Source organism: Symphalangus syndactylus, chromosome 7 (genome assembly GCF_028878055.3).
Source record: "Symphalangus syndactylus isolate Jambi chromosome 7, NHGRI_mSymSyn1-v2.1_pri, whole genome shotgun sequence".
In the NCBI taxonomy this organism is placed as follows: Eukaryota; Metazoa; Chordata; class Mammalia; order Primates; family Hylobatidae; genus Symphalangus; species Symphalangus syndactylus.
In genome coordinates, this window is record NC_072429.2 from 99,726,775 (window position 1) to 99,860,453 (window position 133,679).

Below are 133,679 nucleotides of genomic sequence, written 5' to 3' on the forward strand. Positions count from 1 at the left end.
TTAACCTCACAGAAACCTTGTCTAAAAAACCAGGTGCCCATTTGCCAGCTATCCCTCAGACAATGACCTTGAGAAGTACAACTTTATTTTTACTTTATTTTTATCTATTTAGTTTTTTATTTTTTGAGACAAGAACTCATTCTGTCACCCAGGTTGGAGTGTGATGGCACAATCTTGGCTCAATGCAGCCTCGACTTCCTGGGCTCCAGCAATCCTCCCATCTCGGCCTCCTGAGTAGCTGGGACTACAGGCGTGTGCCACCACGACTGGCTTTTTTTTTTTTTTTTTTTTTTTTTAAGACAGGGCCTAGCTATTTTGCCCAGGCTGGTCTGGAACCCCTGAGCTCAAGCAATCCTCCTGCCTCAGCCTCCCAAAGCACTGGTATTACAGGCATGAATCACTGCACCCCGTCTAACTTTTTTTTTTTTTTTTTAAAGACTTCAGGTTCATTTCCACTTGAAAGCAATAGAAAGAAGCAAATGAAAATGCTTATTAAGAAGCAGGAAGTAGTCAGAGTGCTGCAAAACTCTTGGATTCAAGGCATGAGCATAAATTCGGATGCTTCTGAATTTGTTGGAATTCCAAAGCACACTTGGCCATTGCTATACAGGAGGTAGTTAAATTTTTGTAGAACACAAAAGACTTTGAGGCATTTTGTTCACTCGTGTCATCTGGGATCCTGCGAAGCACAGCCCTTTCTCCCCAAGATGGATGGCAGGTCCATCGGAGGGCTCGCTCTCTGACCCCTTCACTTTCACCCTGTAAAATGTGTGCAGGAATCTGCTTCTGTCTGTTCATACTTACGAGGAAGCCTGAAACAGTTTGGCCTTTAGAAAGGTAAAGACATGTGGCCAGGCGCGGTGGCTCACGCCTGTAATCCGAACACTTGGGAGGCCGAGGCGGGCAGATCATGAGGTCAGGAGATCGAGACCATCCTGGCTAACACGGTGAAACCTTGTCTCTACTAAAAATACAAAAAATTAGCTGGGCGTGGTAGTGGGCGCCTGTAGTCCCAGCTACTGGGAAGGCTGAGGCAGGAGAATGGCATGAATCCGGGAGGCGGAGCTTGCAGTGAGCCGAGATCGCGCCACTGCACTCCGGCTTAGGGGACAGAGCGAGACTCTGTCTCAAAAAGAAAAGAAAAGAAAAGAAAGGTAAAGACATGTCCCAAGAGAAGGGTTCAGTATGTCAAGGTCCTCTGACATGATTAATGTCAAGGTCCTCTGACATGATTAAAATAAAGCAATAGTATAGGGACTCTTCTGGGATAGTTTAGAAAAATAAGGGATATGAGAAAGTTACTTGTGTATGGCAAAACTTGTATTTGGTGAGGAGTTTTCCTCTCTTTTTTTCAGTCTGTTTCTGAAAATGGGTGGGTACTTTATTTTTCCTTTCTTCTTACTTTTTACATGGTTTTTAGTGTGCATGGGTGGGTACTTCTTGTATCTTTAGAAACGTAAGGAATATACAATTTTTTAAATAGTGTTGATGGTTTATTCTTCTCCTTTTTTTTTTTTTAAACAGGGTCTTGCTCTGATGCTCAGGCTGGAGTGCGGTGGCATGATCATGGATCACTGCAACCTTGACCTCCCGGGCTCAAGCTGTCTTCCTGCCTTAGTCTCCTGAGTAGCTGGGACCACAGGTATGCACCACCATATCCAGCTAATTTTTTTTGGTATTTTTGTAGAGATGAGGTTTCATCATGTTGCTCAGGCTGGCCTCAAAATCTTGGGCTTAAGCAATCCTCTTGCCTCGGCTTCCCAAAGTGCTGGGATTACAGGCCTGGGCCACTGTGCCCAGTCAATGGTTTATTCTTGACTTGGCTCCATTCCTCATAAACTGGTAAAGCCTAAAAGACACTACCTATCAGAAACTTAGAACTCCATTTGTGTTAAAAGTGCAAACAATTTAGAACAAAAATTAATCAGCAGTTTGTAATTAATAATGATGACTGTTTTTTCAGAGACAGGGCCTCACTATTTTGCCCAGGCTAGTCTTGAACTACTGGGCTCAAATGATTCTCCTACCTCGGCCTCCCAAAGTGCTGCAATTACAGGCATGAGCCACGGGGCCTGGCCAATAACAGTAAGTTTTAAAAGGAAAATATATCAAGCACAATAATAAAATTCAACAATGATGAATTTTAAGGGAAAAATATACCAAGCACAATAATTTTGTGGTGAAATGAAGTTACACACAATATCATTCATATTTTAAATAGGTTGATTTTGACTTGGAAAGTATTCAAATGAAACATTGACTTAATTTTTTTTTTTTTAATTCTCTATCCCCCTTACTCTAAAGGCCTATACCATTTTATTTCTGTAAAAGCAGGTGAACTTCCTTTCTCATGATTGCCACTTTCGCTCCCCTGTGCCTTTGGTTCTTATTTTCTTTTCTTTTTTTTTTTTCCACCCAGGCTGGAGTGCAATGGCATGATCTCGGCTCACTGCAACCTCCGCCTCCCAGGTTCAAGTGATTCTCCTGCCTCAGCCTCCTAAGTAACAGGGATTACAGGTACCTGCCACCACGCCCAGCTGATTTTTGTATTTTTAGTAGAGATGGGGTTCCACTATATTGGCCAGGCTGGTCTCAAACTCCTGACCTCAGATGATCCACCTGCCTCAGCCTCCCAAAGTGCTAAGATTACAGGCGTGAGCCACTGCACCCAGCCTTGCCTTTGGTTCTTCATGCTGGCAGAGTTTCAGCTTCTAGTGATCATATAAAGACTTGAACCCTCAGGCAGTGGGGACAATCAAGTGCGGAAGCCTCCTCTTTAGGTCTGGGGCCCTCTGCAGGACCCGAAACAGCAGTCTCTTATTTGTCCCTTAACCACAGCCACATTCCAGGTGAAATGTCAAGTAAATATTTGTTGACAAAGGTGTCCAAGAGCAAGTCATTATTTTTTTTTTTTTGAGACGGAGTCTCCCTCTGTTGCCCAGGCTGGAGTGCAGTGGCGTGATCTGAGCTCACTGCAACCTCCACCTCCTGGGTACAAGCGATTCTTCTGCCTCAGCCTCCCAAGTAGCTGGGACTATAGGCATGCGCCACCCCGCCCTGCTAATTTTTGTATTTTTAGTAGAGGTGGGGTTTCACCATATTGGCCAGGCTGGTCTTGAACTCCTGACATCGTGATCCGCCTGCCTCAGCCTCCCAAAGTGTTGGGATTACAGGCGTGAGCCACCGCGCCCGGCCTATGCAAGTCATTCTTGAGGTTCTCTGTAAGTGTGCTTGTTATTTATTAAATGCCCACAGTAGGTCAGAGAGTCAATGAATTTCAGAGCTGGAAGGGATTTTAGAGGTGACTTGGTCCAAACCCTTCACTTTATCAACAAGGAAACCGAGATCCAGAGAGAAGGGCCCTGCCCAAGGTCAAACACGTAGTCCTCAATAGAACTGGAAATAAAACTTCCAGCCCAGGGCTGTTTCTGCCTACCACAACTGCATTATGCCTTATCAGACCTGATCTCTGCTCTCCAGAAATTTATAATTTAATTATATCAAATAGTTGTAGTTTAAGGTATTTGCATAATCAGAATGATAGAGCTAAGATTTGCTTTTGGATTTAGGGAGAAACTGTGATAAGATGACCAAAATAAGCAGAAAAATGAACACTCCTAACATGTATTTTAAAAAGTGATTTGACATTATTTATATTCTACCTTGTTCCAAGGAGGCTTTAAGAAGCTTTAAAACGGAATACAATGTAACAAGATAGAAGAAAAGTACTATAAAAACAAGTTAAAAAAAAATGGTGAAAAGAAAAACAAAGGTAAAGTCAGTTGGGAACCACAGGGAGATTTGCATAGCAAATGCATACCATAAAGCCCTAAATATTTGCTAGAGGGAGACCACAAATTCGCTAAGCCTTGTGGCAAGAAGGAAAGTGTCAACTGTTGCATGATTCCCAGCTCACAGAAGAAAACCACACCAGCCCTGGAAAAGCACAACTCTTTTTACTAATGAGGCCTGGGAGAAAGTTCTCCACTACATCCTCATATACCCTGAAGTATATCAGGGTAAACTGGAATTGTAATCACAGCTTCTCTGAGGGCTTGAGGATCATCCAGTTCAACTCGCTCTCCAAGAACTGGATCAGTCGCTTCTCAAGGTCACACCACCAAACTGGGTGTCTGCATTTGAAGAAGGAAGCCAGGGAAGCTCTCGCACACACAACAGACCTCAGAAGGTCAGGATGTATCTGGGTGTAGACACAGATGCCCTTTTACCTGACCATGGAGTGCTTTTCCTTCTCTTCCGGCGTCCAGGTCCTCCAAGTTGGTGCCCCACCCCCAGCAGTCAAGAAGACTTCCCAAGGGAGTCCCCCAAGACCCCAGAAGGGAGGCTGTCAAAGGAGGAGGATAGAACCTGGGGCCAACTTCTAACATGGCTATTTATCCTGACCTGCTGGCAGGATTGGTTAAAAAAATGTAGAAATTATTTCCAAGGGCAAAAGGCAAGGGCCCATTTAGGGATCTAAATACCCAGTATATCATAGAGGGAGGCCAAATTACTGCTTGAGGAGGGAAAGGAAGAGACAGGGGAGGATACTGGGGGGGACAGAGGAGCCCATTCTACCATTTCCCCCTTAGGGAAAACACAAAAGAAAATACCTGTGTGTCTTTAACATAAAAAGATTGAAAAAAAGGTGTGTTTAAGTTGCTTTGCAGCAGTGGTGGGGGGGAACCTATCAGTTTCAAAAAGGTGATTTATATTTTAGTTTCTATTTCTCATTTTGTGTTCTGGTCTACCTAGGATTTCTATTGAGAACAATAAAGTGGAACTTGGATCAGCTCAAAAATATTTAGGATGATATCCTACCGTACTGGGAAAAAGAAATACATAGCCACATAGAAAAATTATGTTTTCAGTTTTAAACTTTTTTCTTTGCTCTTGGTTACCAAAGTACTACATAATTGCTGTGGGAAATGCAGGAAATAAACGTTAGAGGAGTACAGGATAAAAATCCCCTGTAATCTGATCCATACAAATGTTCTAGTACATTTTTTTTTTATTTCTATGCATTTTTAAAAAATAAAATTAAGATTCAGTTACAGAATTAATTAATTTGAAAATCAATTTCAAGTTGCAGGACAGTTATTGGATTTGCTTCTTGTTATCATTCTCTAAGCCTGGAAGATTGGATTTCCTCTGGAAATTAGTTTGTAAGGTTTGACTATACAGTAATGATGCTGATTTATAGCAAGTCTCCTAGCCCTTAACTGTCTAAATGAGCACGTCCTCTTCGAAGTAACTTGGGAGACAGTGATAGGATACCACCATGCATTTATTTTAAAGTAGCTGACTTTGCTTTTAATGTTTTGGAATTCTTCTTTTGGTACATTACTTTCTGAGTCTATGGCACTTTCTTTCTGTGTGTGTGTGTGTGTGTGTGTGTGTGTGTGTGTGATGGGAGTCTTGCTGTGTTAACCAGGCTGGAGTGCAGTGGCGTGATCTTGGCTCACTGCAACCTCCACCTCTGGAGTTGAAGTGATTCTCCTGCCTCAGCCTCTCGAGTAGCCAGAATTACAAGTGCACGCCACCACACCTGACTAATTTTTGTATTTTTAGTAGAGATGGGGTTGGCCAGGCTGGTCTCAAACTCCTGACCTCAAATGATCCGCCTGCCTTGGCCTCCCAAAGTGCTGGGATTACAGGCATGAGCCACCACACCAGGCCTGTCTATGACACTTTCTTTTGCACATTGTCAGATTGACAAGTTCTCTTCTTTTGAGGGTGGGTTTGATATTTAGAAACTGCCAAAAGTTATCAGGGATCAGGTTGGATGAATAAGGCAACTGATCCCTCAAACTGGGCAATATTGTTTTTGGTTGGGTACGTGTTGGATCCAAAATGCCATGAAACTGACTTTCTCATGCAGTAAAGCATTTTGAAGAGGAAATGTTTTAGTGGAAAGATTTACCCTCTATGAATCCCAAAGAATTCTATAGTGTAGAGTGGAAGATTGTTTCTGCAGGACTAATTCACATTGGGTTGTCTCACTTGTAATTATACTTTTGGTGGCCCAAAGCTATTTGTTTTACATGCTTCATGATAATTCCATTCTCAGCTTCTAGCAAAGCAAAAGTATTTCATATTTAAATGTAAGACAGTCATTGATGCAAATTTGTTATTAACCAATTAATTAGCTAAAACTACACTTACCATTACCATTATCTTGAGATGTAGAAGGCTGCTTCATGCTTTAATTATCCTGTTACTCATTTATAATGTTCTTTCTATTCATTTCAGCTTGAACATTCTTTCCGATTTTCCACATCAATCTAGTAGCATAAAAGAGAAAATTAGATGGCCCTGTTGTCAGTAGATTAATATTTCTGAAGGTTGCAGAGTCACATGTAGTTTTTTGACTCCTCAAGCTTGCATAATATTTTAAGCACACAGCATAACTCTTCACAATGTTCTTTTATCATGTTTCTTATATCTGACAGCAAAAGATTATAAGCTTTTTATAAAAACAATTCGAGGATCTTAGTAAACACCTAGAAGAGCCAACAATATTTCCCTTTATATATATATATGTTCCCTACAAACTCTTCTTTCTTCCTGAGAAGTTGAGTTATTATATATAAACAGTGTGGCTGGGGAAAAAACCAAATATATACATGTATTAAAAATTTTTTTTTTTTTTTTGCTGTCTCATTGCTGTTCATTAGTTTTCTTATTCCTTAAGACTAGCTTCGTTTTCTTCACTTAAATTTTTTTTTTCCTTTTTTGATTTAGTCAATTCTAAGAATTCGGTAGCAGGAAAAAACAAGTACTATATTATCTGTGTGCATACTGTGCTGTGATTTGGTTCCTGAAACAGCAGGGATTGTCTCGGCCCTCCTGCTTGCCGCACAGAAAGCCAATCACTGAGATGACAAGTATTGCCAAGGAAGAAGGCTTTAATCGGGTGCCACAGGAGATGTGAGCTCAGTCCCAAATCCATCTCCCTGACTGATTAAAACCCAGGGTTTTATAGCACAGAAGAAATGCAACAATGTGTAAGAAAACAAGAACTAGGAGAGGGGCAAGGAGGCATCTGGTGCCTTGATCTGGTGAGTTTTAGTTCTTTGATATTTTCTTTGAGAGGCCTGAAGTTCCTTTCCTGAGGAAGGAACTCAGATAAAACAAATACAAGTTTCTGTGCTTCCCGCTGCACAGAAAGCCATTCACTGAGACAACCATTGCCAAGGAAGAATGTTTTAATCGGGCGCTGCAGTCAAGGAGATAGGAGATCGGAGATCTGTCTCAAATCCATCTCCCTGGCCGGGCGCGGTGGCTCACGCTTGTAATCCCAGCACTTTGGGAGGTCAAGGCGGGCGGATCACGAGGTCAGGAGATCGAGACCACGGTGAAACCCCGTCTCTACTAAAAAAAAAATACAAAAATTATTACAAATACAAAAAATACAAAAAAAATTAGCCGGGCGTGGTGGCGGGCGCCTGTAGTCCCAGCTACTCGGAGAGGCTGAGGCAGGAGAATGGCGTGAACCCGGGAGGTGGAGCTTGCAGTGAGCCGAGATTGCGCCACTGCACTCCAGCCTGGGCGACAGAGCGAGACTCCGTCTCAAAAAAAAAAAAAAAAAATCCATCTCCCTAAGCTACTAAAATGAGGGATTTATATAGCCAGGAAGAAATGTAGCTATGTGTGAGAAAACTGGAATTTGGGAGGGGTAAGGAAGCAATCATGATGAATGAGGGGTCCAGCATCTCATTGTCTGGATAAAATGATCTGGTGAGTTTCAGTTCTTTGATACTTTTTTAAGAAGCCTGGGGTTCTTTCCTGAGGCAGGAACTCAGATAAAAGAAATGTAAGTTTTAAGCTTTAAGACCAGAAGCGTCAATTTCTATGTTTATCCAAAACAACAACAACTACTATTACTATTATTACTACTACTACTACTACTACTACTACTACTACTACTACTACTACTGTGTGTGGAACTACTCGATTGGTTTCACATAGATCTCTGGAAATATAAACAAGACCTGCTTACATTGCTTGTCTTAGAGATAAATTGTACAGCAGGTGGTGGGGAAGGAAGGAAACTTGACCACATATCTTTTTTGAACCTTTTGAGTTTTGGACCATGAAGAATGCAATGCCAATTACTAATTTAAAAACTAAAGTAACTACCAGTTTACAAATAGAGAAAAATCAAGGAAAAAGAAAAAAAAATACTCTCTCTGTTGGTCTGAATCTGGAATTTGGAGTGAAGATCAAAAGAAAACCATTCCCTTTCTTGCTAACTCCATCTCTTCTTCTCTACTTCTCTTTCACTTTGGCCAACAACTTTTAGCGTTGACTGATGCAATGGGAACTGAGAATCCACAGGTAGCGAAGGCATTAAGAGTCCTCAAGCTGCCGCTAACCTCTGCAGGCTCCTCGATAGACAGATGTGAGTCCTTCACAGAACACAGACACAGGCCAGCTCCTTTGGCTTGCTCATCTTGGCCTTATCCTGTACATGTGGCAAGTAAATAGCTTCTGTTCAATGTGTTCAAAGCCGTGCCCTTCTTGAAGTTCTCTAGGAGTGTTCTTGTTCTTTGCTATTCACATTACCTGTGTTTTTCTCACCTCTGAGCCTTCCAGCATGTGGTTCTCACTTTGTCCAGCTATTACCAACTCTTAAGGTTGCCTTTCTTTCTTTCTTTGTCTTTCTTTCTTTCTTTTCTTTCTTTCTTTTTTTTCTTTTCTTTCTTCTCACTTTCTTCTTTCTTTCTTTCTCTCTTTCTCTCTCTCTCTTTCTCTATTTCTTTCTTTCTGTTTTTTTTTTTGAGACGGAGTCTCACTCTGTCTCCCAGGCTGGAGTGCAGTGGCATGATCTTGGCTCACTGCAACCTCTGCCTCCCGGGTTCAAGCGATTCTTCTGCCTCAGCCTCCTGAGTAGCTGGGACTACAGGCATGCACGACCACTCCCAGCTAATTTTTGTATTTTTAGTAGAGATGGGGTTTCTCCGTATTGGCCAGGCTGCTCTCAAACTCCTGACCTGGTGATCCACACGCCTCGGCTTCCCAAAGTGCTGGGACTACAGGCGTGAGCCACCGCACCCGGCCTCTTTCTTTCTTGATGGTCTCTGTTGCACAGGCTGGAGTGCAGTGGTGCGATCACAGCTCGCTGCAGTTTTTACTTCCTGGGCTGAAGCCATCCTTCTGCCTCAGCTTCTCGAGTAGCTGGGACTACAGGCACATGCCACCACGCCCTGCTAATTTTGTTTACTTTTTGTAGAGACGTGGCCTCACTATGTTGCCCAGGCTGGTCTCAAACTCCTAGGCTCAAACAATCCTCCTGCCTTGGCCCCCCAAAGTGCTGGGATTACAGGTATGTGCCACCGTGCCTGGCCCAGAGAAAGTATTATAGTTATAAGTGACTCAAATGCTCAGTCAACAGTGTGATAGTGTGACTTTAAAATTTAATGCACATAGATTACCTTAAAAAAAAGACACCAAGTTTTGGAATCAGGAAGTAGAAGCCCCTTTTGCTCACTCAGAGCAGCCTGCAGTATCAGAACAGTACCTTCTAAGCACATTTACAGGTCAGAGTGCATCTGGAGCTGTGATTTTCAAACTATGAGTTGTTACCCATGAAGAGTATGAATCCCATTAAAAAAGGATAGCAACCAGCATTAAAAAAATAGTACAGGCCACGGTGGCTCATGCCTGTAATCCCAGCACTTTGGGAGGCTGAGGCAGCCGGATCACGAGGTCAGGAGATCGAGACCATCCTGGCTAACACGGTGAAACCCCGTCTCTACTAAAAATACAAAAAAATTAGCTGGGCATGGTGGTGGGTGCCTGTAGTCCCAGCTACTCGGGAGGCTGAGGCAGGAGAATGACGTGAACCCAGGAGGTGGAGCTTGCAGTGAGCCGAGATTGTGCTACTGCACTCCAGCCTGGGCACAGAGCGAGACTCCGTCTCAAAAAAAAAAAAAAAAAAAAAAAAAAATTGCACACAATAGAGTAGGATAGAGTTGAATTAGAAAATATATGCGCTTATGGCAGCTAATGAGGCTAAATATTGTTTTATGAAACTTCTGTTTCAGTTATATGTATGTTTATGTATACCAATCATATATAAAATGAAATCATTTCTGTAGGTCATAGTCAACAAAGTTCAAGAAACACTAATGTGGAGAAAAATATCCTGATGGTGAGAGAGATAGGTACCTATGAGAGGTGACAACATGCTGGCAGTCCTCACAGCCCTCACTTGCTCTCGGCGCCTCCTCTGCCTGGGCTCCCACTTTGGTGGCACTTGAGGAGCCCTTCAGCCCACCGCCGCACTGTGGGAGCCCCTTTCTGGGCTGGCCAAGGCGGGAGCCGGCTCCCTCAGCTTGCAGGGAGTGTGGAGGGAGAGGCGCGAGCGGGAACCGGGGCTGCGCGCGGCGCTTGAAGGCCAGCTGGAGTTCCGGGTGGGCGTGGGCTTGGCGGGCCCCTCACTCAGAGCAGCCGGCCGGCCCTGCCGGCCCCGGGCAATGAGGGGCTTAGCACGCGGGCCAGCGGCTGCGGAGGGTGTACTGGGTCCCCCAGCAGTGCCAGCCCACCTTCACTGCGCTGGATTTCTCACCGGGGCTTAGCGGCCTTCCCACCGGGCAGGGCTCGGGACCTGCAGCCCCCCATGCCTGAGCCTCCCACCCCCTCCATGGGCTCCTGTGCGGCCCGAGCCTCCCCGACGAGTGCCACCCCCTGCTCCACGGTGCCCAGTCCCATCGACCACCCAAGGGCTGAGGAGTGTGAGTGCACGGCGCGGGACTGGCAGGCAGCTCCACCTGCAACCCTGGTACAGGATCCACTGGGTGAAACCAGCTGGGCTCCTGAGTCTGGTGGAGATGTGGAGAACCTTTATGTCTAGCTCAGGGATTGTAAACACACCAATCAGCACCCTGTGTCTAGCTCAGGGTTTGTGAGTGCACCAATCGACACTCTGTATCTAGCTGCCCTGGTGGGGCCTTGGAGAACCTTTGTGTCTATACTCTGTATCTAACTGATCTAACGGGGACGTGGAGAACCTATATGTCTAGCTCAGGGATTGTAAACGCACCAATCAGCGCCCTGTCAAAACAGACTACTCGGCTCTACCAATCAGCAGGATGTGGGTGGGGCCAGATAAGAATAAAAGCAGGCTGCCAGAGCCAGCAGTGGCAACCGGCTCGGATCCCCTTCCTCACTGTGGAAGATTTGTTCTTTCGCTCTTTGCAATAAATCTTGCTACTGCTCACTCTTTGGGTCCACACTGCTTTTATGAGCAGTAACACTCACCGCGAAGGTCTGCAGCTTCACTCCTGAGCCAGCGAGACCACGAACCCACCGGGAGGAACGAACAACTCCAGACGCGCGGCCTTAAGAGCTGTAACACTCACCGCGAAGGTCTGCAGCTTCACTCCTGAGCCAGCAAGACCACGAACCCACCAGAAGGAAGAAACTCCGAACACATCCGAACATCAGAAGGAACAAACTCCAGACGCGCCACCTTAAGAGCTGTAACAGTCACCGCGAGGGTCCGTGGCTTCATTCTTGAAGTCAGTGAGACCAAGAACCCACCAATTCTGGACACACCTGGTTACTTAAGAAACAGTTGCAACCATCAGGAATGTTTAGCTTGAGGAGAAGACTAAGAGACAAAAAAACTGTCTTCCATTAGTAGAAGGACTATCATGAAAAGAAAGACTTTGTTCTCTGTTATTTCAGGAGATGGGGGTTCAGGGGAAGGAGTTTTTGTTCACTATCCAGACGAACTATCTGACAATTGGAGCTGTCCATCAATGGAACTGCAAAATAACACACTGTAGGAGTGCTTAAGCACAAGACAGGAGACCATCTGTCAGGGTTACTTGGCAGAGATTTCTATATGGGGAGAGAGGGTTGAATTAGACATCCTTGAATGTCCCTTTCAACTCAAAGTTTCAACTATTCTATTTTCTCCTGTGGGGGTGTTTGAATTTCATAAGTTTGTGCTTCAGATCAGGTGATTAATTCAGCAGATGCTTTAAACAAGTAGTTATGCCCTGTGAATGGAAACACACAAAAATGCAGTTAACTAATTTGCTGATTATTCTTATAACATCATGCATCACATTCAATTTTTAGCAATGACATATCTGTGTTACTGGTGAGATTACTGAGGTCACTTGGATACTTGGGTAGAAATAAGAATATAGTCCAAGCTTCCTGAATTCTAAGTTTTACACTTAACTATGGCAGCCTCTCAACCTTGAACATTAGCACTGACATTAGTCAGGTTGTGGCAGAGACCCCTGGATTCTGACCTTAATATCTGTTCTCCTTGCTTGTAGCAGAACTGCCAGTTTTTACCTCGGCCGATGACTATGCACTGTAAATACCATATTTCCCAAGCTCCCTTGCAGCTACATGTGGTTGACTGGACTCAGTGATGTCCAACATAGTATAAGTGGAAGGCAGTGCCTGGGAAACTTGACAGAAAGATGGCTGGTATGTGCTCTTAATCTCTTTACTTCTTCCCCTTTCCCTTTGTTCTTCCTCTTAGGTGGGTTTTGAGCAGCCATCTTGAACTGTGAGGTGGGAACCATGTGCTGAGGAGGGTGGAGCGTGGGTGGCCAAACCCCTGCAATAGCCATAACAGCCCTACAGTGGATCTTCCACAGGACAGAGAAAGAAATGAAGAAACTTCTGTCTTGTGTAAGCCAATGCTATTTGTTATGCGCAAGGTTAATTGATAAGCCTGGTCTCTTTCTCACCTGTGGATATTGGGTGCCCAACCCTTATTTGCTGCAATAGTGACAGGAAGTCAGATTTTAGGTGACTATGATTCTGGACAGAACCCAGATTTCAGAGAACTCAGAAAACTTGTATAACCCTTCTCATTGTCTCAAGACAAGGGGAGTCTGAGATGCTCCCCCCGTGTTCACACAGTCTGGCTGAAAGGATATTACAGAGTCCTTGTGCAAAGAGCATGAAGATGGAACTTTCCCATTCTGCTGCTACTGTCTTCTTTTAAATTTGCAGTAACAAGTACAATCTGCTAGATCTTCTGGTCAGACTGATTCTATAGCCAGACTTGTAACTTCATCTGGTGACTCAAAATCACTGTAATATTTGAGGATAACAGACAGTAGCCTTTCTGAGTCCTGATTCTGGGCTCTACCCATAGTGGTATTCAGTGGTCCTCGTTGGTGATCCTTAGGAAAGAATGTGATATATTGGAAGTTGGTATGACACATGTATGTCCTCTATTAATGTATAATGTTAGAACAGAGAAAAAGTATTAGAAAGGTAAGTCATGGTTTTAAGGATGTGATTTATATAGGAACCAAATTTGAAGGGTTTGTGATATTATGGAGCTTTGATCTAAAGTATGAGGTTCTGCTAAGAGTTTCTTTAAGAAGTTCATTTTGTGGCCAGGTACAGTGGCTCATGCCTGTAATCCCAGCACTTTGGGAGGCCGACGTGAGTGGATCACTTGAGGTCAGGAGTTTGAGACCAGCCTGGCCAATGTGGCAAAACCCCGTCTCAACTAAAAATACAAAAATTAGGCGGGCGTGGTGGCAGGAGCCTGTAATCCAAGCTACTTGAGAGGCTGAGGCAGGAGAATCACTTGAACCCAGGAGGCAGAGGTTGCAGTGAGTTGAGATCGCGGCATTGTACTCCAGCCTGAGTGACCTGGAGCGAGACCTTGTCTCAAGACAAAAAAGAAAGCAAATGATTTCTTAAATAGTCACTTATAGTGAGAGGCATCAAAGAAAATTAGCATAGACCTCTAAAATTTGACTGTAGCACACACATCTTCTTCTCTCTCTCCTTTAAAGTGAACTACCAGGCTATCACTCTCATAAAAACAAAGAGTAATCTACTACACTATTGAAGCAGAATTGCTTTAATTACTTTTCAGAGCAAATTCAGAAGGATTTTTTTTTTTTTGGTGAATATCTTTAACATGAGAGATACATGATGAAACCACAATCACTAAATATCCGTAAAAGATGAAATGTGTCAAGTGATGAGAACAGGAATCTCTTGCTTCATATTTGGGCTCACCCTGTGTCACTTTGGGCCAATCAGGTCTCGCAATGCTTCAGTTTCACCAACACTCAGGGGAAAGTAGTACCTGCTTCTCAAAGCTAGAAATGCTTTATTGTCTTGACTTGAAGTCCATTCTCATTACCACAAATATTTTATGAGAAAAGGAATTATTTTGAGCCTTGGTAGCTAGTTGTTTTGATAAAATTCTGGAAGAACAAGGCCGGGCGTGGTGGTTCATGCCTGTAATCCCAGCACTTTGGGAGGCCGAGGCGGGCGGATCACGAGGTTAAGAGATCAAGACCATCCTGGCCAACATGGTGAAACACCGTCTCTACTAAAAATACAAAAATTAGCTGGGCATGGTGGTGCACGCCTGTAGTCCCAGCTATGTGGGAGGCTGAGGCAAGAGAATCGCTTGAACCCGGGAGGCGGAGGTTCCAGCGAGCCGAGATAGCGCCGTTGCACTCCAGCCTGGCAACACAGCAAGACTCCATCTCAAAAAAAAAGAAATCTGGAGGAACAAGATAATTTGGGTAAACCCACAGATGTTTATTGAGATGAAACTTACTTATGTTTGGTCTGCAGTAAATCATCACAAAGGCCAGATCTAATTGAAATGTCTCTAAAATTCTGCCAGCCTGAAGAACTTCACTTACGGGAGTTTGCTGACAAAGAGGTATTTCTCTCCTGCCCCTGCTGAACACTGCATTACTCATTCTCAGTCTTTCCTCCCAGGTAACCCCACCCAAACCTCACCAAATAAGGCAATCCTTTGAGTGAGCTTTCCTCCTGTTGACTGGAATTGTTTAGCGAACAGGAGAATTTTTAAAGGGGTAGCTGATTGTATTTAGAGGTCATTTCCTTTTTGATATTTTGGATTCATTATCCAGAGAGAAGATTAGCAGCATGTAGGATGCTGGTTCTCAGAAGCTTGGGGCACAACAGAATCACTTGGAGAAATTTAAAAATATATTGGCCTGGGCATTGGGGTTTGTAAATGTTCCCCAAGTGACTATAATGTGTGTGTCTGTTGGGGAGAGAGGAGTTGTTAAGAATTGATGTTACTTGCACTCTCTGAATTCCAGAAGCCACAGCCAATGGTAAAATTAGCTGTTACTAATTAAACACCTGCAGGGCCAAGCCCTCTGGAAAGTGCTTTACATACATGATGTCATTGTATCCTCACCACAACTGAGTCAAGCCCTGGTGATAATCTTCATCATCTGTCTAATACAGCAAATATTTATTGAACACCATTATTGTTCTAGGCATCACTGTGAATACATAGATGAGTAAGATGGGTCATGCACTTGAAAAGTTAATAATCTAAGATGGGATGATAATCAGGGTTCATTATAACCATAATATAATGCAGAATACTTTTCGCAAGAGAATGTAAGTTACTAAGAAAGTTCAAAGCAGGGAAAGTGTACTATAGATTGGAGATGTCAAGACCAATGATGTTTGAGGCTCAGTGATGTGCTAGAGCCAGTTCATACTAGTCTTTGAGAAATGATAGCTAATTTTTCAGAAAGTTTGTCATCCAGTTGATATCAGACTGGTAGCTCGAAATTGGCTGTGGCAAACCAAAAGAAAAATGGACGAACACTACAAATCAGAGTTTTACCTTCCCAGAGAGCTGGTTATTAAATATGTACCAGAATACCAGCAATGGACCTTAAAAGATGTGTAGCACTTCACCTACCCTGGTGGTGGGGTTGGGAGATGATGGAGAGAGAGAAGAGTATAATTGAAGATATGGAGTGGGTAGAGAATGCAGGCTTGTTCAAGTAAGAAAATGTGGCCTATTGACTAGGATGAAAGGCAGCTAAAAAAGAAATCTATGGCCAGACCAGTTTACCTGGAGTAAGATAAAAGTAGAATAACAGGAGTTGTAATTACAAAGCTTGGTGGGAAGGCTATGTTAGATCTAACCTTCAGTGCAAATGCCTAATAGAGCCAACACACAGTAAGTGCCTTAAGAAGTTAATAATCTTTCCCCCTCTTCATTTCTCAAATAAAGTTCAAACTCTGGAGTGTAGTGGTGAGATCACAGCTCCCTGCAGCCTCAACCTCCCAGGCTCAAGTGATCCTCCCACCTCAGCTTCCCGAGTAGATGGGACTACAGGTATGCCACGCCTGGCTAATTTAAAAAAATGTTTTTTTGTAGAGATGGGGTCTCACTCTGTTGCCCAGGCGGGTCTCAAATTCCTGGGTTCAAGCAATCCTCCCACGTTGGCCACCCCCTTCCCAAAATCTTGGGATTACAGGCATGAGACACCACACCTGGCCAAAGGTAGGTATTTTATTTATTTATTTATTTTTGAGACGGAGTCTCACTCTGTTACCCAGGCTGGAGTGCAGTGGTGCAATCTTGGCTCACTGCAAACTCCGCCTCCCGGGTTCACACCATTCTCCTGCCTCAGCCTCCTGAGTAGCTGGGACTACAGGCGCCTGCCACCACGCCCAGCTAATTTTTTGTATTTTTAGTAGAGATGGGGTTTCATCATGTTAGCCAGGATGGTCTTGATCTCCTGACTTCGTGATCCGCCCGCCTCGGCCTCCCAAAGTGCTGGGATTACAGGCGTGAGCCACCGCGTCTCACCAGAGGTAGGTATTTTTTTAAAATAGATGATGAAGCCAGCCACAGTGGCATTCATATGTAGTCCCAGCTACTCAGGAGGTTGAGGCAAGAGGATTGCTTAGACTAGGAGTTTAAATCTAGCCTAGGCAACATAGTGAGACCCTGTCTCTAAAAGAATTTTTTTAAATTAGACAATGAGACAGGATTGAGGAGATTTAGAAACTGGACCAATTAGTTGCATACAACTAATTATTGAGCCTTATGGCAGTAAAATGAGGTGAATAGTGACACTAAGATGTGTCTGGGAGAATAGAGAATGGTAGTGCCATCTGTAGAAATATGCAAGAATTCAGAGTTGGCTCGCTGAGTCTGAATACACACATGTGGCAATTCCTGGAAGCAAAGGTGGAATTTGGGAGAGAAGCTGGGGCTCGCAGTGTGGTTTGCAGGTCACTACCCGGGTCTGGTAAGCACAAGCATCTCTTGCATTTATTTTGATTTATTGGGCTTTAGTGGCCTGGTTGACACTCTTTGCTTCTATCTGCAGTGATCTCAGGGATCACAGATCACTAAAAGTACTAAGAATTCTGTGGACTGTGCAGAATGTCCATAGAGATTCAAGCCAATCTCTAGAAGCTGGGGCCTTCTCGGGAGTCTCAAACCTCCCTAGGCTCTTGAACTTTCAGTTATGATTTCAGTTCTCAGTGTGCAGGGACTCTGAAGTTCACTTTGGTTTCTTTCTGGCTCTCAGAACCAGGAAAACCTGGCCTTTGGTCAAGGGGATGAGGCAAATTTCCTGAATGCATCCCAGTTTAGGCCTGACTATCTGATAAGAGCTGGTGGGATGGTGTGCAATCTGCCCTTCATCTCCCTGTAGCTGGCCTGTGGCAGACAGTCAACCCCAGCAGAGCTTAAGGAATAGATGTGAGGGTTAGAATAGTTTATTTTAGAAATAGCTACTCTGTCCACTCTCATTGCTGACAGATGTCCTGACCTGAGGATTCTCCCACCACATCTTGCCTCTCTGTTTTTTGTTTTGTTTTTGTTTTGTTGTTGTTTTTTTGTTGTTTTTAAACCAAAGCCTTGCATGCTCTGAGGAACATCTTTTAATTCTAGACTGCATTTAAAAATTTCTGAGTACAGATTGTTCCAATTAAATTCTTAAATGTCAAAAGTTTCTTAAAATAAAACTCCTTAAAATAAGCCAAATCAGCTGTTCTGGATCACAGCCAACATAAACCAAAGTACCTAACCAGATGGGGATTCTGTAAACTAAAGGTAAGAGCAGTTGTTCACAGCATAGGGCCCAATGAGAAAAGCTAAAGGCATCAGAGGCCATTTTGCCTTTTCAAATTGTTTTTCAAAACACAGGGTAACATCCTAATAAACAAATGAATCGTGCTTCCTGCAGCACCTATTCACAAACAGAAACCCCAAAATATGCCTGCAATGTTCTGACAAAAAAAGGGGCCATTTTCCAGTTAGCAAAACACCTGAATTTATTCAGAGTGAGGGAGGAATCCAGCAACTGCTTGGATATAACCTGGAGAGAAGGCTGTGGGAAACATTACTTGTTGCAGGCTCCATTGAGCCTGTCTGAGGCCTTCAGCAAGATGCAACCTGCCCTGACCCACCAAGCGTGGTTCTGCTCAGCATGCCACTGAGATCCAGCAGGATCCTTGGCAATGAGAAGATGCAACTGTGTTAGTTGTGGTCTCCTGCAGAAGGACTGGCTCCCACCACAAACATAAACCCTGCATTGAGCCTGAGTTATTGTCCTGGTGCTGAGAGCAAAATTAATTCTGTTTGAAAAAAAAAAGTGCTTTCTAATAAACTAAAAGGAAAGTGATGCCATCCCATATCTTGCTACCCAGCTGGGTGGGGACTCTGTAAGCTGTCAGCACCAATATGGGAGAAGTGGGATGGAAAATAGCCCAGGCCAAGGTCAGATACAGATAACAACAGAGGCAAATCTCCAAGCCTGGGATGTGGAGCTGTCAGCACTACAGGGCATCAGGCAAGCTCAGGATGGAGTCAACAGCTGGAGATGCCAAGTTGGAGCAGGGGCACTCCATGGGCATCCAAGAGTTGAGCTGGCAGGATGGGGGAAGGGGCCAGCAGAGAATAAGGGCATGCTTCCCTCTTCCTTTGCCTGATTCACCACTACTTATCTTTTATACCTTGGCTCAGACATCATTTTATCTCAAAGAAGGCCATCATCCTGCAATTCTCCTTGATAGCACCTACCATTGAAGTGAGTTAATGGGTGACTGATTTTGGAGTCCTGCCTGCTAGAACATAAACTCCACGAGCTAGGCCCCCATCTGTCTTCTTTATGGCCACATCTCTGGTACCCAGCACCGTGTATGACCCATTGTCAGCCCTCAATACATCTTACTGGGAGGAAGGAAAGATGAATAAAGGGCACAGAAGAGGAAGGAGTTAGGGAGGAAGGATGGGAAGGACAAGTCGGAGGAAGGTGCACACTAAGCTGTGTCTGGTTCCAGATCTTGTTTCTAAGGAGCTGCTGGTGGGCTCGTAAATGCAGGTGGGCGTGGCCAACCCTGAAGGCATAGCACCCCCAGCCCAGCAACTGACCTGTGTGGTAGACATTGGAGGACACATGGTTTAAGAACCTGGCACATAAATCCTTCCAGGAAAAATAATCACATTGTATTTCTTGGTGTTTCATCTCTTGACGGGGGTTTTTCTTTCTCTAGTGTCTGAGATGAAAACAAGCTGTGACCTGAAACTATAGATACTTCTCAAGGATGATGGTATGTTGGAAGAATGTAGTTAAAATGCTCATTAGGGGATCATCTACTATTGTAAAGAACAGGGGAGAGGAAGAGTAGGGTAGGCAGAGTCTCTTAATCCTTGGATTTATTCAACAAGATTTTACCAAAACAGGATGAACCTCTGAAAAAAAGACAAGCATTTACAATACCATTGTAAATAAAACCTAATGAAAGACATCTGAAGTCTACAGGCAAATGAACAGGCTTAAGAAGCCTGCATCTTACAGGCAACGACCTTTTCCAATAGCTTTGATACCAATAGAGTTGCTGATGTTGATTATCCAATCTGTGGCAAGGTAGGAGTCCAGTAGTGCAAAGGCACTTGGGACATTAGCTAGGTGAGAGGAAGCAGTGGTCTTGAAACTTAATGTTCCTATGATTTAACTGGGGCTGAGTAGGCCTGAGATGGGGCCTTAGATTTTGCTTTTTTAACAAGCAATGTCTATGCAGGTGAGTGTTAAGAAAAAAATAGTTTTTCCTCTGCTCTCACACTAACACAACAACAGTTATCAACACAGACAGAAGAATTCTGTTACCCCCAAATATGAGGGAGTTTCTCCCCATCAGCAAGCAGCCCATCAGTTCTGCAGTGGACGCCAGCTGGGTGCCCTCCAATTCAATTCTGACATCATCTACTGGAAGATAGTGTCAGATCCCACAGGTCTGATACAGAGACCACAGGTGCGTGCCACCATGCTCACCTAATTTTTAAAAATGTTTTGTAGAGATGGGGTCTCGCTATGTTGCCCAGGCTGGGACTCAAGTGATCCACCCGCCTCAGCCTCCCAAAGTGCTGGGATTACAAGCGTGAGCCACCTGGCCCAACCTCAACACTCATATGTTTCTATTTGACTAGATTCTTTGAGTTGCAAGGAATAAAGAGGTCACTCAACCTAGTTCAAGTGATGAGGTTTATGGTGAAGAAATTGCAAAGCAGTAAGAGTGATGGAAACTTCTGGAAAACAGGATTTGTGGACTAGCCAGGCCTGGAAGAGACTGGAACCACGTATCATCCTGAGTCCAGGGCAGCTCAAGGCACCTCAGGGGCAGAGGTTTGTGTAATTCTTTATTTCTTGCTGTTCTTCGAAGGGCTTTCTTCTATCTCAGAACTTTCACTACCCCATGCTTCTCCTAACTTGTGCCAGCTCGCCGCCTCTCAGAGCCCCTCCTCTGACTCAAAGTGTCTGTTTCTGCTTCCTTTCAGCATTTTCCCCACTGAAGACAGGACCCTTGCTAGTTTCTAATTCAGGCTCTCAAGAGCAAGAAGCTGACACGCCCCTCCTGGCAGGCAAAGCACATCACCCAGACGCCCCAGGGCCCTGCCAGCCTGCGACCAAGCTTCTCAGTCAGTCTAGGTGTGCCCCAGCTTTCTAAACACCTGGGGCCAGGAAGGGGCAGGATGGGCCTCATGGTACAACCTCGCTGCCAGGACAGCAGGTGCTGCCTCCTGGGAAGGGCCTTTTAAAGATATGGTGGGTGTGGTATTTGCCTCCTCTGTGAAATCCACAGCTGGCTGAGCTCCAAGCTTTGTAGTCCTTGGATAGTTAGTTTATCTTGGTGGTTCTCTCTTAGGCAAAAAAAAATCTTCAGAAAAGTATTGGGAGACTTCCTATTTGGAAATTTCTAGTCTGTACTACTAAAGGGAGTAGGGGTAGGGGAGTCATTTTTCAGTTTTTTTTTTCTTTTTTTCTTTTTGAGGCAAGGTCCTGCCTTGTTGCCCAGGCTGGAGTGCAGTGATGCAATCATGGCTCACTGCAGCCTCGACCTCCCAGGCTCAAGTGATCCTCCTAAATAGCTGGGACCACAGGTGTGCATCACCACACCTGGCTAATTATTTTGTAGTTTTTGTAGAGATGGGGTCTCACCTTATTGCCCAGGCTGATCTCAAACTCCTGGGCTCAAGTGATGCTCCCTCCTTTGCCTCCCAAAGTGCTGGGATTACCCATGAGCCACAGCACCTGGCCCATTTTTCAGTTTTTAAAGGTTTGGTGGTTTTCCAAAACCTTCACTTGGGGTTTGGCATGTTAATTACGACTAAACCCCTGATCCTTCCCCATACCTCCTGGGGGATGATTAGGTCAGGGCCAGGCCATCCCCGCTCCTCCTGGAGGCTGCAGGAGGCACTCCACACATCTTCCCACCGGCAGCATCTGCTCACTCCCTCTGCTCATGTTTATTGAGCATTCGATGTGCTAGGTACAGTTCTCAGACCTGGGGGTACAATACTGAACCCAAAAGACAACCATGTCTGTCTTCATAGAGCTTATGTTCTAATGGGGAGAGGCAATTCATAAATATAACAAATGTGTGAATTATACCCTCTGTTAGAAGGTGATAAGTGCTTCAGGAAAAGAAAATATGTCAGAGTAAGTGGGGTAGGAAGTGCGGGTGAGGAGAGGAGGTAGACGGATGAAATGTTTGATAGCACAGGGAGGGTAATTCATTAAGAAGGTGTTATTTGAGCCAAGCCTCGATGGAGGTACGGGAAGCTTTGAGAATTTTGTAATATCCCTCAGGACAAGACACTAGAGGCACCTTGGAGTCTTGTGAAAGCAACACTGAAAACTCTGGGAATAAACAGAGGAGAAGTAAGGGCGTGACAAGTCAGGAATATTCCATGGCTATGCACCAAGAATGGCCCTGCACAAATATTTAGGAGGAGTGGCAGTAAGAGGATTTGAGGGTCAAAAGCAGGGTCAAAAGGGTCAAAGCAGAAATATGAGAAATTACAACAAAGTCCAGGTTCACTTCAGTGTATTATTATTTTCATTTTTTTTGTAAAATATTTTGAAAAATTTAAAAATAAAGTTGCTAAAATACTTTGTTGTGATAATGACATTGTAGTTATGTAGGAGAATGACCTTATTCTTTTTTGTTTTGTTTTGTTTTTGAGACAGAGTCTTGCTATATCACCCAGGCTGGAGTGCGGTGGAACAATCATGGCTCGCTGAAGTCTTGGCCTCTCAGACTCAAGTGATCCTCCCGCCTTAGCTTCCTGAGTAGCTGGGTGTACAGGCAAGTGCCATCATGCCCAGCTAATTTTAAGATTTTTTGTAGAGATGAGGTCTCGCCTTGTTGTCCAGGCTCCTTGAACTCCTGGACACAAGTGAACCTCCCGCCTCAGCCTCCTAAAGTGTTGAGATTATAGGTGTGAGCCACCATGCCCGGCCACTTTATTCTTCAGGGATGAAATATTTAGGGATAATATGTCATGATGTCTGCAACTCTTTTTTGTTTGTTTTGTTTTGAGACGGAGTCTCACTCTGTTGCCCAGGCCGGAGTGCAGTGGCACGATCTCGGCTCACTGCAAGTTCCGCCTCCCAGGTTCATGCCATTCTCCTGCCTCAGCCTCCTGAGTAGCTGGGACTACAGGTGTCTGCCACCACGCCTGGCTAATTTTTTTGTATTTTTAGTAGAGACGGGGTTTCACCGTGTTAGCCAGGATGGTCTTGATCTCCTGACCTCGTGATCCACCTGCCTCAGCCTCCCAAAGTGCTGGTATTACAGGCATGAGCCACCACGCCTGGCTGATGTCTACAACTCTTTCAAATAGTTCACAAAATGTATTTTATAGAGACAGAGAGATAAAGCAAATATGGCAAGATGTTACCAATTGAGGAATTCAGGTGAAGTATATATGCTGTACCATTCTTTCAACTTTTCTATGGTTTTGAAAATTTTCAAGATAAAAGTTGGATTCTACTCAGGTATTTACTCCAGAGAAATGAAAATGTATGACTACACATAGACTTGTATGTGAATGCTTACCTAACATTATTCACAATAGCCACCAATTAGAATCAATCCAAATGTCCATCCACTGTTAATGGGTAAACAAAATGTGGCATATCTATTCAATGGAACATAACTCAGCAAGAAGGAATGATCTACTGATCCTAGCTACAACATGGATCAACCTCAAAAACATGCTACATGTAATAAGCTACAAGCAAAAGACTACATATATATAATTTCATTTATGAAATATCTACAAAGGGAAAATCTATAGAGACAGCAGATCAATGGTTGCCTGAGGCTGGAGGTGAAAGTGGGGTTGACTGCAAATAGGCATGAGGGAACTTTGTGGGGTGATGAAAATGTTCTAAAACTGGATTGTGGTGATGATTGCAAACTCTATAAATGTCATATACCGAATTAAGGACGTTTTAGTCAACAACAGACTGCATATACGATGGTGGCCTCATAAGATTATAATGCCATATTTTTATTGTACACTTTCTATGTTTAGGTGCACAAATATTTACCATTGTGTTACCATTGCCTACAGTATTCAGTACAGTAACATGCTGTACAGGTTTGTAGCCTAGGAGCCACAGGCTATAGCATGTAGCCTGGGTGTGGGTCAGACCACATCATCTAGGTCTGTGTAAGTGCACTCACACAACGATGAAATCACCTGATGACACATCCTCAGAAAGTAGCCCTGCCCGGATCACCTGAGGTCAGGAGTTCGAAACCAGCCTGACCAACATGGTGAAACCTCATCTCTACTAAAAATACAAAAAATTAGCCAGGCGTAGTGGCTCATGCCTGTAATCCCAGCTACTCAGGAGGCTGAGGCAGGAGAATCGCTTGAACCCAGGAGGCAGAGATTGCAGTGAGCCGAGATCGTGTCATTGCACTCCAGCTTGGGCAACAAGAGCAAAACTCTGTCTCAAAAAAAGAAAAAGAAAAAAAGAAAGTAGTCCTGCCATTAAGTGATGTGTAGCTATACTAAAAATCATTGCATTGGACATTTACAATGGTTCACTTTTATGGTATGCAAATTATGCTTCAATAAAGCACTAAAAAAAACTTGAGAGAAAAATATCAAGGTTTATTTCTCTACCTGGGAATCTAATGATGAGACTTCATTCAACAAATATTTTTTGGAACCCTTACTATGTGCCTGTAAGGGTTCCAAAAAATATTTTTCGCTGTCTGCTGAACCCTGAGAATACAATGCTGAATAAAACAGGAGCTGAAGTTTGATAAGCCTTATGAACTATTTGTTTGGTATTTTTTCTTCTTTTTAGTTTTTTTTTTTTTTTTTTTTGAGACAGAGTCTCGCTGTGTCACCCAGGCTGGAGTGCGGTGGCGCAATCTCGACTCACTGCAACCTCTGCCTCCCAGGTTCAAGCGATTCTCTTGCCTCAGCCTCCGGAGTAGCTGGGACTACAGGCGCCCACCACCACGCCCTGCTAATTTTTTGTATTTTTAGTAGAGATGGGGTTGCACTGTGTTAGCCAGGATGGTCTCAATCTCCTGACCTCGTGATCCGCCCGCCTCAGCCTCCCAAAGTGCTGGGATTACAGACGTGAGCCACGACGCCCGGCCTTTTTTCTCTTTTTTTGAGACGGAGTTTCCTTCTTGTTGCCCAAGCTGGAGTGCAATGGCACGACCTCGGCTCACTGCAACTTCCGCCTCCAGGGTTCAAGTGATTCTCCTACCTCAGCCTCCAGAGTAGCTGGGATTATAGGCGCCCACCACCATGCCCAGCTCATTTTTTATATTTTTAGTAGCGATGGGGTTTCACCATGTTGGCCAAGCTGGTCTCGAACTCCTGACCTCAAGTGATCCACCCGCCTGGGCCTCCCAAAGTGCTGGGATTACAGGCATGAGCCCCTGCGCTTGGCCTGTTTTGTGTTTTTTCTGTGAGACCTGCCTGGTGGTAGAGAGATTTGGACTGGCTAACCTGTTTTTCTTTTGCTGCCACTTTGTTTGGGTTCTATCCAAAGCAAACCTTGGGATCAGAGTTTGAGTGTAAGCTGTTTATTTGGCAGATGTAGTGGGTTGAATGGTGGCCCCTCAAAAGATGTGTTCATGTCCTAACCCCCACAACCTGTGAATGTTACATTATTTAGAAAAATAGTTTTTTGTCGATGTAATTAAGTCAAGGATCTTGAGATGAGATTATTCTAGATTACCCAGGTGGGCCCTAAATCCCATGACAAATGTCCTTAGAAGAGACAGAAGAGGAGAAGCCATGGACACAGAGGAGGAGAAGGCCGTGTGAAGACGGAGGCAGAGATTACAGTGATGTAGCCACGAGCCAAGGAAGACTGGAGCCCCCAGAAGCCAGAAGAGGCCAAGAAGGATTCTCCCTAGAGCCGTCAGAGTGAGTGCAGCCCTGCTGCCAACTGGATTGTGAGCTTCTGGCCTCTAGAACTGCAAGGAAATTAATTTCTGTTGTCTTAAGCCACCAAGTTTGGGGTCATTTGTTAAGGCTGTCTTAGGAGAGGAATATAGCAAGTGATTCCAGGAAGCAGAGGCACGGAGTGGGGAAGTGAGACGCAGTGGGATGCAACCCAATAAAGGGAATGCTCAGGGGTGCATCGCTGCCCTGGGGAGCTTCTGAGAGGAGTGAGAAGGCCGGGCTATCCATCAGCTCCATTCTTGCTGGTTGAAGGTCACTCCTGTGGGCTCAATGCTCAATATACTCTTGGTCTGTAGAGCATGCTCCTAAGGTATTGTGTGTAGGATTTTGGAGTGGACCAAAGGCTCTGGACAGAGCGGAGTGGACAGCAGCTCCTCTGTCCCTACACTTTGGCTGCTCATTGATTAGCTGAAAGCCGTACAGGCATAGGTATGGGAAGAAAAAATGAGGTTCCGTAGATAGTAACATACTTTGACACCCAAAACAAATTAGACTGGTGGACTCCGGTTAGAATGTCCAACTCCAAGACCTGATCAGTTCATGTATCCACCCCTGGCAAATATGTGACAGGTGACTCCTTCTTTCTGCACAGCATGGGAATATTAATCTACTTTCTTTGGGATATTATAGTTGGAATATAATTTTTTTCAGGGTTATTTTAGAATATATTTGACAACTTCTTGTTTATTAATATTGAATGGAATGTTCACATGTAAAAGCTCTATAATTGTGCATTAAATCAACCTGCCTTGTAGTATAAGCTAGAAATGCTGCTAGATGCTCTGTGTGGAGACTGGATCTCCAATGACTCTGGCACCTCACAGCACCCAGCACAGTGTAAGAAAACAGCAGGTGCACAATAAGGACATGCTGTTAGGTTTATCCCTCTCCTTCCTGGTCTCTACTTCCAGCCCTTGGTCTCCATCACAACCATTTCCAAGCAGTGCTCCTGCAGCTTTCGTTTCTTGCTCGTCTGTTATTTGTTGCTCCCAGCCAGCAATGTTCTTTTCTTGTCTCTTTTCTTCTAGTCTCTCCGGGTAGATTCCTGCAGTGCTTTTTGGCACGGCTGGGTGGGGAACTCTCCGAGACTGTCTACATCATTTTTCAAAGCTCCCAACACCAGACTTGGCGTTTCATATACAGCTTTGAACACTGTCAACTGGTGCCTTCACCCTTTCCCTTAATGAGGGCTCAAGGGTACCCTTTAGCACAGAATAAATGTACACATCTGAAATTGAACATTAAAATGTATCTGCTTGTTTTAAAACTCAATTTTTCCTTTTCGGGTTGGAGAAAGTCTTGGAAATGGCATGTCTTCACTTGTGGGTTTCCATTAGGGCCTCCTGGGTATGATCCTGGCTGTAGCCTCCTTTTTTCTTAGCTATTTATTTCTCTTATGAGCTGGAACTGAGAGGGAAGAGGATCCAGAGGACTAAGGTAGTTTAGTTTCTAGCCATCTTTGGCTTGAATCCTTTTGGCATCCTCTGATAAGCAGAAATAGCATCATCTATCTCTACTAATGGCATTATCTTAGCTGGAGGAAGTGATTTATTCAAATGCTCTAATAATTATAGCTCACATCTATCGAGTGCTTACCACACTCCAGGCTCCTGTGCTAAGTGCTTGGCATTCTTTATCTCCATTTTAATCTTCACAACAACCTTCTGAAGTTGCTCCTTTATCATCTGCATTTTACAGATGAGGAGACTGAGACTTGGGAAGTCTAAGTGCATGCTGGAACCACACAGGTGGTGGAGCTAGGATTCAAGCCCAGGTCTGTTTGACTTAGAACATGTGTGGGCATTCTGAACACAACCTTCAGGGCACATGGCCTTGGACTGCAAGACTCCCTCATCTTCTGCTTTTTAAAGCAGTTACATGGAGAAGTGACTCCATGTTGAAAAGGCAACCACAGCTTCTGAAAGTGTCCTTAGGGAACCTCACTATTAGGAGCCAGGTCTATCCAAGTCGGTACAAATGAAGCAAGGGATACTGGCCAAGGCACACGGTGGGCTTTTTCTGTTCAGGAAAGCAAGGTTGTTTTTAAAAGGAGATTTGTTGAAAGGGACATTAGAAGGAGAGTGTGAACATTTTGGACTGTGGAGATGGACAGGGAGTAAGGCCCAAGCATCTCACACCATTTGGGGCAGCATCAAAGCTTTTATGAGTGTCCTCTCCCATAGCAACTCAGCACCTCTGCTGGTTCCTGCCTCACCTACCCTTCAGCTTGTACCAAGTCATCCACTCAGGAGGCGGAATTGTGCTTTGCTGTCATGAAATCTCTATTGGGGAATATCAATGGAAAAAAGACTACTCAGATGACAGGGATCAGCTCAAACCATTCATTCCTGGTTTTCATGGGGGTATGAGGAGAGCAGAGCAAAGTGTGTGTGTGTGTGTGTGTGTGTGTGTCTGTTACTGTATGTGTGTGTGTGTGTGTGTCTGTTACTCTGTGTGTGTGTGTGTGTGTCTGTTACTCTGTGTGTGTGTGTGTGTGTGTGTTTGTAGATGGGGGTCTCTGGCTCTATTGCCCAGGCTGGTCTTGAACTCCTGTACTCAAGCGATCCTCCTGCCTCGGCCTCCCAAAATGCTAAGATTATAGGCATGCCATCACGCCTGGCCCTGAGCAAAGTGTTTTGACCGCTGAGCATCCAAGGATTAACAGGGGACTGAAAGCAGGGAAGAAATGGGTCTCTGGTGCATGGGGTGCTGGGGAACAAGGAAAGTGGTGGCCTGACCCTGGTCTAGTCAGATGGGCAGGTGTTGCCCTGGCCCCGGGGAATTCTAGCCCAGCATGGTCCTGCCTGAAGTGTGGCCTGGCTTCCTGTCTCTCCTGGCCGTCTGGCTTTTATCACACAGGAACAGAAGACATAAATAAATTGGGAATATGGATACCATTTAAGTGACTCTGAAGAGTTTGTGGCAACATGGACCTGTTTCAAGAATTATTTTTAACTGCAGACATTTGATCCTAGTGGGAAATAAAACTTAAAAGGACAGTTATAATTAGGTCACATTCAGAGAAACTTATTACATTTTGCTGTATGTCCCAGGAGTCATGTATCTTAAATGATTTTAATATTTAGATTCAATCATGGTGCAGAATTTCATTTTTCTATGTAATAATGGGAAGCAACCAAGAGAAATTGTGGTAGCAGTATTAGATAAAAGTAAAGGCAGGAATGCATTTAATTTGGGATAGAAGAAAGAGAACCAGCATACAGTTTGTCTCCTCACCTCCCCCACTCTCTTTTCACCTTGGCTGCATCCTAAAATATTGTTTGTGAAGGGAGCCTGGGTCCTTCCACCTATATTCCCCATTAAGTGCTCCTTTATTTCTGCTCTGGGGGAAAGTTTGACCAAAAACAACCCTATCATTTCCCAGGTACAATTTAGTGAAGCAATTTAGTGGAGGAAAGGCTGGTATCTCATTGAGAACAAAATAAACATTAACAGTGGTTGTAATATTGTTGCTATGATCTCTGTGCAGGTTTCAGAGCTGACGGCCAACTGGGGACTAGTTATAGAACCCTTGGGAGTGAGGCAGGCAGGAAAGGGGGAGAAAGGTTGGAGGTGGGTTAAGGAGAAGACAGTAGCCAGAACAGGGGTCATGCTGTTCTGTGGAATGTGTTCCATGAGAGCTTTATTAGACTGCAGACTGGCAGTAGTCAAGGCTTTTTGCTCTGTATTATTCGGATGCTTAAACAACTGGTGAGGTCTGGCCAATCTCTTTTTCCCCAGACTATCCTATCCACTAAAAGGAAGATTTAAAATAAGGAACACTGAAATTTATCTGTATAGCAGTGAATTAAAATAGCCCAGAGCTGTTCTCTTGCTCTGATAACTACATAATATATTGTTACAACTAAGTACCTGTCCACATAAATGATTTTACCAGATGTTCCCTGGCCCTTTTCAATATTGAAGCTCATAGCAGTGGCTTGGACTCGGCTTGCTGCAACCTCTGCCTGCCAGGTTCAAGCAATTCTCCTGCCTCAGCCTCCCAAGATGCTGGGATTGCAGGCGCCCACCACACCCGGCTAATTTTTGTATTTTTATTAGAGATAGGGTTTCACCATGTTAGCCAGGCTGGTCTCGAACTCCTGACCTCAGGTGATCTGCATGCCTCGGCCTCCCAAAGTGCTGGGATTACAGGCATGAGCCACTGTGCCCGGCCAATCTGTACTCTTTATCATTCATCTTGGATTAAATTATGATGTATCTTGGATGAGTGGGCGTGTACCTATTTACCAGGTTAAATAAGATTGAAGAACTGTATAAAGAGAACAGAGCTTGCATTTGATGCACAAGGGACGTTTCTCAGGAACAAATGACCACAATGCATCCCCTCCTTGACTGTGGTGAAAGTGATGAGGAGTCAGCCTTGGCTATCAGCTGTGTGAGGGTGAGTGGCAGCCATTGAGGATGCCATGGCCGTGGTGACAGGCAGCTCACACTGCATGTCCTCTCCGCATAGCAACTCAGCATCTCTGCTGCTTCCTGACTCATCTGCCCTTCAGCTTGCACCAAGTCATCCACTCAGACGTGAGAACTGTGCTTTGCTGCCATGAAATCTCAACTGGGGAAGATCAATGGAAAAAAGACTACTCAGACATCAGGGATCACTCTTCAATCTGCAGTCAATGCAGACATCTTATCTTCTAGATCCAACAGTCTCACTGACCCAGAGTCCAGCCCACTCCAGTTCACCCTTTTTCATGTCCTTCTGAAAGGAATCCTTCCCCCTTTATGTGCTCCTGCCCGATAGACCTTCCTATGATCTGGTGGACTAATCTGTTATTAGTTAGTGATGAATGTGTTAACAGCTTCCAGAACACCTACCAACAGTTTAACCTAGGTGTCACCAACTGCAACGCTTATGGGAGCCAGGCAAGTAATATAAGTGAGCACAGGCCAGGTGGGAACCAGGAGAACTGTAGAAAAGATGCTCCCTTCATAATTCAGGTATATGGGGCCAGTGTTGCCAGACTTCCCATTTTTTTTTTTATTATTATACTGTAAGTTCTGGGATACATGTGCAGAATGTGCAGGTTTGTTACATAGGTATACATGTGCCATGGTGGTTTGCTGCACCTATCAACCTGTCATTTAGGTTTTAAACCCTGCATGCATTAGATATTTACCCTAATGCTCTCTCTCCCCTTGCCCCCAACCCCCTGACAGGTCCTGGTGTGTGATGGTCCCCACCCTGTGTCCATGTGTTCTCACTGTTCAAGTCCCATTTATGAATGAGAACGTGCGGTGTTTGGTTTTCTGTTCCTGTGTTAGTTTGTTCAGAATGATGGCTTCCAGCTTCATCCGTGTCCCTGCAAAGGACGTGAACTCATTCCTTTTTATGGCTGCATAGTATTCCATGGTGTATATGTGCCACATTTTCTTTATCCAGTCTATCATTGATGGGCATTTGGGTGGGTTCCAAGTCTTTGCTATCGTAAATAGTGCTGCAATAAGTATACATGTGCATGTGTCTTTATAGTAGAATGATTTATATTCCTTTGGGTATATACCCAGTAATGGGATTGCTGGGTCAAATGGTATTTCTGGTTCTAGATCCTTGAGGAATCGCCACACTGTGGTTGAACTAACTTACACTTCCACCAACAGTGTAAAAGCATTCCTATTTCTCGACTTCCCAATTTTTTAATGATAACTTGGGAATCTGGGTTTGAATGTGATCTCCCAATCCTAATATTGGGTAATTCATTCAAATATTAAATAACTCTCGTAAGTTAAATGAACAAATTACACACACACACACACACACGAAAGCCAACTTACTACCTCTGCATTAACTCAGACGGCATTAGTCTGTGTGGTAGAAAGTTGTCATGGCACACCAAACTGTTGGTGGTGGTTACTTTTGGGAACAGGAGTGGGAGTGAGTGGGAACTTTTACATTTTTCTCAGTATACTTTTCTATTGTTTGAATCTTTGGCGATGAGAATACACATATATTATTTAGGGAGTTATTTTTAAAAATTGACAATCTGAAAAATGTAAGAGAGACTGGACTTAGAAGACTCCAACATTTAAGAATGGTTGGAGAATTACATTTAACATGGTAGATTGATTGCATGAAAGAAAGAAACAAAAAGAAAAACGAAAAAGAAACTTGGAGGAAGCAGCAAAAAGTCAAGGAGCAAAAAAAAATATATGTATCAAAAGGACTATCATTTATGAAAGAACAAGATCCTACAAAAATCAGAGAACAAGAAGGAGCTCCTAGAAACTAAAAGTATAATAACATTCAAAAGAAAGTTTAGGCCAGGCACAGTGGCTCACACCTCTAATCCTAGCACTTTGGGAAGCCAAGGCAGGCAGATCCACTGAGTTCAGGAGTTCGAGACCAGCCTGGCCAACATGGTGAAACCCTGTCTCTACTAAAAATGCAAAAATTAGTGGGGTGTGTTGACGTGTGCCTGTAATCCCAGCTACATGGGAGGCTAAGGCAGGTGAATTGCTTGAACCCGGGAGGTGGAGGTTGCAGTGAGCAGAGATCGTGCCACTGAACTCCAGCCTGGGTGACATATTGAGAAAAAAAAAAAAAAAAAAAGGAAAGTTTAGAAGATAAAAATCTGATAAATTGATAAAATATCGGCTGGGCGCAGTGGCTCACGCCTGTAATCCCAGCACTTTGGGAGGCTGAGGCGGGCAGATCACGAGGTCAAGAGATTAAGACCATCCTGGCCAACATGGTGAAACCCCGTCTCTACTAAAAATACAAAAATTAGCTGTGCATGGTAGTCCCAGCTACTCGGGAGGCTGAGGCAGGAGAATCACTTGAACCCGTGAGGCAGAGGTTGCAGTGGGCCGAGATCGAGCCACTGCACTCCAGCCTGGTGACAGAGCAAGACTCCATCTCAAAAAAAAAAAAAAAGTTGATAAAATCTCATAGTGTAAATAAAAGACACAGATTTGGAAAGTAGGAGAGACACAATATGGAATTGAGAAGGTTGAATCAGGAGTTCCACATTCAACTGATAGCATATTCAGAAAGAACAAAGAAAACTGGAGGGGAGAAAATTATCAAAGAAGTACTATGAGAAACATTTTCAGAATTGAAGGACATGAAAGTCATAATGAAAAGATCCCATGAAGTTCCCAAACAACATAATTAATAAGAGTAAAATAAAATCAAGGCACATTATCATGAAATTTGACAGCATCAGGAATCAAGAGAAGATTCCTAGAGATTTCCTGAGAGGTGAAACAAGCCACAACAAATGGACAGAAATAGAATGGCATCAGACTCCTCCACAGCCACGTGGATGCTGGGAGGAAATGGAGCATTTGGAAAAAAATATTGCCTAGCTGGTATACAGAGCCAAAGTAACAACCAAGTGTGAGGGTATAACGAAGTCATTTTCAGACATGCAGGGCCTCAATTTTTTTTCTGGACTGGGTGCAGTGGCTCACTCCTGTCATCCCAGCACTTTGGGAGGCCGAGGCAGATGAGCCCAGGAGTCTGAGAGCAGCCTGGGCACTGTGGTGAAACCCTGTCTCTACAAAAAATATTTTAAAAATAACTGGGTGTGGTGGTGCATGCCTGTGGTTCCAGCTACTTGGGAGGCTGAGGTGGGAGGATCACTTGAGCCTGGGAGGCAGAGGTTGCAGTGAGCTGAGATTTTGCCACTGCACTCCAGCCTAGGTGACAGAGTAAGACCCTGTCTCAAAACAACAACAACAACAACAACAAAAATTAGCTGAGCATGGTGGCATGTGCCTGTAGTCCCAGGTATTTGGAAGGCTGACCCTGTCTCAAAAACAAAACAAAGAAAAACAACAACCCGCCCCCCCAAACACACACACACACACACACAAAACTTTTTTGAGTGCCCTTTCTTAAGAAGCTACTAGAGGATCTATTTTACCAAAATGAATGAATGAATCAAGGAGACCTGGGATCGAGACCCCACGGTGGATTTAGCATGTGAGATGGAGTGAGCAAAGGAAGTTCTCAGGATGAAAGTAAAGATAGATTTTAAGGTGGCAGCTATGCAGCATGCTTAGAAGGAAACCAGTTGCTATGGTTTGAATGTGACTCTCAAATTTCATGTGTTGGAAACTTAACCCCAAAATGCATATGTTGATGGCATTTGGAGGTGGGACTTTTGGGAGGTAATTAGGATTAGATAAGGTCATCAGAGGCCCCCGTGATGGGACTGGTGGCTTTCAAAGAAGAGGAAGGAAGTCCTGAGCTGGCACACTCTTGACGTCTTACCATGTGATACCCTTTGCCATGTTATGACACAGCAAGAAGGCCCTCACCAAATGCCAGTGCCATGCTCTTGGACTTCCCAGCCTCTGGAGTCATGAGTTAAATAAAATTCCTTTCTTTATAAATTGCCCAGTCTGTGGTATTCTGTTACAACAACAGAAAATGGACTAAGGCATCAGTGCATAGTAGATCAATAACATGAAGGGTAATCATAGTAGTATCTCTAGGGGAAAATGGAACTGATAGGTGATTCAAAATGCATGATATATAAGGTATTTGAAGGAATCATTATTAATAAATATATTTAAAATGGTAAATGGAAAACAAGGCAACTATTAACTCTGGACCAAAAAAATGTTTTAAGAAAGGAATGTTAAGGCCAGGCATGGTGGCTCACAGTTGTAATCCCAGCACTTTGGGAGGCCGAGGTGGGCAGATCACAAGGTCAGGAGATTGAGACCATCCTGGCTACAGTGAAACCCCGTCTCTACTAAAAAAAACACAAAAAATTGGCTGGGTGTGGTGGCGGGCACCTGTAGTCCCAGCTACTCAGGAGGCTGAGGCAGGAGAATGGCGTGAACGCAGGAGGTGGAGCTTGCAATTGAGGTGAGCCTAGATCATGCCACTGCACTCCAGCCTGGGTGACAGAGGGAGACTCCATCTCAAAAACAAACAAACAAACAAACAAAAAGAAACGGAATGTTAATCATGCCATACTGTGTTTCAATTGTAAACAATATTGGAATACTTGTAATATTCAAGTACTGAATACTAACTTAACAAAAAAATACAATGTAATCATTTTGGAAAAATGAAGATAGTGAGTATAGCTCTGTGTGTGTACAGTAGGAGTCAGGGGGATATATAATATCCCTAAACACCTCTGTTCCATATTAAAAAAAAAAAGTCAGCAGACAATGCTTAAATTGAAAACCAAGAAATGGAGACAAGGATGAGATGCAGCAGAGGACGGATTTTTAAAAAATTTAAACAAGTCTTTGGCTTTTTTTGTTTTAATTAGTGTTTTGGTGTGTTTTCAGTCTTAGTACTAACAGTGCTGAAATGAATAACCTTATACATACGTTATTTTGTTTGTGTGCAAATATAGATGTAAGATTAATTTCCAAAGGCGAAAGGGCAAACACGTGTACTTCTGATAGCTACTGCCTAATTTTTTTTTTTTTTTTTTTTTTTTTGAGACGGAGTCTCGCTCTGTCGCCCAGGCTGGAGTGCAGTGGCGCGATCTCGGCTCACTGCAAGCTCCGCCTCCCGGGTTCACGCCATTCTCCTGCCTCAGCCTCTCCGAGTACCTGGGACAACAGGCGCCCGCCACCACGCCCGGCGAATTTTTTGTATTTTTAGTAGAGACGTGGTTTCACCGTGGTCTCGATCTCCTGACCTCGTGATCCGCCCGCCTCGGCCTCCCAAAGTGCTGGAATTACAAGCGTGAGCCACCGCGCCCGGCCGCTACTGCCTAATTGCTCTCTATAGGGTCATACCATCTTATTCTCACACCAGAATTGTATGAGAGTGTTTTCCCATAGCCTCATCAGAAGAATGTGTGGTCAAACTTTTGGGTTTTTGCCAATCTGGCGGATGAGGAAAGATCTCTCTCTGTATTGTGAGTGAGGTTAAGAGTCATTTTTTTTTTTTTTTTTTTTGGAGATGGAGTTTCACTCTGTCGCCCAGGCTGGAGTGCAGTGGCACAATCTCGGTTCACTGCAACCTCCACCTCCCGGGTTCAAGCAGTTCTCCTGCCTCAGCCTCCCAAGTAGCTGGGGCTACAGGCACACGCCACCACGCCTGGCTAATTTTTTGTATTTTATTTTATTATTTATTTATTTATTTTTTGAGACAGAGTCTCGCTCTGTCGCCCAGGCTGGAGTGCAGTGGCGCAATCTTGGCTCACTGCAAGCTCTGCCTCTCGGGTTCACGCCATTCTCCTGCCTCAGCCTCTCCGAGTAGCTGGGACTACAGGCACCTGCCACCACGCCCAGCTAATTTTTTGTATTTTTAGTAGAGACGGAGTTTCACTGTGTTAGCCAGGATGGTCTCGATCTCCTGACCTCGTGATTCGCCCACCTCTGCCTCCCAAAGTGCTGGGATTACAGGCGTGAGCCACCACGCCTGGCCTTTGTATTTTAATAGAGACGAGGTTTCACCGTGTTGCCCAGGCTGGTCTCGAACTCCTGAGTTCAGGCAATCCACCCTCGTTGGCCTCCCAAAGTGCTGGGATTACAGGCATGAGCCACTGTGCCAGGCCGAGGTAAAGAATCTTTTAAATGTTTAAGAGCCATTTACATTTCCTTTTCTCTGAACTATTTTATTATGTCCTTTGCCCACATTCCTACTGGGTTTTTGGCTTTTTTCTTGTTGATTTTTATGAGCTCTTTATATTTTAGAAAAATTAACCTTTTGTGTTGCAATTTTTTTTTTTTAGTTTTTCATTTGTCTTTGCTACTGTTTTCTGCTAAGTTTTTAATTCATATGTAGTCATATTTACAAGTAATTTCTTTTATAGATTCTGGATTTTGAGTCATAATTAGACCCTCTCCACTCAAAAGTTATAAAGTCGGGCGGGCGCGGTGGCTCATACCTGTAATCCCAGCACTTTGGGAGGCCGAGGCAGGAGGATCATGAGATCGGGAGATCGAGACCATCCTGGCTAACACAGTGAAACCCCATCTCTACTAAAAATACAAAAAATTAGCCAGGCGTGGTAGCAGGTGCCTGTAGTCTCAGCTACTCGGGAGGCTGAGGCAGGGGAATGGTGTGAACCCAGGAGGCGGAGCTGCAGTGTGCCAAGATAGGGCCACTGCACTCCAGCCTGGGTGACAGAGCAAGACTCCGTCTCAAAGAAGAAAAAGAATAAAAAGTTATAAAGTCATTCATCTGTGTTTTCTTACAGTGACTTTAAGTTTTCATTTTCTACATTTAAATATTTGATCAATTTGGAATTTATCTTCATATATTGGTCCAGTGTCATCTTTTCCAGATGTCTACCCAGTTATTCCAACTTTCTTCCTTTCTTCTTCTTTTTTTTTTTTTTTTGAGACAGGGTCTCACTTTGTTGCCCAGGCTGGAGTACAGTGTCGTGACCATGGCTCACTGTAGCCTCCACCTCCTGTGCTCAGGTGATCCTCCCACCTCGTCCTCCCAAGTAGCTGGGACTACACCAGGCTAATTAAAAAAATTTGTTTGTGGAGATGAGGCCTGCCTACATTGCCCAGGCTGGTCTTGAACTCCTGGACTCAAGCGATCCTCTCACCTTGGCCTTCCAAAGTGCTGGGATTACAGGAATGAGCCACTGTGCCCAGCCTCCAACTTTCTTTATTACTATTTGAATCTCACAATTAAGTAAATAATTACCATGACAAAAAAAAATAAATACATTTAAAAAAGAGTGCCAGAGGCCAGGCATGGTGGCTCATGCCTGTAATCCTAGCACTTTGGGAGGCTGAGGCAGGTGGATTACCTGAGGTTGGAGTTTGAGACCAGCCTGGCCAACATGGTGAAACCCCCTCTCTACTAAAAATACAAAAATTAGCTGGGTGTGGTGGCACATGCCTATAATCCCAGCTACTCAGGAGGCTGAGGTGGGAGAATTGCTTGAGTCTGGGAGATGGAGGTTGCAGTGAGCCAAGATCGTGCCACTGCACTCCAGCCTGGGTGACAGAGCGAGACTCTGCCTCAAAAAAAAAAAAGTGCCAGAGAAGCCCTCATGATGGCCTGTGAAGAGGGCGGAGAGGAAGTGGGAAGGTCGCGGCCTCCCCCAGCCTCTGAGTCCCTGGCTCCCAATCGGATGGCCGTCTTTGTAGAGGCAGCTCCCCCATGGCTGTTTTGTTAGGCAGGGACACTTGGCTGTAAACAGTAAAAACTGACTCTGACTGATTGATGCTAATGAGGAGCTCACTGTGGGGATACTGTCCAAGCTCAAACTCTGGGAAAGCGAGCTGGACACCAGACCCTGTGAGGGATGAAGAGGAGCAGCTCCAGGAACAGTGTGGAATTCCCTGTCCCGGGATGACTCAGCGCCAGCTAACTTCCTGTGTGTCTGCGTTTAGGGTTCCAGTCCCTGGGAGAGAGATTTTCACTGGCCAACTTGGTCACTTTCCTGTCCCCTGTCACGAGGGGTCCAAGTCCTGGGATTAGCCAGACACCGGAACCATGTATCTGTGGGAGGAGGCATTGAGGAACTCTTTCTGCAAAGGAAGAGATGCTGGGCAACAAAACCAAACAAAGCCCCACAGCAGCTGTCCCTCCACAACATTTGTAAAAATAGCAACAATAAAAATAGCAACTATTTGCTGACTACTTCACAGGGGCCAGGATCTATGTGAAGTATTTTACCTCATATACTTTGTTAGCAGCTCTGTAGGGTGGGAATTGTTCTACCCCGGACAGGTGAGGAAGCTGCGACTGAAGAGAGGATAAGAAACTTCTCTGAGACACAGCTAGTCAATGGCATAACCAGGATACAAATCTGGTTGTGTCCAACCCAGCCTCTGCGCTGTAACCATTAGGCAGCGTCGCCTTCTGAGTGGGGCTGAGTGTACTCCATGGTGAAACTCAGCTTCTGCACGCTGTGCTGCTGACCTTCGGGATCCACAGGCTTAAAACACAGCTCTGTATGTAGCTCTGCTATCCGGGGCTTCTTCATGTCACCATCAGTCATCCTTGCGATTGGCACCTGCTCTCATGCTAGGCACCTGCTGCCTACAACAGTTCCAAGGATAAAGCATTCTCATTCATTCTCTCACCACAGCCATCTTTGGGCAAAGGTTCCCTGGGCTGGGCTGGACAACCACACCAGAGTATCAACGCTTGCGACATGCACAGATCTCCTTGACCCTGCAGCCAATGCCTCGGTCAGCCAGTGCACCTGTACTCTCTCTCCTCTTGGGATAGGGTCCCTCTCCATCAGGTACAATACATGGGAAATCGAGGGGTGGCCTTTGTCCCAGCTGTCTTAGTCACCACATTCTTCAGGTCACTAACCGCCCCATTGGAGAGGGTGCATGCAGCTCATGTGTAAACGGACCCCTCTTTCCAACTGCCCTGAGACCACTCCGGCTGTGCCTGGATGGCTGAATCAGAACTGGGTGCTGCCCCTACTCCTCACGCTGGAACCCACCCCACACTGCTTCATCCCTAGCTCCCCCAGCTTGCCCGGCACCCCTGCCTGTCAGCAAGTGTTTCCTGAAAGACCTTCCAAGTCCAGCAGTGTGCTGACTCCCCTGGCCACACCCAAGTCTGGAATGTCTTCTTCCAATTCCCTCCCTTCCACAACTCAGGGATCTTTGAAATTCTGTTGTTCCCTGGGCTGGGCAGCTCCTGTTGGGGTGTGGCCGGCAGCTGGCCTCCAGTCATGGAAACACCATGATTGATTTAAATACTAAATTACACACTCAGCCTGATAAAAGTGCTGCTCCTCCTTATGTGACCTCTTTAAAGCTGAGAGAGTTGTGTGTCTTTCTCCCTTGGAAGCATGGTGTTGGGGGCCCAGGCCCCCTGCAGCAGCCTTGGTGTGCACAGCAGCTGCCTCTAAGCAGTCATGTGGGCCATGCAGCTGAGGACGGCCACAGGAGTGCTTTCTCCTCCAGGTGATCTGCGGTGGGGAATGCTGGCAGCTCTCCAGTGGACAGCAGAGAAACCTCTCTCCCCATCTGCACCCAGCAGGGAGCATGGGAATGATGACCAGCGTTCAGAGGGAGCAGCTGGGCCTGGTGGTCATTCCTTGCCTGGGCAGAGGCCGTATACAACATGGCCCATGACTGCTCCAGATGGCTCTCTGCTACTCTCTCTTCTCAGAGGACAAGTCTGATGGCCCGATTTAAATTATAACCTGACTCCAGGATTCTCCCCCTGGTCTTTCCATCCTCCAGCACACTTGAACCTGCAACACAGTATAAAATGTACTTTTCATGCTTATTGTTTATTCTCTATCTCTCCACTAGAATATAAGTCCACAAGGGCAGGCCGAGACTTTTGCCAGTTTTGTCCAGGATGTATTCCAAGCGTCTAGAGCAGTGTGGTTGTGTAGTAGGTGCTCAGTAAATATTTGTTAAATGAATGAAGGATTCACCCATATCCTTTAAAAACACCAGGCACTGGTGGATCCCAAATGAAGGATCCACCAGTATTTGGTGGTTTAAAAACATGTTCAAAATCCTGTGACATTGCTCCTTTTAAAAGTGGAGCTTATTCCCTCTCCCTGAATATGAGCTGACCCGAGTGACTGACTCTCTTCCAGTGAATAGAATGTGGCAGAAGCCATCCTGTGTGACTTCTGAGGCTGGGTCATAAAAAGGACACTGTTGGCCTGGCTTGCTGTCCATGGGCTGCTCACGTGGAGGATGTCAGCAGCCTTGTGAGGACACTCAAGAGCCTTCAGAGGCCTTCGTGGGGAGACAGTGAGGCCACGTGCGTGAGCCATTTTGGAAGCAGTGCCTCCAGATGCCTGCAGCCTTAGCCAACATCTTGACTGTAACCTCATCGGAGTCCCCAAACCAGGACCACCCAGCGAAGGCACTCCTGAATTCCTGACCCACAGACATCATGATGATAATAAATATTTAGGATTGTGGTAATCTACTACGTTTTGGCGTTAATTTATTACACAGCAATAGAGAACGAATAGAATTTCAAAGTCACCTAGTGCATTTGAAATATGACTTGCTTTATAAAAATTACGTGCCCAACTTTATAGCAAAGCACTATGCAAAGTGAACTACAGCTGCTGATATGGAAATAGAGGTTGTGTAGGTTTGGTGGAAAGAGAACTGGTTTGGGGCTATAAAAAATAAAAGGATTATGATGGTCCCAAATCTGGAGTTTATCTTGGGAATGTTACATGGGGGGCAGTGAGTCCCTGGGAGAAGCCTGTGTTTGGGGAGAAGATGCTACAGGACTTGCTCCCTAACCCAGTGGTACATGCTCGTGAAGACACTTGTCCACCAGTTCAAGTGCCCATTGTTGGTTTATTAATAGTGCTTGCACATGATGCAGTGTGGGGCTGGGGTCTGCGCAGCAGCTCCCAAACTCGACATAACAAAGGCTGCAGCTGTTGTTGCTGTCTTCACTTCACTTCAGAGTGACCTTAAATTATATCCCCTAGTGATAAAACAGCCAGAATAGTATACTTGAGGAGGTTAATTAACCCCCTACAGGATACACAAGCTAGAAAATCACCACTTGGAGAGCTGCACAGCCTCCTGAATCCTCATCAGCTCCACACAGCCGCCATGGCTCTGTAGCACATTTTTATTTAGTGCCACAAATGGTGCCAGACGAGAGGCTCTGGGGATTCCTGCCCTTCTGCTACCAAGGATCACCAGCCAAGGCCTGCCTACTTGATCTGGCAGAGATGTTTGGTCCCTACAACCCACTCCTACACTGACGTCTCTGCCTGCACGCCTCATACAGGTGCAGCTATGGCCAGTCTGAGTGGCCATTAAGGCAATGTAAAGAAATTTGACCCTTATGAGAGAATAATTGGCTTGGCTTTTTTTTTTTTTTTTTTTTTTTTTTTTTTTTTAAGACGGGGTCTTGCTCTGTCACCCAGCCTGAAGTACAGTGGTACCATCATGACTCACTGCAGCCTTGACCTTCCAGGCTCAAGCAATCTGCCTGTCTCAGCCTTCCTAGTAGCTGAGACTATATACGTGTACCCTGACGTCCCACACTTGGCTAGTTCTTTTTATTTTTTGTTTTTTTGAGATAGGGTCTTGCTCTGTCACCCAGGCTGGAGTGCAGTGGTGCAATGTCAACTCACTGCAACCTCAGCCTCCTGGATTCAAGCTGTCCTCCCCACCTCAGCCTCCCAAGTGGCTGGAACTACAAGCACATACCACCGTGCCCAGCTATTTTTTTTATTTTTAAAATTTCTTTGTGGAGATGGGGTTTTTCCAGGTTGCCCAGGTTGGTTTCGAACTCCTGAGCTCAAGCAATCCACCCACCTCAGCCTCCCAAATTGCTGGGATTACAGGCCTGAGCCACCACACCTGCTCTGCTTGGCTAATTTGTTTTGTTTTGTTTTGTTTTGTTTTGTTGTAGAGATGGGATGTCACTATGTTGCCCTGTCTGGTCTCAAACTCCTGTGTTCAAGCGGTCCTTCCACCTTGGCCTCCCAAAGTGTTGGCTTAGCTTTTGACAGGATAATTGAGTTCTCCTTTGGCTCAAATTCTCATCTCTGGAACCCACCAGATTATGGGGGAAAATGCAGGGGGCTTTAGTCACTTTCTGCTCAGGCAATTCCTTCTATCAGCTTTATTTAACAGATGGAAGAAGAGAGACCTAGAAAGGGTGGGTGTTTAGGAGGGCTGTGGTAGGGAAGTCTGAATTTCCTAGAGGCCTTGCCTACTAGTAATAATAATAGTAGTAGTAGTAAATATTTATTGAGCATTTGGTTTCTGCCAGTGGCTTCTAAGCATTTAACATCTATTTTCTTGAGACTTGTGACTCCCCTATGAGGTAGGCACTGTTTTATCCCCATCTAATAGATGAGGAAGCTGAGGTTCAGTATAGTCATTTGCTCAAGGGTAAATGGCTGAAGTAGGGTCTCATTCTAGGTCCACCTACCAAATAACTCATATCTTTAATTAGAATGTGGTCACTGTCATGAACATTGGTGGTTTCTGAGTGGCTGCCTGTGTCCAAGGTTGGTGAACATGTGACATCTCAAGACTGTGATATCCAGACAATGCCTGCCATCAAAGAAGGAAAAGCCAGAAAAACCAAAAAGTAGGCCCAGCCCTGAGCCACCCCTCCTTGCTGCAACAAATGTTCATAATGATGATCCTGGGTTATAACAAAAAAGTTAAATCATGTTCTCTGCTTTAAAATATAGAGAGGTAAATGCTATGTTTTAGAGTGATTACCTCCCATCCCCAGAAATAATTACAATTTTGGGAAAAGTATTGGTTCTTAAGGGAAAACTTTGGTTATGTATGCCGAACCATAATCCTCAGTGCTGGTGGGTAACCAAGACATTCTAACATTCTAACATACTGGCATACTTTGAGATGATGCAACTTTTCCCATTTTGCATAGGTGGACTAAGAGAAGAGGAACTTCCAGTGTGCTATTAATATGGTTTGGCTGTGTCCCCTCACAAAATCTCATCTTGAATTGTAATAATCCCCATGTGTCAAGGGGGGAACCAGGTGGAGAGAATTGAATCATGGGGGCAGTTCCCCCATGCTATTCTCGTGATAGTGAGTTCTCACGAGATGTGATGGTTTTATAAGGGGCTTTTCCCCATTTGCTTGGCACTCATTCTCTCTCCTGCCGCCCTGTGAAGAGGTGCCTTCACCATGATTGTAAGTTTCCTGAGGCCTCCCCAGCCATGTGGAACTGTGAGTCAATTAAACCTCTTTTCTTTATAAATTACCCAGTCTCAGGTATTTCTTCATAGCAGCATGAGAACAGACTAATACAGCTACCACTGGCTCTTCTCTGCTCTGATTAAAACTTATTATGGGCTGCTGCAGGCTCGGCTGTCTGGTTCATATAAATAGACATATCTGAACCTGTATCTTGGAAGAATGATAAAGCAGGGTGTCCTTGGACACCACATCCACACATTGATAAGAATCATGTTTACATTAGTACTAGTAGCCTTTATTGAGTGTCAGCTTTGGGCCCAGGTCCTGCACTAGGCACTTGCACATATTTTTTTTTTGCATATATTAATTTTTTTCAATTGCTCCGTTGGGGTAGTATTGTTTTGCTCATTACACAGATAAGAAAACCAATGTTTAGTGAGTTTAAGCAACTCATTCAGGATTACAGAGAAAATCAGTAGTTGAGGAACAGATTTGCTCATAGATTTTTCCAAAATCTATGTCTTTTTCAGACAACCTCATTGCCTTAGGTCATGACAAGCAGGAAGAATACCCTGGTCAGCTGGGTTTCATATATGGGGAGAGAATTGAGAACTACTTCTGTGAATATAATATTATAAAGTTATGTTGATTTTTCTTTAAACCCACATATATGTAATCTATTCACTCAGAATGAGAGCTGTCCTTTTACAGTCATCTTGGAAGACTAACATCTCTCAAATATTATCTAAATGCTTGCAGTTTCTCTTTGAAAATAGCATTTACAACTAGTTTACACTCCCCTTCACTCTTACTTTCCTTTGGCTTCAGCCAGGTTTGACCAAATACTGTAATGATAATTCCCAGCTTGATCACATACTTTGGCCATCAGATTTACTTTCAAATAATTTCAGTTGTTTCCAAATAATCAAATCCACTCAAGGAGGAAGACTTGGCGCTAAGGAATATTTCTTCATAAAATCTGTAGCAGGCTCTAGGGGTGTTTCTAAAATGTAGTGAGTATGGCAGCATAGAAGGGAGAAAAAAGCACCACTTGAGTGTGTGAACTCTGATGTATTCGTTCAAATAATGAATAAAGTCAGTCCTACTATCTAAAGTCACCCAGCATGTTGTACTAACCCCTCCCGGGCTCAGCCTTCTTCCCTTACACTTTGTTGGCTGCCATGGGTTTCTCAGTTGAGATGGAATTCAGAAGCCCATGAATGAGACTGTGTCTCATTTGGCACAACAGTCATTGCAAAGGACAGGATTTCATGATAACCTAGTATCTCGATTCTCTTGTGAAGACAAACCCTCTTTCGATAGTCATAGAATCACTCCTCCTCTGAAGGGCTTTTCATAGGCTTCTGATATGGATGTAGGAACATTGGTATGTGGGATGGGTGAGAGAAACATGGGCTTAAAAGAACTCTATTGTTAGGGGTTTGAGGTTTTCCTTAGATTAGGTGAGAGTAGAAAGAGTAATAGAAGAGGAAGAGGTAAGGGTAGCCAAGAGAATGGATGTTGTGAAAAATGTTTGTAACATCTTTTTGTCCTCCTATTGGTTCTGCCATCATGGGGCTTGAATTATCTCTGGGTGGTGTAGGCTTTGGTGTTGAGAAGCTAATTTTTCTTGGTGCTTCTCTTAACTTCAACAGATCAAACCTTGATTCTGTCACTTACAATCCATAGGCGTTTTCTCTACCCCCACGTCTAGAATGGAGCCAAGAACTATCTAATATCATCGTAATAAACCAGCTCAAGGTTGGTTTGAACTTGATGTCACTAAAACTAGGGACTATTCAACTGGTAATTAGGATAGCATCAGCATTCAGCATCATTATCAAACAACATTTATTTATTTATTTATTTGAGACAGGGTCTTGCTCTGTTGCTCAGGTTGGAAGGCAGTGGCATGATCATAGCTCATTGCAACCTCAAACTCCGGGGCTCAAGTGATCCACCTGCTTCAGCTTCCTGACTGGCTGGGACTACAGGTGGCACTACTATGCCTGGCTAATTTATTTTTTATTTTGTAGAGATGGAGTCTTGCTATATTGCCCTGTCTTCAAGCAATCCTCCCACTCTGACCTCTCAAAGTGCTAGGATTGAGCTGTACATGGTGGCTTACACCTATAATCCCAGCACTTTGGGAGCCCGAGGTGAGTGGATCACTTGAGTCCAGGAGTTCGAGACCAGCCTGGCTAACATGGTGAAACCCCATCTCTACTAAAAATACAATAATTAGCCAGGGGTGGTGGTGCACATCTGTAATCCCAGCTACTTGGGAAGCTGAGGCACGAGAATCACTTGAACCCAGCAGGCAGATGTTGCAGTGAGCTGAGATCGTGCCACTGAACTCCAGCCTGGGCAACAGAGCAAGACTCTGTCTCAAATTAAAAAAAAAAAAAAAGAATATTTTAAAAAGTGCTAAAATTACAAGGATGAGCCACCATGCCTGACCAGCATTTATTGAGACACCAATGAGCAGGTAACATTGTGCCACCTGTGAGGCACTAAGAAATCATACTCACGGCTGGGCACAGTGGCTCACGCCTGTAATCCCAGCACTTTGGAAGGCCGAGACGGGCAGATCACAAGGTCACGGAGATCGAGACCACCCTGGCTAACATAGTGAAACCCTGTCTCCACTAAAAATACAAAAAAATTAGCTGGGCATGGTGGTGGGCACCTGTAGTCCCAGCTACTCGGGAGGCTGAGGCAGGAGAATGGCGTGAACCTGGGAGGTGGAGCTTGCAGTGATCTGAGATCATGCCACTGCACTCCAGCCTTGGCTACAGAGTGAGACTCCGTCTCAAAAAAAAACAAAAAAACGACAACGAAAAGGAAATCGTACTCATTAATTTATTATGTTCTTTTTGTTTTTTGAGATAGGGTCTCACTCTGTTGCCCAGGCTAGAGTGCAGTGGCATAATCACAACTCACTGCAGCCTCGACCTCTTGGGCTCAGGTGATCCTCTCATCTCAACCTCCCCAGTAGCTGGGACTACAAGCACGTGCCACCACCACCAGCTAATTTTTTGTGTTTTTTGTAGAGACGAGGTTTTGCCATTGATATGGTTTGACTCTGTGTCCCCACCCAAATCTCATGTTGAATTGTAATTCCCACATGTTGGAGAAGGGACCTGGTGGGAGGTGACTGAATCTTGGGGGTGGACTTCCCCCTTGCTGCTCTCGTGATAACAAGTGAGTTCTCATGATATCTGGTTGTTTTAAAAGTGTGTAGCACTTCGCCTTTGCCCTTCTGCCATGATTGTAAGTTTCCTGAGGCCTCCTAATCATGCTTCCTGTACAGCCTATGGAACTGTGAGTCAATTAAACCTATTTTTTTCATAAATTACCCAGTCTCAGGTAGTTCTTTGTAGTAATGTGAGAATGGACTAATGTAGCCATGTTGCCCAGGTTGGAATTTATTATGGTCTATTTAAACAAGAGATCCTAAAACTTTAGCACAAGTAACAATTACTTATTTGAAATGCACACAACTCTGCCTCATCCCTTTCAGGCCCTTGGTGAGCCTGAGCATCTTGAGGATTCCACAGTTGATTCTGATTCATACCTAAGTCCGAGAACCAGTGGTCTTTGTGGAGTACCGGGAGCCTGTGGAGCCTGTGGAGAAAACTCAAGAACTTGCCGCAGCCTCCACTTCTGGGTTCAATGAAAAGAAATGATATGAAAAGAAATGATAATTAAAAAAATAAAACTAATACATCTTTACTCCCATTATGTATTCTTTTTTCACTTAAGGGAGAATCAATATTTGTTGAGCATTTGAAATGCATTTAGTGCATTGCATACCGTATCAGTCGAAATCCAGTTAGGAAAAATGGAAATTATGCCAGGTACTTCAACCAGAGGGTATTTAATACAGTAAATGGATTTCACAGGTGTTGGAACAACCAAAAAGGGGCAGGGAGATTAGTAAGTACAGGAAGCAATCTTAGAGCTGGAGGAGCAACAGGAAAGAGGCCCAATTAGAACCTAGGAATACAGAGGTAGGGTCAACATCTTAGGAGCTGGGCTGCTGCAGAGCCATCGGGTATCTGGTACTGGCACTGCCAAGGGGGCACTGTGTGGCTGGTGATGGGAGAGTGGCTTAACCTTGATGCTAGTTGTGTCGAAAGATACTAGAGTTATAGCCATCTAAAAGGAGGTGGAAGGAGGAAGAGTCCTTTATTCTCTCCTCCTGCCTTCTAATCTCCCAGCTGTGCCTTCCCAATTGCAGACCCTAACTGGAAAGAGGCCAGCAAGGGAATTTGGAAAATGTAATTTTCAGACTCCAAGCCCCCAGCATTCCAAATTGGAATATAGAAAGGTATGCACAGAACTGAGAGAGAATAGATAAAGGCAAGCACACAGTCCATTTATTTAATACTCTGCAACATTGTCACTAGTAAGAAGAGCCAAAGTTCAAACCAGAAAGTTGAATACCAGAATCTTTGCTCTTCCCATTGCAGCAAGTTTTAAACACTTTAACTCAGTTTACGTTTATACTTCGTCCTTGACTTTTTTTCCCTCTTAACATTTATTTACACTGCCAGATCTTATGCTAAGTGCTTAGATTATACTTATCCTATTTAATTTTTAAAACAGTGCAGGTAACATTGATGGAAAACTGCCCAGTAAACAATTGAATGAGAAAACTGATTTCTTGAATTGTGAAATGTGTGTGTGTGTGTGCAATAGGAAAGATTAAATATGCAGAAAATGCCATAATGAAATAAGAATATTGTCCTAAATTATTCAGCTTATTATTTTGATCAAATTCAACTTATTTCAGAGTGTAATTGTTAAACACTACACCTGTGTTCAGCACTGGGCTAGAAACCGTAGGGCATACAAGCAAACCATACAGTGAGGACCCTGTTCTCCAGAAACTTGCTGCTTAGGTCTGAAATGAAGACATAACTACACAGAATAGCATGTGTGTAAGGAAAACTTCAAGGCCAAGGAATGTTATGGAAAAGGTCATTGTGAGCTGGGGTTGTCAGAGAAGGTTTTGAGGAACAGATGAGATCTGAGGGAATGATAAAGGCAGGATGGGTATGGAGAAGTAGATAGAACATTCTATGTTATGAAGAGCTTGAGTAAAGGCTTAGAGGTGGGGCATTAACACATCATTTTGAATGACAGCAAAGAGACTGGGGAGACTGGTGAGAAAAAGAACACTGATTTGGCTGTGGGTCTGAATCCTGTGTCTTTCCCAATATCCATTCTCCCCTTTTTCTACAATGATAGAAGTTAAAGCTGGGCACACAACCAGCTTCCCTTGCAGCTGGATGGACAGTGTAGCTTGATTCTGGCTCATGGGGTATCAGCAGTAGTGAAGTGTGAAATTCCCAGGTCGTGTTCTTAAAATGAAATAGAATTGTCTCTCATGGTTTCTCTTTCCCCTTTTCTGCTGGTCAGAGTGTGGAAGTGGTGTTAGCCATCTTGGACTGTGTGGGTAAGGACAGAATCCTAGGGTGAGCAGAAAAACCATCTGGAAGAAGCCTAGATCCCTGACATTGACAAACTGTCCTACCAGTTCTGGACTAACCACACTGAGAGATAAGTGAGAGGGAGGATTTGATCTGAGAGCATGGGGGAGTCATTTGCTGTCAGGCATCCATAGCACTGAATTGGAGATTGTGGCATTTGTGCCATGTGACATAGAGCTAGCTTCTCCAAATGTAACCTTACCTTATCTACACATTTGCATAACTGCTACTAGGAATATCTTTTGGAAAGACCTTTTAGAGGATGGGTGCAGCAGTGGGAAGAGTGATTTTCTTTCCATATGTCGGGCAGGGACAGACACTCAAGACTTTGACCAACCATGTTCTGAAAGAATCAAGGACTTGCTGCAAACCCAGAAAGCTGCTATGAGATCTTACAGTTGGTGTGGGGGAGGTATTAAAAACACTAATATTTCTGGAATGGAAGCTTTAATTGAATGCAAGAAAGATACCATAACTTAGAGCAAATTTCTTTTGAAATCAAATACATCTTTTGCAAATGACCTGACCTGGGTTTTTGGTTGGCTCTTTTCATAATAATCCCCATTAAAGGATGAGTCATTGCATGGGCTCCAAATTTGCAACCTCTTTCTTTTCCCTGGGCAATAAGCAAAGGATGCTAGAATCAGACACATGGAGGAGAGGACAGAATTAATGGTTTTCAGGCTCTGGGTTCTTTCATGCTGGAGGTTTGTGTTTTTTTTTTTGTTTTTTTTTTTTTTGAAAAGTGAGTGAAATTTACATAACATAAAATCAACCATTTTAAAGTGAACAATTTAGTGGCATATAGTACATCCACTATGTTGTGTAACCATCACCTCTATCTAGCTCTAAAACAGTTTCATCACCTCTAAAGAAAACCCTGTACCCATTAAGCAGTTACTCATTATTCTCCCCTTCCCCAGCCCCTGGCAATCACCAATCTGCTTTTCATGTCTATGGATTTACTTACTCTGGATATTTTATATAAATGGAATCATACAATATGGGACCTTTGGTGTGTGCCTTCTTTCACTTAGTGTCATGTTTTGAAGGTTCATCCAAGTTGTAGCATGTATCAGTACTTCATTCCATTTCATGGCCGGATAATATTCCGTTGAGTGTACCTACCGCCTTTTGCTTATCCATTAGTCTGTTCATGGACACCTGGGTTGTGTCCACCTTTTGCCTATTATGAGAAGTGCTGCTATGAACATGTACAAGTATTTGGGTACTAAGTGTCATTTCTTTTTTTCTTTCTTTTTTTTTTAGATGGAGTTTTGCTCTTGTCACCCAGGCTGGAGTGCAGTGGTGCAATCTCAGCTCACCGCAGCCTCCGCCTCCTGGGTTCAATTCTCCTGCCTCAGCCTCCCAAGTAGCTGGGATTATAGGCACCCCCCACCAAAAATACTTAAAAATTTTTGTATTTTTAGTAAAGACAGGGCTTCACCATGTTGGCCAGGCTGGTCTCGAACTCCTGACCTCAGGTGATTCTCCTGCCTTGGCCTCCCAAAGTGCTGGGATTACAGGTGTGAGCCACCGCGCCCGGCCCCAAGTGTCATTTCTAATGAATTTCAAACTTGGGACTCCCACAGGAGATAATTAGGAGCATCTAAAAATCCCAGTTCATATCGTTCTTTAACCTGTAGGAGAAGAACATTGCATGGGTCCAGCTCTCGCCATTCCTGCATATGTGGAACAAAGTGATCTGAGCATGAGGGTGGCAAAGCCTTGGACCCCGGCTCCCTCCTAGCTCTTGTCACTTCCTTTCTTTGAGAGGCCAGGCTGGCCCACTGTTGACTCAGGCCAGCAGCCACACTTTTTCCTTTATCTGTGGTGCCCTGTCTACCAGGTTGTTTTTTCATTGTTCTTCTTTGCAATTGGCTCAAGGTCAATTGTCCTTACACATTCTTTTTAAAATTTATTTTCATTTTTAATTTTTTTGAATGTTATTTTTAATTTTAATTAAAAAAAAAAATAGAGGCAGGGTCTCGCTTTGTAGGCCAGGCTGATCTCCTGGCTTCAAGCAATCCTCCTGCCTTGACCTCCCAAAGTGCTAGAATTATAGATGTGAGCCACTGCACCTGGCCACCTCACACATCCTGAAAGTTGCCTTCCTGGTTCATATTGGAAAAACACAATTTCTCAGGTTAGAGCAGAAGAGACCCCAGGCCTCCTGATGGGAGACAGAGGACAATTAAGAAATGGACCACTTCTCCTAAAATAATCATAGCTATTATTTAGGAAGCACTGACTGAAAGCTAGACACTACCTTATTTAATTGAACTACCCTATGAAGCTGACACTATTATTTCCATTTTATAGATGAGGATATCAAGGCTAAGAAATAATACATACTTCTCTAAGTTTACTGAGCTAGTAAATGGTGAGGCCAGGGATCAAACTCAGGCAGTGTGACTCCATGCTGGGACACTCAGTCTCAACTCCCACAAGGGATCTACTGAGAGCTGGGCCTGGGAAGCAAGGGCTCTGGCTGGGAATGGATTCTGGGGATCAGATGGGTGATGCTGGAGAGGATCCAGTGAGCCGAGAGAGGAAGGTGGTGCAGCAGCAAACTGGAGCAGAAGGCCAGGCTGGGCCCATCAGGGGGAAAGAGCGGTCCTGGATCTGACTGGCTCCAGCACAGAGCACTGCACACAGCACAGCTCACCAGATGGTTCGTTGGTTGATAAGGATTGACCTGGACGAAGGGATGCTGGGGACAATGGGCTTTGAAACTGCATCCTCTGATCATCATAGTATGATAAGCAACTAATACGATGCTGTGGCACATGGTGGGTGCTCAATAAAGACCTGTTGAAGGGATAAATTAACACATGCGGCTTCTATATGTCATTGTAGCTCTATATAGCTTCTATTTGCATATAGCTTCTCTCTCTGTGCAGCTTCTATACAGTGAGGACACTGCATTTGCTTTGCCTCTGGCTGCTTGATAGCTTTTATGTTACTGCTCTCAAAAGCCTGGATCCATAGTGTCTCAGACAACTTTAAAGGGCCACCAGTAGTGTGTATTAGTTTCCTGAGACTGCAGTAACAAATTAACACACATTTGGTGGCTTCACAGAAATTCATTCTCTTTCAATTCTGGAGGCCAGAAGTCTGAAATCAAAGGTGTCTAAGGCTATAGGGAATTCCTTGCCCCTTCCAGTTTCTGGTGGCTCTGGGCATTCCTTGGTTTGTGACGGCAGACCTCCAATCTCTATCTCTATCTTCACAAGGTCATCTTCTCTGCCTCAAGTGTCCCTCTGCCTTTCCCTCACAGGGAAGCTCTTCACTGGATTTTGGGTCTGCCTAGATGTCAGGATTATCTCACTTTGAGATTCTTAACTTAATTACATTTGCAAAGACTCTTTGGCTAAATAATGTAACATTTGCAGGTTGTGGGGGTTAGGGTATCAGCATACCTTTTGGGGGGTCACCATTAAACCTACTACACAGGCCCTGAAGCCCTAGACAGAGGAGCCACTAGTGCCAGTGGGGTTGAACTTCCTCTATGTTCAATGCTTGCCCTCTCATGGTTGTTGCAGAGTGGGCTGCCTGCCCCAGAACTCTCCCCTGTAACCACTTTGTAAAACCTGTGAAGAAGAGTGACAGACAAGCGTGAAGAGAAGAAAGTCCAGAGACCCTGGGCTGATGGCTGGGTCCCCATAAGGGTAGTTCAGCTAGGCAAGGTCACAGTGAGCTATCTTGGCACTTTTAGGAATGCAATAAAAATTCCTCGAGCAGCCTGGAGGCAGCACAGGTGGCAAGGTTCCCTAGGGAGCAGAGAGGGTCATTAGAGGAGCAGGACGGGGGAGTAATAGTAATAAGGCTCAGCTTGGATTCCCCTAGCCGCCCTTCTGTGTGGCCACACTGCAGCCATGTTTTCCTTTACCTTCTCCCAGTACCAGCCTTGTTTTCCAGCTGAAAACTCTGGACTCTCAACTCGCTGGCTCCTAAGACCCAGGCTATAGTCCTGGGAATGTGTGATGGTTAATTTTATGTGTTAACTTGGCTGGGCCAAGGTGCCCAGATCAAACACGGTTCTGGACGTTTTGGAGAGGGTTTTTTGGGGGGATGAGTTTCACATTAAAATCTATGGACTTTGAGAAAAGCAGATCACCCTCCATAATGTGTGTGGGCTTCAGGCCAATGGGTTGAAGGCCTGAACAGAACAGAAGGCTGACCTTCCCTCCTGCCACCAACAAGAAGAGAATTCTGACTTGAATAGCAACATTGCAACATCTCCCTCCTGTATCTCCAGCCGGCTGGCCTGTCCCACCATTTTGGGTTTGCCAGTCCCCGTAATCTCTTAAGTCAATTCCTTAAAATAAATTATCTCTGTCTCTCTCTCTCTTTCTCTCTCTCTCTCTCTGTACACGTCCTATTGGCCCTGTTTCTCTGGGGAACCCTGACTAATACAGATCATTTCCACCTTCCCAGTCTAGGCAGCAGCCTTCGCAAAAGCAGGAACAGCCTCTCTTCTGGGCTCTGTACTCAGCTCACGCACCTTCCCTCTGCCTCTGATCTCTATCCAGACCCCACCTTCATGTTCGGAAAATTGGCTTTTAACATGGATAAGAAACTCATTTGGGGTCTCTAGTATACTTCTCTTTGTTTCAAACAACTGATTACAATTTTACCCCAGTCAGGAGCCATTCTACCCACTGGCTCAATAGGATTCATGGAGGGGAAACATTTGCATGATGGGGAATGTCAGGGGAACAGAATAATGGTACCAGCCCAGCTCGGGGAGCAGAGGGGTCAGCCAGGCTGAGTCAGCCAGAATGAAGGCACCAATGCAAGTGAATACAGAGATGCAGCTGTGGGCGACAGCTCATCAGGCTCTCCCAGCAAGCAAGGCGCTGAGGCCAGGGCGGAGCAGAGCCCAGGAACGTCACGGTCATGTGGATAAAGACCTGCCTCGCAGGAACGAGAAAGAGGTCATGAACCAGGGGGTATGAAGAGACAGGAGCAGGGGGCCTGACAAATTTTACTGACAAGGGGAATTGTTTCAGCTGCCTTTTAGGCCTGTTTTTGCCACTCACTTAAAGGGAAGTCACCATGTGGTGGTAGGAAACCTTGTTGTCAGTGCTGGGAGAAAAGCCCTTTGACAGTCTGGCACAGGGAAATGCAAAAATCGTTTTTCTCACCTGTGGGATGAGGTTATTTTTTCTACAACCCTGGAGGGACACAGCGGCACCATGCAGGCTAGAAAGAGGCGCTCTGGGCAGCACAGCAGAGCCTCATGCTGTGCATTTAAAGCATACCCAGACTTTCGAAATCTAGGAAAAAATTGTGGCTGGTTTTGAAATTTACTGGGTGTCTGGGCTAGCTCCACCCTCTGCCTTTATCTTTAACGAGGCTGTTTTATAACTCTGTAGAGATAGATATTTTCCTGTAGGAAACTAATGGTCATAATCCCTGTCCATAGGAATGTAAATTGTGTCCAGTGGAATGTGGCTGATGATCACCCTGTGGACAGTGAACAGTTTTGCCAGTTTTTCAGCCATTTGTCAATGCGTTTCAGCATTCCTCATCTGACTATAAATGTGAGGAATTTTGAGTTCTCTTTTGAACTCTCTTTTGTAATAGCTACAACATTACCTGCTTTAAATGCTGGGTTCCCTTGTTAATTAATGAGTTAAATAAAAAATCTTTGACATGTGATCGTTTTATATCTGTATGAAAGTAATGATTTTACCCTTTTATTACATATACATTTTAAAAATAAGGTTCTTTCAGCTAATAATTTTTATTTATTTATTTGTTTATTTTTGAGATGTGCTCTTGCTGTGTCACCCAGGCTGCAATGCAGTGATGCAATCTTAGCTCAGTGTAACCGTTAGCTCCAGGGATCCTCCTGCTTCAGCCTCCCAAGTAGGTGTGATTACAAGTGTGTGCCACCACACCTGGCTTACCTTATTATTTATTTATTTGTTTTTGAGATGGAGTCTCAATCTGTCACAAGCCTGGAGTGCAGTGGCACGATCTTGGCTCGCTGCAACCTCTGCCTCCGGGGTTCAAGAGATTCTCCCGCCCCAGACTCCCAACTAGCTGGGATTACAGGCGTGCCACCATGCCTGGCTAATTTTTTTTTTTAATTTTTATTAGAGATGGGGTTTCACCATGTTGGCCAGGCTGGTCTTGAACTCCTGACCTCAAGTGATCCGCCCACCTCAGCCTCCCAAAGTGCTGGGATTACAGGCGTGAGCCACCACACCTAGCCTATTTTTTCTTTTTTTAAGTAATCCCTTAACAGAGGCTGACCATTCTCAAACACACTCCCAAAATGAGACTACTTTGTCTCGTTTAATTTCCTCCACAACAAATACTGTACATTAACATGTATTAAGATCATATAATTGAGGTTTATAGGTGCACAGAATGAGACTAAACCTTGCAAACAAATAGAAATGCTTTCAAAATGTCCTCCCCTCCCTTATCTTAAAGGGAGAATATTGAAAATGCCCAAACGTGCATATAGACTCGCCTTTCCCCTTCTTTAGGCCTAGCTGAACTCTGAGATACATCAGAAGTACTGTACAGAATTTTATACTTAGGGCTGGGAATATTATTTATGAAAAAGATTTAAAAGACTTACTATATTTTAAGAAAGGACGATGGTAATATTGACAGTATAAAGATTTTTGACTCCCATGATTCTGAAACTACCGGCTGCCTCCTTCTCCCCCTAAAGATGACTGCACTGTACTTGCATTCAGCATCAAGGTGCCTATGCTCCTTCAACTGTTGGTTGCTTTGATTTCACATTGCGTCTCCCTTGAAAGGCAGGTCTCAGGTGACCGAGGCCTTAAAAATCTGTATCATTCAGTGACAGTGCCTACACAGTATTGAGCAGCTACCACTTCAATCAAGTTCCAAAACATTTTCATCATCTAAAAAGAAAACCTCGTACCCATTAAGCAGTCGCTCCCCATTCTGCCCTTTCCTGGCAACCACCAATCTGCTTTCTGTCTTTATGCATTTACCTATTCTGGATATTTTATGTAAATAGAATCATATCCTATGACTCAGCAATTCCACTCCTAGGTTATACTCCAAATAATTGAAAACAAGTATTCAAGCAGATACTTGTACACAGATGTTCATAGTGGCTGTAACTGTTAAGTTTGTCCTGGTTTTCCCTAGGCACTCTGCCTGCTTCTTCATGCTTCTACAGGTAAATCTTTCTTCCTCTGAGCTGGAAAGGCAAAAGCCAAAATGAGGGTGTGGACAGGAGCAGCACCCAGTTACCCCTGTCAGGGTTCTACCTCCTGAGCATGACAGTCCCAGGAATGGGTGAATGCTGTCCACTTAGGGGTACTGACATGATGAAGCAAACATACCCAAAAAGGAGAGGCCTAGGAGACACTGTCAGGTGATTTACTGAATTCAGAAGACTGGCAGTGCCTGCCGTGGCAGCCACAGAAGTGGGACTTGTCCAGAGTCCCTCCAGTTCAGAGGTGAATGCTGCAGGGAAGCTTGTTATATAAACCCGCTGGATTTCCCGCTTAAGGCAAAAAATGTGTATGAGAACCTTCCTAGGGGTGGGGGGCACGGTTCTTGTGGTCATCCTGGTCACTACCAGGAATAAGCCCGAGGCTGGCTGACCCAAGGGTAAAGCGGATTTGTTTTTAAATCTGAACCCAGCACGTGAATTGCAAAGCATTTTATTCTAACCCTCTGTGGGCTCAGGGGCTTTTGGCATTATAGTCCTTGGTTTGCAAATGAAGAAACTGGAGCTGAGGCCTTTTCCAGTATTTTCTTCCTTGCTCTCATTTCCGGCAATTATTATAAAGTGCACTCATTATCCTTACAATGGTTTGGAGATTAAAGCTTAATTTGGTTTGTTATTTCTGTGGCTTTGCCTAATAACATTTGTACCTGTACCAGCCCCACTAGGCTGTAAAGCCAACAGCTCCTTAAATCACCAGGGGCTGCAGTTTGCATCCTCAACTTTGTTCCTATTGGTCTGGCCAGAAGCAGTTTTCATGAGAACATTTTAATGGGTCACCAGGGTTTTCTGTGGGGACAGCCGTCTCTGTAACAGGCAAAATGGGACTTTCCTAAGAGAAAAGCTGGCCTGCAGGAAGAATGATCAGGCTCAGATTCTAAAATGCAGTAGTTGAATCATTTGCACCCTTTGTTGAAAGCAAATGAGAATGAAGCCACTCTCCTATTCAGGTGAGGTACCCTAGTGTACTGTTGGGAGCTAGGCAGATCTGCGTTCAAATCCTGACTCTGCCAGCTTTCTATGTGTTATTAGGACAGGTCTCTAAACTCACTGAACATCAGTGTACCCAACTATGGAGTATGGTGATAAAACTAGAGTTACTGTACAATTCAATGAGATAATTTTTGTAAGTAGCGAATACGTAAAAGGTGTTCAAAGATGACAGCATTATTATTCATTTAGTACTAATAGCTGCCTCCAGTCTAAAACTGGCCAAAAAAGATCAGGCAATTTGGGGATTTTTGCAATCTTAGAAGATGTGGCTTGTGGGACATCAGGCCTAAGAGAGCTTTCCAGATCTCAACTTGGCAGTGATCTGGGGTTCTCTCCTATAATAGTGAGCCCTCTACTCATCCAGCCATGTGGTTTATTTAATCATTCGGAGGTTTAGCCAAGTTAAAGCAGTATTTTTAGATCCACAATTCTTTGGGGGACAGTGTCTAGAGAAGCCACAGGGTGAGTAGAATGGGATAGGAGAGTGGGGAAAGAACAATCTTTTTTTTTTTCTTCTTTATTGTATTTAAAGCTCTCTTGGGTCTATGTGAGTCATCCAGATACTTTTCTGTGTCAGTCATTCAACAGATGTCAACTGGGCACCTGTTCTGTGATTACTGCTATTCCAGTACCTCCTTATACACACATTCCTACCTCCTTTCTGCCTACTATCTTAGGAAGATCACTATAAAACACTATTTCCTTCCTAAGAGGAAGGGGTATAGGGAACAGCTGGAGGACAGTGTGAACAAAGAGGGTATCTGAGAGGGGGAAGACAGACACGTTCAGAAAGGAGATGGGCGAATAAAGAGAGATGGCACTTGTTTAGCAAAAATGCCGACTGCCATGGGGCACCCTTCTCTCCCTAAGCCTGTGCTGCGGAAATCACCTCCATGGTAGCTCTGCCACGAAGGCAAAGGTGATGGAAGTCTAGCTGAATAACACTGGCCAGAATTTCTTAAGGGTTTAGAAAATTGCACGTTGCACGTGTACATGTGTGTGCATATTGCAACCTTTCTCCATCCTCTGGCATAAGAGATGCTTCCCTTTAGCCCTACTACCCTTAAGTTTCCTTTGCACAAACTGTCCCTTGGTCAGGCTCAGGGGACTCTGGAGAGATGTGGCACTGCCACAAAAAGCACAGCCAGAGGCCCAAGGGGGCCTGGGAAGCACCAGGCAAAGGATAAGACAAATCTGAGGGAGAAGGGAGTCGGTGCCTCCCTGCCTGGCTTGTTTGTTATTACAGCTTAGGAAGGAGGAATGTGCAAGCTGTTCTGTTATGGCAGAAACCATGCCTGCTCAATTCTTCCCCCTCTTTTCCTTTCTTTCCAGCATTCTCCTCCGTCAATTCCCCAATAGCCCAAGACAAATTCCAGCTACCAACAATGCCCTTATATTCTCAGCGTGTGAGAAGAGAATTGCTAATACCCTCTGGGTAATTCGTTTAATTAAAGCTCAGGACATATGTTGGTTCCTGGTATAGGTGAAGACATGGGGGAAAAAAAAAAGAGAGAGGTCAAGTGAGTTAATTACCCATGGCCAGATCTGTAAGCTCTCCTGATTTCTCATATCTTTTATTCACCAAAGAAAGGAGTGAGATGGAGAATGGTGGCTAGATTGTCAGTTCTGCTCAGTAGCACACATGCAAAAGTTCTGGATTGATTGTGGTGCACAGTGTTAAGCAAAATGCTTGACATATCTTTTTACATGTTAGATTCCTACTTGATTAAAATGGCAATTTAATTTTTGCTGCCTTCGTTGTTTTTGCAACCTTTTTTTTTTTTTTTTCTTGAGACGAGTCTTGCTCTGTTGCCCAGGCTGGAGTGCAGTGGCGTGATCTCTGCTCACCGCAAGCTCCGCCTCCCAGCTTCACGCCATTCTCCTGCCTCAGCCTCCCTAGTAGCTGGGATTACAGGCGCCCGCCACCACGCCCAGCTAATTTTTTTGTATTTTTAGTAGAGATGGGGTTTCATCATGTTAGCCAGGATAGTCTCAATCTCCTGATCTCGTGATCCACCCACCTCAGCCTCCCAAAGTGCTGGGATTACAGGCATGAGCCACCGCGCTCGGCCTTGTTTTTGCAACTTAATCAGACCCGCTGCCTCACTGTGTCAGCCCCTAGAAAATAAGCTTCTGAGACTTTGGAAGCGAGTCCTGCTATTATACTGCGGTTATTTCTATGGCATCAACCATTAAAGGAAAGGAAGTTGGTCATCCAGTTGGAGACAGTATTTGGTACTGAGATGTGTTTAATATTATTCATGGATGTCTTCAGATATTCAAGGGAAATGGCTGTGCGAAACCTTACAGTTATGCCCAGTGTAATCCTCCCAACACCCCCTGCCCCAGGAACACCTGGAATCTGCCAGTTTTGAAATTTCTGTATACCCATAGATTCAATGTGATGTTTTCTAAATCTCAAAGTATGACTTTTTAAAATGATGAGATACATAGTTGTAGTACTATATCATATTTATAAATACCCCCCCCTTTTTTTTTGAAACTGATCGTCGCTCTTGTTGCCCAGGCTGGAGTGCTGGAGTGCAGTGGTGCGATCTTGGCTCACTGCAACCTCCGCCTCCCGGGTTCAAGTAATTCTCCTACCTCAGCCTCCCAAGTAGCTGGGATTACAGGTGCCCACCACCATCCCTGGATAATTTTTGTATTTTTAGCAGAGATGGGGTTTCACCATGTTGGCCAGGCTAGTCTCGAACTCCTACTTCAGGTGATCTGCCTGCCTTGGCCTCCCAAAGTGCTGGGATTACAGGTGTGAGCCACTGTGCCTGGCCTAAATACACATTTTTAAGCCTTCATTCACTGATTTGCTAAGCAGCTGTCGAATGCCTGTTCTATGCAGGTACTGCTGTTGGTGCAGAAGACACAAACTTACATCCTTCTGGGTCACTCTCTTCCTCTCTTCTTTAGCCAGTCAGCCTCCTGGTAACACCCTGCACCTTGATATTCTATCAGAGATACTTGATGAAAAAGTGGCCCCTGGAAACTCTAGACTTTCATCTATTGGCTTGTCAATCCCATGGAAATAGACTGTGCTCTCTAATGGGTCCAGCAAAAGCTTGGGTGTGATTTTTATGGGTTGGCCCAGTTTGGGTCACATGAACACACCTGACCTGTCTCTGTGGCTGGTGGTTGGTGGGCTCTGCTTGGATATGTTTGGGTTAAATGTCTCCTCTGAGAGGTGAAGGGGGTTATTTTCTCACAACTACATGGTTTTCTGAAAGGGTAGCTCTTTCAGAAACAAGATAACAAGATGGGTAGGATGGTCAGGGAAAAAAACCCAACCAAACACGAATCCCAGCAGATGGCTGCTGCCCAGCCCGAACCTCCCTTATGAGGACCAGACTTCGATCTTGCAGTTGCTTCCTCGGTGTCTCCACCTGGATGCTCCACACACACCTCCAGGTTACCGTGTTGAAATCTGACTCATCTTTCCCCACAAATGTCTGTCTTTCCTTGTGTAGCTTATCGTGGTGAAGCATACAGCAATCCTCCCAACTGCCCAAGCCAGGACCTGCTCGTTGACTGATAGGCCTCAAACCTCCTCTCTCCCATGGTTAGTGTGTCATCAGGCCTGAAACATTTCTTGTCTTTGTTCTTTTCTAGCCTTACTGCCACCTCCTTGGTTCAGATCATCACCATTTCTTCCCAGATGGCTGCAGTGGCCTCCTAACCAGTTTTCTTCTCTTTAACCTTGCCCCTTTCCAGTCCATGTGGATCTTTCTATAATTTAAATAGGACCATGTCCACTCACCTGTTTTAAACCACTCAATGACTACCCAGTGCCTTCAGGATAAAATGCAAGCTTTTAAAACTTGGCATACAAAGCCCTTCCTTCTTTCTTTCCTTCCTTCCTTCCATCCTCCCTCCCCCTCCCTCCCTTCCTTCTTTCCTTCTCTCTCTCTTTTCTTGCATCTCCTTCCTTCCTTCCTTCTTCTCTTTCTTTCTTTCCTTCCTTCCTTCTTTCTTTTCTTTTCTTTTCTTTCTCCTTCCTTCCTTCCTTCCTTCCTTCCTTCCTTCCTTCCTTCCTTCCTTCCTTCCCTCCTTCCTTCCCTCCCTCCTTCCCTCCTCCCTCCCTCCCTCCCCCTCCTTTCTCTTTCTTTCTTTTTTTTTCCTTTTGGAGTCTTGCTCTGTTGCCCAGGCTAGAGTGCAATGGCACCATCTCAGCTCACTACAACCTCTGCCTCCTGGGTTCAAGTGATTCTCCCGCCTCAACCTCCTGAGTAGCTAGGGTTATAGGCATGTGCCACCAAGCCTGGCTAATTTTTGTATTTTCAGAAGAGATAGAGTTTCGCCCTGTTGGCCAGGCTGGTCTTGAACTCCTGACCTCAGGTGATCCGCCCACCTTGGCCTCTCAAAGTACTGGGATTACAGACATGAGCCACCACAGTTGGTCTCTTTCTTTTTTGAGACAGGGCCTGGCTCTGTCGCCCAGGCTGGAGTGCAGTGGAACAATCTCGGCTCACTGCAAGCTCTGCCTCCCGGGTTCATGCCATTCTCCTGCCTCAGTCTCCTGAGCAGCTAGGACTACAGGCGCCCACCACCATGCCTGGCTAATTTTTTTGTGTTTTTTAGTAGAGACGGGGTTTCACCATGTTAGCAAGTGTGGTCTCGATCTCCTGACCTCATGATCCACCCGCTTCAGCCTCCCAAAGTGCTGGGATTACAGGTGTGAGCCACCATGCCCCCCCAAGAATAAATATTTCAAGGCAAAAGTTACAATAGAGTTATGTGCAAAAGCTATGAAAATGTGAAGATGGGAGCACTAGAGACATTCCAGGGAAGGCAACATTTGAGATGGCCCTGTAGGAATGAGTAGCAATTTACTAGCTAGACAAAGAGATAAAGGCAATTCCAGGTAGGGGAATGGCTATGCAAAGACACAAACATATGCGGTGGTAGGACGTGATTTGGGAATGAGTGTGGTTGCCTAGGATATTCCAGGTGGTCAAGAGATGACAATGGAAGGGAGGGAAGCCAGGGTTTGAACAGCAGCAACAGTTACAGAGGTGAGCATTTCTGGTACTTTCTAGACACCTGATACTGAAACTATGTTACTTATATATGTTATCTCATTTAATCCCCGTTATTATTATTTTTATACGTAAATAATGTAATTTAAGTTTTTCATTTTGCATGTCAGATGTGAAAATCTGTAAGAGTAAGTAACTTTGATTGTACAACACATAAAGATCCTTGAAATTAGTTGTAATTAAAAATATTTTGCTCTTTTAAAAATGGGAATTAAACTTTGATTTTTTGTTCTAATTAAAAATGACAATTTTCCTTTTTAAGAATAAAGATATTAGACACTAGTGAACTCATATAATTGCTTTGCAGTTTCCATGGTTGAATATTTTGAAAGTGAAATAATTTTTCCAGTTTTAGAATATGGTATGAAATAGAAGTATTTTATAAGAAATTGGATTATTTAGAATATATAGAATAAATTATATTGTGTCTAATAGTAATCCTCATTCCTGTTGATAATCTCAGTTTATAGGTTAAGTGACTTGGCCAAAGTCATGGAATTGCAAGTGATAAAACTTATATTCAAAATATGGGGCAATGATTGTTTGCTTGGCTTATTCTCTCCCTCATCCTTGTTTTAAGATCAAGGATATTGTAGTTTTGCTCATTTGATACCTGTCTGTGACTAACATGCTAAAGAGTTTAGACTTGATCCTCAAGTTAATAAAACCAATGAAAGCTGGACAATAATATGAATATGATTAGATCATTGTGGCCAAAGGATTGGAGAAGGGGAGCTTGATTGGAAGGGCTTGTTAAGAGTCTAGAGGAGATGATATCAGCTTCAACAAGTCAGGGATAGTGAGGATAGGGAGGATTGAATGTAACTGATTAATATCTTAGAGGCGCAATAGACAAAACTTGGAGACTGTGCACATGTTGCAGGGTTAAGGGTGAGGCCAAGGCAGGGGCTTGGGCAGCTGAATAGATTGTGACACCAGTGGTGAAAATAGAGAAAACAGGTGAAGAAGCCGGCTGGGTGTTAATGAATGATTTTGGTTTTAGATACCTTAAGATATGATCCCTTCAGAACAATAGCTTGGAGATCATCATCATCAAAATATCCACTTGCCCAAATCTGTAGTCCCCAGGCCCCTGGAACAAGGCCTGCTGCCCTGCGTGTCTTGGCAGTTGTTCAAGCACGACTGGAATCTGGCTCAGCATTAGGCCAAGTGAGCACAGAGCCTTGCGCTGCTGCATATTTAAAACTACTTGTCAGGAAAAGGAGCTACAGAGAAGAAGGGCTGTGATGGGGGAAGGCAAACATTCACACCGTTCAATAATTCAGCGCAGAGCTGGTCTTGGCTGCTGAGTTACCATCACAAGGAGCATTTTTAAAGTCAAACCCAATTTCCGTGCGAAGTCATGCCTGAGCAAGCTGGATCGTTGCCAAAAGACAAGAGAAGACTCCAGACCTTTCTATAAACAGGCTCTGAGAGATACGGGGTACTGCATGATAAAGCTGTCAGTCTGGTCGCAGCAGCCTGGCATGTGACTCATTTGCATATGTCACTTCCTTTAGTGTAATCCAGTCCATGGGCCTCTAACTTCCAATCCTGTGAGCAAATAAAGCTGTCCAGCACAACCTGCGACGATCAGATTCAGGCTGTATTTAGGAGGCGAGGGGTCTGGCCTCATATCCTTCATCTTTATGCTGCTCCGCTCCAGCTCACAGCCCCTCCAGTCGGATGGAGCTCTTCAAAGGGAGGGGCATTTCAGAGGAGGGTCCCAGGGATAGCCCCTTTGTGGGGCTGGGCCACCAGGTTGGGGAGAGTGGAGCTGCTAGAACTCTGGAGGGACTGGCTGAGCCAGCTTTCCCAGTGCACCCCTCTGGGAGGGCAGGCTCTGGGTGTAGGCTGCCCATTTCCTTGCTCTCCTCTGGCACTGCTTCTATGCCTCCTTGGTTAGCCTGGGAGCCCATCCTACCCAGACTTGGGGTCAATAAGCAGAGGACTTGTAAGGAGTCCTTGATGGGATGTACAGCCCTGCCCAACCCTGCACAAGGTAGGGTATTGATGTTTGTTTTGTGGTGAGCTGCCTGCTTATGGCTGGGTTTGGGCCTCCATCCATTTTTATTTTCTTTGAGTTGCACTCTGGGCAAAGCTTCTCCCAGCAGGCGGAATCTGGCCTGGGGGCTCCAGCTTCTCTCACCTGCCTGGCCTCCCAAGAGCTAGAGAGCTCCACATCTCAACTCATCTATAACCCAGTAGCAGAGCCATCAGCTAGCAGAAACTAGGAATAATAAAAATGTGCCGTATTTTTACAAGCTGGATGCCAGGCTTGGTGGTCAGGACACCGACTGCTTTCAGCTCCCACATGCCCCTCCTGCTAGCTGCTTTGTGCAGAGTACTGGCTACATGGCTGCAGGTGAGAGCCCTGCCTGTGAACAGGCCACCAGGATGCTGGGACATACTAGTTGGTAAGTTCAGCTTTACAGACCCTTCTGCCATCCTCCCTCTGCCTTGCCATTATGTAATTCAAAATAAAAATGATACTGACTCTTAAAACACAAAACTGATACAGATGCTAAGATTAAAATGATTTCACTTGAGATATTTAGATTGTAAAATTTCAGTTCAGTTCTCACTGAAGCCAAACATTTTTCAGTTTTGTGGGAGATGCCTGCTGGGCTGGGTCTCTAAATCCATATTTCAGCTACCTATTGAGTCATCCAGCTCTGCACCCAAGGGCCCCAGACCCCAAGACTGCTTTCTTACCCCTGCCAGCCCCTGTGGCTGGGCCTCTCTGATGCTGCCTGCCTCTCAGGGCCTGCCCATCCCTCCTCGATTCTATCGTCCTGCTTAAGGAAACTCCTCAGACCCTAGCTAACAGGGCGTTATGTCTGGCTTCTTCTTTCCTTTTCATGCTGGTTCCCTGAGTTTGAAGGAAACGTCTGCAATCACTTGAGGGCTCCATCCCAGAAGTGACACAGTTTTGCCTGCGCTGTTTTGTGTTTAGATTCCAAATCTTTCCTGATAATGTCTGAATCTCAATTTTAATCTTGTCAATAACTGGATCCATAGTCATCCATCACACTTGGGAAGTCAGGACAGTGGAGAAAGAAAGTTTAGGAACTCTGGCTTCCTTTGTGCCCTTTGGTGGCTTTAAAATGAGTCCATGCATTATTTGATACTCCTCCCTTCAAGAGATGAAGCTGAATTCTCCTCTACAGTATGGGCTAGACTTAAGAAGTTGCTTCTTTTAAACAGAATGTGGCTTCTTTCTTGCTCTTTCTCTTGGATCAATCATTCTGGGGGAAGCCGGATACCATACTATGAGGACACTTGAATAGCCCTAGGGAGAGGCCCTTATGGTGAGGAACTAAGGCCTCCTGCCAGCAACCAGCAACGGACAGTCATACGAGAAAGCCACCTGGGAGTGGGAACTCCTGTCCCAGTCCAGCCTTCAGATGACTACAGCCCAGCCATTTTTTTTTTTTTTTTTTTTTTTTTTGAGACGCAGCCTTGCTCTGTTGCCCAGGCTGGATGGAGTGCAGTGGCATGATCTTGTCTCACTGCAACCTCCGCCTCCCAGGCTCAGGCAATTCTGTTTCAGCCTCCAGAGTAGCTGGAATTACAGGCATGTGTCACCATGCTTGGCTAATTTCTGTATTTTTAGTAGAGATGGGGTTTCACCATGTTGGCCAGGCTGGTCTTGAACTCCTGACTTCAAGTGATCCACCCTCCTTGGCCTCCCAAAGTGCTGAGATTACAAGCATGAGCCACTGTGCCTGGCCCCCAGTTAACATTTTGAGCACAGTCTAGTGAGAGATCCTGCACCAGAGCCTGCCAGCAAAGCCACTTCCCAAATCCCAACTTTGTGAGATAATAAAATGTTAACTGTTTTAAGCTGCCAAATTATAAGGTAATTTGTTACACAGCAATAGATAACTAATACATGCTCAAAAGATAGGACTGGAGAGAGGGATGGGAGGGGTCTCACCAAATACTTTTCTGTACAAGGCGCTTTCATGTGATTTAATCCCCCTTTCCCCTGAGAACATCACATCCTAATGGCTTATTTACTTCTCTGTCTCCCAGATAATCCATGGGCTCCTGAGAGCAGGGATTGTGACTTACTCATCTCTGATGTAGCCAAGTTCTGACAAACCTAAATGTGCAGGTAATGTAAAATTCTTTATTTTTCTATAACTCTCTGAATATCTATTTTGAGTATCTGCTCTGAGTGGCAGAAACAGCCAATTCTGGGGCACTTTACCTTTCAGATCCGACTTCGCTCACTCTTTCCATACCCTTTTGAGCCATGGGAAGCACCTGGCTGCCTCTGTGCCCTGCAGGGTGGGAAAATTCTTCCAGGGGTTCTCAGATCTGCTGGGACTCTATAAGATCTGCCACTTCAGGCCTCTCCTCTGGACAGGAGGCTAAAATCCCACCCCCATGGCAACCTTAGGACTCACCGCAATGGCTAATTTTTTGTTTCACCTTTACTCTTAGTTACTTGCCTCTGACTTCCAAATCTATTGTTTAGGACCAGGGACATTCAGGGCCGTGTGTGTGTGTGTGTGTGTGTGTGTGTGTGTATGTTTGTGTGTATGATTTTTAAACTTTTTAACAAATTATAAAAAAATTTTAATATACAGGCCAGGCATGGTGGCTCACACCTCTAATCCCAGCACTTTGGGAGGCCAAGGTGGGCAGATCACTTGAGCTCAGGAGTTCGAGACCAGACTGGCCAACATGGTGAAATCCCATCTCTACTAAAAATACAAAAATTAGCTGGGTGTGGTGGTGGGTGCCTGTAATCGCAGCTACTTAGGAGGCTGAGGTGGGAGGATTGCTTGAGCCTGGGAGGAAGAGGTTGCAGTGAGCCGAGATCACGCCACTGCACTCTTGCCTGGGTAAGAGAGCCAGACCGTGTCTCAAAAAAATTTTTTTTTAATATACAGAAAGATCAGAAAATAATATGACACTTTTGTATCTACTACCAAAAGTAAACAGACATTAAAATTTTGTCATATTTGCTTTAGATCCTTCTTTTCTTAAAAATAAAATAAAACACTACAGATAGAGCCAAATACCTCCATTCTCCTCTGCTCCCTGGAAGTATCGACTATGCTGAAACTGGCGTTCATCTGTCTCTTGTGGATTTTTGTTCTGTTATTATTTGTTTATGCATTTAAAAAGAATATGTTCTATTGTATACATCTAAAAAGTTTTCTTATTGTATGTGTCACTTTTTTCCTACTCCATGTTTATTTTCCTCATTTTAAGGTAATAATTTACTTATAGCGAATTTTACTCTTTTTAGTGTAGTATAGACTTGTATATGTTTTGACAAATATGTCCAAACATGTAATTACCACCACAAGTAAGATATAGAACAGATTTGTTACCCCAAAAAGTTGCTACTAGGACCTTGATATTTGACATACATATACTAGGCTCTAGAAAATGGAAAGCCTGGCCTTGAATCTCAAGAGTGTTTTGTCTGCCATTCTGCGGTGTTAACTTCCTGCTTGAAGCAATCAATGCCTGAGAGCTGAGGGGGAGATGGTGACAGGTTTGAAATTCACAAGCAGGAATCTCAGTTAATATGCAGCCACGCTTGCTCGCCCCCAGTCGAAGTCCTAGTGCCTAGCCAAAGCTAGATCCACGAGAAATATTGGTCATCTAGTGAGTAAATAAATGAATACATGAAGCAACTTATGTAGGAAGGTAGATAAGGGATTGTTCTCTTCTCCATCCTTTCTGAGTACTGGGAGTTACCAAGGAGGCTTCAGGGTTGGGCTTTAGCCCTGTTCCTTTAGTCTCCAATGCTGGGGGAGATGCGGATTGATTTCAGACCCAGGAGCAAGGCGTCCTGCATTCCTATCTCCAATATTGCTCAATACAGTCTCGTAGGCTCTTCCTGGGTTGTGTGAGTGTCTCCTTATGGGATATCTGAGCTCTTGCTTGCCATCATTCACTCAGTGAACCAGCATCTCAATGCTTTTTCTCCCCATGAGAAGAATGAATTCACTTGGATTGTTAAGTATAAAAGTGTTAGGGAAAGACTCTTAAACTGCTAACCATAAGGCTTAACCTCTCCGGTAACGGAGATCAGTGCTCCTTTCTACTTTCTTTGCAGCCCAAGGATCTTCAGCAACTGTGGCTCCCAAGATGGTACATATTTTCCAAAGGAAAAATGGGTTATGATTGATTAGTTATGTCTGTACAAAAGATGGACAGAGAGAGCAAGAGAGTAAATATAGCTATGCTGTATTCACCAACCCTGACCCATGACTTTGATGATGCCATATTACTTTTCTAGGATGTTGGTAAAATAAGCCCTTCTATGGCAAAAATCCTCTTCGCCCTTCTAGGATGCCCAGTTTCTTTTTCTTTTCCTTTTTTTTTTTCTTTTTTTTGGAGACAGGGTCTCACTTTGTCACTTGTGCTCGAATACAGTGGTGGACCATAGTTCACCGCAGCCTCAGTTTCCTGTGCTCAAGCAATCCTCCCAGCTTAGCCTCCCAAGTAGCTAGGACTACAGGTGCACACCACTGCACACGGCTAACTTTTTTTTTTGATATGGAGTCTTGCTCTGTTGCCCAGGCTAGAGTGCAGTAGCACCATCTTAGCTCACTGCAACCTCCACCTCCAGGGTTCAAGTGATTCTCGTGCCTCAGCCTCCTGAGTAGCTGGAATTACAGGCATGCGCCACCACACTCAACTAATTTTTGCATTTTTAGTAGAGACGGGTTTTCACCATGTTGGCCAGGCTGGTCTTGAACTCCTAACCTCAAGTGATCCATCTGCCTCAGCCTCCCAAAGTGTTGGGATTACAGGCATGAGCCACTGCACCTGGCCAATAACTTTTAAATTTTTTTGTAGAGAGAGGATCATGCTGTGTTGCTCAGGCTGGTCTCAAACTCCTGGGCTCAAGTGATCCTCCTGCCTTGTCCTCCCAAAGTGTTGGGATTATAGGCGTGAGTCACCATGCCCACCTGCCCAGTATCTTTTGGTGTCCAACAGCTAACTGACCTAGACAGACTCTGTCTGGAGGCAGCAATGATGGAGGCGTTTTTCTTGTGGCTAGGCTGAGAAGATAACAGCAATGGAGTTGGCTTAGCACTCCTGCAGACCCTTTGTGCCAGAGGCAAACCAATACAGACGTCTGAACTGGCCTTCATTTCTTATTGAAGGTCTTGGCAGCAAGTCCCAGGGTATTTTCATTATTTAGCATCCTGATTGAGGTGTGTGTTTGTGTGAGAGAATGAAGCACACAGGTCCTGCATCTCATTGCTTTCTCTGCTGAAAGAAAACAGGCAGCCTACCCTTGGGAATTCTAAGTCGCAATGGAAAGAAGAGCAGTCCCAACTCTTATCCACTTTCCTGTTGCATGTGCTGGCCCTATTGGGGTGGGCTGTCCATTGGGGGTTTGTTGACTTTTTGCTTCTGCTAACTGTTCACAAGAAAAAATCCAAGCAGAATCTCTGTGTTTTAAAAAGTACTTAGCTAAAGTATGCAGCAGATCTCTTTCTTCTGCCCCACGGGGGACTGGCAGGTCTCTACCAGTGCCCAGTGGAAGCAAAGCCTCTGCACAAAGAGGTGATGCCTTCACCCCGCAGGGCTCCTGGGGACCCCCTGGGGGAGGGGCAAATTCGGGGAACAGCAGCTGCTGAGGGCCAAGCTCCAATGATCTTCAGTTCTTGCTCACTGCAGATCAAAGAAGTCTTGCTGTGTCCAGATCATATAAATATTGAATAAGGCTGTTTGGAATCCTTAAAGGAGTTTGGAGAAGAGGAGGAGGAGTTCAGTGCAGAAGATGGTATCAGAAAATGCTGACCCTCAGCTAAGAGCTAATACAAAAGTCAGCAACAAAGGAATGAGAATGGATCCTATCAGGCACGGCTTCTATTTTTGGCTTGCAATTTGCACACGCGTTGCTTTTAAGGTATAAGTTGTGCAAGAATTTGACTGTCTGGGTCAGAACAATGAGAAGGAGAAAAGCATTTATCTCTTGGTTTGGTTTTCTAAACTTTCCTCCTTTATTTGGAAGTCCAGTATATTAACTTGAGGCTCCTGGCCTCACGCTGTCTTTCTACACTTGCTGCAGGAGAGTTCTCTACCCACTCCTGGGGCAGGTGGTCTCAGGGGTCTTTCATGAGTAGGCTATTCTCCAAACGACCCCTGTTGATTTAGGAGTCATGTTTGCTGGGAAGCCTTCCGTGACACCCCAAAAGTGGATCAGACCCCTCTGTCTGCAGCCCCACAGGCGCCAGTGCTCACTTTCACCAGAGCACATGTAACACTGGCTTGTGTGCGTGTCCATCTCTTCCACTGCACTACAGCAGCTTGGGCAGGCTCAGTGCCTTAGTCACCAGTACATCCCCAGCCCCTAGCGCAGTGCCCAATACATAGCAGGTGCTCAAAAAACATGTGCTGAATGAATACACGAGAAGAAGTGTATGAGGGAAGTTCCCAGGGCGGCCCTCCAGCCAGAAGCTTCCTGAGTTCTTGTTGTGGCTTCTCTAGGTAATCGCTGGTACCACCCAGGAGATCAGAATACTGATCCCCCAACTTGTCTGCCCTCAAGTGTAGCACATCCAGTAGGCTACTTTATGAGACATGAAACTCTTTTCCTATGGTGTGGTGAGTCTGGGTGCAAACCTTTTTGGAGCAAGTGGTGGGCACGTAGTCAGGCGTGAATTCTACCCCGTGGTTTAGGGTTAAAGCCTGATTTCATGAGTCTCTTCACAGGATTTTCAAATTCTCTCACCATTTCTGGCTGCTCTAAGCCCAGATTCTTGAAGTTTAATGTCTTTCTTTACATCTTACCTTTTTGTTTGTTTATTTATTTTTGAGACAGGGTCTCATTCTGTCACCCAGGCTGGAGTGCGGTGGTGTGATCATGTCTCACTGCAGCCTCGACCTCCCGGGCTCAGGCAATCCTCCTGCTTCAGACTCCCATGTAGCTGGGACCACAAGCACACACCACCATGCCAGGCTAATTTTTTATTTTTGTAGAGATGGGGTCTCACCATGTTGTCCAAGCTGGTCTTGAACTCTTGGTCTCAAGTGATCTGCCCTCCTTGGCCTTCCAAATTGTTGGAAGTTACAAGTGTGAGCCACCACACCCAGCCGTATTTTACCTTAATTATTTTCCTTGTCAGAGGCTGGGACATCTCTCACTCTTTCTCTTCTTTGTGGGTTTTTGGAAGATGAGGGCATTTTGGAGTCAAGGTCCCTTGGTTTCCAGTTGAAATTCCTCTTCTTGCAGCCCCTTGGAAGATTCTGTAGGCCTGGTCTTGAGTCCCCTGTATTCATACTTTGTGTCCTTCCCCGTGCTCTGTTCTCCATCCTCTCGTCCTCTCTGGAAGCTCTGTCCACTGAATGCATGTGCCCAGGCCTTGTGTCCCATTGAGGCTTACCCCCAAACCCATCCTCCACAGCCCCTGCCCTGCAGAAGATTCTCATTCAGCCACATCCTCACCTGGGCTGTCATCAGCTCCACCTCCCACCAAGGGTCTCCCACTGACCTCCTCCCTCAACTTCCCAACTTCCACCGCTTCAAAATTGTTTGCCCAGCCTGGGTCTCCCCTCCATGCACTGTGATTTGGGGAAAGGACTTGTGGTTTCAAATATCACTCACCTCTGTCCTCACTTACTCTTTCTAATGAGAAGGTGCCACAGGCCTTGAGAAGGTGAGCAGGGATTTACCAGGAGGACAAAGGGAAAACCTCATTCCAGGAAGGGGAAATAGCCAATGCAAAGGCCCAAGGAAGAAAAAGAAGTGAAAAAAAAAACGGCCAGCAACCTGGTGTGACATGGGGTGGAGTGGGGGCCTGGGGGACAGGGCTGAAATCCTTGCCTTGAAAATAATTTTACAGGGAATCATCAAAATATATTTGGGTTAGACTCTTATTCATTAGCTCTGTGTTTATATTGTATTCCTCAGTTCACAGACAAAGGGCTAGTCTTGAAATTGATAAAAACATTGATGAGAAAAATTAATAAGAAACTGATTGCTGAAAGTAGCCAAAGACCCACAGAATGAATAAAAGATATGATTAGAAGTTCACAGAGGCTGAGTGTGGTCGCTCACCCCTGTAATCCCAGCACTTTGGGAGGATCGCTTGAGCCCAGGAGTTCGAGACCAGCCTGGGCAACCGAGCAAGACACCGTGTCTACAAAAATATATTTTTTGAGATGGAGTCTCCCTCTGTCACCCAGGCTGGAGTGCAGCGCCGTGATCTTGGCTCACTGCAACCTCCGCTTCCCAGGTTCAAGCGATTCTCCTGCCTCAGCCTCCTGAGTAACTACTGGGATTAAAGGTGTGCGCCACAAGGCTCGACTAATTTTTATATTTTTAGTAGAGACGGGGTTTCACCATGTTGGCCAGGCTGTTCTCAAACTCCTGACCTCAAGTGATTCACCAATTTTGGTCTCCCAAAGTGCTGGGATTACAGGCATGAGCCACCGTCGTGCCTGGCCACTACAAAAAAAAAAAATAATAATAATAATTATATATATATATATATATATATATCTCACCTGGGCATGTTCGCACAGACCTGTAATCTCGGGTACTCAGGAGACCAAGATGGGAGGATTGCTTGAGCCGGGGAGTTCGAGGCTGCAGTGAACTGAGATCACGCCACTGCACTACAGCCTGGATGACAGAGCAAGACCCTGCCTCAAATAAATAATAAATAAATAAATAAATAAAAATTTTAAAAATAACTTGGAAGGGTGCAAAAGAACCTAATAGTGGTCGCCCAAGTGCAGGTCGGAGAAGTGTGGGAACCAGGCAGACAGGGAGCAGGGGCAAGGCAACTGTTCACTGTGAACCTTTTAATACACATTTCCTCAGATTTGAATCATGCAACTACGTACCCTATTCAAACATCACATAAAAAATGAATTGCTTATTCCCACAGTCTTTTTTTCAGAATAGCTCTTCTGCAGCTCAACTGCCCGGGGAGCCCAGCATCCAGCTTTATGACTCACAAACCATCTCCAGTGATCTCAAGTGTTAAAAAATAATTCCCCCAAACAAATTCCTGGACACCTTTAGCGAGCAGCTGCCAGGGGTCACCCGTCTGTGAGCCATTACAACTCCTTCCAGGTTGAAGTTGACCCGCTGGTGTCTCTGGGGGCTCTGAGTTACGTGTCTGTGTTTCTCTACCTGCTTCTCTCCCACACAATTCATCAGTTTCAGGTGGTGTCTCCATGCCCTTTATTTTGGTATCTTTCTTCCCTGAGCATCTCTGCCCTAAGATGACCCGGCTGAGTTCTGTGAGAGGTTCTCACCCTCTTTGGGCTTTGGGATCTCTTTTCCAGACCCTGTACATGGTGCATATCCAGTGTGCTTGCCCAACTTGAACACCTTATAAAAACCTTTGAAATCACTCTGTGAAAATCTTGCAAACAAGGAGCAGCCGGACTGGAGAAAGAGCCAGCCAGTTGCTTGCTACTTTCTCAGAAGTACGGTGGAAAGCACCATGTCCCAGAGTTCCAGGAGGTGAATGGCAGTGTTAGCCTTCGCAGCCCTGGGATATGACTGCCTGAGACAATGGCCCTCTCCTCTGCCACTGGTGTTCATGTGATTGCCCTCCTTAGGACGCACAGTCAGTAATTTCCCAGGAGAGCTGTGGGTCTGGACTTTCCTCCTTTTGGCCTAATTGCCCTGTGTCTGTCACATCTGTCACTCAGGTCTAAGCTAACTTACTACCCACACTTCCTTAGGCAGATACTGAATAAAAGATTAATAAGCTGAAGTCCAACCAGCCTGACTCATTTCCCTGCTCTTCTTTTTGGAAGCTGACCTTTTAGAAGCATTCTGTTCATTTGTGTATCGCTTGTTTCAGTCCCAGAATGAAAGAGTTCTGTATCTTTGGTTACACATTTGAATTCCCAACCAGTTATAAACTCTTAGAGTGTGCAGGGACCACCTGTTTGCCATCTTTGTTCACCCACAGGTTCTAAAACACAGCCGACCCTCTGTAAATACTTGAGTAAATGAATGAATGAGAAGTTGAGTGGATCTCTAACACTATGTATTTAGATCACCTCTGTCCAGCGGAAATGTCTGTGATGATAGAGACGTTCTATAGCTGTGCTGTCCAATGCTGGGGCCACTGGCCGCGGGCAGCTACTGAGCTCTTCAAATGTGGCTGGTATGGCTGGAGAACCACATTTTAAATTTTAATTAATTTTATTGAAATGGTCATGCGTGGCTAGTGGCTGTCATATAGAACGGTATAGATATAGGTCATTAGCTTTATAACTTGATCATTCACATTGATCTACTATAGAACCTTCTTAATTAACTTTTCTTATTTCACAAGGCCCAAAAACTTTCAGCAACAGTTTTAGAAGCAGTGAAAAAGCATATAAGCACTTTCTATGATCACCACAGGCAGACAGAAGCCAAAAGGAGAAAGAGTAAATAGAAGTTCATTCTGCCTGCTTTTTTTCTGAGAAAGTCTTGGGTCCCTGGGAGTATAAAGAGTCAGCCTCTTGGTTTCTGACTCACCCAAGAGCCACCCCCTAGATTGCTTCAAGTCACCACCAGCAGGCTAGGCACAGAGTCAGGGATGCGTCTGAGGAAGAGTGCCACTTGCTGAGTCATCGGCACCATTTCTCAGAACAGGTGTTCTTTAGCCAACCTCCTGGGAGGGCGCCCCACCCGTGGTGCCTTCACCTGCAGGGTGACTGCAGCCCATGGACAGGCATGAGGTTCATTCCTGCTCAGGAATGTTGGAGGTGGCATGGAGCTACCAGAAATGTATGCCCAGAGACTCTAGAGGAATGAGATCCAGAAACTGGCTTTGTGCTACAGCACAGAGGCTCTGCTAGAGGCTGAGTTCCCTGCAGCAACTTTAATGCCACACAAGGACATTTTCTTCAGTACTTGGTCCACCTGGCTACACCCAATGTCTCTACTGGCAGAAGGCAGAGTACTTTGTCATGCAGGGTGCATGGGGCTCAACAGTCACAGTAGGAGGTGGCTGGAGAGGAGGCATTTATGGATGTCTGTGTGTGTGTGTGTGTGTGTGTGTGTGTGTGTGTGTGTGATACTGGGGGGATCCCCTAGATGCTACTGTCCTCGAAGGGCTAGAACAGGACAACCTCTCCACACCCAAGGTGAGCAGTGCTTATGCCTGTCTGCCAAAGGAAGGCAGTTCCCCATTGCTTTCTGGGCTAGAGAATGTTCACAGAGCAAGTTATGAACACTCCCATGATGCCAGGTCACTAAGCCGGAGTTCCCAGGGCTGCCTGCATCCTCTGCTCTCACCCCCGAGGGATACAAGCAAAAGGTACCTACCACCTAGCATGTCCCAGTCCTGAGCTATGCCGTCCCCTCTGGGCAGCCCAACCTGCTTACCAGGTCTCATTTGGAAGACAAAAAGATTGCAGCACCGGGTCCCTGACACAGCAGAACTCCCAGGGTGCCTGAGGCCTAGGGTAGTGTCTGGGTGCAGTCTTGTTTCGACATAACCTACACACCCTACAGGCCCAGTAGGCAGGGCAGGTGCAGCTCAAACTGCACATGACACACAGGAGAAGCTCTGATTCGCAGTTGCACAAACAATGCCTCATTCAGGGGCTCAGGGAAGCGCAGAGGTAGCTGTGACTCCGCATTGATGTGCCTCGCCCTTCTCTCACTCTGACTCTTCTGCCAACCACATCTTCAAAATCTTCTGGGCAGCGGCAAGTGTAGGTTTAGAGAATAACTGGTGTCCAGGTATCCAATTGCTGCAGGAGTAAGATGCTGACATAATGGCAGGCTAGTATCAGCTTGTCATCCGGGCCTTTGCTTCTTGAAATCCCATCCAGCTGTGTCTAAAAGTCCTGTGGTTTCTATCGCCCTACTTTTTCAGAGCAACTTATCCCTGCAGACAGTGTGGCTATTTCTGGGTCAGGTGTGACTGAAAAGGCTGGTGTGAGCAGACCAGCCCGGCCATTCCAGAAGGCTCCTTTCGGGTTTCCTGGAGAAGGATTGTCTCAGTTTATAGCTGTGGCTTTGTCCATTTCTTGGGATGCTGAAGGTTAATACCTCCAGAAATTGTTCCCTAAATAAAGAACACTTAATTGAGGGCAAAGCTATCTGTGCAGCATAGTCAGAGAATTTTAGATTTGGATAGCTAAAGAGAACGTAGAGATCACAGCTTCATCTGAAGGGTAAGGAGAACAATACCAAAGAGGTTAGGTAATTTGGCCAATGCCACTCGGCTTATAGGCAGAGCTACCAGAACCTTGAGGAGGCAGTTGATCAAGACAATGCTTAAGTTCATGAGCTGAGACTGGCTTTGAATGGACACAGGAGACTTACTCTGGACTCCTCACTTAGAAGAAGGGGTATGGAGTCAAAATTATTTCGGTGAATGTTTTCCTTTTTCCCCCAGTATCGGACCCTAAATTTTTTCATCTATTAAGTAGGATAATAACTTGTCCTCCTCATCAAACGTTTTGCTTTTTCTTTTTTCCTAGATTGCACATACTGGATTTATGTAATTTGTGATTCACTTGATTGACTGAATCTGATTGCAGGGGAAGACTCAGATCCACCTTCCCATCTCCAGGGAAGATGGTGCTGGGGTCAAAAGATGCCAAGACGTCTTGGGAGGATGACCTCCAAGGTTGAACAAGGGGCAAAGCTTAATCTGCCCTTTCTCCCTGATAACCTACCTGTCAGCTCTCAGGGAATTTGGACTGGTATGTACTGAGATGAGAACGAGAGGGTGATACCCTCTTATGCTTTATGTAAACTTTGGTCAGATGAACCCCTCTGGCCTGGGGAGAGATGTGCAGAGCCTCATTGCCATGGACTGGGATATGCCACGAGATGAGTGAAGCCTCTGCATTTTCTGTAAGCCAGATACTGTCTCTCTTCTCTATCTTGCCCTGGAAATGCAGGGGCCTCTCAAAATAGGGTCTGGTAAAAGGATCAGCTAATGTTTTCCACAAAGTTTTTTTTTTTTTTTTTGAGACCGAGTCTTGCCAGGCTGGAGTGCAGTGGCACGACCTTGGCTCACTGCAACCTCCACCTCCTGGGTTTAAGCTATTCTCCTGCCTCAGCCTCCAAGTAGCTGGGACTAAAGGTGCGTGCCACCACGCCCAGCTAATTTTTGTATTTTTAGTAGAGATGGGGTTTCACCATGTTGGTCAGCATGGTCTCAATCTCTTGACCTCGTGATCCACCTGCCTCAGCCTCCCAAAGTGCTGGGATTATAGGCATGAGCCACCATGCCCGGCCCATAAGGTTCTTTAAAGAAAATGTTTTAAAGAAAGTTCTTTAGAGAAAGTTTTTAATTGTTCTGCTGGAGGTCATTCCAGTTCCGTTTCTGAAATAGTTGCTGGTTAAGAATCTGGTGGCCACCCATCTCCATGGCATGCCAGCTCTGTGGTGGAAACACTGCTATTCTGGACACATCAGGGTTATAAACTGGTTCTGGGGCTGACGATTGATGTACCCCACTGAACTAGGAGTGTATTTGATACTATTTGGTAAAATTCTCTCAACAAGATTTTACATTCCAGGCCGAGTGTGGTGGTTCATGCCTGTAATCCCAGCACTTCGGGAGGCTGAGGTAGGCGGATCACTTGAGGCCAGGAGTTCAAGAACAGCCTGACAACATGGTGAAACCTCATCTCTACTAAAAAATACAAAACTTGGCCGGGCATGCTGGAGCATGCCTGTAGCCCCAGCTACTCGAGAGGCTGAGGCACAGGAATTGCTTGAACCTGGGAGGCAGAGGTTGAAGTGAGCCGAGATCGTGCCACTGTACTCCAGCCTGGGTGACAGAGCGAGACTCTGTTTCAAAAACCAAACAAACAAAAAGAGATTTTACATTCCTTTAGCCCAAATAATGCAGTTTATATTTTCTTTGATTTCCCTTCTAGTACATAGCCTGAACACATTGTAGACAGTAAAATTTAATTTGAGTTTTTAAAGGCTTAAATTAGGCAGAAACATACCTGTGAGTAAAATAGCCCATGTGTTGAAAATAGAGTACAGATTTATAGTAAAAATATAGTGTTACTTATTCAAGTTGACAGTGAGAAACAATGATTTTTTTTTTTTTAACAAAAAGTTATCTTGGTAAAGAACTGATTCAAAAGTCCGAAAGTTTTCAATAACATTCCTCAAAAAATGTGACAGTAAATGCTGCAGACAGCAATTATTGAGCTTGGAAGGTGTAAACTTTGCATTTATATACGTGAGGAAGACAAATAACACCTCTGAAAACTTAAAACTAGTACGAATAAAAGTGTTGATAGGCCAGGCGCAGTGGCTCGTGCCTATAGTCCCAGTACTTCGGGAGACTGAGGCGGGTGGATCACTTGAGCCTTGGAGTTCGAGACCAGCCTGGGCAACATGGTGAAACCCCATCTCTACAAAAAATACAAAACTTAGCTGGGTGTGGTAGTGCATGCCTATAGTCCCAGTTACTCAGGAGGCTGAGGTGGGAGGATCACTTGAGCCCAGGAGGTGGAGGCTGCAGTGAGCTGTGACCACACTACTGGACCCCAGCCCTGGGACAAGCAAGACTCTGTGTCAAAAAAAAAAAAAAATTGTTGAGAAATGCCACAGATATTGAAGTCATCCCTAAGATAAGATGATTTATTATTCTAGCATGTGTTGAAAGGATAAACTGGGCAAACATGTCAGGTATTTGAACAGATCAGGGGAAAGTGGGTCTTGAAAATGCCCTCCCAGAGCTGGAGAGCCAGGGCCAGGATGTCACCGAGAGCCACCACGTGTCATCCTTTCAAGGGGCTTTCCCATACCTGAGGCCTGATGCTTGCTGAAGGAAGCTGAGTCCCCAGAGGCATTTGCAGCCTGTGTACACCTGGAAATTAGAGGTAGTATCTGGCTCCTGTTCTTTTAGCTGAGTCAAAGGCAGAGTTGGTGCCTGATCATTTACTTTAATTTCTAACAACATGGGGGCTTATGCAGTCCCTGCCACAATGACATGATCTCCAGCTGATAGGGGAGAGGGCAAGAGGCAGGGACTCAGGCTCTGGAAAGTAGCACTTTACTGGGAGACAATGCGCAAGAGGAGCTGTCATTTTTATGTCCAAATTGCTCAGGTCTGGAAGGTTCTGTCAGGGCAGGAGGCCGAGGAAGGTTGAAAGCAGGAATTGTTTTGCTCTCTTGGGCATGGTAGCAGATTGAATACCAACAATAGCATGCACACTTAAATCATTCCATTGGGCTGGAGATGTTTTAGCCCAAGGTCACTTATTTCCAGTTTGAAGTAAAATGATCTAAGTTGTTGCCTTAACATTTTCGGATGCATTTTTGAGTTGAGTTTTGACCATGCTGTCAGGCAGGAGCTTTGAGAAATGCTGTTAGCTTTGGAAACTGCTCCTTCTGCAAGGACCTGTGTGGCCTGGAGAGGTTAACCCATTTCCCAAGGCTCCTCTTTGGGCCGGGAGACCTCGGTGCCCCTCTGACCTGCTTTTGTCCTGGTTCCTAGTTCAAGCCCACAGAAGTCTTTCACCTTGCTTTTCTGAAGGACTTTCAAAAGTCTGGAAAAAAACAATAAGCAAAACCCAAACACACACGTGGGGTCAGATTTCTGCATTTGGATGCTGCTTTGACTACAATAATGTCTATTCCTTAGAAATGTGCCACTGCCTTTTATTTTCAATGGTCATGGCCAACTTTAACACGAGGAGATTTGGTGTCTGAAATACTAAATGTTTTCAGTCTGTGATGATCTCAGCCCAAGAGTGATGGGAGCAAGCCCAGAAGAAGGGGTGCTCATGGGCGTGACCCCTGGTTCACTCCCCACCCCTTGGGAATAAACTTCCATCCTTGTTTCTTTGTTGGGGACTCCACAAGCAAATGGAAGGTGATAAACCTTGAGCCTCCTATAAAACTCTTCTTCCCGCTCCTGGGTGAGACAGGCCTGGAGGGCGAAACTGCTTCATTGCTGAGTTATGCAGCACACACTTGCTGTGCATCCTGAGCTGAGCTGAGCTATGTAAGATCAAGAGCAGAGGGGGCTTTGTTCTTGGCTGTTGGGAGCTCCATACAGAGATATGGAACCCCAGAGGCCTCAGATGCAGATTGAAGAGGATTTAACCAAGGCCTGTGACTTTCTGGGGACATCTCTTGCCAGGCTCAGATATCTGGTGGGCACTAGGTATGTATTCACTCCAAGAGTGGTACCGAGAATGTCCCCTTTAGGCCCAAAGATGAACTTTGAACTTTGAAATGAACTTCCAAAATATATGTTTAATGTGTAACAACCAGCTCTTGGAGTGGGGGAGAAGCCCTGATTTGTATTGTTTGCCAATTTCTGTGGTATAAATACTCTCACCATGGCTGACTCGAAGCTAGCAACATCATGTCAACTGACTTGCAAAATTTCTGAAAATTAATAATGGGCTTTTGCAAGCAAAGTCCAACTGCAGCTTACCACTGGCTCTAGCCCAGCACGGTATTACTGAAACTGACCTGAAGACACAGAGCTTTGGAGCCAACAGACCCGGAGAGGACTCCAGGTGCATTCTAATTCTCCTCTCTGTGTTTCACCAAACTCGTGAATAAAACCCACCTGCGTGTGGGAGACATTTTAATGGAAGGACAGACTCCCTTCACTGAAGATAAATTATTATTTCTTGGTACAGTGGAAGGCAAAGAGGGAAGTGGGAATTCCACCACACATGTCTTTGTGAAGCACTTTCTCTGTATCAGAGTTTGTGTGAGGAGCTGGGAGAGATTCAGGAGGAATATGACCTGCCCTCGTGGAGCTCTGAGTCTGAGTGGAGAGACAGACAGGACAACCAGTAACTGCAGAACAGAGCAACGTGGAAAATGTCCTATAGTATTTGATCTAACAAAGAACTGAGGGAGGGTAAAGGAGAAATGATCAATTCAGATTTATGGAATTGGAAAAAGGCATCGTGTGTTTGGTGAATGGGTGTAAGTCTTCCAGCAGAAGGTCAGATGTGTAGCAGGAGTTCCCTAAACATTGATTCCCATCTAGGGTGCTTTCCACTCTAAAAATTCTGTGTCCTAGTACCAGTGTGCAGAGGAAACTGAGTAGATGCTAGATGAGCTGTGCCTACAATTATCTGCAAAATGAAAGCTAAAAAGCCGAAGGCCTATTTGTAGCTGAATTACCAAACGCTGAGAGGATCTGCCTGGCAGGATCTGGGTTGGCTGTCCTTGCTGCCCAGAAACAGTGCACAGTTTTCTGCTATCCATCTGACTGGAGCTGGGGACCGTGGCATCCCTATCACAGGTACTAGGGGGCTGGGGGAAGTGTTGAGATGGGGGGAACATAGTGGGGGTGGTTATCTCTCCAGGAAGGATCCAGAACACAGTGGCATTTTCAGTACCAGCTTCTGCAGTCTTTGTAGATGTGCTTCCTGCATTCCAGTGCCCTCCTGAAGGGAGGACTGAGGAACCGGCTCCAGCAGGAGGATGCAGACATCACACTGATTGGCAAGGCCCGCTCTCCTATTTATGGGGGAGAGAGTGTGCTGTGGAGCCTGATGGCTGAGAACTTGTTCTTAGGGTGTGCGAGGGGGTGGGGGAAGGAGAGAGGAAAGGGAAACATCTGATTATTTGAGCCCAAGCCCAGCACCACCAAGTGAAGCCCGCCCCGCGAAAGGCAGCATGAGCCTTCCTTATCTTGAGATTTAGGGGAGCTCTTGCAGCTTGCACCCTGGGAATTCTCCTCAACCCTCCCACACAGCAAGGAAGATGCCTGGCAATGTGTGTTTGCCTGCCTGACTGTCTGCTGCCTGGGAGAGGCGCCCACTCCAGCAACTCTGCCAGAATCTGGAGCCCTGGATGGGTGTGGGAGTGGGGCAGGGAGGGGGTGCTGGGGAGGGTCTTTGCTGTTCTCACTGGCCAGGGTGGGGGACATCTGTTTGGGGATGAGAGACAAAGTGAGAAGGTGCTTGAGCTATTAGCTGGTTCATCCAGCTCACTCACTCTGAGGGGGCCAGGAAGCGATGATTTGTAAGTTCTGGTGTGTGTGTGTGTGTGTGTGTGTGTGTGAGAGAGAGAGAGAGAGAGAGAGGCTGGGGGGAGGGAGAGGAGAGAGAGGGAGAGAGAGAAGTCATGAGAAAGCAACTTGGGGTAAATAGGCAATACTTGTCCTTAGCAACCATTACCCTAATCTAAAGTAATTTAAATTATTTTACAAATGTATTTATTTGTCAAATAAATTTACAAGTATAATTACGTATAAATTGGATTGTTGGTTTTGTTGATGGTTTGTTTAAGGGATCATTGAAGAATGAAAACACTCGCTGGAACAATCCGGCCCTCCCTCCCCATTTTACTCAGAAAACAACAAGAAAAAAAATCTTTAGAGAAAAATGTTCTGTCTTCCCATTTTTTCCCACTCGTCCATTACCTCTCACCACTGCAATTACTGTCTCTGCTTCCCTTTGATCCCCATGCCAGTTCACTCTGTTTAGTCATTCATTCACTCACTCATTCATTCAATCAATCAGTCAACCAGTTGGTCAGTCAACAGACATATCTCAGGCACACGTGCCAGGCGTTAGTATCTATGGGTGGAGGCTGTTAAATAAGCTGATTTTCATTTTCATTTAGTCTCAGAGTTTCCGAACAGTTCATTTCACTCCCAAAAGGAGTGCACTTGCACTCTTCTCTGGGGGAAAATGTCTGATTATCTGAGCCAGCAAAGGCAGCTGGGATGCCCTGGAGGTTTCCTGCATCCTGCCGGGCTTGGCCAAGATGACACCAGGGGCTCTCGCCGATGCTGAGATTCCATGGTTTTGTTGTTATAATTTTTAGCGTAATTGAATAGACACGAAGGAAGGACTGTTGTCCCTAAATTAGATTTTCCCCCTTAACTCCCAAGTGATCGATTCCAGTAAAGTCAAGGCCAGACAGGCTCCCCGACTCACGCTGAGCTCTGCCTTCTCTCCAGTGTTTGATTACCTGAGAGCTGTCTAGATTGAGCTGAAGGAATTCAGAAAAGGGCTGTGTGAATTCTCCAGCATGGAGGCCGACTTTGTGGAGAGGAGGCAGGGCCTATGTTGATGCTGCTCGCTCTATTTTCAGGGCTTGGCACCATTCATCCTCAAAAAGGCTACGGGTCCTCACTCGGAATTAAAGGTAACGATTAAAAATTATGGGCAGGACAGGCCAGGTGCGGTGGCTCACGCCTCTTGGGAGGCCGAGGTGGGCAGATCACGAGGTCAGGAGTTCGAGACTAGCCTGGCTAATATAGTGAAACCCCGTCTCTATTAAAAATACAAAAATTAGCCGGGCGTGGTGGTGTGGTCCTGTAGTCTCAGCTACTTGGGAGGCTGAGGCAGAAGAATCACTTGAACCCAGGAGGCAGAGGTTGCAATGAGCCGAGATCATGCCACTGTACTCCAGCCTGGAGGACAGAGTGAGACTCCATCTCAAAAAAAAAAAAAAAATATGGACTGGACAAAAAGGCAGAAATCAAGCACAAGGCTAGTTTCTCGTCGGAGATCCGGCAGCCTCTCTAAGTCACACCAGGCAGAAGGAAGCAGAGTTTCACTTCAGGCCACATCAGTTCACTCTAACAAGCAGGTTTTGGCATCCCCACGAGGTGTGTCTGCACTCTGGGAACCTGCGAGAGTAAGCTCCATGCTGGCTACCCTGATAACATGAACCCTCTGCCTGCTGCCCCGGCTGCACTGGGTGCTGGGGAAAGCCTGCATTTTGGGTGTGCCTAGGGCCAGGGCTCAGACCGTTATCTCTCTGCAGCCTTGCATGCCTTCCCTTGCCTGGTTACCATTCTCATCAGAAAAAGCAGGATTCTTCCTTTAAGTCCTGGTGATTTACATGGAAAATAATAAGTTCTGGCTTAATCATCCCTCCAAAGATGAAGAAATTCTCTGCTGAGCCCACCCTTCTCTTGACTTCTATTCAAAAATCAAGTATTAATATAAATCGAAGCCCTCCCCTTCCTCCCATGCCACAGGCTGTTCTGCAAAGCTGCCCTTCATAGGGAGAACTGGCAACGAAGTGTCTGTCAGAAGGACTGTTTTTACAATTGGGACCTGCCTGTAGTGGTGATGAGGTAATTTCTTCTTAAGCTTCTGGTATCCAAGGAGAGAAAAAAAACAGCAAAACAAGCTCTGTTAATAAAGGTGAGAGAGTCTTTGGGTGTTTGCTGTTATTAAAGAGACCTTAAGGAAGGCTACTTCTGAGCTAAAAGCAAACTTTTGTCAAAGGTTCATTTTAGAAGGTTCAAAAGACACCAGAGAGAGAGAGAGAACAAGAGGCAGGAAGAAGCAGGCACACAGAGAGGGGATGAGAGGAAGAGAGGGAGCAGGCAGGAGAGCCACGCTGTGCTGGGAGTCACACATGCGGGCTTGGGCAGTTTGATCACTGGAAAAATGTTTTCTGTTAAGGGTTGGTGCAATGGAAGAGAGAAATCTCTCGATTTTTTTTTAGGATGTGCTTTTGCTGCTGCTGCTCTGTTCGCCTAGAATGCTGTTTTCTGCCCATCTTTAACCCATCTTTTCTAAATGGCTCAGTTCAAATGGCCCCTCCTCCGTGAAGCCTTCTTTGATATCCCCAGTGAGATACATAATTGTTTCACCTTCTGTAGGTCAATAGTAGTTTTTTTCTTTAAAATTTTTTATTTATTTTTATTTTATTTTATTAATTTAGTTAATTTTGACACAGAATTTTGCTCTTGTCCTCCAGGCTGGAGTGCAATGGTGCGATCTTGGCTCACTGCAACCTCTGCCTCCCAGGTTCAAGCAATTGTCCCTGCTTCAGCCTCTTCAGTAGCTGGGATTACAGGTGTCTGCCACCACACCCAACTAATTTTTGTATTTTTTTTTTAGTAGGGACAAGGTTTCACTATGTTGGCCAGGCTGGTCTCAAACTCCTGACCTTGGGTTATCCACCCACCTCGGCCTCCCAAAGTTCTGGGATTACAGGCATGAGCCACCGCACCCGGCCTATTTTTACTTTTTGAGACAGAGTCTCTCTGTCACCCAGGCTGGAGTGCAGTGGCATGATCTTGGCTCACTGCAACCTCCGCCTCCCAGGCTCAAGTGATTCTCACGCCTCAGCCTCCTGAGTAGCTGGGACTATAGGCATGTGCCACCATACCTGGCTAATTTTTGTATTTTTAGTAGAGACAGGGTTTCACCATGTTGGCCAGGCTGGTCTTGAACTCCTGACCTCAAGTGATCCACCCGCCTTGGCCTCCAAAAGTGCTGAGATTACAGGCATGAGCCACCATGCCCGGCCCAAAATTTTTATTTTTAATTGTGGTAAAATACACATAAGATAAAATTTACCATCTTTAATGTTTCTATGTGTACAGTTCAGCAGTGTTAAGTGTATCCACACTGTTGTGCAACCACCCTCCAGAACTTTCTCATCTTGCAAAACTGAAACTTTATCCATTAAAAAACAGCTCTCTATTTCCCAATCCCCTCAGTCCCTGCAACTACCATGTTATTTTCTGTCTCTTAACTACTCTAGGTACCCGGTAAGTGAAGTCATACAATAGTAGTCTTCTTGTGACTGGTTTATTGCACTTCGTATGATGTCCTCAAGGTTTACCCGTGTTGTAGCATGTGTCAAAATTTCTTTCCTTTTCAAGGAATAGTAATTTAATTTAATTTTTAAATGGCATTTATAACATGCTGTCTTATTTTTAAGCTATGTGTGCATATTATATCTCCCCTGTGGAATTTGAAATTCTGAGTTTCTCTCCCTTTGGAGTCCCATTGTACCTACAGCCCAGTGCTTGGCAGAGAGTTTGTGCTAAAGAACATTAGTTGAGAGATCAAAAGACCAATGCTACCCTATTGTCTTGAGTGGGCACTCCTAGACCTCTCTCTCCTTCCATACCGTACCCCTAAAATGCTCAACAGCAATGTTTTGTTTGTTTGTTTGTTTTCTTACAGACAGGGTCTTACTCTGTCCCCCGGGCTGTAATGTAGTGGCGTGATCATAGCTCATGGCAACCTTGAACTGTTGGGCTCAAGCAATCCTCCCACCTCAGCCTCCCGAAGTGCTGGGACTACAGGTGTGTACCACCACACCCAGCTAATTTTTAAAATTTTTTTGAGAGATGGGGTCTTGCTATGTTGCCTAGACTGGTCTCAAACTCCTGGCCTCAAGCAATCTTCCTGCCTCGGCCTCCCTAAGTCCTGAGATTACAGGCATGAGCCACCATGCCTGGCCTCTAGGGCAATTCAACCTAGTCCATGTTGTCAAGGGGAGATGAGCAGAAAGGGATTGGTATCAGCAATTTTAGGCTTGTCTTAGCCTTGAACCAGGCCCTCATCTTCTCCTGGCTTGAGCCTCTGCTTCCTTTTGGGAAACACTTTTGAAACACCTTTCCTGAAACAGAAAAGCTAATCCAATCTTAAAAGAACAGAAGGCCAGGACAGAAAGAGTGAGGAGTGCAGGAGACAAGTCATGCAAGAATGGAAGCTAGTATTTAGATTTTTTATCCTGTTAACTTTCTGGATGTGTGTGTCATCCTTGTTAATAGGCATCGTCTGATAAAGGTGGGGTTGGTAATGGGGTGGGGGTCAGGGGACTGTGGATGTCTTGCTATTAATCATACTAAGCATCTTTTCTCACCTTCTTTCTCCAAGTCGTCCCTATGGAAGATTTGCCTATTATGCAACTCAGGAACAATAAAGGAAGCCTGGCTAAAATTTGGCTTAGGATCTTGGAGAACTAACTGTAACTTTATGCTTGCTCTGTAATAGCTATTTTTGGAGTTACTTTAGTTAGCTTGGCTCCTAACCCTGCCCTTTCGCTTTGTTCTCCCACAGCCATTTGTGAGAGAGGATCATGGAATGAATACAGGCATTGAGTCAAGCAGTCTGTGTTCCACTGGCGGTGTGACCTGGGGCAGGCCATTTCACCTCACTGAGCCTTAGTTTCTTCACCTGTAAAATGTGAAAAATATCACCTTCCTTACCAGGCTTTTCTGAGGATTTAATGACATCATGTTCAGTGCCCAGTATGGGTGGATAATACCCAGGAGTTTCTTCCTCTTCTCCTCCTAAGTTGACTTGAACCCCCCGCTGAAGATCAGGGCTGAACTGGCTCAATTTGGGTCCAGGACTCCTGACTTTGTCTCTTCCCTAATTGCCTGCCACACCCATGGACACCCTTAGGTAGTTTATCCTTTTGGGACAACTGGATTCATTAGAGAAGGGTATTCTGGAGTGGAATAAGGCCCTTTTCAGTCCCCATGGAGGCTTTTTGGAAGATGAAGTTCTCAAATCCACAAGAGAATTCACAGAAGAGCACACCACCCACAGTTAGATTTCCCTCTCAAGTGCTTTGTCTCCACGTGGGGCAGATGGCTCTTTGTCTGCATACGTTATTGGAGCTTTTGGAGTCCAGCCTTCAGAAGAGCTCTAATTTTTGGATTCATATCAGTTTATTAGAGAAGACTAGTTCTAAGGATTAGCAAATGGGTAGGTGCTCAGCCAGCCCAGAACAAGCAGAGCCATGACAGAAGTTTCTGGAATGATCTCAGAGTCGGTGTCTTCATGGACCCAGGGGGCCTAAATCCAATAGCGTGGATTTGTCACTTTCCCTTATTCCCTTATCAAACTCTTCCCTTTTGGACATCAGAGGAGGAAAGTGCTTCCTGCAAGGGGGCAATTTGCAAAGCTTCATGGAAGTGGCATTTGAGTGTGGCCTTAAAAGATGTGTAGGATTGGGAACCATAGATATTTAGAGGAAGGCATTCCTGGCAGAATGAACAGCAGCAAAACACAGAGGTGGAAATTAGTAGCAGCAATAATGGAAAATAATTTGGGGAATAAGATACACAAATGGAATAATAAAAATAGCATTAATTAAACACTGTGGGAGTCATTCTGTAAGATGGCCCCTGGTGATCTCTGCCTCCTGTTCTTCATGCCTTATGTAACCCCTCTCCTTGAGTGTGGTCTGGAATTACTGACTCACTTTCAATGCACAGAATGTATCAGAAGTAATGGGGTATTCCTTCTGAGAATAGATTATAAGAAAAGAGTGTGGCTTCCTTCCTGGCATTTTCGCTTGCTCTCCCTTGAACTGTGTGCTCCAAACAAAGCCAGCTGCCATGTTGTGAGGAAGCCCTTTGTGGAGGACCACATGGTGAGGACGGAGGCCTGCCAACATCCATGTGGCGAGCTTAGATGCACCCCTTCCCAGTTCCAGCCAAGCCTTCAAATGGGACCACTTGACCAACTGCTTGACTACAATCTCATGAGAGACTTTGAACCAGAAACTAAGCTGTGTCCAGATACCCATACAAATAATGTGAGATAACTGCTTGTTGCTTAAATCACTAAGTTTGGGGGTAACTTGTTTGCAGCAATAGATAACTAACATAAACACTTACTATAATGTGCCAGACACTGTCATAGGTCCTTCATAGATCTGTTATTTAATCAACAATATTAGGTGGGTATTATTATCCTTTTTTTTTTTTTCAATTGAGAAAACTAAGGTTTAGGCATCTGCCTAATTCCTGTTACTATCTAGTAGGTGAAGGATCTGCAATGAACGTAGGTCGTCTTATTCCTGGGTATATGCCCTTAACATGGACTCACTACATTCTACAAGCAGTGCCCATGGTTACAGTTTGGTCCACTCCTGCTGCCCCCTGTGTTGCCCTGCCCCACCTTCCCTGAAGTCTCCAGCCACCCAGCCCTCATATCTCAGCAGAGCCTGGAAGGAGCCCTGGGGATTCCTCTTAAGTGTTTTGAGCACAGTCTCACTCTCCATGGCTCAGCTGCCTCAGCCAGGCTGTGCCACCTACATCCAGCTCCATCCCTCCGTGGACAGCTGTGGCCTGGTCCCTAGGAACCCAGCCTCTTGTCCTTGCCTCCTTGCCATCCCTTACCCCTGGCACTTTCTGGGGTCTTAGAAGCCCGGGATAGTGGTGTAACCCTCGGGTAGGGTAACGGTACCCTTTCTCTGACCCTGGGCTGGAGGTTACTTCCTTGGAGGCCATATCATCTCTGTTAGGACCCCCAAAATACAAATTTTCCATGGATTTATATCATGGGGCTAGGGGAACCCAGAGGGTCCTGCTCCCACTCTAGGGGACAGAGAACCCTAACCCTGTGGGTCCCTCCCTGGTCTGCCCAGCCTTACTCTGCTTCCTCCACAGTTTCACTGGATAGTGGTTTGTTTCAGGGTATTCCCGGAAGACTTAAGCTTGCCACTGCCCCTCAGTCATGTGGGAGATCCCCTCCTTGGGCCTTTGCAGGGAGGCAGGGGTGGAGATGTGTGGGATGCTGCGTGCTCAGTCCTGGGAGACCGTGGAATTCCTTCAGATCACAATATCTATTGGCAATGTCATCAAGACCTTTGGCACATTGGCTGAGTCTCAAGAGGTCTATAAATGAATGATTATAACTGGCTAATATTAAAAACAAAGAAACATACTAATTAAACCAAACCTGAAGAGTTAGAACTGATCCTTCCAACTCTGTTCTCTGTTAACCCTTGGCAGGAATGAGCAGTGCCCTATGGCACAGAATGAGCTTACAATGGGCGGATCAAGGTCCCAAGGCAAGCTTTCCCTGGTGGCAGGAGAACTGGGCACTCGTCCCAGCTCCACCACCTGCTGTCTGGATAATCCTGGGAGGTTCACCTCACTCCCTGAACCTGCTTCCTTTTATACTAAACAGGAGGCTGGAGCAAGTCACCGCCAAGGTCCTTCTAATCTCGACTCCGCGGTTTTATGGGACTTTGTTTAATGATTGTTTCCAGGGCTGGCCGATGAGCAGGGTACTCCCCTTTCTGTTCTGTGATCCTCTCCTCTGCTCACAGGCTCCCCGATCCCTCTGCCTCTTCTGGAACAGTGTTGCTTTATCTGAGCCACGGTTTCACATACAAGTGTCTGTGAGTCAGAGGCTGAAGCACTCAAGGCTCAGCAACAAAGTCTCGGGTAAAGGAGCAATATCTTCTGGTTTCCCGGACCATTCTCAACAAGCCAGGAGTTTCCTTTCAGAGGCACACACAAGGTACCAGTCTCTAAACACCCGCAACAGCCCTCCTAACGCCCACTGGGAAGTGGGGAAAGGGGTGGCACAGTGACCGACCTTTAGCCAGCTCCGTCCTTCTAGGAATCAGGTGCCATGCTGGGGACGATCCCATGTGTAGACTCCATTTCATAGAGATGGGAAGTCAGAAAATGCTAGAATCAAGACTTAAAACTCAGCTTTTTGATTCTCAAGTTCATGAGAGAAGACATTATTTCATTAATTCACTCCACACGTATTTATTAAAGGAGTCTCAATGGATCATCTGAGTTGGCTTCAGGGTGGTTTATGAAGCAGAGAAGTAAAATGCTTTACTAAATCACACAGCTAGAGAATGCTTTTAACTTGCATTATACATTTAGACACCTTTCTCTGGTAGGACTGACTCAGAGCCCATTTAAAATACATTCAAGGCTGGGTGTGGTAGCTCATGCCTGTAATCCTAGCACTTTGAGAGCCCAAGGCGGGAAGATAGCTCGAGTCCAGGAGTTTGAGACTAGCCTGGACAACACAGTGAGACCCCCGTCTACAAAACAATAAAATAAAATAAAATTAGCTGGGTGTTGTGGCATGCACCTGTGGTCCCAGCTACTCAGGGGGCTGAGGCAGGAAGATCACATGAGTCTGGGAGGTTGAGGCTGCAGTGAGCCTTGATTGAATCACTGTACTCCAGCCTGGGCAACAGAGCAAGACCCATTTTGAAAAATCAAAAATAAAAATAATAAAATAAATTCAAGAAAATGACAGTTGGGTTACTCTGTCTTCCTCTGGTTTCTAACAGGACTTCTCCTATTCCATTGGATGTTCTTTGGCCTCCAAAACAGCAGCCCTACCTGGTACTGAAGGGCCGGTGCATAAACAACCTTCCTTCTATCTTATCCTGGCTGGCTTTATCAGATTTGACTCACTCCCTGGAGCCCCTTGCAAGGACTGGGCTGGGATTGCAGGGCTGAGCAGGAACCAGCTTCTCTAGCTTCTTCAGGGAAGGGCATTCTAAACTCCACTCGGCCCCATACCCTCCAGCTAGAAACCCAGCCTCCTGCCTTTGGAGAATTTGGCCCCAGTAAGAGCTCAGTGTCTTTTCCACAAGCTCTTTTCCTATGGCCTTTAGGGGCACATGACTTTGAGGAGACCAGACAGCTGGGGGGGAAATGAGAATCAGGGCCAGTTGCTTGCAGGAAAGAAAGCAAACGCTCTGAATGTGAGCCAGATGGCAGGTCCCCCACGCAAGGCAGGGGGCTCAAGAACACTTCCTTTGATGCTAGCAGTACTAGCTGCTCCCACCTTCGTGAAATGCATTTTTGAAAGCAGAACAAATGATCATTTAATTCGAGAAGCCCACACCCCTTAATACTCATAGTATTTTCACCATCATCCTAGCCCCTGGTCAGCTGGAAGAGCAGCAGGGGAGGGGAAGCGTCACTTTGGTTTCTACCTCCTAGCTGGGGCAGGTGCAAGGCAGAGCACTCCATCAGCTCCTTGCCCAGAAGGGCAAAATGATGTCTCCTTTCTCCCTCTCTTCCTCTTTCCCTGTCTCCCTCTCTCCTTCTTCCTTCCCTCTTTTCTTTCCTCCCTTCCAACATTTCTTGAGTGAGGATCTTCTGCCAGACATTGTGCAAAATTCGGGGAATCCAAGGTGCAGAGAGGAGGCCTGGCTCTGCCCTCCTGGCCCTTCCAGTCCAGTGGGGAGGAGAGGCCTCTTGCCAAGACATGGCAGCTGTGAGGAATGCTACTAAGAGTTCCTGGGTCCTGCGGGGCGGAGTGACTGGAGTGACTGAAGTTACCCGCCTGGGTGGGGTGGGAACAGGACAGGCTGTCCTGGAAAAGTGATGTTTGGGCTGATACCTGAAGGGGCAAACGCGGGATGGAAGTGAGGACATCCCAGGTGGAGGAGAGGGCCTGGGCAATGGCTGTGAGGGAGAGCCCAGGAAATGGGAAGGTCAGGGGACCAGGCAGGAGACAGGATGTGAGGGGAGGCCAATGCAGAGCACCTGGGCCACAGCCACGGGTCAAGTTCCTGTTTATGCTGGGAGCCTGGGGAAGCCAGCGAGAGAGTGGAGCAGGAGTGGCCTTCAGGGCACACTGGACAGTCTTGGGGCACCCAGCACAGTGCAAGTGATGGGCTGGGGCCCCTCCCCGCTCCTTGTCAAGCATTCTCCTCGGATAAGGGCGTCCCTGGCGGGGGGGGGGGGGGGGGGGGACGTGGGCGAGGAGATGGTGGAGCTGGGGGAAGGGACAGGGACAGAAGGCAGAAGAGTCACCCTCAGCGTCGCCTTCTCTCCCCTCCCCACTCCGGAGGCCAAGCGCCCCAGCGGCAGGCTTCCCTGCCCGCCTCGGCCCCGCTTACACCGCAGGTGCTGTGAGTCACCCACCTGCGTGGTGAGTCAGGGGAGGAGGCCGGGAAGGCAGGTGGGCGGCGCGGCAGGGCGCCCGGCTTCGCGGGGAGGGAAGCGCTCTCTCCCCACGCGCCCCTCCCCCAGGAGCGGCTTCCAGAAACCCGTTTGCCCATCCCCGGCAGGAGGCCTCCGCCCGGCTTCTCGCTCCCTCTTCCCTCTCCCCGACCCCCTCCCGGGCTGTCAGCCGACTACCACCGTCACCATGGCTACGCGGCTCCCGCTCAGTTCCACAGTCAGCAGGAGTCGAGCAGGGGAGGCGGCTGTCTCCTTGGTCTTCCTGCTGCACCGGGTTCTTTGAAAATCAGCTCCTGGCTGCACGCTGCGGATTCTAGGCCCAGCCCCCTTACCTGGAAGACTCACCTTGAAAGACGGCAGGATGAGAACCAGGAAACGGGGCCACAGGCATACCAAGGAAGCTTATTTTGCCTGGCTTCTCTTTTTAAGCACGGATGCATACCGGTGTGTTGGACATGACTGATGAACCGAGATTTGAGGAAGGGCCACCCACTGAGTGACTGGAGGTAGACGTGGAAGGCTTTGGTTGCCATAGGCAACTTGGGGCCAGAGAGACCTGGATTCAAATTATGGCTTTTATCAAAGGGATAAACTGGGACAAACAATTTTACCTTGCTGGGCCTCAGTCTCCTCATCTGTAAAATAGGGATAATCCCCCCTTGGTAGATTGGGATGAGGATTAAAGGTAATGTAGGCAAAATATTTGGCACATAGCAGGTGCTCCCAAATGCTTATTGTTGTTGTTATTACAGAGTTCAGAGCCCTTTGAGATGCTCCACAAGTGCTTGCTGATTTGAGGGTGGCACAAAATGCAGTTTTCCCCAACACCAATTGAAAGACTCCTTGGAGTGTGAATTTCAAGATGGTGGGGTACAGCAATTTCCACCCTCTCGTCAAAAGTCTCATCTCTGCTGGGAGACTATGTGACCCAGAACCACAGTATAGGAAGATGGTGGAAGGTGAAGGCATGAGCAGAGAAGAAGGAGGTCCAAGCTGAGTGCCTAGGAACAGGGGTGGCCTCCATCAGAGAGGCCAGTTGCTATGGCCCACAGAACCTTGCTAGGTCTCAAGGACTGGGGCATTAGCTGCTGTAGAAGGGAGTAAGGTGAACACAGAGGCATTATTTAGAAGTGTTTACAAGTATTTACAACAGGCAGACAGACTTGCAGGTCTCAAGCCCTACCCACTTCTGCAGGAAAGGAAGTTTATTTTCTAGAGAAATTGGACCAGAAAGACTTCGTGCTAATAATACCAGGTTCAGAGGAAGGCTGCGATGGGGTGAGTTTGCACAATGAGTGAGCACTTCCCTGACCTAGCCTCAGAACAACAGGGGCAGGAGATTGAAGGATTTCTTTTCTGCAAAAACTGGACCCACTTAAAAAAAAAAAAAAAAAAAAAAGACTTACATACATTGACATTTTAAAAATGTTTTATTGTGGGTACATAGTAGGTATATATGTATATATATATACACATATATATACGTATAGATATACGTATATATGTATATATGTATATATATGTATATGTGTATATATATGCATATATGTGTATGTATATATGTATATATATGTATATATATGTGTGTGTGTGTGTATGTATATATATATATATATATATAGAGAGAGAGAGAGAGAGAGAGAGAGACGTTTGGAGGCTGCTAGCAAAAATGCCCATTATCTATCTGATCACCCTGGAATAAAATACTATCCATGTACACAGAACTTCCAGTCAGCTCTCAGCTCTTCAGGGCCTCCTTAAATTTGAGGGGCAGTCAGGGGTCATCACTGAAGAAACTGTTCAACATCACAGAGAATAAAATAATCAAACAGAAAAAAGCATCTAATGAAGGCAGCAGAAACAATGAAAAAGCAGGAGAAGCTGAAGATAAATTATAATTAATATCTTTAGAGGTATAAGGGAAGATGTTATATCCACAGGATGTGATGAAAAAGGAAGAAGCAGGGCAAGAAGGAGTTCCAGGAAGTTAAAAATATGAGAGCTAAAATGTCAAAAATTCTATAGCAGTGTTCGAAGATAAAGTTAAGGAAATTTCCCTGAAAGTAAAGCAAAGAAGGGCAATAGGAGACAAAAAGATAAGAAATCACAGGAGCAATTCAGGAGGTTCAATATCCAATAGGTAGTTTTAGAAAGACAGAACAGAGAACATGGTGGTAAGAAAATTATTTAGAAAAAAATACCAAAAAAAAAAAAAAAAAAAAAGCCATAGAAGAACACAAATCTTCAATTGAAATTCTCCAAATGCCCAAGATAATAGCTGACAACAGCCCTGTACCAAAATATACCATTGGGATATTGCAGAACTAGAGACGGAAAGAAGATCATAAGAGTTTTCAAAAAGAGAACTAAAACGCTTACATAGAAAGGATCAAGAATTGGAATGACACTGGACTTCCTGAGAGCAACATGGGAAGCTAGACTACATCAGAAAAATGCCTGCAATATCCCTAGGGATATTTATTTTTGGACTAAAATTCTATTTCAGTCACACTATCAATCAAATATGATTGATAGTATCAGTCATTGCCAATCCATAAAGACATTTGCAAAATACAAAAAAAATTACATGCAAAGTACAAAAAAATTTATATCCAGCATATCGTTTATTGGGAAGCTACTGGAAGATGCTCTACCACGAAAAAAGAAAGCTTCTAATCTTTTTTTTTTTTTTTTTTTTTTTTGAGACAGAGTCTAGCTCTGTCGCCAGGCTGGAGTACAGCAGCATAATCTTGGCCCACTGCAACCTCCGCCTTCCTGGTTCAAGGGATTCTCTTGCCTCAGCCTCCCAAGTAGGTGGGACTACAGGTGCCCGCCACCACGCTGGGCTAATTATTTGTATTTTTAGTAAAGACGGGGTTTCACCATGTTGGCCAGTCTGGTCTCAAACTCCTGACCTCATGTGATCCACCCATCTTGGCCTCCCAAAGTGCTGGGATTACAGGCCTGAGCCACCTCACCTGGCCAGAAGGCTTCTAATCTAACAAAGGGGAGAGGCACAGGGAGGTTCCAAGATGAAGCTATGGACAGGCTCTGGGACCAGCCGGTCCAGGTCAGAGCAGAGTATTGTAGGGCTCTGGGAAGAATTTCTCCAGGGAAACAACGGAATGATTGTAGCCAGGTTTGAGATGTCAAAAATTATATAAAGTGTTGATTTGCAGACTTCTCAGAAATATGGAAAGACTCAGATGTTTAGAGAAAACAAAGCAAAAGCAAAATGTGGAGGAATTATCAACTCTAGGAAGAAGAAAATGTCGAGAAAAAGAAATGTACTATCATTTCACTACTTGGCTCGGCAGTGAACAATGTTTACTTTACATTATCATAATAATGAAAATGCTGGCCGGGCGCGGTGAATCACACCTGTAATCCCAGCACTTTGGGGGGCCGAGGCGGGCGGATCACGAGGTCAGGAGATCGAGACCATCCTGGCGAACACGGTGAAACCCCGTCTCTACTAAAAATACAAAAAATTAGCCGGGCGTGGTGGCAGGCGCCTGTAGTCCCAGTTAGTCGGAGGCTGAGGCAGGAGAATGGCGTGAACCCGGGAGGCGGAGCTTGCAGTGAGCCGAGATAGCGCCACTGCACTCTGGCTGGGCGACAGAGCAAGACTCCGTCTCAAAAAAAAAAAAAAAAATGAAAATGCTACTTGTAGATTTAACAAAAAATTGATAAACAATTGGAAAGAAAGAAAGTGAAGGAAGGGGAGGAGTAAGTGATCTAAAACATTCACTTACTATAGTGGGAAATAAGTGAACCAAGACAGAGGAGTATTTGCCTGCTATCTAAAAATATAAATGTGAATATATATATAAAAATCTATGAATGTTGCTTCTGGGGATCAAAAGGAAGATGGGGTAGGAAGGTAGTCAAGGGACTTCTACATGTATTTTGTTCTTATTTTTTTATTTTTTGAGACAGAATCTCGCTCTGTCGCCTAGGCAGGAGTGCAGTGGTGCAATCTTGGCTCACTGCAACCTCTGCCCTCTGGGTTCAAGCAATTCTCCTGCCTCACTCAGCCTCCCTAGTAGCTGGGATTACAGGCATGCACTACCATGCCCAGCTAATCTTTGTATTTTTAGTAAAGAGGGGGTTTTGCCATGTTGGCAAAGCTGGTCTCAAATTCCTGATCTCAAGTGATCTGCCTACCATGGCCTCCCAAAGTGCTGAGATTAGAGGTGTGAGGCACCACGCCCTGCCATTTTTTTTTTTTTTTTTTTTTTTTTGAGATGAAGTCTCGCTCTGTTGCCCAGGCTGGAGTGCCATGATGCGATCTCGGCTCACTGCAAGCTCCGCCTCCCCGGTTCACGCCATTCTCCTGCCTCAACCTCCTGAGTAGCTGGGACTACAGGCGCCCGCCACCAAGCCCGGCTAATTTTTTTGTATTTTTTAGTAGAGACGGGGTTTCACCGTGTTAGCCAGGATGGTCTTGATCTCCTGACCTTGTGATCCGCCTGCCTTGGCCTCCCAGTGTTGGGATTACAGGTGTGAGCCACCGCGCCTGGCCCCTGCCAGTATTTTGATAGAATATAAATAAAAATTAAACATCCAGTTAAGGCAAGAAGGCTGGACCTGCATTGGTCAAATGATGGCTTTACCTCCCCAGTACACCTCTGGGTGATTTTCAAATTCCTCAATCATCAAGTCAGCAAATACAAAGTGACAGACATGTGCATGACAATAGGAGAATTTCTGGAACTGGGACTGCCATTCCTCCTATGGGAAAATGCCAACAATAACAACTAGCAATGGCTACCACAGGTTTTCAAGGCACCCTGGCAAGTTGGACACCATGCTGTTCCCTGTTTTCAAAAGCAAACACCAAGACATAGACAGATTCAGGATTTCATCGACGTCTCTGATGTAGTAAGTGATAGAGGCAGGACCTAATACCAGGTCCTCTGTGGCAGATTATCTTTTCAAAGATGGACCCATCCCTCATGCTCTTCTCCTACCCCTTCATCAAAAAGTGGTCTGTTTCTCCATCCCCTGGAATCTGGGAAGGTCTCATGACAGCATTGACCAATACAATAGAGTGGCAGTGATGCCGGGGACTTCTAAGGCAAGTTATCAGAAGCCTTGCAGTTCTTGCCTTGTTTTGCTTTGTTCTTGTGGAATGTTCCCCCAGGACATTGTCTTTTGGAAATGAGCCGCTATCCCGGGAGAAGCCGAAGCCATGTGTAGAGGCCATATGGGCACTCCAATCTACATTCCTGCTGGGCCAGGGTCCACTGCCAACCACGTAAGAAAGCGGCCATCTTGGACACTCACCCCAGCTGAGCCTTTGGCTCACTCCAGCCTCAGTCACTGACTAAACTACATGTGAGACCGCAAGTGGAGCCACCCAGTTCAGCTGCCCACCCACAGCACAGTGAGATGATAGGAAGATTGTTTGAAGCCACTGTGTTTTGGGGGATTTGTTGTACAGCAACAGATAACTAGGACATCATCTGACACCAAGGTCCATATTCTTTCCTGAACACCATCCTATAAGTGGTTCTCAGCAGGCACATATGGGACAATTTTTATTTTGCAGAACTTCCCTGCACCCTGTAGGACTTCCAGCATTCCTTGTCCACAAATACAACATCTGTTCCCCCATACCATTGTGATAACTAAAAATGCCCTCACATTTTTCCAATGACTTCTAATGATAACATCCCCAGGTGAAGTCTCTAAGTAGATGAAACCACCTTGAGATGGTTTAAAACTGAATTCAAAACCTCCAGATGGAAAAGACAGAGGGTTTTGTTGTTGTTGTTGTTGTTTGTTTGTGTTTTTTTTGAAGACAGGGTCTCACTCTGTCATCCAGGCTGGAGTGCAGTGGCACAATTACAGCTCACTGCAGCCTCTGCCTCCCAGGCTCAAGTGATCCTCCCACCTCAGCCTCCCTAGTAGCTGAGACCACAGGCATGCACCACCTCACCTAATTTTTTTGTATTTTTTGTAGAGATGGGGTTTCACCGTATTGCCCAGGCTAATTGCAAACCCCTGGGCTCAAGTGATCCTCCCACCTTGGCCTCCCAATGTGCTGGGATTACAGGCATTAACCATGGAGCCTGGCCAACAGAGAGGTTCTGTTAGCAGGGAAGGATAGAAAGGAAAAGCATGTAGGGTATAGTTACCAAAGTTCGACTGCAGGGCATCCCCCTGCCCTACCCCTGAGATCTAAATTGCTGGTTGAAACCTCTTTGGCTCTCCTCTCTCTAAGCCTGGTGGAAACTGTTGTAACTATGCCCATGGGGGGAAAGGGTGTTGATGTGGGAGGAAGCTGGGAGATCATCTAGTCTAACCCCCTCACTTCACTGAGCCAGAGAGGGGATGTGCCAGGACCCCCCAATCCAAGTCCCACATTCTTTCTACCACTTCAACAAGGAAACAACTGCGATTGAGGTTATTTAGGTGGCAAATGGACACATTTACCTTTGGCATGCAGGATACAGTTGTCCACGTTGGCCTAGCATGATTGCTGGTTGTGTGAGTTTGTTAGGGCTGCGGTAACAATGTACCACACACTGAGTGGCTTAAACAACAGAGATGTATTGTCTCTCAGTTTTGGAGGCTAGGAGTTCATGATCAAGGTGTCAGCAGGGTTGGTTCTTTCTGAGGACTGTGAGAAAGAACCTGTCCCATGCTTTCCCCTAGCTTCTGGTGGCTCACTGGCAAACTTTGGCATTTCTTGGCTAGTGGATCTCTGCCTTCATCTTCACATGGTGTCCTCCCTGTGTTTGTCTATGTCCAAATGTCCTCTTTTTATAGAGATAACACTCCTATTGGATTAGGGCTCACCCTGCCTCAGTATGACTTCATTTTTGTCTTAACTAAACTGATTGCATCTGCAAGGACTATTTTCCCTGCCTCCCTCCCTCCCTGCCTCTCTCCCTCCCTTCCTCCCTTCCTTCCTTCCTTCCTTTTCTCTTTCTTCCTTCCTTCCTTCTTTTTCTTCAGGGTCTCACTCAGTCACCCAGGCTGAAGTGCAGTGGTGTGATCATGACTCGCTGCAGCCTCAACCTCCTGGGCTCAAGCTATCCTCCTACCTCATCTTCCAAAGTAGCTGGGACTACAGGCACACACCACCACATCCAGCTAATTTTTTTATTTTCTATTTTTGTGGAATTGAGGTGTCCCTATGTTGCCTAGGCTGGGCTCGAACTTCTGGGCTCAAGCGATCCTCCCGCCTCAGTCTCCCAAAGTATTAAGATTACAGGCACCCAGCTGACTATTTTCTTTAAATAAAGTCTTATTCTGAAGCACTGGGGGTTAGAACTTCAACATATAAATTTGGATGGGGGGGATACATAATTCAACTCATAACACTGATGTGATAAACTCAGGTGCTGTATGTTTCCCATGGGAAGTGTAACCTTGAAGATCTTCCATTTGCATCTTGCTTTGACTCTTGGCTTAAAATTCTGTGTGAAGCAGTGGATCTACCTGAAAAATTTCATTAGCCCAGGTGAGACCAGGAATCTGTCTCCTTTTTCCTGAGACAGCATGTTGCAGCCTGAGCTCTGCTATGGCAACTATAGAAAATCTTTGACGGGCCTCTAATCTGCTTCAGTAGACACACCTGTGTCAGCTGTGACCTACCTGTGAGTCATATTTTGCCTTCAGAAGGATCCCAAAGTGTATTAGCTGGCTGAAAACTCCTAAAAAATGCAACCACCTGGGAGGATAATGCGTCTTACAGCTTTGGAAGCACAAGGTATTTGTGGACAGACAATGGAATTCCAGAGAATATGGGAAAAGCTTGATGTCATTGCAAGTCCAGGGAGACGTATTCAGTCATTTATTTATTCACACATTTTTTTTAGCAAGTTCTTATTGAGCACTTAAGATGAGCTAGACACTGTGAAAATCTAGTGGGAAAGAAAACCATACGAGCGATTTCTAATTGTGATAAATGATGCAAGGCAACTGTCTTCTGTCATCTGCGGTAATAAGGCACAATATGGATATCGAGTTTTAAGGGTGCTCCAGGAGCCCTCTGTAATGAGGCACCATTGAAGCTGAGACCTGAAGGGTTTAGAGCTGCATTCCAGGTGGCAGGGCAGCTTGTGTGCCGGCCCTGAGTTGGGGCTGAACTTGGTGCGTTTAAGGAAAAAGCAAATATTCAATGGAGGAGGCAAAGGGTGAGTTGGAGAGCGAGGTGTGGGCATGGACGGGGAAATAGGATGTTATGCGATAGACGAAAAGCCCCTGAGGAATTTCAAGCAAGAGAGTGACATGATTTGACTTCTGTTTTGAAAACAATGTCTCCCCACCCATCAGAATGGCAAAGATTAAAGTTTGAAACACACAAAGATGTGGGAAACAGACTGACTCATCTATTGCTGTGGAAGTATAAACTGATACTGACCCTAACGGGAGAAATGTGGCAGTATTTATCAGAATAAAAAATACACATACCCTTCGACCTAGCAACTTTTCTTTCATGAATTTATCCTGCATGCGTATGTTTTAAAATCAATATATGGAAGGTTACTCATTGCAACATTGTGTATAACTACAAAAGATTGGAAAAGACCTAAATATCATTGAAGAACTAAATCTAACAATATCAACCAGTGAGGATTTGGATAAACATACATTGTTTATCCACACAACGTGCTGCTGTGCAGCTGTAGGGATTGAGTGAGTTCTTTATTTACTGACACTACTCAGTCTCTGAGGTATACATATAGTCAATTTTTAAAACCACTTGTATAGTGTATATATCATTTGTATAAGTATAGGATGTGTGTGCATGTGTGTTTTTCTTGTGTGTCTACTGGGTCCTCAAGGAAGCAGACACTAGGTTGGAATTAGAAATGCAAAAGATTTATTGGGGGAAATGACCGTGCAGGAAACAGGGGAGAGGGGGCAAGCAGTAGGGCAGGAAGAGCTGTTAAATCCCAAGGCTGGTCTGAAGACTCGAAAAGGATTGAGAGAAGGAAGGAGGATGGGGTAGGAAGAGCCTCAGACTGCAGTGCAGCTCTAGAGAAGATCTCAGCCATAGAGCCAAGAGTACCATTAAAGGAGCCTTGTGTCAGGCAGAACTGGCCCTGCTCAAGGCCTTCCGCTGGGTTGTCATTGGCTGGGAGCAACCTGGGGAGAATGTGGCCTCAGTGTGACCACTGTGGTGGGTTCCTAAGTGCAGCAGCCAGAGGCTGTCAGCTGACACTCCTCACCGTAGGTTCTCTGTTGAAGACAAGTCTGTGCCGCCACTCCATGGCTGCCACAGATTTACATGCACGGAGCACCTCAGGAAGGATGTAAGGTACAACACTACATACCGGCTACTCCGGAAGAGAGGAACTGGGTGGCCAGACCACAGAAGTGGGAGGCAGACTTTTCACCATGTCCTCCTTCCCACTATTTGAATTTTTTTTCAACATTTAATTGAGTGGCATTTAGTGCATTCACAATGTCATGAAACCACCACCTCTGTCAGTTCAAAAACATTTTCATCACCCCAAAATGAAACCCTATACCCACTAAGCAATGACTCCCCATTCCCCCTTTTCCCTCCCTCCCTCAAATGCTGGCAACCACCAATCTGCTTTCCATCTCTGGGGATTTGCCTATTCTGGGTATTTCATATAAATGGAATCATACAATACCTCACCTGTTTCATCCGGCCTCTTTCACTTAGTATAATGCTTTCAAGGTTCGTTCATGTTGTAGCATATATTGGTACTTCATTTCCTTTTATGGCTGAATAATATTCCACTGTATGAATACACCCCAATTTGTGCATCCATTAATTCATTGATGGACGTCTAAGCTATTTCCACCTTATGGCTATGTGGATTAGTGCTGCTAGGAATGTGCATGTCTGTGTATTTGTTTGAATACTCACTTTCAATTCCTTTGGCTGTATACCTAGAAGTGGAATTGCTGGATCATATGGTAATTTCATTCTTAACTTTTGGAGGAAATGCTGAACTATTTTCTAAAGTGGCTGCATTGTTCTACACTCCTGTCAGGGTTCCGATTTCTCCACATCCTCACCAACACTTGCTATTTGTTGTTTGGTTTTTGGATAGTGGACGTCCTAATGGGTAGGAGATGGTATCTCATGGTTCTGAGTTGCATTTCCCTAATGATTAGTGGCCTTGAGCATCTTTTCCTATGCTTATTGTACATTCGTATGTCTTCTTTGGAGAAATGTCTATTCGGATCTTTTGCCCATTTTTTAGTTGGCTTGCTTGTCTTTTTGTTGGTAAGTTGTCAGAGTTCTCTATATAATCTGGATACTAGGCCCTTATCACTATTTGAATTTTATTCCATGTAAATTTGTCACCACCTCAAAAAGGAAATAAAATGTAAGATGCAAAAGAATAAAAAGGTCTTGACTGTGGACAATAAGTGCGTATAGAAGCCAGGGGACTAGTCACTAAGCTATCTCAGTGTCCAGGCTGGAGACGGTGGTGGCTTAGGCATGGTGGGGACAGTGGGGATGGATAGAATTGGGAAACGTGAGATGGGAATATGGTTTGGATATAGGGGTGTGAAGAGAGAAAGGGAGGAATCGGGGTTCTCGTTTGAACTTCTGGGTGGGGGTGCCATTTACCTAGAGGAGGGGCAGGCTCGGGACAGGGTGTAGGAGTAAGGAATGAAGGGCTTGGCTTTGGGCATGTTAGGTCTGAAGCGCCTGTGAGTCACCTAAGTTGCGAGGCTGCACAGGGAGTGTGATCTGTGAGTGTGCAGTTTAGATTTCCTGCTGATCCTTTCCCCTCAAAATACTGCCAGTACCTGTAGAGGACAACTGGCCATTTCCAGGTGGGGAGAGGAGGCAGACACGCTCCTGGGAGGGGAGAGAGGAGGAAAAAGGCCTGATAGCAGATCGCGGTTGATTCAGGTGCCCACCCGAGGGGGCTTAAGCCTGACAATGACATGACATGGTTTGCATCGTGGAAAGATCTCTCTGGCGGCAACAGGATAGACAAATGGGAGGGAGGTCAGAAGGAGGCACAGTGGGGAGTATGGGAGCAGAAGCAGCGCAGGGCCCGTGACGGTGGAGATGAGGGTATGGCCTGGATATGGCTGGGATATGAGATGGGGAGGGGTGGGCGGGCTAGAGCCACTGTCAGCCTTCTGGCCCGAGTTTCTGTGCGGGCGATGGCACCAAGTCCCAGAAGCAAATGGAGGAGGAAGGGCCAGCTGTGTTGGAGGAGGAAGAAGGAAGCCAATCCTTAGGTACCGTAACCCTGACTCTGTTCTCAGGGACAGGCCTGTTGTGGTGAGAATCCGTTTCTCATGCTGGCTCTCGCCACACCACGCGGCAGTCTTGTGTTGGGAATGTCAGGAGATCCTCATTCCACCAGGGTCAGCGACTCTTCCCTTTCTGGCCCCCACATCAGCCCTGTCACCTTAAACATGCTGCAGTCACACATCTCGCTTCAGCCACCATCCTGTCCCTGCTGCACACACCCCTGCAATGTCTTTTGACCCGTCCCCACCTTCAGTGCCCCCATCTGTCCTTGACACAGAGGCCAGTCTATGTCCTTACATTCTGCCATCAGTTACTGCCTTCTCCCCCAACTCTCACATTACTGCCTTCTCCCCACCCTCTTGTCAAAATCCAGTGGCTTTTGCTGACTGAGAGTTAAGCTTCGTGGTCCTCACATTCTGAGCTCCCCTTTCTTTTCACCTGTTAATATATTTATCTTCTTTCCAGGCCCAGCCAAAGTCCTTTCCTCCCGCAACCCTCCTCCCTCAAAGCAGCCCTCCACGAAGCCTTCTTGGGCCACACCGAGCTCCTTTCCCTGAGCTCCGCGGATCCTGGAGTCTGCTGCAGAATCCACACTTCCTGACATGGGGCCCTGGGCTCTTCATTGCCTTCCCCACTTGGCTCTTGGAGGTGGACACCAAGACTTGTGTCTAGAACGTCCTTCACAGAGAAGCCAGGTGCGAGGGAGACAGTGACCACCTGCCTCCGCTGTCCCTGCGCCACAGCTCTGTGTTCTTGGCTCCCAACGTATCCTCCCTCGATGCTTGTCTTGATAGACAAGAAAGACTGCCCGCCATAGCCCTTGGCCTGGCTCTGCTGCTCCCCTATCCCCACGGCCAGCCGTTCATTCTGAGCTGCCTTGGTGGTGTGTGAGCAGGCCTGATGGAGGATCCTACACTGGGATCCCCCAGACCTCACCAGGGAAGTTGGTTGCCACTGGTGGTACAGAGCTGCATGGACAGGGATATGGCTGAGATCATCCTTCCCTTTCCTTCCTGCCCCCTTCCCACCCTCCTTCCTCACAGCTGCAGCCCCTGGCTATGAATCACAGGAAGGCAAGCACTGGTTTGTGGAAATACCTAAGAAGGCCGTTTCTCTCTTTTCTTTTCTTTCTTTTCCTTTCCTTTCATTTTCCTTCCTTCCTTCCTTCCTTCCTTCCTTCCTTCCTTCCTTTCTTTCTTTCTTTCTCCTTCCTTCCTTCTTCTTTCTTTCTCTCTTTCTCTCTCTCTCCTTTCCTCTTTCTTTCTTCTTTCTTTCTTCCTTCCTTCCTTCCTTCCTTCCTTCCTTCCTTCCTTCCTTCCTTCCTTCCTTCCTTCTTTCCTTCCTTCCTTTTTTTCTCTAAATATCAGCCGAAAGAGCTTAGGCTCAAGAATTGTGAGAAAATCATTACTTTTCTAAGTAAAACTAAAGCTCAGACCTTCCAGGCTTTGCTACAAAGGAAGATTTTCTACAAAGATGGGGGGGCGGGCATTTTCACTTGAATCTCTGACTCTTGTTCCCAGGATCAGTATTCACTGGGCTCTCTCTTTCCAAATTGACCACACAAGAAGTGTTTTTAAACAAGAAGTGACTGAAGGCTCGGATATAACTAAGAGTTAATCTGTTTACACAGACAGTGAGATGGCTCAGCCTGGCTGTGTAGACGTCACCTGCTCATTGGCCCTTAGGCCAAGGCTTACTGGCACTACCAAGGAGTCTAGAATCCTCCAGTTCCCCGCTTGGATCTCATATGGCCCCCCACCCGCTGGAGGAGGAACCCACAGTGCACCAGCCGTTTAGTCCTCACAAGCAGGCAGGGTGGAGTTGGGCAGGATTCAAAAGGAGGTGGCCTGACAGGCACCCCCTGAGCTGACTCCCTGCAGAGGATGAGGGGCTGTTGTCCTGCTAGTGTGACATGAGGGTCATTGGACAGACCCTCTTGTCCTCGGCCTCAGATCATCTTCTCTCCCCCTTCTCAAGGTGCCTAAAATGGCTCCATTCAGGATTCACACTGCTGAACTTATTACGTTTTGGCCTTCAAAAATTCCCTAATAAATGCAAATACTCCATAGTCTGGTAACACTTTCCCTTTGATTGATAAGTCTGGATGAGGCAAAGAAGAAAAGAGAGTTTTGTTTTAACCATTTTAAAGTGTATAATTTAATGACTTCCAGGACATTGACAGTGTTGCACAACCATCACTTCTAATTCCAGGACATTTTCATCACCCCAGAAAGAAACCCTATACCCATTAAGCAGTATCTATCTGTACCCCTCCTCTCCAAAGTTCCTGGCATCCACAAATCTAGTTTCTTTCTTTCTTTCTCTTTTTGACGGTGGGGGGGCGGAGTTTCGCTCTTGTTGCCCAGGCTGGAGTGCAATGGCATGATCTCAGCTCACCGCAAACTCCACCTCCTGGGTTCAAGTGATTCTCCTGCCTCAGCCTCCCGAGTAGCTGGGGATTGCAGGCGTGAGCCACTGTGCCCAGCCCACAAATCTAATTTCTGACTCTATGGATTTGCTTATTCTGGCCATTTTATATAAATGGGACCCTATAATACGTGACCTTTTGCATCTCACTTTGACTTAACATCTTGCTTTCAAAGTTCATCCATGTTGTAGCATGTATAGTACTTCCTTTCTTATGGCTGAATAATATTCCATTGTTTGGATATATCACATTTTGTTTATCCATTCATCAGTTGATGGACATTTGGGTAGTTTCCACATTTTGGCTCTTAGGAATAGAACTGCTGTGAACTTCCATGTACCAGTTTTTGTTGGAACACCTGTTCTCGATTCTCTTGGATCTATACAGTACCTAGGAGTGGAATTGCTGGGTCATGTGGTAACTCTACCTTTGACCTTTTGAGGAATTGCATACTGTTTTCCAGGAATAGAGATTTTTAAGAGTGAAATGTTTTGAGAGGGGAGAGGAAGCCCAGACATTGGTGCTGCCAGGGGGTGAGAAGGTTAAACAAGGAACTCAAAAGGGGGAAAGGGGAAGGTTCAAGACAAATTACCCAACTTTCCAGTCTGTCCCAGAAGCTAGATGACCATGGTAGTCAACAGCTACGTTTCTCCCCAGATCCTTCCCATCTCTCTGCCTACCACCCAGTGCCTGGCCCAGAGCGCTTGCTGGTAAACACTGGTTGGACGCATAGCTATCTACTGAGCACCAGCTCTGGCCCTCACTCTAGTCCCTCCATCCTACCTTCCATTTTCTCCCAATGTCTCCATCTTTGCCTCCTCTGGCTTGAAGCAGAGCTTTGTTCCAATGTCCTAGTTTTGTCTCGGGCATACGAGTGCAGCAGTCGGGGACCTCCTTACCCTTTCCAGAGCATGGTGCATTTGGAGGCTGGGTGCTTACAAGGTGAAGGCAAAGATGCAAGCCAGGGAGCACATATTGAGGTGAAGGAAAGAGACCGTGACTCGGAGCATAATGACTCACAGGAGTTATGGCAAGGGGGCATCCCAGGCAGCATGAAAGGTAGGATTGCTTTGAGGTGCTTAACTGTGAGGCTGGGCCATGAGGGGCCCCTTCCTCTTCTGCCTCTCCTCAACCTGCCTGTCTGAAGAAATTGCCAGCTCCCTCCAGGGAAGAGCAACCAGCAGCCCAGGATGGAAATTGAGGGGAAGACACAGGCCTCAGAGCTGGGGAGTGGGGAAGGGTGAGGGGAGTAGGAGGGTCTGTGAGAATGAGAACCCAGAGGGAAGGAGTAAGGGGAGAGGGAGATCTCAGGTGAGGGCTGGCAAGCTGAGGTTTGGGCCCACACAGTGGGACATTTGGATGGTCATCCCCATATTTACTGGGTCATTGTTTCCTACAGCCTACTTTTCTCAGGACATCCAAAGTGACTCTTCTAGAACAGGACCCAGATCATGCCACCCCTGCACTCCAGCACTTCTGCCGTTTCCCATCTCAATCAGATTAAAAGCTAAAGCCCATAAAATGGCCCACCTGGCCCTATGTAATCTGGCCTCCCACCCAGACCCTTCACTCCTTCTCTGACCTCTTCTCTGCCCACTCCCCCTATTTTCCTCAGCTCCAGCCTCCCTACCTCCTGCTGCTCCTGAGACCTGCCTCGGGGCCTCTGCATGCCCTTTTCTTTGCCAGCTCACCCTTCCCCTGATGCCCATGTGGCCAGGAGCCTCACTTTCTGCACTTCTCTGCTCAAATGCCACCATGTGGGTGAAGCCTTCCTTTACCACTGTTTATAAAATGGGAACTCTACCTCCACCCTTTGCACCTTCTAATCCCCATTCTCTGCAGTATTTTTTCTCCATGGAATGCACAATCTGGCACACTTTAGATTTCCTTTGCTGTCTCTTTTTTTATTAGGATGTAACTCCAGAAAGGCAAAGAGTCTATTTTGTTCTCTGATATATCCCCAGTCACTAAACCAATATTGGGCACATAGTAGGTCTTCAATATCTTGAAATGGATGAATAAACAAATAAGTTATTGAAAACATTTTTTCCCGAAATCAATATATTTATGTAAGAAAAGTCTCAAAAATCACCTGGATTCTTAGTGCCTTGTTTTGTTTCAAAAGTCATCATGGAAAAATATTTTCATGGTAGGGAACTACAATGACAGGAGGTGGCCAGAATCTTTGGGGACCTGTTGCTGACCACACTGTGCCTTTCTCCAATGTCTTAGCAGAGGCATTGTCCCACAGTAGAGGCTACTGTGCATGAGGTGCTGCTGCTGCAAGCTGCCTGTCAACTCTATAACCATCACCAGGAGTTTTCCTCCTGCTAGCGTGATGCCAAGTGTTGTCTCCTCTCATAGATCATGCTGGCTAAATCCGAGGTCAGAATTCAGGGGAAATTCCTCTGAAGTTTTGGAACCAGGAAAGACCACATGGCTGCCCACCCCAGAGAGGGCCTGACCACAGAACCCAGAACGTCTGACACAGTGAGCCCTCTTTGCTCTGGGGGACCTGCTACCCTCTATGGGTCACAGAGCCAAACTGTAGCTTAGCTGCTTAGCTCCCTGCTTTGCATTTGGGGAGAGTGTGAGATTTGCATCCAAACTGGCCAAGATGCTTAATGCTGAGGCCAGCTAAGAGAAGTGAGAGGAGTGTGTGTGGGGGTGGGGGGTGGAGAGAGAGAGAAAGATTTCGAGAGCGTCTGTGTTCATGTGGTCGGGTGGGGGTGGGTGGTGATCGCTCAGGGCTGGGGAGGAAGAGCACATGGGTTTGGGAGTTAGGAGTCAGTGCAATGTGGGTTCAGGTCCTAGCCAGCCCCCTTATGATATGTACAACGATGGGAAAGTCATTTCACTTTGGTAAGTGTCCCGTTCATGAGCTGTCAAATGGTAGGCGTTTGGCCAAATAATGCTTCAGATACCTTCTAGTTAAAAAAGAAAAAAAAAAGCACAAAAATTCTCTAGTCTCAGTATCCAAGGTTGTATTTAGGCCACTACACATTCTCCACTAAAGATTTTTTTAACATGTCTTTGGCCATGTTAAGCTGAATATTTCTACTGTCTCTGGAATGGAGGTTGCACTTTGGAGAACTGGGAGGTTGAGGAGTAGTCTTTTCCCTTCCCGCTCACCCTGTCTGGGTCCACTGACCCCCTGATTATAAAGTAGAGGGTGTGTGAGTGTGTGTGTGTGTGTGTGTGTGTGTGTGTGTGTGGCAGTGGAATGTGGCAGAATGACAGGCTCCCACCCATGGTCTCTGGGTAAGCAGAAAATACGATGTCCATCGGCCATGACTCTGGCAAGGGGAGCTAGCCCATGCTTCTCACACTCAGTGTGCTGCTTCTCCTCAGGACTGGCTGCATCCTGAGGATGGGCTGGTAGCCTCTATTGTTTCTCAGGATCCCAGTAAAGCGGCCGGAAGGTGAGGGAAAGAAGGGAGTGGGTCTGCCTCCTCCTCTGTTTGACTCATGGTTGTAACTTGTCAGCACATTGACAGGTTTTTTGTTTTTCAGTCAAATGCTGCTTTTGTTGGATGTCTGAGTGAAAAGCATGGTACACTCACATAATCAAAGCCCTGCTGTGTGTAGGGGGCGGTGGGGGGGGGCAGTCAGTCTTTATTGTATGAGCAATTGTATATTCCCGAAAGCCAGAATAATTTGAGGCACAAAATCTAAATAGATTTCTGCTAGTATTAGATTGCTTGAATGCATTTTACGAGAGAGAGATTGAGAGAGAGAGAGAGAGAGAGAGAGGAGCTGCTTTTGCTCCTCCTCCCCCGACCCTCTGAGATGGGTGGCAGCTGACCTCGCAGGGGACAGTGGTTCGGGCAGGGAGGAGCTGAGTGGCGTGGGCGTGGGATGCTCCATGCTCCTCCAGGACAAAGGCTCTGACTTCATCTCTGACCTGCAGTGTCCTGTGTCATCTGGGGCTCACCCTGGGCACTCTGGAGGTGCTGGTGAAGGAGTAACTCAGAAAGGGCAGGACAAGTGATGAGTGTGTGCATATCTGGAACCCCAGAAGGCTATGGGGGCAGCTGTGTGGCTCTTGCCTGTTACCAGTAGGCTTTCTGACCCCTGGGCTGTATCCATCAGGGTCACCAGTGAGACTTACCGACCTGAAGCTCTCAGAGTTGAAGCTCATGTCCTCAGGCCACATCAAGGTGCAGCCATCCACTGACCCCAGCATCACCCTGCTTTGTTTCCGCACTGAGCACTTGCTGCTCCATCACCCTCTCAACTGTGCCAACTGCAGTTCTTCAGCATCCATGGTGATGCCAACATCCATGGGAGATGGTCTGTTAACACCCTGTCCTCTCGTTCCTTGGTCCCCTCTCCCACCTAGATCCTAGACCTTCCTGTTACTAAGAACTGCAAGACCTTCATAACTTCTTCACTCACCTCCCAACTTCTTGGCTCTGCCCACTCCTTCCAGAACCCCAGTTCCCGCTATTCCTCAACTGGATCGTGACCTAAAGTCACCAATCCTACCACATTTTAACTGTCTCTCATCACTTTCATGTTCCCCATTTCCCGCTTACCCAACATAAATTCCATGGTCAACCACCATTACAATGACTCATATTATACATGAGTCATTGGAATGGTGAGTGCAATGTAACTGCATATCAAATCTGTAACCTCAGAGGCACATTAACTCCCCAACCCTCTCTTGCCTTGTGGTGCTCACAGAATTGCAGCCCTGGTTGAATCCAACCCTCTGTTTATTCCATAGCTGTCTGACTCCCCCATCTCAGCAATCCATCCCCACAGTTGAACATGGACAGAGAAAGATGTTACAAACACGCTGATAGGTTTTATTTTAAATTAAAGTGAATCCTTGGTGCTTACTGAAAATGCAACCATGCTCCCTCATCCATTCATTTTCTTATTTTCCTACATGACTACTTTTTCACTGTCTGTCCTCCAACCTCTAGCATCTCCATCTCCATCCTCACTTTCCACTGGCGACATTTCTTCTAATTTCACTTAGGAAATAGGAATATTAAAGGGAATTTCAATCGGTCCATGTATCATACCTACTCATCCAATGGCAACCAAACCCACACATTCTTCCTTCCCTTCTGTGTCCATGAATGAACACCATGCTCCCTGCTTGTGGTAGAATGCCTATGTCCTAATGCCCGGAACCTGTGAATATGTTAGCTGACACGACGAAAGGTATTTTGCAGATGTAATTTAAGGTAAGGGTCTTGAGATGGCAGGATTATCCTAGATTTTCTGGGAGGGCCCATTGTAATCACAAAAGTCATCATTAGAGGGAGGTAGGGTCAAAGTCAGAAAAGGCCAAGTGCAGGTAGAAGCAAAGGGAGAGATTTGAGAATGGCCAGGAGCCAAGGAATGCAGGTGTCTTCTAGAGGATGGAAAAAGCAAGGAAATAGGTTCTGCCCTAGAGCTTCCAGAGGAAATGCAGCCATCTGGATACCTTAATTTCTGACCACCAGAAGTTTAAAATAATAAATTTATGTTTGTTTTAACTTACTAAATTTGTGCTAATCTGTTATAGCAGCAATAGGAAATAATGCATCATTAAAGTCGCCGGCTTCTCTTGTACTCCAGCCAGCAATTCTGCCCTCTCTCCTACATCATCAAGTTTTTCCCCTTTTGGATAATCTTATTAACACATACATATACTGATTTTTTTAATTTAAAAAAATAAGCACAGAACCTCTCTTGACTCTACATTTTGCTCTAGTGACGAGTCCATTTCTCTGCTACTTATTGTAGAAAACTTCTGAAGAGTCTGTCCTCTCAGTCTCTGTTAAACCTTCACCAATCAGGCTTTTTACCTTCCACTCCTGCTCCATTGAAATTGCTCTTGCCAAGGTCATGGATGACCTGCAGTTACTACATCTAATAATCCATTCGAACTTGTCTGTTTTTATTTTTATTTTTTTGAGACAGGGTCTCACTCTGTTGCCAGGCTGGAGTGCAGTGGTGCAATCACAGCTCACTATAGCCTCAACCTCCCCAGCTCAAGCAATCCTCCCACCTCAACCTCCCAAGTAGCTAGGACCATGGCTGCATGCCATCATGCCCAGCTAATTTCTGTATTTTTTGTGGAGATGGTGTCTTGGTATGTTCCCTAGGCTGATCTCAACTCCTGAGTTCAAATATCCTCCTACTTTGGGCTCCCAAAGTGCTAGGATTACAGGCATAAGTCATCGCACCTGGCCTGACTTGTCTTTCTCTTTTTTTTTTTTTTTTTTTGAGACGAAGTCTCGCTCTTGTCGCCCAGGCTGGAGTGCAATGGCGAGATCTCACTCACTGCAACCTCCGTCTCCCAGGTTCAAGGAATTCTTCTGCCTCAGCCTCCCGAGTAGCTGGGATTACAGGCACCCGTCACCATGCCTGGCTCATTTTTGTATTTTTAGTAGAGACAGGGTTTCACCACATTGGCCAGACTGGTCTCAAACTCCTGACCTCAGGCGATCTGCCCGCCTCAGCCTTCCAAAGTGTTGAGATCAGAGGCGTGAGCAACCTCACCCGGCCTGACTTGTCTTCTTAATGGACCCATCACAGCATTTGATGTAAGCTGTTCTTCACTTCTTGCAGCCTTGCTCCATTGTGTCTGAGACGTCACACTCACTTAGTTCTTCTCTTTCCTCCCTGGCTCCTTTTCTGTCTCCTCTGTGGGTTGTTCCATTTCTTGGATCTGTAAATCTTGGGGTGCCCCGGGCTCTATCCTCTGATCCTCCTTCTCTTCCTGTCCTCAGTGATTCCGTCCAGTCTTACATCTACAAATGCCATCCTTAGGCTCCTGATTCCCAACTTTATGTCCCGGCCAGAACATCTCACTGCAGGCTTGGACATCCAACCCCGCACCTCGTATCTCAACCACACGTCTGATCTGTGTTTTACACTTCCCTCTCTAAAATAGAACTTAGTCTACAGCTGTTCCTCCCTCAGGCTCTCCCAGCTCAGCTCATGTCCCACCATCCCTTTAATTTCTCAGGGAAACCCCTTGGAGTCAGTAATCCTTCGCTGTCACCAGATTCACCCCATCAGCAAAATGCTTGACTCCTCCTTGAAAACACTTTCAGTGTTTGACATTCTCATGTCTTCTTCCACTTCCACCACATTTCCAGTCGCCTTTATCTTTTACCTGTACTAAAATGAAGGTCAGACCACATCACACATCTGGTTATTTCCATGGGTTTCCCATGGGTTTCCCATCTGAGTAAAGGCCAGAATCCTTTCTAGGCCTGACAGGGCCCCGCCTGACCTGGCCCCCTCCCCCTCTGAGTTTATCCCCTGCCACTCCACCTAGACGGCTTCACTCCACCACCCTAGTCCCTCGCTGATCCCAGGGCCACCTCCGCTCAGCACAGTTTCACTCCCGGCCTGCTCAACTTGCTGTACCCCTGTCTTATGACCACAAAATCGATGTCCTAAAACATCCAGAATGTGTTATCTTATGGTTCTGGCGAGCTGAGGTCCTAAAGTCGAGGTGTCAGAAGGGCTGCGTTTTCTCTGGAGGCTCTGGGGGGCAGTTTGTTTCCTTGCCTTTTCCAGCTTATTAGAGGCTGCATTCCGTGGTTCCTGGCTGCTTCCTCCATTATCAAAGCCAGCAGGGTAGCCTTTTCCAATCTCTCATTCTGTCATCACTTTTTCTGACTTTGACCCTCTTACCTCCCTCTTTTTTTGTTGAGATGGAGTCTCTCTGTCACCCAGGCTGGGAGTGCAGTGGCACGATCTCAGCTCACTGCAACCTCTGCCTCACCGGTTCAAGCGATTCTCATATCTCAGCCTCCCAAGTAGCTGGGACTACAGGCGTGAGCCACCACACCCAGCCCCTCAAACCTCCCTCTTATAGGGACCCTTGAGTTTACATTGAGACCACGCAGATAATCCGGGATAATCCCAGAGTCTCAAGAACCTTGATTTAATCATGTCTGCAAAGTAAACTGACATATGCACAGGTTCTGGGGATTAGGACATGGACATCTCTGGTAGCCATTATTCAGTCTGCCACACTCCTCTATCTTGAATACTATTTCTCTAATTATGATTACGATTATTGTTTTTGAGACAAGATCTCCCTCTGCTTGCCCAAGTTGGAGTGCAGTGGTGTGATCACAGCTCACTATAGCCTGGACCTCCTAGGCTCAAGTGATCCTCCTGCCTCAGCCTCCTGAGTAGCCACCAGCATGCCTGACTAATTTTTTTATTGTTTGTAGAGACAGGGTCTCACTGTGTTGCCCAGGCTGGTCTCAAACTCCTGGCCTTTAGTGATCCTCCCACCTCAGCCTCCCAAAGTGCTAGTATTATAGGTGTGAGCCATCACAATTGGCTCTTCTTGTAATTATTAATACATCTCCCTTGCTTCCTTCAGGTCAACTTAATGTCACCTTCACGTCAAGACCACCCTTGACTATCCCATATAAAACAGCCATTGGCCAGGTGCAGTGGCTCACGCCTGTAATGCCAGCACTTTGGGAGGCAGAGGCAGGTGGATCACTTGAGGCCAGGAGTTTGAGACCAGCCTGGCCAACAAAGTGAAACCCCATCTCTACTAAAAATACAAAAATTAACCAAGCATGGTGGTGCATGCCTGTAATCCCAGCTACTCAGGAGGCTGTGACACTAGAATCGCTTGAACCGGGAGGCAGAGGTTGCAGTAAGCAAGATCACGCCACTGTACTCCAGCCTAGGCGACAGAGTGAGACCCTGTCTCAAAAAATAAAAAATAAAAAACCCCCCAGCCACCTCCTACCCCTACCCTATGCTCCCTTTCCTTTCTACTCTGTTATTTTTTCTGTAGCATGCATCACCCCCTGACGGACCGTGTATTTTCTTGTTTGTTTTCTGTAATGCACATAAGCTCCACAAGGACAGGGATGTTTTACTGCTAGATGCCCAGCAACCAGACTATGTCTGGCACATGTAAGTATTCAATAAATAATTGCCAAAAGAATGAATGGCTGACAGCAGTGCCAGTCTCCCAGCATTGGGTACTCAGCTGGGCCCTTAGGAAACCAACGAACACCAGCAACTAACACCGTGCTGTGTTGTCTCACTGATTGTCCTACCGGCAAATGTGGGTGGTAGTGGATGCCTATTTTTCAGAGGAGGTCCCTGGGAGTTCAAGCTGCAAAGGACCTGCCCCATCTCTGCCGAGTCCAGAACTCATGTTCTAAAGCAGATGGGAGTGTCCTTCCATTGAAGCCAGAAACAGCCTCCCCTCTGCCCCTGGACACAAGAGCGGTTGTGCCAACACTCTTAGTTCTTGCCGTAACTCCAAGAATGCGGGCCAGTCAGATGCTCCAGCTCAAATGACGTAATAATTTTATTCCACTGTTTCTGACCTCGTGTAAGAACCTGCCTCCTGTCCACTCTTCCAGAGTGCCTGCCCCTCCCCCAGCACGCAGGGTTAGCGGCCTTAGCTCCTCCCAGGATGCCTAAGCTCCTCAGTAAAGGTTTGAGTGACAGATCAAACACCCCGCAGGAGTGCTTTATTTCATTTTTAAATAGCTTTGATTTTTCAGTCAATTCCCTAAATGCCACCAGAACACAAAGAAATCATGGGATTCCAGGAAGTTCCAATGGTTTATTGAACAACGTGCTCCTGTGGCTGGTGGCTTCTTAGATTCTCTGTGAAGCAGGCCTGGGAGGTGGTGGGTGTATCCTCCCCCTCTCTCTCTCCCAGAGGTCTCAGCCTTGCTGGCCTTCCGCTCCCCTGTCCAGGAAGGCCGCCCCACAGCCTTTAGGTCCAAAGAGGAGCAGAGCATCAAGGCACTCACATCGCTTTCTGTGCGTACATTAAACTGAGCCCAGCAACACAGAGCTCTTAAATTGCAAAGGGCAATAAGTTTGAAGAACAAAACCATTTCCTTGGACCCTTTTATATTTTTCTAAATTCATCTTGATTTTTCACTTCATTGTGGTGTTGGGGGATTTTATTTCTTTTCTTCATGATGGTTTTATTTCCCATAATCTTAAGAATGAAAGGCATCTCTAGTGCTTGTGTATTTCTTTCTCATTCCTATAAACTTCTCTTGCTCCTGACTTAACTCACCTTGAGCCACAAGCCCAGAACACCAACGATCAATTAAAACAGGGGAAGCAGCAGCAGTGGCTGGCGTGCACCCAAACCATGAAACAGGCTGTAGAAGAGCATCTTCTTTCAGGCTTCAGACTGTTTCTGTTCCTTCAGGAAGCCTCAATCAATCAATCACTCCCTCTTTTCCTAAGAGAGAGGGATTCCAGCCTTTTCTTATTAACTCATTCCTCATTACGACGAAGGCGTTTCTCTTCAGCAGCAAAATTGCTCAAGCTGCAGCTCCAGCCTGTTTCCTTGACATTGTTTTCTGTCTCCCAGGTGAGCCTTTCTTCGGTAGATTTGGATTGTTTTCCCTTTGTTTTTTCTATTTTTTATCATTATAATCCTTTCTTCACACTGATTTTTGGGTACCCCCTCCATTTTCCCTCTCTTTTCTAATTCTCTTCACTTCATAGAGCACCAAATGTTAATAAATATGTTAATGTCATTAAATGGTTTTAACATACTAAGTACTTATTTAATACATTAAAAATATGTGTGTATTAAATAGTTTACATTAATAATCTTTATGTCACATGTGTTGTAATTAACAGCTCATGTCTAGTGAGCATTTACCATATGCCAGTTTGGTGCCTACAATGCATTTTTCTGCTGAATACTACAGGCTACCATGTAAGCTTGTTGGGGAGGATGTGAGGGGGAAGTAAGGCACTTGGCACAAAATTTAAGGAGAGATTCATTTTCAGAGTCACACAAGTGCAGCATCAGCACCTGGGAGTATCAGACCCTGGTCCCAGCCCTGGTCCTTACTATTATCTCCATCTCCATTTTAACATATAAGGAAATCAGGCTGACAGAAGTTGGCTTTCTAGTGCAAGGTAACGGAGCTAGAGGATAAACAAGACGAAGATAGGACTAGTTGACTTCAGAGCCCAAGCTATAAGAATTATAATAGCTACACACCCAGAATGTCCAAATAGCTTTTTTTTTTTTTTAAAAAAAGGTGCCATTCTTAAATATGAAGAGAATGAAGAACAGCGAAGCATCTTCAGACATACGTTAGGCTCAAGGAACGCCTCTAACACAAATGCCAGGGATCCAACTAACCAAACAGAAAAAGAAACCCGGAAAACCCTAAAGCTGAAATAATGCAGAAAGCAGAAGAAAACTCCAAATAAACTAAAATCAGTATCTTTAAGGAACTGGAAGATATTTCATACATGAAACAAGAACAGGATAAAAACAGGAGCATTTATAGAATAAGAAAATGCTTGTATAAATTAAAGAGTTCATAAAAGGAATGAATGCTTCAGTAGAAGAGTTGAATAGTAGGGTTGAAAAAAAGCATAAAAAGATAAATGAGCAATTGGAGAGAAAAGATAAAAAAAAAAAATCCAAAAACCATAACAGAGAATCAATTCAAGAAGTCCAGCCTCAAACTAACAGGAGTTTCACAAAGAAAGGAGAGCAAAAATGGAGAGTAGAAAACTATTAAAGAAATATAATATTTGCATGAAGTGCCTGGAACATTGGATAAAACATAGATAAATCAACGTAAATTTTTAAAACACCAGGGATAAAGAAGTGATTGTAAAACTTCCAGAAGAAAACATGTAGGATCAGGAATCAAAATGGCATTCAGACATCTCAGCAACACCATTGGAAACTAGAAGACAACAGAGCAATGCTTTCAGGATTCAGAAGGAAAATGACTTTCGCATCATCAATTAAATGTGAGGATGAATTCAAGAGTTTTTCAGATAAGAAAAGTCTAAATTAAATTCACTTTCTATGGACTGTTTCTCAAGAAGTTACTAAAGGTTGTGCTTCAATAAAACAAGGGAGTAGGCCGGGCGCGGTGGCTCACGCTTGTAATCCCAGCACTTTGGGAGGCCGAGGCGGGTGGATCACGAGGTCAGGAGATCGAGACCACGGTGAAACCCCGTCTCTACTAAAAATACCAAAAAAAAATTAGCCGGGCGTGGTGGCGGGCGCCTGTAGTCCCAGCTACTTGGAGAGGCTGAGGCAGGAGAATGGTGTGAACCCGGGAGGTGGAGCTTGCAGTGAGCCGAGATTGCGCCACTGCACCCCAGCCTGGGCGACAGAGCGAGACTCCGTCTCAAAAAAAATAAAATAAAAATAAAATAAAATAAAATAAAACAAGGGAGTAAACCAACAAAAAGTGACACAAGAAACAGCTAGTTCAACACAGGAGAGAGGTGAAGGAAATTTCAGGGCAACATAGCGTAGTAGGTCTAGAGCAGCAGTCCCCAACTGTTTTGGCACCAGGGACCAGTTTCATGGAAGGCAACTTTTCCATGTGCTGGGATGGGGTTGCACAGGGTTGGGGGATGGTTTGGGATGAAACTGTTCCACTTCAGATCATCAGGCATTAGATTCGCATGAAGAGGATGAAACCTAGATCCCTTACACGCACCGTTCATGGTAGGGTTCGTGGTCCATGAGAATCTCATGCCACTGCTGATGCAACAGGAGGCAGAGCTCAGGCAGTAACGCTCAATTGCTGCCACTCACCTCCTGTTGTGGGCCCGGTTCCTAACAGGCCATGAACCAATACCAGTCCATGGCTTGGGGGTTGGGGACCCCTGGCCTAGACACCTATCAGTTCCGAGTGAAGCAGCAGGATGAAGGACACTAGACATCTGGATTCAAACATAACAAGGACAGAAGATCTGATCGCTTACTTCGTGCGTTTGCCTATATTAAGAAGAGTTTTTAGAAGAGGTTGGAAGAGTTCACGAAAGGTGCCTAAAAATTTGAGCAAACATAAACACTGTGATTATTAACTCCAGGAGAAACAAAACTTTGTACCAGAAAGGAAATGCCATTATAGTAAACTCTGAGGCTTATCTATAAACAATACTTCTATTTACAGAGGCATGTCAACATAAATTCTGAGTTTTATTTATCCAGAAAAGGTGAAATACTATATTGAAGAATGATTGTGAATGTGCATATGTGTATATTATGTAAAAGCAAAACTCTCCTCTTCCATAGTAGGAAGTTAATATGCATGTAAAATAAAAAGAATCAAGAAATATATTACTTAAAACTATGGAGACAGGCTGGGCACGGTGGCTTATGCCTATAATTCCAGCACTTTGGGAGGCCGACGGAGGAGGATCACTTGAGGCTGGGAGTTCCAGACCAGCCTGGGCAACATAATGAGACCGTGTCTCTACAAAAAATTTTAAAATTAGCCAGGTGTGGTGGCATGCACCTGTGGTCCCAGCTGAAGCAGGAGGATCATTTGAGCCCAGGAGTTCAAGGCTGCAGTGAGCTGTGATCATGCCATTGCATTCTAGTCTGGGTGTCAGAGCAAGATACTATCTTTACACGCACACACACACGCACACACCCCTATGGAGGAAAATATCAGAAAAGTGTCTAAAAAGAGTTGAAAGTGCTTATAAGGAATCTCTGCTTTTCATGATAAACCTTGTAGTACCTATTGATGTTTAAACAAGGTGTACATAGTACCCTGATCAAAATTAATACTAGGCCAGGTGCGATGGCTCGAGTCTGTAATCCCAGCACTTTTGAGAGGCCGAGGTGGGAGAATCGCTTGAGTCCAGCAGTTTGAGACCAGCCTAGGCAACCAAGTCAGACACTGTTTCTACAAAAAATAGAATAATTAGCTGGACGTGGTGTCACCTACCTATAGTCCCAGCTGATTGGGAGGCTGAGGCGGGAGGATTGCTTGAGCCCAGGAGGTCGAGGCTGCAGTGAGCCGAGATTGCGTTGCTGCCCTCCAGCCTGGGCAACAGAAAAAAGAAAGAAAAGAAAAGAAAAAAAGGAAAAGGAAACAAAATTAATAATCAAAGATAATTTTAATATAAGCTTATTTACTTGCCTTTTTTTCTCCCTGATAAAACTAGAACCTAGAAAGGAAGCATATCACCTCTTTGAGCCTTTTTGCTCTCTGAACAGAATAGACTCTCTGACTCTTTCCTCTCCTCCTTTGCTGTAGAACAGAGCAGTAATTTTAATAACTCCAAATAGCGCATAATCCTCAACCCAATATTTGACTTTGAAATTAATTTTATAGTTATATTTGACTACATGTAAGTCATAAATTATATTTTGAAAAGCCAGATGGTGACAAACTGAAACACTGTCCACCTTTTCCACTGAGCCTCCTCCAGGTTAAAGGTTTGCTTTGCGCATTCTCAGGTAAAAAGCATCACTTGCAGCAACACAGTTCCCTCTCTCCACTTTTGTCCTCATTGAGTTTCCACACCCTGCTTGGTACCAGCTGTCAAATTGAGAGGTCCCAACCCTTCAATCACCTTTCAGCCGCTAACTCAAGAAGGGTTTACTAGGCATTCCATGATGCCCGACACTGACTCAGCTCCTAGAGACAGCAAAATACCAGAAATAATCCCTGCCTTCAAGGAACTTAAAATCCAGTTAAGAGAGGAGGCCATGGGCAAAACAAAACAACAGCAACAACCAAACAAACATTGCTGAGCAAAGCAAGACAGAACTGTCTGCAGAACTGAGTGCAGCTGTGGCGTGGAGGACGCTGTGCTGTTCGCAGCTGAACAGGGGAGACCTGGGATGGTGGGAACGGCCTGATCAAGTTTCAGGTAGGAGGCTAAGCTTGGCCAGTGTGCTCGGAGGCCATGTCCTATTTAAAATGATCTTTCTGGAGTCCCCTGACTCAGCACCCCACACTACTGCAAAATTAGCCACACCCTCTCTGGGCTACCGCTGGAGTTTGAATATGCTTCTGATATTGCCATGGCCATATTGCATGACAACTTGTAACTGTTCACTTACTCCACTAAACACAAGATGCACCAGCTTGCTGTCTGTGTTTTGGCAGCCCCAGCCCCCAACTCAGCCCAAGGGGAAGGCTTGTGGAGGAGCAGCTCAGAAAACACACAGGACAGGGAGTCCTTCCTAAAGGTCATCGGTAGGAGAAGCCGAGGTCCCGCTGGGTCTGGTACATGCGAGACCCCCAGGTATTCACAGACCCCCTCCCCCCAGGTCCTGGAGGGTCTGTCACATCGGCCACGTGAAAGCACAACAGGTTGAATGTTCTCTCCTAATTTCTCCAAACCGCAGAGCAACCTAGGGGCGGAGGGAGACCTTCGGCCGGGCAGAGCTCTGTGTGAGGCCAGCATTGGCTGGCTCCCAGCTCTGGGGGTCTCGGGTCACCTGAGTGCAACCCGTGAGAAGAGACAAGACCACCCAGAAGATATGGCCAAGCACACCCCCGCTGAGGCTGTGCGCGGCTGTGCCCCGGGCAAAGCTGGCTCGCTTCCTAGTGGTCCGCCCAGCCAGTTATTTCATGGCAGCCTCTTCATTTGTAAAAGGGCCTTAATAATAGCTAATCACGGGTCGTCCACGAGGCCAGGCTGAGATGATGCAGGAGTGCAGCCAACACGGTGCCTGGCACGCGATGCCGCTGTTGGTGGCTAAGTGGCCATTGCTGATGCTGCTGTCACTGTTGTCCCATCCCCCTCACAGTACTACTGGCTCTCACATGTAGGGGACGCACAGCAGAGCAGCGTCCTGAGCACCACAGGAGTTCTAACCATGACTTGCATTTTTTATAATTCTGTTTTTCTCTTGACCCAATTTAAAAAAAAAAAAAAAAAAGGAGACTTTTAGTCTGTTTTCTCCTGGGCCTGGAGGCTGTGCTAGTTTGCCCGGCTGCAGGTGGAATGTGTTAACCAGAGAGTGTGCAGGGGGGCCCTCTGGGCAGCTGCGGAGGGCCATGCTCTGCCAAGGTCAGGGTGCAAGCTAGCGTCCTGAGGGGGCAGGGTGGAGGGAGGGAGGGGCTCAGCATGGGCAGCCCCTCACCCCCATGCAGCCTTGGGGGCCCTTCCTGACCACCCCTGGCTGTCCTGAAGCCACCTGAGACATTTTTAGAACATGTCCAGTTAGGTGGCTCACAGACCCACCTCCCCCTAGGATTCTGAGTCCCTTGGCCTGGGATGCAGCCCAGTCACTGGTATTTTTGATTGTGATGTGCCACCAGGGTTGAGGTGCTCTGGCCTAAGGGGACTGGGCTGTCGAGTTAACCCTTTCTTGTAAAGTGCTCCTTGGCCAGGTCACTCTGCATGTGGGAGGTATCTGCACTCAGTCAGGTGGCTTGGGTATGCTCCTGGCTTTGCCACTTCAGGCTGTGTGTGACCATGGCAGGTCATCTGGCATGTGTGAACCTTAGTTTCTTTATCTATGAAATGGAGAAGATAACAGTCCCTCTCTGACAGCACTGTAATGAGAACTAAATGAGGCCAGGCGCGGTGGCTCACGCCTGTAATCCCAGCACTCTGGGAGGCCGAGGCGGGCGGATCACCTGAGGTCAGGAGTTTGAGACCAGCCTGGCCAGCATGGTGAAACCCTGTCTCTACTAAAAATACAAAAATTAGCCAGGTGTGGTGGCGGGTGCCTGTAATCCCAGCTACTTGGAAGGCTGAGGCAGAAGAATTGCTTGAACCTGGGAGGTGGAGGTTGCAGTGAGTCGAGATTGTGCCACTGCACTCCATCCTGGGTGACAGAGTGAAACTGTGTCTCAAAAAAAAAAAGAAAAAAAAAGAATTAAATGAGATGAGGCATTGTATTAAGGTTCTCCAGAGAAACGGAACCAACAGTATGTATATATATTATAGACAAGGGGTAGGGGAGAAATGTATTATAAGGAATTGGTTCATGCTATTATGAAAACTGACAAGTCCCAAGATCTGCAGTTGGCAAGCTGGAGACCCAGGAAAACTGATGTTTTAATTCCAGCTCCAGTATGAAGGCCTAAGACCCAGGAGGCTCTTGAAGGTGTGAGCTCCCAGCTAAAGGCCAGAAAAGATGATGCCACAGCTCAAAGCAGTCAAGGAGGAAAAGTTCCTTCCTACTCAAGACAGGGTGAACCCTTTTGTTCTATTCAGGCCTTCACCTGATTGGATAAGGCCCACCCATATTAGGGAACGCAATCTGCTGTGCCCCGTCTACCAATTCAAATGTGAATCTCATCCAGAAACACCCTCACAGACCCACCCAGAACAATGTATGGTCAAATGTCTGGGTATCCTGTGGCTCAGTGAAGTTGACACATAAAATTAGCCATCACAGACATGTGAAGTGGTTAGCACAATACTTGACAGATAATTACTGTTAATTGCTATTATTAATAATTTTTATCACTTGAAGACAGCACTCTAATTTCCTGCCTGATCTTGCAAGTGGAGAAAGCCCTAGGATCATTCAAGTCACTTCTCTAATGGATTCTGCAAATTATCATAAAAATAGTACCACCCTGGATATTTCTTTTCTCTCCCCTTTATCCAGTCCTCCTGGGCAGGCCTTTTTGTCCCCAGTGGACAAAAGTGGTGACAGCAATTTTGCCCCATCACATACTGTTTCCAAAGCATGTTCTAGGAGTTTATCTCATTTAACACTGGCCTCTGCCTTCACGAACATTCCTCAGCTACTTCTCAGCCTGTGTGACAAACTGAGCTATGTCTCTTGGCACAACCAGGTTGGACAAGCCAGAAAGGCAGGCAAGTTGGGCACCAGCTCTTGCCTTATGAGATATAAATCTCAGCCACATGAGAATGTACTGTACAATCACTCTTGCACGTGAGCAGTAATTGGGCTTTAAAAAGCAACTCTCATTTCTTCTCAGAGAAGAGTGCAGTGCCTTGGCTACCACCTGCCTCCTGCCCCAACCCAGAGGCTGAAACTGTCATGTGGCTGTGGACCTGTGCTCACCAGCACTCTTCCAGACACCTGTAATTGAGAAATTACAGACATCTGCCCCTGCAAAGGAAGGGATGGGGCTGAGGAGCCTGGGTTCCAAGAGATACCTGGAAACAGGGCACATGGAGGCTCCAGGTGTGGGCATGCAGGGATGATGACAGCAGCTGGGGAAACCCAGAGTTAATCCCTGCCTAAGGCTGCATCTCTTCCCTAGGGCCACTTTTCCCTGGGTGTCTCTACCTGGTGAGCAGCCAGCTCCTAACAGCAGGGTGCTGACTGGACAGCTCTCCCTAGGTTCTGGAGAGATGGACACAAAGGGACACACATGATGGGGAGGGAACTAGGAACAGTCAGAGGTCATTTCCTAAGGAAGCAAACTATGACCTGTCAGAAGAAGGCTGTTTAGGCCTTGACTAGGTGGAGGGAAGTGCAACAGAGCAAGTTCCTGAGTGCAAGTGTCTTTTTTTATTTATTTATTTATTTATTTTTTGAGACGGAGTCTTGCTCTGTGGCCCAGGCTGGAGTGCAGTGGTGCGATCTCTACTCACTGCAAGCTCCACCTCCCTGGTTCTCGCCATTCTCCTGTCTCCGCCTCCCGAGTAGCTGGGACTACAGGCGCCCACCACCACGCCTGGCTAATTTTTTGTATTTTTAGTAGAGACGGGGTTTCACAGTGTTAGCCAGGATGGTCTCGATCTCCTGACCTCGGGATCCACCCGCCTCGGCCTCCCAAAGTGCCGGGATTACAGGTGTGAGCCACCATGCCCAGCCTGTGCAAGTGTCTTGAGACAAGAGGAGGCCCCCTGAAGAACTGAAGGAAGTACTTTCCTTGTGGTTGGCACAGGTGAGCAGCAGCAGGAGTGGAGGCCAGGAGGTAGATGGGGTGACTGTGTGGGTTTTCAAGCTCTGGTAGGGGACCCTTTGCTCCTGAGACCATGGAAGGCCACCAAGGGCCCTGGCAGCGGGAGAGGCTGTGACCAGATGTTTTATGCTTATGATTCTTTATTCTTTCCAATAAAAGCTGCCCCTCCTAACACCCAACACCACAGGCCAGCATGCCCTGAGCACTCACTCTGTGCCAGGCAGTGTGCTAAGTACTCCACTTGCATCAGCCCCTGATTCCACGGGGCTCTGCCGCATGTCCTGGAAGACGCCAGGGCCCCATTTTGTCCTGGTCCTTTCTGGTCTTCTCCTTCTCCTGTGCAAGGAAGCGAGGGGTGATTTTTAGTTCCGCAGATGTTAGAGTGGGTGAGACAGATGCACCCCCTTATGGTCTCACATCTAACAGACTTAGAATCAAGGATTTTCAGACCCAGAGGACCCCTGACATTCACCCTAAACAAGCTCTCACCTGCTGCCTGGACCCACCTCTCTAAAGCCACTATGGGGGCTGGAGACCAATAGAAAACATCCCCCTGGATTCAGTGCTTAGATGCAGTGGCCACAAGAGACGCCCTAATCCTCCTGCCGTCAGTGGCAGATCGGATTCCTCCCCTCGTGGGGACTGAGGCTGCCTGGACAGCTGACCCCAAGGACGCAGGTGTCTAAATAAGAGGGTAGGGGGGACTCAGCCATGGATGTGCAAACTCATCAGGCAGTCAAATCGCCCGCTGACTTGGGGGTCAGTGAGTGAGGTGTGAGGAGAGGGTCATGAGCTACTCCTCCCTTGCTTCACAGAGTGTAGAAGCACCTACTTCCAAGCCAGGTGGGAAGGCTGGAAGAGCTGGCGAAGGGTGTCACCTAACAACTAACAATTATTGAGAAATTACACAGCACTTGGCACTTGATAGACACAGGCTTTATCCTAATGATGATCCACCCTACAGATGAGGACACTGAGGCTCAGAGTGGGCGTCTAGTCCCAGCCACATGCCTCTTCAGTGGTAGAGCTGGGGTTTGAACCTAGAGTCGCCTGTGTTCCAGAGCTTCTGTTGTATGTGACAATATCATCCCTTCCAGAGATGCAGAGTGGCCTGGAATTCTCTGGGGAGAAGAAACCCAAGCAGAGGTATTGCTTCTATGATTTAGAGTCGTCTGGTTTCACAGATGACTAGCAGCCTGCCCCAAGTGGCTAAATACATGCCAACAACGGACTGCTGAGACAGCGCTGCGTGGTAATGTAATGGGTGCTCAGAGCATCCTCTGTTCTGTTCACACCCAACTGCAAATTGGTCCTAGCCACCCCCAAGTCCTACCAAGGCTGACAGGCAAGGCTTGCCAGTACCAACTTACAGGCAGGGCCCTAAATGGCGGGTGGTTACAAAAATGGCTTGAATAATTTTTTGACTTTCAAAATACTAGTTGAGCATTCCTAAACTGAACATTGAGAATCCAAAATGCAAAACTTTTTGAGTGCCGACATGATGCTCAGAGGAAATTCTCATGGGAGCATTTCAAATTTCAGATTTTCCGATTAGGGCTGCTCAACCAGTAAGTATAATGCAAATACTCCCCAATCTGAAATCTGAAACATGTCTGATTGCAAGCAGTTTGCATAAGGGGTATTCAACCTGTATGACCCTGAAGTGGGTCATGTAAAGTAGTGAGCTGCATGTCATTTGGAAGTATCCAACAGATGATGGATGTTACCAGGGATGTGGTAGAGGGCCTTCCTGTGTATTCAAGTGGGGCAGACTAGATAGCATCTATGGTCTGCACAAAACAAACGTAGGAACTGGCATGTGTGTGTGTGTCTATGTGTGCCTACGTATGTGTTGGACTAGGGGAAGGCTGAGGATCTGGGAGGGTCTTCAGCACCCTTCCCTAACTTCAACTGTTAACGATTCTGCTTTATTTTATTTTATACTGGAGGTCTGATGCCAAAAACCACCTGAAAATCACTGGTAGAGGGGAATGATGAGTTACTGATGAATTCTAAGCAGAAAAATCACATGGTACAGTTTGCATTTAGAAATGTCCCTCTGCATGGTGGGGTGGAGAGTGGATGGGAGGGAAGCAAGAATGGAGGTGGTGAGGGCAACTGGGAGGTGACTGCAGCACCCCACAGCAGCCAGAACTAAGGCAGTGGTGGGGAGAAGGGGCAGAGTTGACAGTTTTTTTTGTAGGTAAAATTTGGGGGACTTGGTAGTTCCTGGTACATGCCGGATGAGGAAAAGGAGGCATCCTGCTAAGCTATAGGTGCTTGTCGGGAGGACAGTGGTGTGAGTCGCTGAGCTGGAGGACACAGGCAGGAGAAGTTTCTAAGGGAAGGGGGTGAGCTGAGGATTGGGCATGTGTCTATGAGGCTCTGTGGGACACTCCCAGTCAAGACAGCAAACTGGCAGCTCCATTTTCAAGTCCAGACATCAACAGAGAACTCTGGGATCTAGCTACAAATTTGGGTTTTCAATATATAAATGGCACTTAAACATGCATGAATGGAAGAGGTCACCAGGGAGGGAAAGTATAGCTAGAAAAGGGCAAAGGGCCCAGGAATGAGCCCCGAGAAACCCCAGCATTAGGAGGGGGCTGGCAAAAGAAGCCACAAAGTATGTGTGACCAGACCACTGGAGCAAAGGGGCAAAGCCCAGGCAAAAGGAATGCTTGGTGAGATTCAGATTTGTGGGATATCAGCATCCAGGATGAGATGAAAACGAAGGGAGTGGACGGGAGTGAGAAGAACAGTGGACGCCAGAAACATCAATGTGTCTGGAGAGCAGGAAGAAGAGACCTAGAAACAGATGGTGAAGGATCAGCCAGAGAAGTTTTAGGAGGATAAGGACAGAGTACAGTCTCAGAAGCTGGATCCATTAAGATATTTTGACTGCATATAATGGGATAGCTGACTAAAATTGGTTTATCTAATAGGAGCATTTATTATTCTGTAAGGCATCTACAAGGAGGCAATTCCAGGGCTGGGTCAGTTCTTTATAAGCCAGGCTTCACTTGGGCTTTTTCTCATGTTTGCAAGATGGCTGCAGCAGCACCCATCATCACACTTTCACCAATAATGTGGCTTTCTCCTTGCGTCCCTCCTTCCCCTTTATCAGGAAAGAAAATATTTCCCAGAAGCTCTCTAAGATAGACTCTCCCTTAGATCTCATTACCCTGTCCTACTGCAAGGAGGCTGGGAAAGTGAATAATATTTCAGCCTCTGTAGTAGAAACTGAGCTCCCACTGACAGAAGGTAGGAAAAAGGCTTTGACTGGGAGGGCAACCAACAGGACCTGTATTCAGAGCCCTTAGAGCAGAGAGGCTCCAGAAGGAAGGAAGGGGTGGAAACAGCTCCACCAGGGCAGCAGGGGTCAGTGACATGAAAACAAGTGATCTAATAATATGGGGTGGAGGGAATGTTTGCTAAAGCAGTTCCAGGAGATTGGAGAAGACGTAGAAACTGAAGTACAAGTGAATTGACGAGTGGCTGGGGATAATGAAGTGGAACAGACAGTGTAGACCAGTGGTTCTCAATGGTGGGAGATTTTGTCTTACAGGGGACATTTGGCAAGATCTGGAGACATTTTAGGTTGGTTGTCATAACTGGAAGTTGTCAACAACTTTAGCAACTGGGTTGGGGGGACTATAACATCTTAACATCTGTCATTATTGGGGAATGATCACAGCTGTCACTACTGGCATCTAGAGTCCTTTGGTCTTCTTCTAAATGGAAAGGAATGCATCTCCTCTGGTAGAGGCCAGAAATGCTGCTAAACGTCCTACAGTGCCCAGGACAGCCTCCACAGCAAATAATTGTCTGGTGCAAAGTGTCAGTAGTGCTGAGGTTGACAAACGCTGATGCAGACTATCCTTTCAACAGGTTAGGCTGAATAGGAAAGCAGAGCAGGCAGGGAAGGCCGGACGGGTAACAGGGCATGTTCATGGGCGGGAAGGGGCTAGGGACGCTGACGGATCGTGGGTGAATGGGACCCTGGACAGCCAGGAGCAGGTGAGCTGACAGCTGCATTGAGGAGAGGCCTCGAACAGGAAGAAGAATTCCCTGTGGCACTGGGATGGAAGGAGAGAAGACAAGAGTGGGGAGTGTTTGTATGCGTGGGGCTGAAATGTGCTCCGGGAACTCAATCATGTGGAAGAAGAGGAGGCAAGGCCGACTCACCAAGTGTCAGAGGAGACAGCAAAGGAGGGAGGAAACAGTGGGGAAGTGTGTCAAGGGGAATGAAGAGAGGGCAGGCCGTGCATGGGAAAGAGGTGTGGAGCAAGTAGAGGGCTGAGGCTGGAGGCTGGAGTCTGTGCTGGTCACAGTCCTCATGGCCACATGATGTTCTCAAAACTGCTCAGCACCCAGGGCCCAGTAAGGGGATGGTGCATCATGGGACTGCTGGGTGGGTCAGTGGCTGAGTGTGCAACCTGGAAAGGAGCTGAGAGAAGTGATGGGAAAATGGTTCAGGTGCTCAGCCCTGTGGCCTGGGCTCTGGGTAAGTCATTTAAACTCTCAAGACTTCACTTTCCTCATCTGAAAAGGGCTTAACGATACCATTTCTCTCTCTACCTCATGGGGTGGTCACGAGGTTCAAATGAGAGTTTTTGAGAGGAGTAAACTATGACCCCCTCCCTAAAGGCTAGTTATTATTATTAGTCCTTGGCAGAGTGAATGACCCGGACCTTCATGGTCATTTTCATTAAGCACATGTTGCCTCCAACCTCCTTCTCAGCTTCCGTGTGCTCAGAATGAAGAACTTCTGTCCTGGTGCGGCAGATGGACAAACGGCATTATGCCAGGACACACAGCAAGTCTGCAAATCTTCACTCTGCACCGTCAGAGCACTGGCTGCATGAGGAGTTCTCCGACTGCCCCATCCTTGTCCCCAGGGGCCAGGCTTCTTTTTACCCCTTGTCCAAGTTTCTTGTGCACAACCCTTTGATGAACACTTGCAGGAGAGAAGCTGTCTTCATTGCCACCTGCTGTGGAACTTAATTAGAGCTCAGCCAAAGCCAAAGAGACCCATGGAATGATCAGAGAGAGAAGAGTGAGAAAAGGGGGTGGGGAGTGAAGAGAAGCTAGAGGGCCAAGTGGCAGAGTTGAAGCCAGAAAAAGATGAGGACACTGGCAGAGGTGACTGTTTGGCAGAGGTGGCTGGTTGGCAGAGGTGGCTGGTTAGCAGAGGTGGCTGCTTAGCAGGGATCCTTCCAGCTGGCTTTACGGTAGATGCTGTCAATCTCTCAGACTTGACTGAGTCCCAGTGACAGGCAGTGGGAACCCAGGCCAAAGCAGTGGCAAGAGAAGGGATGGAGACGACCAGGAAAGACACTGGGAGAAGAAGCTATTGCCCTTGGAGTATCATGACTGGAGTGTCCAGGAGACCAGAAATAGGGTCACCAGTGCAAGCATCACTTTAAGAAGGGGGCTCAGACTGGTGATCATTACTGACTTGAGTTTTTTTGCCTATAATTTGTTTAATAACAACAGCATCTACCATTTATTGACCATCTATCCTGTGCCAGATGCATTAACTACAATAGCTTATTTAACCGTAAGCCATCAGGTAGAGACCAGCATTTCCCTGGCAGATGGGGCCACTGGACCTCGGGGAGGCCACATGACTCACCCCAGGCCCCAAAGCCAGTGAGAGACACACCCAGCTCAGAGGCTTCACAGTCTGTGTTCCTGTCTCTGTGCCACATCATTAATATAACTAGCAGGGTTCTCTGCAGAAACACCCAACTCCTTGTTTCTCTCTCCTCGTGTATTAGCTTAAGTTCTTCCCAGAGCTTGGGCCTCCCCTAGACATTCTGGGGGCCACAGAGCATGGCCAATAATTGCTATCACCCCAATTTCTTAGGAGCATTTTTGAAGACAATAGCACATTAGTTAAAACTGAATGTGCACTTCAATAGCGCATTCACAGGCCCTGAAACGAATAGAGGAAATACTTTTGAACAGAGAACTTTCACATCATTCTCTCTACAAGCTGTTCATTCTTTTCTTCATATATTCATGTATTATTTACTTATTGTATAGTATAATGGCTAATAATTTGGGTTCTGGAGCCAGACTGCCTGGATTCAATTCCCCATTTATGAGCTTTTTGAAGCTAATCTTTCTGTGTGTCAGTTTCTCTACCTGAAAAATGGGAATAACACCTCCTAGGGTTGAGGTGAGGATTAAGTGGATTAGTATACTTAAAACGCTCAGAACAGTGCTTGGCCCCAGTAAATGCTAACATGTGCCAGGAGACAGCAAGTCCTATGGGGGACAGTTCCTGCCCTGGAGATGCTCACAGTTCAAGGAGGGAGTCAGGGACACTCTATCCACCTCACCTATCAGCCAGGACAAGGACAGGATGAGGCCAGATCTGCTTGCCCTCTCCAAGGACTTTTATTTCCCAGGCAGGTGCCACAGCCTTGGAGCTGGAGCCCAGAGGGGCAGAGCACTGCTTTTACAGCTGGGCAGCTTGTACCAGTTCCGCCCTGGGGATTCAGCACCAGTCCCCAAGCCTGAAGGCCTGTTTGAGGCCATGCAGCAGTATGCATTCCTCTGACTAGATTCTTCTCCCCTGAACCCAGAAACACCTGCCTGGTTGAGGTAGGAGAGGCTTTTAGGATGCAGAGGTTTGGCCCTAACAAGGCCTCATCTCCCCAGGGAGGCTGGCTGATGATCAAGTCCTAGCACTTGCAGTGCTGACCCCAGGCACCTCACAGCACAAGACACAGCCCAAGAAGAAAAGTCACAGCCATAAGTAGGGCACTGGCCTGGGCTTTGTCGTTCGCTAAAGACATCCGCTGCCCCCAGTGCTTTGTGCCTTTGGATCTGGCTGTTGCTCCATTGAGGCGACAGCCTGTGATCTCCTCCTTTTGCTGGAGCTCGAACAGAACAAGGCTGGAGTCTCATTTGTCTGTCTGAGACTTTTAGAGCCAGGCAGCTTGAAAAAGTGAAGGGATAAAAGAAGCCGGCCAGCAATTAGGTAATGCCAGCCTGCCTGCCAGGCCCCCCGCATGGAGCTACCCTGGAGTTCACTGGGGAGAGCAGACATGTGGATTCTGGGGCTGGAGGGGTCCCAGCATGCACTACGGGGGCAGCCAGGGTGTGTTGGGGTGGAGGGATTCTAGGAAGTGGCCAGTGACCTACCTCTCCGAGCCTCACCTGTACAATGGGGTGGGAAATGACAATCACACCAGGGGGTATAAGGCCTTCACCTGATCCTACTGTGATCACAGGTGACATGACAGGTGGTCAGTGATGCCCGGCCCCTTCCCTGTCTAGTGTGCCTCCAGGGCAGCTTGCACGCAGAGCAGCTCTGACTCCCCTCCTCCTGTGCTGCGAGCTGGGGAGCCCTCTCTCCGCGGCTCTCTGGGCTGCAAAGAGCCCCTCTCCTGGCAGCAGTGTCCTCTGGAAATGACAAATGTTCCTCCCCCACAGCTGCTTCCTCCTTCTTAGCTTCCCTCTCAGGTTCTCTGTTGTGGACAAACAAAATACTTTGCTTATTCATTTCTGAATTTTCTCCTAGGCTGGTCCTCCTATCAAAAAACGTCTTTACTGGCGGGCGCAGTGGCTCATGTTTGTAATCCCAGCAGTTTGGGAGGCCAAGGCAGGAGGATTGCTTGAGCCCAGGAATTTGAGACCAGCCTGGGCAACATAGTGAGACCTCCACTAAAAAAAAAAATTAGTCAGGTATGTGGTGGCATGCGCCTGTGATCCCAGTTACTCAGGAGGCTGAGGTGGGAGGATTGGCTGAACCCAGGAGGTCGAGGCTGCAGTGAGCTGTGATGGTGCCACTGTCCTGCCTGGGTGATAGAGTGAGACCCTGTCTCAAAAAAAAAAAAAAATCTTTACCAAAGGCCTAGCCCATCCCTCCTGCAAAGTTCAACTCAACACACTCCCCCTCATATGTGCCTTGGGGGCTGACACAGCCCCAGGTCTGTTCTTCAAATATCTGCATCCCTTCTCTGCAACCACATATTATTTGAATGTTTTGGGGTTTTGTTGTTGTTGCTGTTGTTTGTTCGTTTGTTTGTTTGACGCCCAGGAGCTGTCTGGTCCTGAGTTTAAGTTTTGGCTTCATAATTTACTGATTGACTGTGGGCAAGTCACTTAACCCCTGTAAACCTCAATTCCTTCATCAAAAATAATGTATAGAAATGTTTCCCCCATGTGTTGTCTCAGCAGCTCTTCGGGATAGTCCTATAACCTAGCAATTGTGAGAAAGTCCTGCTTTACAAATGAAGGGACAGAGGCTTTGAGAAGTTATGCTGCCGCTCTGGAACATATGGCTAGTGACAGCACCTTGACGTGAGTCCAAACTTCCCTTTCTGTGGGGTCAAGGGAGAATCCTTTTTCATTTTGCTTCTCAAAACTGTTGTGAAGATCAAAGGACATCTTCATTTGTTTATTCAACAAACATTTATTGAGGCCACAGTGTGCCAACCTCGTCTCTTGGAGCAAAGGTTTCCATCAGCTATAAGGATTTGGGCAGACGTGAGCTGAGGGTCAGGGCACCATAGCCCAAGCAGGGAGCCTATAGGTCCCGGCAGAGTGACCCAGGCTGTAGCAGAGCACCTAGCACAGGGTGGCTGCAGCCTCAGCCCAGCGATGAGCAGCCCTCTTCCCTCTTTCCAGGCCTCTCTTCCTAGGCCCCTCACACTTCATCCTTACAACTACCCTGTTTGGGAGACATCATTAGCCCCATCTTACAGATGAAGAGAATATGGATCCTGGAGGGCAACGGTCACCTGGGAAGCTTTAAAAGCCCAATACTTAGGCTGAATCTCAGACAGTTAAAGGAGGAACTGGGGGTGGGGAGAAGGGGTGGGCCTAGGCACTAGTAGTCCTTCTACAGCTGTCCACCCAGTTCCAAGTGCAGCCCGAGACGAGAGTACCGGCTTAGTGGCCGGGCATCTGCAGGGACTTCTGACAAACGCAGTGGATGAGTCCAGAAGCTCAGTAGTCAGCTTGCAGATTGTCCAGGTCCTTCGATTTCTCTTTCTTGAAGGCAGTGTTGCGGAGGCCGTGGTGTGGGGGAGGCAGTGTGTTTGGGGTGGTTCTGGAGCTCCCCTCTCGCCCGCCTCTGGCCTTTTCTAGCTGGGTGACCTTGGGCAAGTTGACTTACCAATCCCAGCCTGTGCGTCTCGGGGGTTTACTGGTGGCATTCG

General features: G+C 46.0%; 2 long non-coding RNA genes across 2 annotated transcripts; both read left to right on the top strand.

Moving 5' to 3' along the window:
• Positions 1-2,431: 2,431 nt before the first annotated feature.
• LOC134737239 (uncharacterized) lies at positions 2,432-16,101 on the top strand. The gene is made up of 4 exons (XR_010121931.1): positions 2,432-2,517; positions 12,512-12,663; positions 14,590-14,680; positions 16,028-16,101. It is a non-coding gene; the product is annotated as an uncharacterized lncRNA (long non-coding RNA).
• Positions 16,102-64,146: 48,045 nt separating this feature from the next.
• On the top strand, positions 64,147-88,627 carry LOC129485852 (uncharacterized). Its single transcript, XR_008658793.2, has 3 exons — positions 64,147-64,298; positions 65,920-66,001; positions 86,617-88,627. It is a non-coding gene; the product is annotated as an uncharacterized lncRNA (long non-coding RNA).
• The last annotated feature ends 45,052 nt before the right edge of the window (positions 88,628-133,679 follow it).